At 46.1% G+C, this 130,354-nt stretch overlaps 1 protein-coding gene and 1 long non-coding RNA gene across 2 annotated transcripts; one reads left to right on the top strand and one right to left on the bottom strand.

Annotated features, from left to right (window-relative positions):
- Positions 1-40,361: 40,361 nt before the first annotated feature.
- On the top strand, positions 40,362-101,740 carry LOC143958185 (mannose-binding protein C-like). Its single transcript, XM_077467656.1, has 4 exons — positions 40,362-40,522; positions 40,816-40,887; positions 91,649-91,708; positions 100,362-101,740. Exons 1-4 carry the CDS (start codon positions 40,375-40,377, stop codon positions 100,673-100,675), a joined length of 594 nt encoding a protein of 197 aa, XP_077323782.1. The 5' UTR covers positions 40,362-40,374; the 3' UTR covers positions 100,676-101,740.
- On the bottom strand, positions 54,644-55,451 carry LOC143958184 (uncharacterized). The gene is made up of 3 exons (XR_013270099.1): positions 55,279-55,451; positions 54,822-54,998; positions 54,644-54,736 (listed from the first exon to the last, which is right to left on the bottom strand). It is a non-coding gene; the product is annotated as an uncharacterized LOC143958184 (long non-coding RNA).
- Positions 101,741-130,354: the final 28,614 nt, after the last annotated feature.

The following is a 130,354-nucleotide window of genomic DNA, read 5'->3' on the forward strand; positions in this document are numbered from 1 at the left end:
CATATTTCCTGAACCATAGATGGTATTGATTCACTTTTTTCGGCTCCATGTAGTCGAGGGTCTTGGGAGTATGCATGCAAAGTTTGGGGCCCATAGGACCTAAAACGGGGGAGCTATCGGGTCCCAAACATGGCCAGTTTTCACATAGGCACCAATGTAAAAATTAGATGTCCTAGGGGTACCATCTTTGGGGAGTCAGTACAGGTCGGCCTTAGGTTATAGGGGCTCCAAATTTGCACCATAGGTGCTAAAGAGTCTCCCCTACAAGTGTGCAAAGTTTGGGCTGGTTTTCACCACGTGGTTCTCCAGAAACAGGAGCTTAAAGTCAGTCACTTTGATCACATTTTGCTTTAAGCTGACCAGAGATCTAGCTGGCATGCCCCCTCACCTCGGCACCCCCTCCCCCCTCAGGGGGAGGGGGTGCCGAGGTGGGGGTCCACTCGCAGCTCGATGGTGCACCAGTATGGAAGGTTTCCCAGTAATGGGAGTTCAAAGTTCAAAAGTTGGTTCAATTGGAGCTCAACTTGAAACGGTCATATTTCCTGAACCATAGATGGTATTGATTCACTTTTTTCGGCTCCATGTAGTCGAGGGTCTTGGGAGTATGCATGCAAAGTTTGGGGCCCATAGGACCTAAAACGGGGGAGCTATCGGGTCCCAAACATGGCCAGTTTTCACATAGGCACCAATGTAAAAATTAGATGTCCTAGGGGTACCATCTTTGGGGAGTCAGTACAGGTCGGCCTTAGGTTATAGGGGCTCCAAATTTGCACCATAGGTGCTAAAGAGTCTCCCCTACAAGTGTGCAAAGTTTGGGCTGGTTTTCACCACGTGGTTCTCCAGAAACAGGAGCTTAAAGTCAGTCACTTTGATCACATTTTGCTTTAAGCTGACCAGAGATCTAGCTGGCATGCCCCCTCACCTCGGCACCCCCTCCCCCCTCAGGGGGAGGGGGTGCCGAGGTGGGGGTCCACTCGCAGCTCGATGGTGCACCAGTATGGAAGGTTTCCCAGTAATGGGAGTTCAAAGTTCAAAAGTTGGTTCAATTGGAGCTCAACTTGAAACGGTCATATTTCCTGAACCATAGATGGTATTGATTCACTTTTTTCGGCTCCATGTAGTCGAGGGTCTTGGGAGTATGCATGCAAAGTTTGGGGCCCATAGGACCTAAAACGCGGGAGCTATCGGGTCCCAAACATGGCCAGTTTTCACATAGGCACCAATGTAAAAATTAGATGTCCTAGGGGTACCATCTTTGGGGAGTCAGTACAGGTCGGCCTTAGGTTATAGGGGCTCCAAATTTGCACCATAGGTGCTAAAGAGTCTCCCCTACAAGTGTGCAAAGTTTGGGCTGGTTTTCACCACGTGGTTCTCCAGAAACAGGAGCTCAAAGTCAGTCACTTTGATCCCATTTTGCTTCAAGCTGACCAGAGATCTATCTGGCATGCCCCCTCACCTCGGCACCCCCTTCCCCCTCAGGGGGAGGGGGTGCCGAGGTGGGGGTCCACTCGCAGCTCGATGGTGCACCAGTATGGAAGGTTCCCCAGTAATGGGAGTTCAAAGTTCAAAAGTTGGTTCAATTGGAGCTCAACTTGAAACGGTCATATTTCCTGAACCATAGATGGTATTGATTCACTTTTTTCGGCTCCATGTAGTCGAGGGTCTTGGGAGTATGCATGCAAAGTTTGGGGCCCATAGGACCTAAAACGGGGGAGCTATCGGGTCCCAAACATGGCCAGTTTTCACATAGGCACCAATGTAAAAATTAGATGTCCTAGGGGTACCATCTTTGGGGAGTCAGTACAGGTCGGCCTTAGGTTATAGGGGCTCCAAATTTGCACCATAGGTGCTAAAGAGTCTCCCCTACAAGTGTGCAAAGTTTGGGCTGGTTTTCACCACGTGGTTCTCCAGAAACAGGAGCTCAAAGTCAGTCACTTTGATCCCATTTTGCTTCAAGCTGACCAGAGATCTATCTGGCATGCCCCCTCACCTCGGCACCCCCTTCCCCCTCAGGGGGAGGGGGTGCCGAGGTGGGGGTCCACTCGCAGCTCGATGGTGCACCAGTATGGAAGGTTCCCCAGTAATGGGAGTTCAAAGTTCCACAGTTGGTTCAATTGGAGCTCAACTTTAAATGGTCATATTTCCCGAACCATACATGGGAATGATTCACTTTCTTCAGCCCCACGTAGCCCAGGGTCTTGTGAGTATGCATGCCAAGTTTAGGGCAGTTTGGACCTAAAACGGGGGAGCTATCGGGTCCCAAACATGGCCAGTTATCACATAGGCACCAATGTAAAAATTAGATGTCCTAGGGGTACCATCTTTGGGGAGTCAGTACAGGTCGGCCTTAGGTTATAGGGGCTCCAAATTTGCACCATAGGTGCTAAAGAGTCTCCCCTACAAGTGTGCAAAGTTTGGGCTGGTTTTCACCACGTGGTTCTCCAGAAACAGGAGCTTAAAGTCAGTCACTTTGATCACATTTTGCTTCAAGCTGACCAGAGATCTATCTGGCATGCCCCCTCACCTCGGCACCCCCTCCCCCCTCAGGGGGAGGGGGTGCCGAGGTGGGGGTCCACTCGCAGCTCGATGGTGCACCAGTATGGAAGGTTTCCCAGTAATTGGAGTTCAAAGTTCAAAAGTTGGTTCAATTGGAGCTCAACTTGAAACGGTCATATTTCCTGAACCATAGATGGTATTGATTCACTTTTTTCGGCTCCATGTAGTCGAGGGTCTTGGGAGTATGCATGCAAAGTTTGGGGCCCATAGGACCTAAAACGGGGGAGCTATCGGGTCCCAAACATGGCCAGTTTTCACATAGGCACCAATGTAAAAATTAGATGTCCTAGGGGTACCATCTTTGGGGAGTCAGTACAGGTCGGCCTTAGGTTATAGGGGCTCCAAATTTGCACCATAGGTGCTAAAGAGTCTCCCCTACAAGTGTGCAAAGTTTGGGCTGGTTTTCACCACGTGGTTCTCCAGAAACAGGAGCTTAAAGTCAGTCACTTTGATCACATTTTGCTTTAAGCTGACCAGAGATCTAGCTGGCATGCCCCCTCACCTCGGCACCCCCTCCCCCCTCAGGGGGAGGGGGTGCCGAGGTGGGGGTCCACTCGCAGCTCGATGGTGCACCAGTATGGAAGGTTTCCCAGTAATGGGAGTTCAAAGTTCAAAAGTTGGTTCAATTGGAGCTCAACTTGAAACGGTCATATTTCCTGAACCATAGATGGTATTGATTCACTTTTTTCGGCTCCATGTAGTCGAGGGTCTTGGGAGTATGCATGCAAAGTTTGGGGCCCATAGGACCTAAAACGCGGGAGCTATCGGGTCCCAAACATGGCCAGTTTTCACATAGGCACCAATGTAAAAATTAGATGTCCTAGGGGTACCATCTTTGGGGAGTCAGTACAGGTCGGCCTTAGGTTATAGGGGCTCCAAATTTGCACCATAGGTGCTAAAGAGTCTCCCCTACAAGTGTGCAAAGTTTGGGCTGGTTTTCACCACGTGGTTCTCCAGAAACAGGAGCTCAAAGTCAGTCACTTTGATCCCATTTTGCTTCAAGCTGACCAGAGATCTATCTGGCATGCCCCCTCACCTCGGCACCCCCTTCCCCCTCAGGGGGAGGGGGTGCCGAGGTGGGGGTCCACTCGCAGCTCGATGGTGCACCAGTATGGAAGGTTCCCCAGTAATGGGAGTTCAAAGTTCAAAAGTTGGTTCAATTGGAGCTCAACTTGAAACGGTCATATTTCCTGAACCATAGATGGTATTGATTCACTTTTTTCGGCTCCATGTAGTCGAGGGTCTTGGGAGTATGCATGCAAAGTTTGGGGCCCATAGGACCTAAAACGGGGGAGCTATCGGGTCCCAAACATGGCCAGTTTTCACATAGGCACCAATGTAAAAATTAGATGTCCTAGGGGTACCATCTTTGGGGAGTCAGTACAGGTCGGCCTTAGGTTATAGGGGCTCCAAATTTGCACCATAGGTGCTAAAGAGTCTCCCCTACAAGTGTGCAAAGTTTGGGCTGGTTTTCACCACGTGGTTCTCCAGAAACAGGAGCTTAAAGTCAGTCACTTTGATCACATTTTGCTTCAAGCTGACCAGAGATCTATCTGGCATGCCCCCTCACCTCGGCACCCCCTCCCCCCTCAGGGGGAGGGGGTGCCGAGGTGGGGGTCCACTCGCAGCTCGATGGTGCACCAGTATGGAAGGTTTCCCAGTAATTGGAGTTCAAAGTTCAAAAGTTGGTTCAATTGGAGCTCAACTTGAAACGGTCATATTTCCTGAACCATAGATGGTATTGATTCACTTTTTTCGGCTCCATGTAGTCGAGGGTCTTGGGAGTATGCATGCAAAGTTTGGGGCCCATAGGACCTAAAACGGGGGAGCTATCGGGTCCCAAACATGGCCAGTTTTCACATAGGCACCAATGTAAAAATTAGATGTCCTAGGGGTACCATCTTTGGGGAGTCAGTACAGGTCGGCCTTAGGTTATAGGGGCTCCAAATTTGCACCATAGGTGCTAAAGAGTCTCCCCTACAAGTGTGCAAAGTTTGGGCTGGTTTTCACCACGTGGTTCTCCAGAAACAGGAGCTCAAAGTCAGTCACTTTGATCCCATTTTGCTTCAAGCTGACCAGAGATCTATCTGGCATGCCCCCTCACCTCGGCACCCCCTCCCCCCTAAGGGGGAGGGGGTGCCGAGGTGGGGGTCCACTCGCAGCTCGATGGTGCACCAGTATGGAAGGTTCCCCAGTAATGGGAGTTCAAAGTTCAAAAGTTGGTTCAATTGGAGCTCAACTTGAAACGGTCATATTTCCTGAACCATAGATGGTATTGATTCACTTTTTTCGGCTCCATGTAGTCGAGGGTCTTGGGAGTATGCATGCAAAGTTTGGGGCCCATAGGAACTAAAACGGGGGAGCTATCGGGTCCCAAACATGGCCAGTTTTCACATAGGCACCAATGTAAAAATTAGATGTCCTAGGGGTACCATCTTTGGGGAGTCAGTACAGGTCGGCCTTAGGTTATAGGGTCTCCAAATTTGCACCATAGGTGCTAAAGAGTCTCCCCTACAAGTGTGCAAAGTTTGGGCTGGTTTTCACCACGTGGTTCTCCAGAAACAGGAGCTCAAAGTCAGTCACTTTGATCCCATTTTGCTTCAAGCTGACCAGAGATCTGGCATGCCCCCTCACCTCGGCACCAGTGGGGGTCCACTCGCAGCTCGATGGTGCACCAGTATGGAAGGTTCCCCAGTAATGGGAGTTCAAAGTTCAAAAGTTGGTTCAATTGGAGCTCAACTTGAAACGGTCATATTTCCTGAACCATAGATGGTATTGATTCACTTTTTTCGGCTCCATGTAGTCGAGGGTCTTGGGAGTATGCATGCAAAGTTTGGGGCCCATAGGACCTAAAACGCGGGAGCTATCGGGTCCCAAACATGGCCAGTTTTCACATAGGCACCAATGTAAAAATTAGATGTCCTAGGGGTACCATCTTTGGGGAGTCAGTACAGGTCGGCCTTAGGTTATAGGGGCTCCAAATTTGCACCATAGGTGCTAAAGAGTCTCCCCTACAAGTGTGCAAAGTTTGGGCTGGTTTTCACCACGTGGTTCTCCAGAAACAGGAGCTCAAAGTCAGTCACTTTGATCCCATTTTGCTTCAAGCTGACCAGAGATCTATCTGGCATGCCCCCTCACCTCGGCACCCCCTTCCCCCTCAGGGGGAGGGGGTGCCGAGGTGGGGGTCCACTCGCAGCTCGATGGTGCACCAGTATGGAAGGTTCCCCAGTAATGGGAGTTCAAAGTTCAAAAGTTGGTTCAATTGGAGCTCAACTTGAAACGGTCATATTTCCTGAACCATAGATGGTATTGATTCACTTTTTTCGGCTCCATGTAGTCGAGGGTCTTGGGAGTATGCATGCAAAGTTTGGGGCCCATAGGACCTAAAACGGGGGAGCTATCGGGTCCCAAACATGGCCAGTTTTCACATAGGCACCAATGTAAAAATTAGATGTCCTAGGGGTACCATCTTTGGGGAGTCAGTACAGGTCGGCCTTAGGTTATAGGGGCTCCAAATTTGCACCATAGGTGCTAAAGAGTCTCCCCTACAAGTGTGCAAAGTTTGGGCTGGTTTTCACCACGTGGTTCTCCAGAAACAGGAGCTCAAAGTCAGTCACTTTGATCCCATTTTGCTTCAAGCTGACCAGAGATCTATCTGGCATGCCCCCTCACCTCGGCACCCCCTTCCCCCTCAGGGGGAGGGGGTGCCGAGGTGGGGGTCCACTCGCAGCTCGATGGTGCACCAGTATGGAAGGTTCCCCAGTAATGGGAGTTCAAAGTTCAAAAGTTGGTTCAATTGGAGCTCAACTTGAAACGGTCATATTTCCTGAACCATAGATGGTATTGATTCACTTTTTCGGCACCATGTAGTCGAGGGTCTTGGGAGTATGCATGCAAAGTTTGGGGCCCATAGGACCTAAAACGGGGGAGCTATCGGGTCCCAAACATGGCCAGTTTTCACATAGGCACCAATGTAAAAATTAGATGTCCTAGGGGTACCATCTTTGGGGAGTCAGTACAGGTCGGCCTTAGGTTATAGGGGCTCCAAATTTGCACCATAGGTGCTAAAGAGTCTCCCCTACAAGTGTGCAAAGTTTGGGCTGGTTTTCACCACGTGGTTCTCCAGAAACAGGAGCTCAAAGTCAGTCACTTTGATCACATTTTGCTTCAAGCTGACCAGAGATCTATCTGGCATGCCCCCTCACCTCGGCACCCCCTCCCCCCTCAGGGGGAGGGGGTGCCGAGGTGGGGGTCCACTCGCAGCTCGATGGTGCACCAGTATGGAAGGTTCCCCAGTAATGGGAGTTCAAAGTTCAAAAGTTGGTTCAATTGGAGCTCAACTTGAAACGGTCATATTTCCTGAACCATAGATGGTATTGATTCACTTTTTTCGGCTCCATGTAGTCGAGGGTCTTGGGAGTATGCATGCAAAGTTTGGGGCCCATAGGACCTAAAACGCGGGAGCTATCGGGTCCCAAACATGGCCAGTTTTCACATAGGCACCAATGTAAAAATTAGATGTCCTAGGGGTACCATCTTTGGGGAGTCAGTACAGGTCGGCCTTAGGTTATAGGGGCTCCAAATTTGCACCATAGGTGCTAAAGAGTCTCCCCTACAAGTGTGCAAAGTTTGGGCTGGTTTTCACCACGTGGTTCTCCAGAAACAGGAGCTCAAAGTCAGTCACTTTGATCCCATTTTGCTTCAAGCTGACCAGAGATCTATCTGGCATGCCCCCTCACCTCGGCACCCCCTTCCCCCTCAGGGGGAGGGGGTGCCGAGGTGGGGGTCCACTCGCAGCTCGATGGTGCACCAGTATGGAAGGTTCCCCAGTAATGGGAGTTCAAAGTTCAAAAGTTGGTTCAATTGGAGCTCAACTTGAAACGGTCATATTTCCTGAACCATAGATGGTATTGATTCACTTTTTTCGGCTCCATGTAGTCGAGGGTCTTGGGAGTATGCATGCAAAGTTTGGGGCCCATAGGACCTAAAACGGGGGAGCTATCGGGTCCCAAACATGGCCAGTTTTCACATAGGCACCAATGTAAAAATTAGATGTCCTAGGGGTACCATCTTTGGGGAGTCAGTACAGGTCGGCCTTAGGTTATAGGGGCTCCAAATTTGCACCATAGGTGCTAAAGAGTCTCCCCTACAAGTGTGCAAAGTTTGGGCTGGTTTTCACCACGTGGTTCTCCAGAAACAGGAGCTCAAAGTCAGTCACTTTGATCACATTTTGCTTCAAGCTGACCAGAGATCTATGGTGCACCAGTATGGAAGGTTCCCCAGTAATGGGAGTTCAAAGTTCAAAAGTTGGTTCAATTGGAGCTCAACTTGAAACGGTCATATTTCCTGAACCATAGATGGTATTGATTCACTTTTTTCGGCTCCATGTAGTCGAGGGTCTCGGGAGTATGCATGCAAAGTTTGGGGCCCATAGGACCTAAAACGGGGGAGCTATCGGGTCCCAAACATGGCCAGTTTTCACATAGGCACCAATGTAAAAATTAGATGTCCTAGGGGTACCATCTTTGGGGAGTCAGTACAGGTCGGCCTTAGGTTATAGGGGCTCCAAATTTGAACCATAGGTGCTAAAGAGTCTCCCCTACAAGTGTGCAAAGTTTGGGCTGGTTTTCACCACGTGGTTCTCCAGAAACAGGAGCTCAAAGTCAGTCACTTTGATCACATTTTGCTTCAAGCTGACCAGAGATCTATCTGGCATGCCCCCTCACCTCGGCACCCCCTTCCCCCTCAGGGGGAGGGAGTGCCGAGGTGGGGGTCCACTCGCAGCTCGATGGTGCACCAGTATGGAAGGTTCCCCAGTAATGGGAGTTCAAAGTTCAAAAGTTGGTTCAATTGGAGCTCAACTTGAAACGGTCATATTTCCTGAACCATAGATGGTATTGATTCACTTTTTTCGGCTCCATGTAGTCGAGGGTCTTGGGAGTATGCATGCAAAGTTTGGGGCCCATAGGACCTAAAACGGGGGAGCTATCGGGTCCCAAACATGGCCAGTTTTCACATAGGCACCAATGTAAAAATTAGATGTCCTAGGGGTACCATCTTTGGGGAGTCAGTACAGGTCGGCCTTAGGTTATAGGGGCTCCAAATTTGCACCATAGGTGCTAAAGAGTCTCCCCTACAAGTGTGCAAAGTTTGGGCTGGTTTTCACCACGTGGTTCTCCAGAAACAGGAGCTCAAAGTCAGTCACTTTGATCCCATTTTGCTTCAAGCTGACCAGAGATCTATCTGGCATGCCCCCTCACCTCGGCACCCCCTTCCCCCTCAGGGGGAGGGGGTGCCGAGGTGGGGGTCCACTCGCAGCTCGATGGTGCACCAGTATGGAAGGTTCCCCAGTAATGGGAGTTCAAAGTTCAAAAGTTGGTTCAATTGGAGCTCAAATTGAAACGGTCATATTTCCTGAACCATAGATGGTATTGATTCACTTTTTTCGGCACCATGTAGTCGAGGGTCTTGGGAGTATGCATGCAAAGTTTGGGGCCCATAGGACCTAAAACGGGGGAGCTATCGGGTCCCAAACATGGCCAGTTTTCACATAGGCACCAATGTAAAAATTAGATGTCCTAGGGGTACCATCTTTGGGGAGTCAGTACAGGTCGGCCTTAGGTTATAGGGGCTCCAAATTTGCACCATAGGTGCTAAAGAGTCTCCCCTACAAGTGTGCAAAGTTTGGGCTGGTTTTCACCACGTGGTTCTCCAGAAACAGGAGCTCAAAGTCAGTCACTTTGATCACATTTTGCTTCAAGCTGACCAGAGATCTATCTGGCATGCCCCCTCACCTCGGCACCCCCTCCCCCCTCAGGGGGAGGGGGTGCCGAGGTGGGGGTCCACTCGCAGCTCGATGGTGCACCAGTATGGAAGGTTCCCCAGTAATGGGAGTTCAAAGTTCAAAAGTTGGTTCAATTGGAGCTCAACTTGAAACGGTCATATTTCCTGAACCATAGATGGTATTGATTCACTTTTTTCGGCTCCATGTAGTCGAGGGTCTTGGGAGTATGCATGCAAAGTTTGGGGCCCATAGGACCTAAAACGCGGGAGCTATCGGGTCCCAAACATGGCCAGTTTTCACATAGGCACCAATGTAAAAATTAGATGTCCTAGGGGTACCATCTTTGGGGAGTCAGTACAGGTCGGCCTTAGGTTATAGGGGCTCCAAATTTGCACCATAGGTGCTAAAGAGTCTCCCCTACAAGTGTGCAAAGTTTGGGCTGGTTTTCACCACGTGGTTCTCCAGAAACAGGAGCTCAAAGTCAGTCACTTTGATCCCATTTTGCTTCAAGCTGACCAGAGATCTATCTGGCATGCCCCCTCACCTCGGCACCCCCTTCCCCCTCAGGGGGAGGGGGTGCCGAGGTGGGGGTCCACTCGCAGCTCGATGGTGCACCAGTATGGAAGGTTCCCCAGTAATGGGAGTTCAAAGTTCAAAAGTTGGTTCAATTGGAGCTCAACTTGAAACGGTCATATTTCCTGAACCATAGATGGTATTGATTCACTTTTTTCGGCTCCATGTAGTCGAGGGTCTTGGGAGTATGCATGCAAAGTTTGGGGCCCATAGGACCTAAAACGGGGGAGCTATCGGGTCCCAAACATGGCCAGTTTTCACATAGGCACCAATGTAAAAATTAGATGTCCTAGGGGTACCATCTTTGGGGAGTCAGTACAGGTCGGCCTTAGGTTATAGGGGCTCCAAATTTGCACCATAGGTGCTAAAGAGTCTCCCCTACAAGTGTGCAAAGTTTGGGCTGGTTTTCACCACGTGGTTCTCCAGAAACAGGAGCTCAAAGTCAGTCACTTTGATCACATTTTGCTTCAAGCTGACCAGAGATCTATCTGGCATGCCCCCTCACCTCGGCACCCCCTCCCCCCTCAGGGGGAGGGGGTGCCGAGGTGGGGGTCCACTCGCAGCTCGATGGTGCACCAGTATGGAAGGTTTCCCAGTAATGGGAGTTCAAAGTTCAAAAGTTGGTTCAATTGGAGCTCAACTTGAAACGGTCATATTTCCTGAACCATAGATGGTATTGATTCACTTTTTTCGGCTCCATGTAGTCGAGGGTCTTGGGAGTATGCATGCAAAGTTTGGGGCCCATAGGACCTAAAACGGGGGAGCTATCGGGTCCCAAACATGGCCAGTTTTCACATAGGCACCAATGTAAAAATTAGATGTCCTAGGGGTACCATCTTTGGGGAGTCAGTACAGGTCGGCCTTAGGTTATAGGGGCTCCAAATTTGCACCATAGGTGCTAAAGAGTCTCCCCTACAAGTGTGCAAAGTTTGGGCTGGTTTTCACCACGTGGTTCTCCAGAAACAGGAGCTCAAAGTCAGTCACTTTGATCCCATTTTGCTTCAAGCTGACCAGAGATCTATCTGGCATGCCCCCTCACCTCGGCACCCCCTTCCCCCTCAGGGGGAGGGGGTGCCGAGGTGGGGGTCCACTCGCAGCTCGATGGTGCACCAGTATGGAAGGTTCCCCAGTAATGGGAGTTCAAAGTTCAAAAGTTGGTTCAATTGGAGCTCAAATTGAAACGGTCATATTTCCTGAACCATAGATGGTATTGATTCACTTTTATCGGCACCATGTAGTCGAGGGTCTTGGGAGTATGCATGCAAAGTTTGGGGCCCATAGGACCTAAAACGGGGGAGCTATCGGGTCCCAAACATGGCCAGTTTTCACATAGGCACCAATGTAAAAATTAGATGTCCTAGGGGTACCATCTTTGGGGAGTCAGTACAGGTCGGCCTTAGGTTATAGGGGCTCCAAATTTGCACCATAGGTGCTAAAGAGTCTCCCCTACAAGTGTGCAAAGTTTGGGCTGGTTTTCACCACGTGGTTCTCCAGAAACAGGAGCTCAAAGTCAGTCACTTTGATCACATTTTGCTTCAAGCTGACCAGAGATCTATCTGGCATGCCCCCTCACCTCGGCACCCCCTCCCCCCTCAGGGGGAGGGGGTGCCGAGGTGGGGGTCCACTCGCAGCTCGATGGTGCACCAGTATGGAAGGTTCCCCAGTAATGGGAGTTCAAAGTTCAAAAGTTGGTTCAATTGGAGCTCAACTTGAAACGGTCATATTTCCTGAACCATAGATGGTATTGATTCACTTTTTTCGGCTCCATGTAGTCGAGGGTCTTGGGAGTATGCATGCAAAGTTTGGGGCCCATAGGACCTAAAACGCGGGAGCTATCGGGTCCCAAACATGGCCAGTTTTCACATAGGCACCAATGTAAAAATTAGATGTCCTAGGGGTACCATCTTTGGGGAGTCAGTACAGGTCGGCCTTAGGTTATAGGGGCTCCAAATTTGCACCATAGGTGCTAAAGAGTCTCCCCTACAAGTGTGCAAAGTTTGGGCTGGTTTTCACCACGTGGTTCTCCAGAAACAGGAGCTCAAAGTCAGTCACTTTGATCCCATTTTGCTTCAAGCTGACCAGAGATCTATCTGGCATGCCCCCTCACCTCGGCACCCCCTTCCCCCTCAGGGGGAGGGGGTGCCGAGGTGGGGGTCCACTCGCAGCTCGATGGTGCACCAGTATGGAAGGTTCCCCAGTAATGGGAGTTCAAAGTTCAAAAGTTGGTTCAATTGGAGCTCAACTTGAAACGGTCATATTTCCTGAACCATAGATGGTATTGATTCACTTTTTTCGGCTCCATGTAGTCGAGGGTCTTGGGAGTATGCATGCAAAGTTTGGGGCCCATAGGACCTAAAACGGGGGAGCTATCGGGTCCCAAACATGGCCAGTTTTCACATAGGCACCAATGTAAAAATTAGATGTCCTAGGGGTACCATCTTTGGGGAGTCAGTACAGGTCGGCCTTAGGTTATAGGGGCTCCAAATTTGCACCATAGGTGCTAAAGAGTCTCCCCTACAAGTGTGCAAAGTTTGGGCTGGTTTTCACCACGTGGTTCTCCAGAAACAGGAGCTCAAAGTCAGTCACTTTGATCACATTTTGCTTCAAGCTGACCAGAGATCTATCTGGCATGCCCCCTCACCTCGGCACCCCCTTCCCCCTCAGGGGGAGGGGGTGCCGAGGTGGGGGTCCACTCGCAGCTCGATGGTGCACCAGTATGGAAGGTTCCCCAGTAATGGGAGTTCAAAGTTCAAAAGTTGGTTCAATTGGAGCTCAACTTGAAACGGTCATATTTCCTGAACCATAGATGGTATTGATTCACTTTTTTCGGCTCCATGTAGTCGAGGGTCTTGGGAGTATGCATGCAAAGTTTGGGGCCCATAGGACCTAAAACGGGGGAGCTATCGGGTCCCAAACATGGCCAGTTTTCACATAGGCACCAATGTAAAAATTAGATGTCCTAGGGGTACCATCTTTGGGGAGTCAGTACAGGTCGGCCTTAGGTTATAGGGGCTCCAAATTTGCACCATAGGTGCTAAAGAGTCTCCCCTACAAGTGTGCAAAGTTTGGGCTGGTTTTCACCACGTGGTTCTCCAGAAACAGGAGCTCAAAGTCAGTCACTTTGATCACATTTTGCTTCAAGCTGACCAGAGATCTATCTGGCATGCCCCCTCACCTCGGCACCCCCTCCCCCCTCAGGGGGAGGGGGTGCCGAGGTGGGGGTCCACTCGCAGCTCGATGGTGCACCAGTATGGAAGGTTTCCCAGTAATGGGAGTTCAAAGTTCAAAAGTTGGTTCAATTGGAGCTCAACTTGAAACGGTCATATTTCCTGAACCATAGATGGTATTGATTCACTTTTTTCGGCTCCATGTAGTCGAGGGTCTTGGGAGTATGCATGCAAAGTTTGGGGCCCATAGGACCTAAAACGGGGGAGCTATCGGGTCCCAAACATGGCCAGTTTTCACATAGGCACCAATGTAAAAATTAGATGTCCTAGGGGTACCATCTTTGGGGAGTCAGTACAGGTCGGCCTTAGGTTATAGGGGCTCCAAATTTGCACCATAGGTGCTAAAGAGTCTCCCCTACAAGTGTGCAAAGTTTGGGCTGGTTTTCACCACGTGGTTCTCCAGAAACAGGAGCTCAAAGTCAGTCACTTTGATCCCATTTTGCTTCAAGCTGACCAGAGATCTATCTGGCATGCCCCCTCACCTCGGCACCCCCTTCCCCCTCAGGGGGAGGGGGTGCCGAGGTGGGGGTCCACTCGCAGCTCGATGGTGCACCAGTATGGAAGGTTCCCCAGTAATGGGAGTTCAAAGTTCAAAAGTTGGTTCAATTGGAGCTCAACTTGAAACGGTCATATTTCCTGAACCATAGATGGTATTGATTCACTTTTTTCGGCTCCATGTAGTCGAGGGTCTTGGGAGTATGCATGCAAAGTTTGGGGCCCATAGGACCTAAAACGGGGGAGCTATCGGGTCCCAAACATGGCCAGTTTTCACATAGGCACCAATGTAAAAATTAGATGTCCTAGGGGTACCATCTTTGGGGAGTCAGTACAGGTCGGCCTTAGGTTATAGGGGCTCCAAATTTGCACCATAGGTGCTAAAGAGTCTCCCCTACAAGTGTGCAAAGTTTGGGCTGGTTTTCACCACGTGGTTCTCCAGAAACAGGAGCTCAAAGTCAGTCACTTTGATCACATTTTGCTTCAAGCTGACCAGAGATCTATCTGGCATGCCCCCTCACCTCGGCACCCCCTCCCCCCTCAGGGGGAGGGGGTGCCGAGGTGGGGGTCCACTCGCAGCTCGATGGTGCACCAGTATGGAAGGTTTCCCAGTAATGGGAGTTCAAAGTTCAAAAGTTGGTTCAATTGGAGCTCAACTTGAAACGGTCATATTTCCTGAACCATAGATGGTATTGATTCACTTTTTTCGGCTCCATGTAGTCGAGGGTCTTGGGAGTATGCATGCAAAGTTTGGGGCCCATAGGACCTAAAACGGGGGAGCTATCGGGTCCCAAACATGGCCAGTTTTCACATAGGCACCAATGTAAAAATTAGATGTCCTAGGGGTACCATCTTTGGGGAGTCAGTACAGGTCGGCCTTAGGTTATAGGGGCTCCAAATTTGCACCATAGGTGCTAAAGAGTCTCCCCTACAAGTGTGCAAAGTTTGGGCTGGTTTTCACCACGTGGTTCTCCAGAAACAGGAGCTCAAAGTCAGTCACTTTGATCCCATTTTGCTTCAAGCTGACCAGAGATCTATCTGGCATGCCCCCTCACCTCGGCACCCCCTTCCCCCTCAGGGGGAGGGGGTGCCGAGGTGGGGGTCCACTCGCAGCTCGATGGTGCACCAGTATGGAAGGTTCCCCAGTAATGGGAGTTCAAAGTTCAAAAGTTGGTTCAATTGGAGCTCAACTTGAAACGGTCATATTTCCTGAACCATAGATGGTATTGATTCACTTTTTTCGGCTCCATGTAGTCGAGGGTCTTGGGAGTATGCATGCAAAGTTTGGGGCCCATAGGACCTAAAACGGGGGAGCTATCGGGTCCCAAACATGGCCAGTTTTCACATAGGCACCAATGTAAAAATTAGATGTCCTAGGGGTACCATCTTTGGGGAGTCAGTACAGGTCGGCCTTAGGTTATAGGGGCTCCAAATTTGCACCATAGGTGCTAAAGAGTCTCCCCTACAAGTGTGCAAAGTTTGGGCTGGTTTTCACCACGTGGTTCTCCAGAAACAGGAGCTCAAAGTCAGTCACTTTGATCACATTTTGCTTCAAGCTGACCAGAGATCTATCTGGCATGCCCCCTCACCTCGGCACCCCCTCCCCCCTCAGGGGGAGGGGGTGCCGAGGTGGGAGTCCACTCGCAGCTCGATGGTGCACCAGTATGGAAGGTTTCCCAGTAATGGGAGTTCAAAGTTCAAAAGTTGGTTCAATTGGAGCTCAACTTGAAACGGTCATATTTCCTGAACCATAGATGGTATTGATTCACTTTTTTCGGCTCCATGTAGTCGAGGGTCTTGGGAGTATGCATGCAAAGTTTGGGGCCCATAGGACCTAAAACGGGGGAGCTATCGGGTCCCAAACATGGCCAGTTTTCACATAGGCACCAATGTAAAAATTAGATGTCCTAGGGGTACCATCTTTGGGGAGTCAGTACAGGTCGGCCTTAGGTTATAGGGGCTCCAAATTTGCACCATAGGTGCTAAAGAGTCTCCCCTACAAGTGTGCAAAGTTTGGGCTGGTTTTCACCACGTGGTTCTCCAGAAACAGGAGCTCAAAGTCAGTCACTTTGATCACATTTTGCTTCAAGCTGACCAGAGATCTATCTGGCATGCCCCCTCACCTCGGCACCCCCTTCCCCCTCAGGGGGAGGGGGTGCCGAGGTGGGGGTCCACTCGCAGCTCGATGGTGCACCAGTATGGAAGGTTCCCCAGTAATGGGAGTTCAAAGTTCAAAAGTTGGTTCAATTGGAGCTCAACTTGAAACGGACATATTTCCTGAACCATAGATGGTATTGATTCACTTTTTTCGGCTCCATGTAGTCGAGGGTCTTGGGAGTATGCATGCAAAGTTTGGGGCCCATAGGACCTAAAACGGGGGAGCTATCGGGTCCCAAACATGGCCAGTTTTCACATAGGCACCAATGTAAAAATTAGATGTCCTAGGGGTACCATCTTTGGGGAGTCAGTACAGGTCGGCCTTAGGTTATAGGGGCTCCAAATTTGCACCATAGGTGCTAAAGAGTCTCCCCTACAAGTGTGCAAAGTTTGGGCTGGTTTTCACCACGTGGTTCTCCAGAAACAGGAGCTTAAAGTCAGTCACTTTGATCCCATTTTGCTTCAAGCTGACCAGAGATCTATCTGGCATGCCCCCTCACCTCGGCACCCCCTCCCCCCTCAGGGGGAGGGGGTGCCGAGGTGGGGGTCCACTCGCAGCTCGATGGTGCACCAGTATGGAAGGTTCCCCAGTAATGGGAGTTCAAAGTTCAAAAGTTGGTTCAATTGGAGCTCAACTTGAAACGGTCATATTTCCTGAACCATAGATGGTATTGATTCACTTTTTTCAGCTCCATGTAGTCGAGGGTCTTGGGAGTATGCATGCAAAGTTTGGGGCCCATAGGACCTAAAACGGGGGAGCTATCGGGTCCCAAACATGGCCAGTTTTCACATAGGCACCAATGTAAAAATTAGATGTCCTAGGGGTACCATCTTTGGGGAGTCAGTACAGGTCGGCCTTAGGTTATAGGGGCTCCAAATTTGCACCATAGGTGCTAAAGAGTCTCCCCTACAAGTGTGCAAAGTTTGGGCTGGTTTTCACCACGTGGTTCTCCAGAAACAGGAGCTCAAAGTCAGTCACTTTGATCACATTTTGCTTCAAGCTGACCAGAGATCTATCTGGCATGCCCCCTCACCTCGGCACCCCCTCCCCCCTCAGGGGGAGGGGGTGCCGAGGTGGGGGTCCACTCGCAGCTCGATGGTGCACCAGTATGGAAGGTTTCCCAGTAATGGGAGTTCAAAGTTCAAAAGTTGGTTCAATTGGAGCTCAACTTGAAACGGTCATATTTCCTGAACCATAGATGGTATTGATTCACTTTTTTCGGCTCCATGTAGTCGAGGGTCTTGGGAGTATGCATGCAAAGTTTGGGGCCCATAGGACCTAAAACGGGGGAGCTATCGGGTCCCAAACATGGCCAGTTTTCACATAGGCACCAATGTAAAAATTAGATGTCCTAGGGGTACCATCTTTGGGGAGTCAGTACAGGTCGGCCTTAGGTTATAGGGGCTCCAAATTTGCACCATAGGTGCTAAAGAGTCTCCCCTACAAGTGTGCAAAGTTTGGGCTGGTTTTCACCACGTGGTTCTCCAGAAACAGGAGCTCAAAGTCAGTCACTTTGATCACATTTTGCTTCAAGCTGACCAGAGATCTATCTGGCATGCCCCCTCACCTCGGCACCCCCTCCCCCCTCAGGGGGAGGGGGTGCCGAGGTGGGGGTCCACTCGCAGCTCGATGGTGCACCAGTATGGAAGGTTTCCCAGTAATGGGAGTTCAAAGTTCAAAAGTTGGTTCAATTGGAGCTCAACTTGAAACGGTCATATTTCCTGAACCATAGATGGTATTGATTCACTTTTTTCGGCTCCATGTAGTCGAGGGTCTTGGGAGTATGCATGCAAAGTTTGGGGCCCATAGGACCTAAAACGGGGGAGCTATCGGGTCCCAAACATGGCCAGTTTTCACATAGGCACCAATGTAAAAATTAGATGTCCTAGGGGTACCATCTTTGGGGAGTCAGTACAGGTCGGCCTTAGGTTATAGGGGCTCCAAATTTGCACCATAGGTGCTAAAGAGTCTCCCCTACAAGTGTGCAAAGTTTGGGCTGGTTTTCACCACGTGGTTCTCCAGAAACAGGAGCTCAAAGTCAGTCACTTTGATCACATTTTGCTTCAAGCTGACCAGAGATCTATCTGGCATGCCCCCTCACCTCGGCACCCCCTCCCCCCTCAGGGGGAGGGGGTGCCGAGGTGGGGGTCCACTCGCAGCTCGATGGTGCACCAGTATGGAAGGTTCCCCAGTAATGGGAGTTCAAAGTTCAAAAGTTGGTTCAATTGGAGCTCAACTTGAAACGGTCATATTTCCTGAACCATAGATGGTATTGATTCACTTTTTTCGGCTCCATGTAGTCGAGGGTCTTGGGAGTATGCATGCAAAGTTTGGGGCCCATAGGACCTAAAACGGGGGAGCTATCGGGTCCCAAACATGGCCAGTTTTCACATAGGCACCAATGTAAAAATTAGATGTCCTAGGGGTACCATCTTTGGGGAGTCAGTACAGGTCGGCCTTAGGTTATAGGGGCTCCAAATTTGCACCATAGGTGCTAAAGAGTCTCCCCTACAAGTGTGCAAAGTTTGGGCTGGTTTTCACCACGTGGTTCTCCAGAAACAGGAGCTCAAAGTCAGTCACTTTGATCACATTTTGCTTCAAGCTGACCAGAGATCTATCTGGCATGCCCCCTCACCTCGGCACCCCCTCCCCCCTCAGGGGGAGGGGGTGCCGAGGTGGGGGTCCACTCGCAGCTCGATGGTGCACCAGTATGGAAGGTTCCCCAGTAATGGGAGTTCAAAGTTCAAAAGTTGGTTCAATTGGAGCTCAACTTGAAACGGTCATATTTCCTGAACCATAGATGGTATTGATTCACTTTTTTCGGCTCCATGTAGTCGAGGGTCTTGGGAGTATGCATGCAAAGTTTGGGGCCCATAGGACCTAAAACGGGGGAGCTATCGGGTCCCAAACATGGCCAGTTTTCACATAGGCACCAATGTAAAAATTAGATGTCCTAGGGGTACCATCTTTGGGGAGTCAGTACAGGTCGGCCTTAGGTTATAGGGGCTCCAAATTTGCACCATAGGTGCTAAAGAGTCTCCCCTACAAGTGTGCAAAGTTTGGGCTGGTTTTCACCACGTGGTTCTCCAGAAACAGGAGCTCAAAGTCAGTCACTTTGATCACATTTTGCTTCAAGCTGACCAGAGATCTATCTGGCATGCCCCCTCACCTCGGCACCCCCTCCCCCCTCAGGGGGAGGGGGTGCCGAGGTGGGGGTCCACTCGCAGCTCGATGGTGCACCAGTATGGAAGGTTCCCCAGTAATGGGAGTTCAAAGTTCAAAAGTTGGTTCAATTGGAGCTCAACTTTAAACGGTCATATTTCCCGAACCATACATGGGAATGATTCACTTTCTTCAGCCCCACGTAGCCCAGGGTCTTGTGAGTATGCATGCAAAGTTTGGGGCCCATAGGACCTAAAACGGGGGAGCTATCGGGTCCCAAACATGGCCAGTTTTCACATAGGCACCAATGTAAAAATTAGATGTCCTAGGGGTACCATCTTTGGGGAGTCAGTACAGGTCGGCCTTAGGTTATAGGGGCTCCAAATTTGCACCATAGGTGCTAAAGAGTCTCCCCTACAAGTGTGCAAAGTTTGGGCTGGTTTTCACCACGTGGTTCTCCAGAAACAGGAGCTCAAAGTCAGTCACTTTGATCACATTTTGCTTCAAGCTGACCAGAGATCTATCTGGCATGCCCCCTCACCTCGGCACCCCCTCCCCCCTCAGGGGGAGGGGGTGCCGAGGTGGGGGTCCACTCGCAGCTCGATGGTGCACCAGTATGGAAGGTTCCCCAGTAATGGGAGTTCAAAGTTCAAAAGTTGGTTCAATTGGAGCTCAACTTTAAACGGTCATATTTCCCGAACCATACATGGGAATGATTCACTTTCTTCAGCCCCACGTAGCCCAGGGTCTTGGGAGTATGCATGCAAAGCTTGGGGCCCATAGGACCTAAAACGGGGGAGCTATCGGGTCCCAAACATGGCCAGTTTTCACATAGGCACCAATGTAAAAATTAGATGTCCTAGGGGTACCATCTTTGGGGAGTCAGTACAGGTCGGCCTTAGGTTATAGGGGCTCCAAATTTGCACCATAGGTGCTAAAGAGTCTCCCCTACAAGTGTGCAAAGTTTGGGCTGGTTTTCACCACGTGGTTCTCCAGAAACAGGAGCTCAAAGTCAGTCACTTTGATCACATTTTGCTTCAAGCTGACCAGAGATCTATCTGGCATGCCCCCTCACCTCGGCACCCCCTCCCCCCTCAGGGGGAGGGGGTGCCGAGGTGGGGGTCCACTCGCAGCTCGATGGTGCACCAGTATGGAAGGTTCCCCAGTAATGGGAGTTCAAAGTTCAAAAGTTGGTTCAATTGGAGCTCAACTTGAAACGGTCATATTTCCTGAACCATAGATGGTATTGATTCACTTTTTTCGGCTCCATGTAGTCGAGGGTCTTGGGAGTATGCATGCAAAGTTTGGGGCCCATAGGACCTAAAACGGGGGAGCTATCGGGTCCCAAACATGGCCAGTTTTCACATAGGCACCAATGTAAAAATTAGATGTCCTAGGGGTACCATCTTTGGGGAGTCAGTACAGGTCGGCCTTAGGTTATAGGGGCTCCAAATTTGCACCATAGGTGCTAAAGAGTCTCCCCTACAAGTGTGCAAAGTTTGGGCTGGTTTTCACCACGTGGTTCTCCAGAAACAGGAGCTCAAAGTCAGTCACTTTGATCACATTTTGCTTCAAGCTGACCAGAGATCTATCTGGCATGCCCCCTCACCTCGGCACCCCCTCCCCCCTCAGGGGGGGGGTGCCGAGGTGGGGGTCCACTCGCAGCTCGATGGTGCACCAGTATGGAAGGTTCCCCAGTAATGGGAGTTCAAAGTTCAAAAGTTGGTTCAATTGGAGCTCAACTTGAAACCGTCATATTTCCTGAACCATAGATGGTATTGATTCACTTTTTTCGGCTCCATGTAGTCGAGGGTCTTGGGAGTATGCATGCAAAGTTTGGGGCCCATAGGACCTAAAACGGGGGAGCTATCGGGTCCCAAACATGGCCAGTTTTCACATAGGCACTAATGTAAAAATTAGATGTCCTAGGGGTACCATCTTTGGGGAGTCAGTACAGGTCGGCCTTAGGTTATAGGGGCTCCAAATTTGCACCATAGGTGCTAAAGAGTCTCCCCTACAAGTGTGCAAAGTTTGGGCTGGTTTTCACCACGTGGTTCTCCAGAAACAGGAGCTCAAAGTCAGTCACTTTGATCACATTTTGCTTCAAGCTGACCAGAGATCTATCTGGCATGCCCCCTCACCTCGGCACCCCCTCCCCCCTCAGGGGGAGGGGGTGCCGAGGTGGGGGTCCACTCGCAGCTCGATGGTGCACCAGTATGGAAGGTTCCCCAGTAATGGGAGTTCAAAGTTCAAAAGTTGGTTCAATTGGAGCTCAACTTGAAACGGTCATATTTCCTGAACCATAGATGGTATTGATTCACTTTTTTCGGCTCCATGTAGTCGAGGGTCTTGGGAGTATGCATGCAAAGTTTGGGGCCCATAGGACCTAAAACGGGGGAGCTATCGGGTCCCAAACATGGCCAGTTTTCACATAGGCACCAATGTAAAAATTAGATGTCCTAGGGGTACCATCTTTGGGGAGTCAGTACAGGTCGGCCTTAGGTTATAGGGGCTCCAAATTTGCACCATAGGTGCTAAAGAGTCTCCCCTACAAGTGTGCAAAGTTTGGGCTGGTTTTCACCACGTGGTTCTCCAGAAACAGGAGCTCAAAGTCAGTCACTTTGATCACATTTTGCTTCAAGCTGACCAGAGATCTATCTGGCATGCCCCCTCACCTCGGCACCCCCTCCCCCCTCAGGGGGGGGGGTGCCGAGGTGGGGGTCCACTCGCAGCTCGATGGTGCACCAGTATGGAAGGTTCCCCAGTAATGGGAGTTCAAAGTTCAAAAGTTGGTTCAATTGGAGCTCAACTTGAAACCGTCATATTTCCTGAACCATAGATGGTATTGATTCACTTTTTTCGGCTCCATGTAGTCGAGGGTCTTGGGAGTATGCATGCAAAGTTTGGGGCCCATAGGACCTAAAACGGGGGAGCTATCGGGTCCCAAACATGGCCAGTTTTCACATAGGCACTAATGTAAAAATTAGATGTCCTAGGGGTACCATCTTTGGGGAGTCAGTACAGGTCGGCCTTAGGTTATAGGGGCTCCAAATTTGCACCATAGGTGCTAAAGAGTCTCCCCTACAAGTGTGCAAAGTTTGGGCTGGTTTTCACCACGTGGTTCTCCAGAAACAGGAGCTCAAAGTCAGTCACTTTGATCACATTTTGCTTCAAGCTGACCAGAGATCTATCTGGCATGCCCCCTCACCTCGGCACCCCCTCCCCCCTCAGGGGGAGGGGGTGCCGAGGTGGGGGTCCACTCGCAGCTCGATGGTGCACCAGTATGGAAGGTTCCCCAGTAATGGGAGTTCAAAGTTCAAAAGTTGGTTCAATTGGAGCTCAACTTGAAACGGTCATATTTCCTGAACCATAGATGGTATTGATTCACTTTTTTCGGCTCCATGTAGTCGAGGGTCTTGGGAGTATGCATGCAAAGTTTGGGGCCCATAGGACCTAAAACGGGGGAGCTATCGGGTCCCAAACATGGCCAGTTTTCACATAGGCACCAATGTAAAAATTAGATGTCCTAGGGGTACCATCTTTGGGGAGTCAGTACAGGTCGGCCTTAGGTTATAGGGGCTCCAAATTTGCACCATAGGTGCTAAAGAGTCTCCCCTACAAGTGTGCAAAGTTTGGGCTGGTTTTCACCACGTGGTTCTCCAGAAACAGGAGCTCAAAGTCAGTCACTTTGATCACATTTTGCTTCAAGCTGACCAGAGATCTATCTGGCATGCCCCCTCACCTCGGCACCCCCTCCCCCCTCAGGGGGAGGGGGTGCCGAGGTGGGGGTCCACTCGCAGCTCGATGGTTCACCAGTATGGAAGGTTTCCCAGTAATGGGAGTTCAAAGTTCAAAAGTTGGTTCAATTGGAGCTCAACTTGAAACGGTCATATTTCCTGAACCATAGATGGTATTGATTCACTTTTTTCGGCTCCATGTAGTCGAGGGTCTTGGGAGTATGCATGCAAAGTTTGGGGCAGTTTGGACCTAAAACGGGGGAGCTATCGGGTCCCAAACATGGCCAGTTTTCACATAGGCACCAATGTAAAAATTAGATGTCCTAGGGGTACCATCTTTGGGGAGTCAGTACAGGTCGGCCTTAGGTTATAGGGGCTCCAAATTTGCACCATAGGTGCTAAAGAGTCTCCCCTACAAGTGTGCAAAGTTTGGGCTGGTTTTCACCACGTGGTTCTCCAGAAACAGGAGCTCAAAGTCAGTCACTTTGATCACATTTTGCTTCAAGCTGACCAGAGATCTATCTGGCATGCCCCCTCACCTCGGCACCCCCTCCCCCCTCAGGGGGAGGGGGTGCCGAGGTGGGGGTCCACTCGCAGCTCGATGGTGCACCAGTATGGAAGGTTTCCCAGTAATGGGAGTTCAAAGTTCAAAAGTTGGTTCAATTGGAGCTCAACTTGAAACGGTCATATTTCCTGAACCATAGATGGTATTGATTCACTTTTTTCGGCTCCATGTAGTCGAGGGTCTTGGGAGTATGCATGCAAAGTTTGGGGCCCATAGGACCTAAAACGGGGGAGCTATCGGGTCCCAAACATGGCCAGTTTTCACATAGGCACCAATGTAAAAATTAGATGTCCTAGGGGTACCATCTTTGGGGAGTCAGTACAGGTCGGCCTTAGGTTATAGGGGCTCCAAATTTGCACCATAGGTGCTAAAGAGTCTCCCCTACAAGTGTGCAAAGTTTGGGCTGGTTTTCACCACGTGGTTCTCCAGAAACAGGAGCTCAAAGTCAGTCACTTTGATCACATTTTGCTTCAAGCTGACCAGAGATCTATCTGGCATGCCCCCTCACCTCGGCACCCCCTCCCCCCTCAGGGGGAGGGGGTGCCGAGGTGGGGGTCCACTCGCAGCTCGATGGTTCACCAGTATGGAAGGTTTCCCAGTAATGGGAGTTCAAAGTTCAAAAGTTGGTTCAATTGGAGCTCAACTTGAAACGGTCATATTTCCTGAACCATAGATGGTATTGATTCACTTTTTTCGGCTCCATGTAGTCGAGGGTCTTGGGAGTATGCATGCAAAGTTTGGGGCAGTTTGGACCTAAAACGGGGGAGCTATCGGGTCCCAAACATGGCCAGTTTTCACATAGGCACCAATGTAAAAATTAGATGTCCTAGGGGTACCATCTTTGGGGAGTCAGTACAGGTCGGCCTTAGGTTATAGGGGCTCCAAATTTGCACCATAGGTGCTAAAGAGTCTCCCCTACAAGTGTGCAAAGTTTGGGCTGGTTTTCACCACGTGGTTCTCCAGAAACAGGAGCTCAAAGTCAGTCACTTTGATCACATTTTGCTTCAAGCTGACCAGAGATCTATCTGGCATGCCCCCTCACCTCGGCACCCCCTCCCCCCTCAGGGGGAGGGGGTGCCGAGGTGGGGGTCCACTCGCAGCTCGATGGTGCACCAGTATGGAAGGTTTCCCAGTAATGGGAGTTCAAAGTTCAAAAGTTGGTTCAATTGGAGCTCAACTTGAAACGGTCATATTTCCTGAACCATAGATGGTATTGATTCACTTTTTTCGGCTCCATGTAGTCGAGGGTCTTGGGAGTATGCATGCAAAGTTTGGGGCCCATAGGACCTAAAACGGGGGAGCTATCGGGTCCCAAACATGGCCAGTTTTCACATAGGCACCAATGTAAAAATTAGATGTCCTAGGGGTACCATCTTTGGGGAGTCAGTACAGGTCGGCCTTAGGTTATAGGGGCTCCAAATTTGCACCATAGGTGCTAAAGAGTCTCCCCTACAAGTGTGCAAAGTTTGGGCTGGTTTTCACCACGTGGTTCTCCAGAAACAGGAGCTCAAAGTCAGTCACTTTGATCACATTTTGCTTCAAGCTGACCAGAGATCTATCTGGCATGCCCCCTCACCTCGGCACCCCCTCCCCCCTCAGGGGGAGGGGGTGCCGAGGTGGGGGTCCACTCGCAGCTCGATGGTGCACCAGTATGGAAGGTTCCCCAGTAATGGGAGTTCAAAGTTCCACAGTTGGTTCAATTGGAGCTCAACTTTAAATGGTCATATTTCCCGAACCATACATGGGAATGATTCACTTTCTTCAGCCCCACGTAGCCCAGGGTCTTGTGAGTATGCATGCCAAGTTTAGGGCAGTTTGGACCTAAAACGGGGGAGCTATCGGGTCCCAAACATGGCCAGTTATCACATAGGCACCAATGTAAAAATTAGATGTCCTAGGGGTACCATCTTTGGGGAGTCAGTACAGGTCGGCCTTAGGTTATAGGGGCTCCAAATTTGCACCATAGGTGCTAAAGAGTCTCCCCTACAAGTGTGCAAAGTTTGGGCTGGTTTTCACCACGTGGTTCTCCAGAAACAGGAGCTTAAAGTCAGTCACTTTGATCACATTTTGCTTCAAGCTGACCAGAGATCTATCTGGCATGCCCCCTCACCTCGGCACCCCCTCCCCCCTCAGGGGGAGGGGGTGCCGAGGTGGGGGTCCACTCGCAGCTCGATGGTGCACCAGTATGGAAGGTTTCCCAGTAATTGGAGTTCAAAGTTCAAAAGTTGGTTCAATTGGAGCTCAACTTGAAACGGTCATATTTCCTGAACCATAGATGGTATTGATTCACTTTTTTCGGCTCCATGTAGTCGAGGGTCTTGGGAGTATGCATGCAAAGTTTGGGGCCCATAGGACCTAAAACGGGGAAGCTATCGGGTCCCAAACATGGCCAGTTTTCATATAGGCACCAATGTAAAAATTAGATGTCCTAGGGGTACCATCTTTGGGGAGTCAGTACAGGTCGGCCTTAGGTTATAGGGGCTCCAAATTTGCACCATAGGTGCTAAAGAGTCTCCCCTACAAGTGTGCAAAGTTTGGGCTGGTTTTCACCACGTGGTTCTCCAGAAACAGGAGCTCAAAGTCAGTCACTTTGATCACATTTTGCTTCAAGCTGACCAGAGATCTATCTGGCATGCCCCCTCACCTCGGCACCCCCTCCCCCCTCAGGGGGAGGGGGTGCCGAGGTGGGGGTCCACTCGCAGCTCGATGGTGCACCAGTATGGAAGGTTTCCCAGTAATTGGAGTTCAAAGTTCAAAAGTTGGTTCAATTGGAGCTCAACTTGAAACGGTCATATTTCCTGAACCATAGATGGTATTGATTCACTTTTTTCGGCTCCATGTAGTCGAGGGTCTTGGGAGTATGCATGCAAAGTTTGGGGCCCATAGGACCTAAAACGGGGAGCTATCGGGTCCCAAACATGGCCAGTTTTCACATAGGCACCAATGTAAAAATTAGATGTCCTAGGGGTACCATCTTTGGGGAGTCAGTACAGGTCGGCCTTAGGTTATAGGGGCTCCAAATTTGCACCATAGGTGCTAAAGAGTCTCCCCTACAAGTGTGCAAAGTTTGGGCTGGTTTTCACCACGTGGTTCTCCAGAAACAGGAGCTTAAAGTCAGTCACTTTGATCACATTTTGCTTCAAGCTGACCAGAGATCTATCTGGCATGCCCCCTCACCTCGGCACCCCCTCCCCCCTCAGGGGGAGGGGGTGCCGAGGTGGGGGTCCACTCGCAGCTCGATGGTGCACCAGTATGGAAGGTTCCCCAGTAATGGGAGTTCAAAGTTCAAAAGTTGGTTCAATTGGAGCTCAACTTTAAACGGTCATATTTCCCGAACCATACATGGGAATGATTCACTTTCTTCAGCCCCACGTAGCCCAGGGTCTTGTGAGTATGCATGCCAAGTTTGGGGCAGTTTGGACCTAAAACGGGGGAGCTATCGGGTCCCAAACATGGCCAGTTTTCACATAGGCACCAATGTAAAAATTAGATGTCCTAGGGGTACCATCTTTGGGGAGTCAGTACAGGTCGGCCTTAGGTTATAGGGGCTCCAAATTTGCACCATAGGTGCTAAAGAGTCTCCCCTACAAGTGTGCAAAGTTTGGGCTGGTTTTCACCACGTGGTTCTCCAGAAACAGGAGCTTAAAGTCAGTCACTTTGATCACATTTTGCTTCAAGCTGACCAGAGATCTATCTGGCATGCCCCCTCACCTCGGCACCCCCTCCCCCCTCAGGGGGAGGGGGTGCCGAGGTGGGGGTCCACTCGCAGCTCGATGGTGCACCAGTATGGAAGGTTCCCCAGTAATGGGAGTTCAAAGTTCAAAAGTTGGTTCAATTGGAGCTCAACTTGAAACGGTCATATTTCCTGAACCATAGATGGTATTGATTCACTTTTTTCGGCTCCATGTAGTCGAGGGTCTTGGGAGTATGCATGCAAAGTTTGGGGCCCATAGGACCTAAAACGGGGGAGCTATCGGGTCCCAAACATGGCCAGTTTTCACATAGGCACCAATGTAAAAATTAGATGTCCTAGGGGTACCATCTTTGGGGAGTCAGTACAGGTCGGCCTTAGGTTATAGGGGCTCCAAATTTGCACCATAGGTGCTAAAGAGTCTCCCCTACAAGTGTGCAAAGTTTGGGCTGGTTTTCACCACGTGGTTCTCCAGAAACAGGAGCTCAAAGTCAGTCACTTTGATCACATTTTGCTTCAAGCTGACCAGAGATCTATCTGGCATGCCCCCTCACCTCGGCACCCCCTCCCCCCTCAGGGGGAGGGGTGCCGAGGTGGGGGTCCACTTGCAGCTCGATGGTGCACCAGTATGGAAGGTTCCCCAGTAATGGGAGTTCAAAGTTCAAAAGTTGGTTCAATTGGAGCTCAACTTTAAACGGTCATATTTCCCGAACCATACATGGGAATGATTTACTTTCTTCAGCCCCACGTAGCCCAGGGTCTTGTGAGTATGCATGCCAAGTTTGGGGCAGTTTGGACCTAAAACGGGGGAGCTATCGGGTCCCAAACATGGCCAGTTTTCACATAGGCACCAATGTAAAAATTAGATGTCCTAGGGGTACCATCTTTGGGGAGTCAGTACAGGTCGGCCTTAGGTTATAGGGGCTCCAAATTTGCACCATAGGTGCTAAAGAGTCTCCCCTACAAGTGTGCAAAGTTTGGGCTGGTTTTCACCACGTGGTTCTCCAGAAACAGGAGCTCAAAGTCAGTCACTTTGATCACATTTTGCTTCAAGCTGACCAGAGATCTATCTGGCATGCCCCCTCACCTCGGCACCCCCTCCCCCCTCAGGGGGAGGGGGTGCCGAGGTGGGGGTCCACTCGCAGCTCGATGGTGCACCAGTATGGAAGGTTCCCCAGTAATGGGAGTTCAAAGTTCAAAAGTTGGTTCAATTGGAGCTCAACTTGAAACGGTCATATTTCCTGAACCATAGATGGTATTGATTCACTTTTTTCGGCTCCATGTAGTCGAGGGTCTTGGGAGTATGCATGCAAAGCTTGGGGCCCATAGGACCTAAAACGGGGGAGCTATCGGGTCCCAAACATGGCCAGTTTTCACATAGGCACCAATGTAAAAATTAGATGTCCTAGGGGTACCATCTTTGGGGAGTCAGTACAGGTCGGCCTTAGGTTATAGGGGCTCCAAATTTGCACCATAGGTGCTAAAGAGTCTCCCCTACAAGTGTGCAAAGTTTGGGCTGGTTTTAACCACGTGGTTCTCCAGAAACAGGAGCTCAAAGTCAGTCACTTTGATCACATTTTGCTTCAAGCTGACCAGAGATCTATCTGGCATGCCCCCTCACCTCGGCACCCCCTCCCCCCTCAGGGGGAGGGGGTGCCGAGGTGGGGGTCCACTCGCAGCTCGATGGTGCACCAGTATGGAAGGTTCCCCAGTAATGGGAGTTCAAAGTTCAAAAGTTGGTTCAATTGGAGCTCAACTTGAAACGGTCATATTTCCTGAACCATAGATGGTATTGATTCACTTTTTTCGGCTCCATGTAGTCGAGGGTCTTGGGAGTATGCATGCAAAGTTTGGGGCCCATAGGACCTAAAACGGGGGAGCTATCGGGTCCCAAACATGGCCAGTTTTCACATAGGCACCAATGTAAAAATTAGATGTCCTAGGGGTACCATCTTTGGGGAGTCAGTACAGGTCGGCCTTAGGTTATAGGGGCTCCAAATTTGCACCATAGGTGCTAAAGAGTCTCCCCTACAAGTGTGCAAAGTTTGGGCTGGTTTTCACCACGTGGTTCTCCAGAAACAGGAGCTCAAAGTCAGTCACTTTGATCACATTTTGCTTCAAGCTGACCAGAGATCTATCTGGCATGCCCCCTCACCTCGGCACCCCCTCCCCCCTCAGGGGGAGGGGGTGCCGAGGTGGGGGTCCACTCGCAGCTCGATGGTGCACCAGTATGGAAGGTTCCCCAGTAATGGGAGTTCAAAGTTCAAAAGTTGGTTCAATTGGAGCTCAACTTGAAACGGTCATATTTCCTGAACCATAGATGGTATTGATTCACTTTTTTCGGCTCCATGTAGTCGAGGGTCTTGGGAGTATGCATGCAAAGCTTGGGGCCCATAGGACCTAAAACGGGGGAGCTATCGGGTCCCAAACATGGCCAGTTTTCACATAGGCACCAATGTAAAAATTAGATGTCCTAGGGGTACCATCTTTGGGGAGTCAGTACAGGTCGGCCTTAGGTTATAGGGGCTCCAAATTTGCACCATAGGTGCTAAAGAGTCTCCCCTACAAGTGTGCAAAGTTTGGGCTGGTTTTCACCACGTGGTTCTCCAGAAACAGGAGCTCAAGTCAGTCACTTTGATCACATTTTGCTTCAAGCTGACCAGAGATCTATCTGGCATGCCCCCTCACCTCGGCACGGGTCCACTCGCAGCTCGATGGTGCACCAGTATGGAAGGTTCCCCAGTAATGGGAGTTCAAAGTTCAAAAGTTGGTTCAATTGGAGCTCAACTTGAAACGGTCATATTTCCTGAACCATAGATGGTATTGATTCACTTTTTTCGGCTCCATGTAGTCAAGGGTCTTGGGAGTATGCATGCAAAGTTTGGGGCCCATAGGACCTAAAACGGGGGAGCTATCGGGTCCCAAACATGGCCAGTTTTCACATAGGCACCAATGTAAAAATTAGATGTCCTAGGGGTACCATCTTTGGGGAGTCAGTACAGGTCGGCCTTAGGTTATAGGGGCTCCAAATTTGCACCATAGGTGCTAAAGAGTCTCCCCTACAAGTGTGCAAAGTTTGGGCTGGTTTTCACCACGTGGTTCTCCAGAAACAGGAGCTCAAAGTCAGTCACTTTGATCACATTTTGCTTCAAGCTGACCAGAGATCTATCTGGCATGCCCCCTCACCTCGGCACCCCCTCCCCCCTCAGGGGGAGGGGGTGCCGAGGTGGGGGTCCACTCGCAGCTCGATGGTGCACCAGTATGGAAGGTTCCCCAGTAATGGGAGTTCAAAGTTCAAAAGTTGGTTCAATTGGAGCTCAACTTGAAACGGTCATATTTCCTGAACCATAGATGGTATTGATCCACTTTTTTCGGCTCCATGTAGTCGAGGGTCTTGGAAGTATGCATGCAAAGTTTGGGGCCCATAGGACCTAAAACGGGGGAGCTATCGGGTCCCAAACATGGCCAGTTTTCACATAGGCACCAATGTAAAAATTAGATGTCCTAGGGGTACCATCTTTGGGGAGTCAGTACAGGTCGGCCTTAGGTTATAGGGGCTCCAAATTTGCACCATAGGTGCTAAAGAGTCTCCCCTACAAGTGTGCAAAGTTTGGGCTGGTTTTCACCACGTGGTTCTCCAGAAACAGGAGCTCAAAGTCAGTCACTTTGATCACATTTTGCTTCAAGCTGACCAGAGATCTATCTGGCATGCCCCCTCACCTCGGCACCCCCTCCCCCCTCAGGGGGAGGGGGTGCCGAGGTGGGGGTCCACTCGCAGCTCGATGGTGCACCAGTATGGAAGGTTCCCCAGTAATGGGAGTTCAAAGTTCAAAAGTTGGTTCAATTGGAGCTCAACTTGAAACGGTCATATTTCCTGAACCATAGATGGTATTGATCCACTTTTTTCGGCTCCATGTAGTCGAGGGTCTTGGAAGTATGCATGCAAAGTTTGGGGCCCATAGGACCTAAAACGGGGGAGCTATCGGGTCCCAAACATGGCCAGTTTTCACATAGGCACCAATGTAAAAATTAGATGTCCTAGGGGTACCATCTTTGGGGAGTCAGTACAGGTCGGCCTTAGGTTATAGGGGCTCCAAATTTGCACCATAGGTGCTAAAGAGTCTCCCCTACAAGTGTGCAAAGTTTGGGCTGGTTTTCACCACGTGGTTCTCCAGAAACAGGAGCTCAAAGTCAGTCACTTTGATCACATTTTGCTTCAAGCTGACCAGAGATCTATCTGGCATGCCCCCTCACCTCGGCACCCCCTCCCCCCTCAGGGGGAGGGGGTGCCGAGGTGGGGGTCCACTCGCAGCTCGATGGTGCACCAGTATGGAAGGTTCCCCAGTAATGGGAGTTCAAAGTTCAAAAGTTGGTTCAATTGGAGCTCAACTTGAAACGGTCATATTTCCTGAACCATAGATGGTATTGATCCACTTTTTTCGGCTCCATGTAGTCGAGGGTCTTGGAAGTATGCATGCAAAGTTTGGGGCCCATAGGACCTAAAACGGGGGAGCTATCGGGTCCCAAACATGGCCAGTTTTCACATAGGCACCAATGTAAAAATTAGATGTCCTAGGGGTACCATCTTTGGGGAGTCAGTACAGGTCGGCCTTAGGTTATAGGGGCTCCAAATTTGCACCATAGGTGCTAAAGAGTCTCCCCTACAAGTGTGCAAAGTTTGGGCTGGTTTTCACCACGTGGTTCTCCAGAAACAGGAGCTCAAAGTCAGTCACTTTGATCACATTTTGCTTCAAGCTGACCAGAGATCTATCTGGCATGCCCCCTCACCTCGGCACCCCCTCCCCCCTCAGGGGGAGGGGGTGCCGAGGTGGGGGTCCAACCGCAGCTCGATGGTGCACCAGTATGGAAGGTTCCCCAGTAATGGGAGTTCAAAGTTCAAAAGTTGGTTCAATTGGAGCTCAACTTGAAACGGTCATATTTCCTGAACCATAGATGGCATTGATTCACTTTTTTCGGCTCCATGTAGTCGAGGGTCTTGGGAGTATGCATGCAAAGTTTGGGGCCCATAGGACCTAAAACGGGGGAGCTATCGGGTCCCAAACATGGCCAGTTTTCACATAGGCACCAATGTAAAAATTAGATGTCCTAGGGGTACCATCTTTGGGGAGTCAGTACAGGTCGGCCTTAGGTTATAGGGGCTCCAAATTTGCACCATAGGTGCTAAAGAGTCTCCCCTACAAGTGTGCAAAGTTTGGGCTGGTTTTCACCACGTGGTTCTCCAGAAACAGGAGCTCAATGTCAGTCACTTTGATCACATTTTGCTTCAAGCTGACCAGAGATCTATCTGGCATGCCCCCTCACCTCGGCACCCCCTCCCCCCTCAGGGGGAGGGGGTGCCGAGGTGGGGGTCCACTCGCAGCTCGATGGTGCACCAGTATGGAAGGTTCCCCAGTAATGGGAGTTCAAAGTTCAAAAGTTGGTTCAATTGGAGCTCAACTTGAAACGGTCATATTTCCTGAACCATAGATGGTATTGATTCACTTTTTTCGGCTCCATGTAGTCGAGGGTCTTGGGAGTATGCATGCAAAGTTTGGGGCCCATAGGACCTAAAACGGTGGAGCTATCGGGTCCCAAACATGGCCAGTTTTCACATAGGCACCAATGTAAAAATTAGATGTCCTAGGGGTACCATCTTTGGGGAGTCAGTACAGGTCGGCCTTAGGTTATAGGGGCTCCAAATTTGCACCATAGGTGCTAAAGAGTCTCCCCTACAAGTGTGCAAAGTTTGGGCTGGTTTTCACCACGTGGTTCTCCAGAAACAGGAGCTCAAAGTCAGTCACTTTGATCACATTTTGCTTCAAGCTGACCAGAGATCTATCTGGCATGCCCCCTCACCTCGGCACCCCCTCCCCCCTTAGGGGGGGGGGTGCCGAGGTGGGGGTCCACTCGCAGCTCGATGGTGCACCAGTATGGAAGGTTCCCCAGTAATGGGAGTTCAAAGTTCAAAAGTTGGTTCAATTGGAGCTCAACTTGAAACGGTCATATTTCCTGAACCATAGATGGTATTGATTCACTTTTTTCGGCTCCATGTAGTCGAGGGTCTTGGGAGTATGCATGCAAAGTTTGGGGCCCATAGGACCTAAAACGGGGGAGCTATCGGGTCCCAAACATGGCCAGTTTTCACATAGGCACTAATGTAAAAATTAGATGTCCTAGGGGTACCATCTTTGGGGAGTCAGTACAGGTCGGCCTTAGGTTATAGGGGCTCCAAATTTGCACCATAGGTGCTAAAGAGTCTCCCCTACAAGTGTGCAAAGTTTGGGCTGGTTTTCACCACGTGGTTCTCCAGAAACAGGAGCTCAAAGTCAGTCACTTTGATCACATTTTGCTTCAAGCTGACCAGAGATCTATCTGGCATGCCCCCTCACCTCGGCACCCCCTCCCCCCTCAGGGGGAGGGGGTGCCGAGGTGGGGGTCCACTCGCAGCTCAATGGTGCACCAGTATGGAAGGTTCCCCAGTAATGGGAGTTCAAAGTTCCAAAGTTGGTTCAATTGGAGCTCAACTTTAAACGGTCATATTTCCCGAACCATACATGGGAATGATTCACTTTCTCCAGCCCCACGTAGCCCAGGGTCTTGTGAGTATGCATGCCAAGTTTGGGGCAGTTTGGACCTAAAACGGGGGAGCTATCGGGTCCCAAACATGGCCAGTTTTCACATAGGCACCAATGTAAAAATTAGATGTCCTAGGGGTACCATCTTTGGGGAGTCAGTACAGGTCGGCCTTAGGTTATAGGGGCTCCAAATTTGCACCATAGGTGCTAAAGAGTCTCCCCTACAAGTGTGCAAAGTTTGGGCTGGTTTTCACCACGTGGTTCTCCAGAAACAGGAGCTCAAAGTCAGTCACTTTGATCACATTTTGCTTCAAGCTGACCAGAGATCTATCTGGCATGCCCCCTCACCTCGGCACCCCCTCCCCCCTCAGGGGGAGGGGGTGCCGAGGTGGGGGTCCACTCGCAGCTCGATGGTGCACCAGTATGGAAGGTTCCCCAGTAATGGGAGTTCAAAGTTCAAAAGTTGGTTCAATTGGAGCTCAACTTGAAACGGTCATATTTCCTGAACCATAGATGGTATTGATTCACTTTTTTCGGCTCCATGTAGTCGAGGGTCTTGGGAGTATGCATGCAAAGTTTGGGGCTCATAGGACCTAAAACGGGGGAGCTATCGGGTCCCAAACATGGCCAGTTTTCACATAGGCACCAATGTAAAAATTAGATGTCCTAGGGGTACCATCTTTGGGGAGTCAGTACAGGTCGGCCTTAGGTTATAGGGGCTCCAAATTTGCACCATAGGTGCTAAAGAGTCTCCCCTACAAGTGTGCAAAGTTTGGGCTGGTTTTCACCACGTGGTTCTCCAGAAACAGGAGCTCAAAGTCAGTCACTTTGATCACATTTTGCTTCAAGCTGACCAGAGATCTATCTGGCATGCCCCCTCACCTCGGCACCCCCTCCCCCCTCAGGGGGAGGGGGTGCCGAGGTGGGGGTCCACTCGCAGCTCAATGGTGCACCAGTATGGAAGGTTCCCCAGTAATGGGAGTTCAAAGTTCCAAAGTTGGTTCAATTGGAGCTCAACTTTAAACGGTCATATTTCCCGAACCATACATGGGAATGATTCACTTTCTCCAGCCCCACGTAGCCCAGGGTCTTGTGAGTATGCATGCCAAGTTTGGGGCAGTTTGGACCTAAAACGGGGGAGCTATCGGGTCCCAAACATGGCCAGTTTTCACATAGGCACCAATGTAAAAATTAGATGTCCTAGGGGTACCATCTTTGGGGAGTCAGTACAGGTCGGCCTTAGGTTATAGGGGCTCCAAATTTGCACCATAGGTGCTAAAGAGTCTCCCCTACAAGTGTGCAAAGTTTGGGCTGGTTTTCACCACGTGATTCTCCAGAAACAGGAGCTCAAAGTCAGTCACTTTGATCACATTTTGCTTCAAGCTGACCAGAGATCTATCTGGCATGCCCCCTCACCTCGGCACCCCCTCCCCCCTCAGGGGGAGGGGGTGCCGAGGTGGGGGTCCACTCGCAGCTCGATGGTGCACCAGTATGGAAGGTTCCCCAGTAATGGGAGTTCAAAGTTCAAAAGTTGGTTCAATTGGAGCTCAACTTGAAACGGTCATATTTCCTGAACCATAGATGGTATTTATTCACTTTTTTCGGCTCCATGTAGTCGAGGGTCTTGGGAGTATGCATGCAAAGTTTGGGGCTCATAGGACCTAAAACGGGGGAGCTATCGGGTCCCAAACATGGCCAGTTTTCACATAGGCACCAATGTAAAAATTAGATGTCCTAGGGGTACCATCTTTGGGGAGTCAGTACAGGTCGGCCTTAGGTTATAGGGGCTCCAAATTTGCACCATAGGTGCTAAAGAGTCTCCCCTACAAGTGTGCAAAGTTTGGGCTGGTTTTCACCACGTGGTTCTCCAGAAACAGGAGCTCAAAGTCAGTCACTTTGATCACATTTTGCTTCAAGCTGACCAGAGATCTATCTGGCATGCCCCCTCACCTCGGCACCCCCTCCCCCCTCAGGGGGAGGGGGTGCCGAGGTGGGGGTCCACTCGCAGCTCGATGGTGCACCAGTATGGAAGGTTCCCCAGTAATGGGAGTTCAAAGTTCAAAAGTTGGTTCAATTGGAGCTCAACTTGAAACGGTCATATTTCCTGAACCATAGATGGTATTGATTCACTTTTTTCGGCTCCATGTAGTCGAGGGTCTTGGGAGTATGCATGCAAAGTTTGGGGCCCATAGGACCTAAAACGGGGGAGCTATCGGGTCCCAAACATGGCCAGTTTTCACATAGGCACCAATGTAAAAATTAGATGTCCTAGGGGTACCATCTTTGGGGAGTCAGTACAGGTCGGCCTTAGGTTATAGGGGCTCCAAATTTGCACCATAGGTGCTAAAGAGTCTCCCCTACAAGTGTGCAAAGTTTGGGCTGGTTTTCACCACGTGGTTCTCCAGAAACAGGAGCTCAAAGTCAGTCACTTTGATCACATTTTGCTTCAAGCTGACCAGAGATCTATCTGGCATGCCCCCTCACCTCGGCACCCCCTCCCCCCTCAGGGGGAGGGGGTGCCGAGGTGGGGGTCCACTCGCAGCTCGATGGTGCACCAGTATGGAAGGTTCCCCAGTAATGGGAGTTCAAAGTTCAAAAGTTGGTTCAATTGGAGCTCAACTTTAAACGGTCATATTTCCCGAACCATACATGGGAATGATTCACTTTCTTCAGCCCCACGTAGCCCAGGGTCTTGTGAGTATGCATGCCAAGTTTGGGGCAGTTTGGACCTAAAACGGGGGAGCTATCGGGTCCCAAACATGGCCAGTTTTCACATAGGCACCAATGTAAAAATTAGATGTCCTAGGGGTACCATCTTTGGGGAGTCAGTACAGGTCGGCCTTAGGTTATAGGGGCTCCAAATTTGCACCATAGGTGCTAAAGAGTCTCCCCTACAAGTGTGCAAAGTTTGGGCTGGTTTTCACCACGTGGTTCTCCAGAAACAGGAGCTCAAAGTCAGTCACTTTGATCACATTTTGCTTCAAGCTGACCAGAGATCTATCTGGCATGCCCCCTCACCTCGGCACCCCCTCCCCCCTCAGGGGGAGGGGGTGCCGAGGTGGGGGTCCACTCGCAGCTCGATGGTGCACCAGTATGGAAGGTTCCCCAGTAATGGGAGTTCAAAGTTCAAAAGTTGGTTCAATTGGAGCTCAACTTGAAACGGTCATATTTCCTGAACCATAGATGGTATTGATTCACTTTTTTCGGCTCCATGTAGTCGAGGGTCTTGGGAGTATGCATGCAAAGTTTGGGGCCCATAGGACCTAAAACGGGGGAGCTATCGGGTCCCAAACATGGCCAGTTTTCACATAGGCACCAATGTAAAAATTAGATGTCCTAGGGGTACCATCTTTGGGGAGTCAGTACAGGTCGGCCTTAGGTTATAGGGGCTCCAAATTTGCACCATAGGTGCTAAAGAGTCTCCCCTACAAGTGTGCAAAGTTTGGGCTGGTTTTCACCACGTGGTTCTCCAGAAACAGGAGCTCAAAGTCAGTCACTTTGATCACATTTTGCTTCAAGCTGACCAGAGATCTATCTGGCATGCCCCCTCACCTCGGCACCCCCTCCCCCCTCAGGGGGAGGGGGTGCCGAGGTGGGGGTCCACTCGCAGCTCGATGGTGCACCAGTATGGAAGGTTCCCCAGTAATGGGAGTTCAAAGTTCAAAAGTTGGTTCAATTGGAGCTCAACTTGAAACGGTCATATTTCCTGAACCATAGATGGTATTGATTCACTTTTTTCGGCTCCATGTAGTCGAGGGTCTTGGGAGTATGCATGCAAAGTTTGGGGCCCATAGGACCTAAAACGGGGGAGCTATCGGGTCCCAAACATGGCCAGTTTTCACATAGGCACCAATGTAAAAATTAGATGTCCTAGGGGTACCATCTTTGGGGAGTCAGTACAGGTCGGCCTTAGGTTATAGGGGCTCCAAATTTGCACCATAGGTGCTAAAGAGTCTCCCCTACAAGTGTGCAAAGTTTGGGCTGGTTTTCACCACGTGGTTCTCCAGAAACAGGAGCTCAAAGTCAGTCACTTTGATCACATTTTGCTTCAAGCTGACCAGAGATCTATCTGGCATGCCCCCTCACCTCGGCACCCCCTCCCCCCTCAGGGGGAGGGGGTGCCGAGGTGGGGGTCCACTCGCAGCTCGATGGTGCACCAGTATGGAAGGTTCCCCAGTAATGGGAGTTCAAAGTTCAAAAGTTGGTTCAATTGGAGCTCAACTTGAAACGGTCATATTTCCTGAACCATAGATGGTATTGATTCACTTTTTTCGGCTCCATGTAGTCGAGGGTCTTGGGAGTATGCATGCAAAGTTTGGGGCCCATAGGACCTAAAACGGGGGAGCTATCGGGTCCCAAACATGGCCAGTTTTCACATAGGCACCAATGTAAAAATTAGATGTCCTAGGGGTACCATCTTTGGGGAGTCAGTACAGGTCGGCCTTAGGTTATAGGGGCTCCAAATTTGCACCATAGGTGCTAAAGAGTCTCCCCTACAAGTGTGCAAAGTTTGGGCTGGTTTTCACCACGTGGTTCTCCAGAAACAGGAGCTCAAAGTCAGTCACTTTGATCACATTTTGCTTCAAGCTGACCAGAGATCTATCTGGCATGCCCCCTCACCTCGGCACCCCCTCCCCCCTCAGGGGGAGGGGGTGCCGAGGTGGGGGTCCACTCGCAGCTCGATGGTGCACCAGTATGGAAGGTTCCCCAGTAATGGGAGTTCAAAGTTCAAAAGTTGGTTCAATTGGAGCTCAACTTGAAACGGTCATATTTCCTGAACCATAGATGGTATTGATTCACTTTTTTCGGCTCCATGTAGTCGAGGGTCTTGGGAGTATGCATGCAAAGTTTGGGGCCCATAGGACCTAAAACGGGGGAGCTATCGGGTCCCAAACATGGCCAGTTTTCACATAGGCACCAATGTAAAAATTAGATGTCCTAGGGGTACCATCTTTGGGGAGTCAGTACAGGTCGGCCTTAGGTTATAGGGGCTCCAAATTTGCACCATAGGTGCTAAAGAGTCTCCCCTACAAGTGTGCAAAGTTTGGGCTGGTTTTCACCACGTGGTTCTCCAGAAACAGGAGCTCAAAGTCAGTCACTTTGATCACATTTTGCTTCAAGCTGACCAGAGATCTATCTGGCATGCCCCCTCACCTCGGCACCCCCTCCCCCCTCAGGGGGAGGGGGTGCCGAGGTGGGGGTCCACTCGCAGCTCGATGGTGCACCAGTATGGAAGGTTCCCCAGTAATGGGAGTTCAAAGTTCAAAAGTTGGTTCAATTGGAGCTCAACTTGAAACGGTCATATTTCCTGAACCATAGATGGTATTGATTCACTTTTTTCGGCTCCATGTAGTCGAGGGTCTTGGGAGTATGCATGCAAAGTTTGGGGCCCATAGGACCTAAAACGGGGGAGCTATCGGGTCCCAAACATGGCCAGTTTTCACATAGGCACCAATGTAAAAATTAGATGTCCTAGGGGTACCATCTTTGGGGAGTCAGTACAGGTCGGCCTTAGGTTATAGGGGCTCCAAATTTGCACCATAGGTGCTAAAGAGTCTCCCCTACAAGTGTGCAAAGTTTGGGCTGGTTTTCACCACGTGGTTCTCCAGAAACAGGAGCTCAAAGTCAGTCACTTTGATCACATTTTGCTTCAAGCTGACCAGAGATCTATCTGGCATGCCCCCTCACCTCGGCACCCCCTCCCCCCTCAGGGGGAGGGGGTGCCGAGGTGGGGTCCACTCGCAGCTCGATGGTGCACCAGTATGGAAGGTTCCCCAGTAATGGGAGTTCAAAGTTCAAAAGTTGGTTCAATTGGAGCTCAACTTGAAACGGTCATATTTCCTGAACCATAGATGGTATTGATTCACTTTTTTCGGCTCCATTGATGGCAATGATGAGGCTGCTGCATTGATGTGAACTGATGAGGCTGCATTGATGCCATTTGAGAGGTTGCAGATGGGCATTGATCAGGCTGCATTGATGGCAATGGTGAGGCTGCAGATGGGCACTGACGCTTATTTTGCTTCAAAGTTCCTTATTTAAAATTGAAGGTTTAAAATGGATGTACATGTTATACGCCTGTGCATGTTATACACCGATAAATACGGTAATCAATCTCACCTTATGGCATGGACCCCTGTGCAAACAGGTGGTCATGCAAGCGGGTATCAAAAGGGTTAACACAGACCATAAACTTCTCTCATATCTCCTTAGATCTCAGCAAGGACGCCAGGTCATGGGTAGAAAGAAAAGATCTAAGTGCTCACCGCTTAAGTATAAGATTTAATTGTTGTGTTCAAACACAAGCTACTCACATAAAGATGATAAAAACACAGCATGTAAAGCCAACAATCGTGTTGGTTCCGTAGGGCAGCAGCGGGTGACATCATGCGTAGCTCCTCCACCGTACGTGTTACGTTCAATCAGAACTTCAACGTCACCGGACTCCTCCCCCCTTCCTTTCGTTAGCAGATGGAGGCACTTGGGAAAGGGGGAAGGAGTCCAGCGAGGTCGATGTCCGCGATGACACCCGATCTACGACGGAACTCCCTGAAGACCTGGAAGCCAGCGGAGAGGTGAGTACCGACCAAAAGAATTTTGATCGATCAAAAACATTTTAATCGAGGAATTAATCTTTAATTTCCACAGCCCTAAAAAAAAAGATAATACTGCGTGCTGGTAAAGTGTTTGGGATTGGCCAGTGCCATATTGCCAAAAATGGCCTGGTCATGAAGGGGGGGTAGATCTTCCCGGAGCTGAAGTGGTTAATAATGGGGTGGGGGACATCTGCATAACTTTGGCAAAAAACTCCATTTTTTTTCCTTCCTCTGTAGATCAGCTGTGTTTAAAATATGAAAGCTCTGCAGGTTTTCGGTGTTCTTCTTCTCCATGTGGCTTTAGTGATGTCAGGCACACAGATATGCCAAGATGTGGAAAAGAGCGGCTGTTCCATCATTACGTGTGGCGCTCCTGGAAAAGATGGAGAGAAAGGAGAACGAGGTATGAATCTTAAAGTGACTCTGGAATAGTTTGGGGTAATTCTAATTTTTTTACACCAATATGTTTTATTTTTTTAAATCGTTCTTATATGTTTATGTATAAGCTCTTTACATAAAATAGCAAATAGGATCTGTGATGTATTGAACCTGGACAGATTTTATAAATGAATGGGGAGCTCCAAAATGGGGTGGATGGTACTAGGGGGGTTGGTAAGTCTGAAGTTGGGCTTTAAAAAAAGATGCCCGGGGTAACCTCACTTTCACTGTGCTAAATTGTATACTATAATTAAACAGGAGAAATTGGATTCCCTGGATTTCCAGGACCAAAAGGACTCCAGGGACCACCAGGAGACTGCAAGGATTCAGGTAGGATGGAGCATTATGCTCAAGAGTTTTTGCTTTAAATTATCTACTTAAAATAAGATGTATAACTGGAAGATATGATTTTGATTAAACTCTGAACACATTTTTTTTTTTTTTAGCTTTGAAGTACAGGGGAAAGGTTAGAACCTCTGTTAGACACTACAAGTCTATATTCCCTTTAACCACTTAAGGACCAGGCCTATTTTTCAAACTTGTTGTTTACAAGTTAAATCATTTTTTTTTCTAGAAATTTACTTAGAACTCCCAAACATTATATTATACATACATACATACATACATACATAAATACATTTTTTTTCAGACACCCTAGAGAATAAAATGGCGGTCGGTGGTATTTTATGTCACACTGTATTTGCGCAGCGGTCTTACAAATGCAATTTTTTGGGGAAAAATACACTTTTTTTAAATTAAAAAAATAAGAAAACAGTAAAGTTAGCCATTTATTGTGAAAGATAATGTTACGCTGAGTAAATGGATCATGGAATGGCGACAAACTTTGACCCTTAAAAATCTCCATAGGCGACGTATAAAAATTTCGACAGGTTACTAGTTTTGAGTTACAGAGGAGGTCTTTTGCTAGAACTATTGCTCTCACTCTAACGATCGCGACAATACCTCAAATGTGTGGTTTGAACACTGTTTACATATACGTGCGTGATCTACGTACGTGCGTTAGCTTCTGCGCGCGAGCACGGAGGGACAGGGCGTTTAAAAAAAAAAAAAAAAAATTTGTATTTATTTTACTTTTTATTTTTACACTGTCATTTAAAAAAAAAAATTGAAAAAATTGGATCACTTTTATTCCTATTACAAGGAATGTATTCTGACTCTGATTGTTGTGAACCGATTTATCCCTTGTGAGACCTCTATGCTTGGCCTATATAAGCAGATATAATCAATGAGGACAAACCTCATCAGATAGCTTGAACACACCAGTACTGATTTCCATCCCCAGAGGTGCTTTATTCTGAACATCAAATTACAGCAGATGACAGGATACAACAGATTAATAGGTTGTGGTATTATGCTGTCAAAAAGTGATGTTGTCTGTAGTTTACAATGCAGAATACATGTGCCCTGCTACATGTGGCTTGTAGCTGAATCCATGACACAGAAAGTACAAAAACACAGGAAGAAGGGTGGAGCGTTACACAATTTCAATTACTATTACGGATATCATTTGCATGCATTTTTAATTGTGCTTTGATTATTATACATGTTCTCTTGTGTTTAACATACACTTATATTTTGTGTGTAATAAATTTTGTTATATTTTAAAACTTGAAATTGTGTACGTGCCGTAAAAGTCCTAAAAATAGGGGGTTGTTCTCCCTGATTGGCATTACATATAAAGGACATATGTCATAACATAAGGGAAAAACAAACTTGAGAACACAAGTGCATTACCACAAAAGGTCACTAGATGGCAGCATGTGAACTAAATATAAACGTCCATAGAAAAATGGTTAGGAAAACAATCTATATCAATTCTATGCTCTGTTGGGGCAGCACACAATCTAAACATCCCTTGTAATAGAAAAAAAGCTAAAATGTCGGGACAGTACAAACACCTACCCCAAGTTTTTTTTCTGAGAGCATGTTGAGTCCATGGAAGATGTTATTTTTTTTGCCACAAGGTTTTTGAAATAATAATAATAATAATAATAAAAAAAAAAATATATATATATATATATATATATATATATATATATATATATATATATATATATATATATATATATATATATATATATATATATATATATATATATATATATATATATATATATTCACTTGAGATATATCTCACACTTGCCATGGGTATATGTGGCATTAAACCCCAAAACACATTCTGCTACTTCTCATGAGTATGGGGATACTATGTGTGAAAGACTTTTTGGTAGCCTAGCAACACATAGGGGCCCAACATCCAATGACCACCCTGAGCCTTTCAAGGGGTGTTAAATACACTTTGGATTTCCTATTTATCAAATTTTCAGAGACCCTAAAATACCGAAAGAGTATAAACATCCCCCAAATGTCCCCCATTTTGGAAGGTAGACACCCCAATAAATTTGCTGCTGAGAAGCATGTTGAGTCTTTCGAAGATCTTATTTTCTTTGCCACAAGTTTTTGAAAAAATTAAAGATGAAAAGAGTTGTCACTGCGGAGATATTTCTCTTTCAAATATTTGATTGTGTTTTACAAGGTACAATAAATTTGTATTATAAGACCCTATTTTTAATACAATATAAAATCCAAACATACAATAGAGTTTCTCAAATGAAAACAGATAGGTCAGGTGAAATCATTCAAGATTGTATACTGATAGACTACATACCAAGTGATGCTTCTTTTCAATATTTGTTTTACAATATTGGTAATAAGCGTTAAAAATAAAAGGACAAAGCAGTAATACAAAATCAATAAACAAATATAGATATGAATATGAGTTGGGGACAATGATAAGAAAGGCATGATAGGTATTGTGGAATAGTAGGGGGATAGATTATTCTGACCAGGGAAAAGGTCCGACTCCATGGCTTGGTGGTTCCTGGTAAAAAGAATTAAGAATACCAACCATCCCAAGTGTCCTCATTTGTAATAGGACCTGTAAAGTAGGGGGAAGTTGAGCATAGGGGTGAGAAAGGGATGTCGTTGAATTGGATAGTGTGAGTCTGAAAGATAAAGTAGGAGTTATATACCTTTTTAGGTTTATAATAACAAACTAACTATCTAAACCCAGAGGAAGGTGATGTTCAATCAATGGTTTCCATAAAGATTCAAATTTGGGTATTTTGTCAAGAAAGATTGCTTCAATTTTTGCATGGATCAAAGCTTGCGTCACTCTTTGTTTAACAGATTGTATGCAAAGGGAGTTGTTTTTCCATGTTTTTGCTATGGTTTGTTGAGCCGCTGTGGTTACAAAGAGTAAACACTATCAGATTTTCTGCTGATTTTTGTCTTCAGATTTACCAAAACCATGTAGAGCAAAGGCCTTCCTGATTGCATACACATTGAAATTCCTAAGGTTTGACCTCCATATTATATGGTTTTGGTAAATCTGAAGACAAAAATCAGCAGAAAATCTTATAGTGTGTATGGGGCTTTAGAGCTTAAATTGGTAAAGGGTTAAGAGTTGTGGTTTATTATTCAGAAGTGCTACGGTAGGATCAGGAGGTAAAGTAACATGAAACACAGTAGAAAGGATTTTGAATACTTTTATCCAAAATGAGTTGGCTATTGGACATTCCCACCAAATGTGTATGTGTGTGCCTGATGTTGTGTAATAAGAGGGGTATTGGTGGCTAAATTTATAAAATCTGTCAGGAACCAGAATTTAAGTGAGAACTTTTTATTTGGTTTCAAGGGCTACTATGTTTGGTGTAGCTGATTTAGTTGCTTGCCAGATCTGAGCCCAATCTAATTCGTCTGAGTGAAGGTGAAGATCTTTCTCCCATTTATAAGTGTAAGATAGGGAAAAGAAGTTGTATGTGAAAGTAATTGAGCATACAAATCTGAAATAAGGCTACATCTGTGTGGGTCTGATTTCCAGCTTTGTTCAAAAATAGAGAATTTGAGGAGTGTGGTGTCAAGAGGTTTGTAATGGAGCAAAAAAAAATGCGATTTTGAGGGTTCAGAAGGTTTCCGTATGTGGAAGATCATTTTGTACGCATAAAGTTGGGAAAGGTATTATATTAGATATAGAAAGGAAAACACAATAAGGGCGCCCCCAAAGCTGCATAACCCCAAAGTATACAAAAACAGGAAGTTTCCCCAGGGGTTTTTTAGCAGCAGAGAATTTGTATAAAAATGGTTAATGTAAAAAAATAAAAAATATTTAACAGACAATAATAATTTCAAATGAACAATGATGAATCATCTATATAGGTGGTGCGACACAAAAACAAACATGGAACATCACGCATAGCAAAAAACACTCTATGTACAAGCATGGTTTGCCAATTGTATTTGTAACATATGTATCCACATGAAAAATCCAGATGCCTTTCAACCCTTCTGATTTCCGGTCTCTTCAGGAGGATTTATATTCTAGGAAAATGTCAAAATATCTAATTAAAGACTTTGAACACTATAAAAAATGTATAGGTATAGCATTTCAAATTGAGCCAAATTATATCTCCATACACATAGAGGTATAATTATCAATGGGTGGATGAAGACATGAGGATGTATCGCACAAACCAGCATTGTAGGATTATATTTTTCCAGTGATCCCATCGCTGCCACACGTCCACCCCGCGTCCTCCGGGTGGGTGCATAGTCCTCGAGCTTGTAGGGGGCCACGTTCTGAGACCCAGAAAGGAGGATGGGGATAAAACACCTGCAGATGGACATGCAAAGACTTTTTGTGAGTCGTCATTAGATAATGTTGGAGGAATGTATAGAAGTGTATGGCAGCTGTTGGCTGGTTGTTACTTGGTCATTGATGGATTCATATTATAGAAAAATTAAGTTATACATAACATGGCATAGTTTATTCGCTAGTTGGATTGGTTATAAGAGGGATTAACTAGCAGTGAAAAAAAGTTGGGAGGTGGATGGGGTGTAGTGATGTGAAGTGAAAGTGCATGATGTGGGATTGACTGATGATGGGACAATAAAGGTGTAAAAGTGAAAACAATAAAGCTGCTAAAAACTGAAAAACAAATATTAAAAGTGTAAAAGTGAAAGGTGTGGGGAACTAGGGAATGGGTGTGAGTGCGAAGTGCCTACATTGATGGAGGGGGGGTGGGGGATGTGCGTGTGGAGTGAAAAGGGTAGGGGGGATGATTAAATTAAATGGTGAAAGTGAGATGGATTAGGGTGCCAAACAACAAGTGATATGACACTGAATACATATACTTAAAGTAAGAGGATAAGACTAAGGTTATATTACAAAAGGATAATAATGTATAGGTTAAATAGCAATATTAGAAAATGAAAATAGAAATGAAAAAAGATTAGCCAGTCAAAAGCATTCCAAATGCTGAATTTACCAAGCCCTCTTGTATTAGTGTATGACAGCATTACCAGGGAACACCTCAGGATCTCCTGGAAGCTGTGGGGTTTTAAAGTGTCTGCATGATTTGTCCATTGTCTGCAGGTGTCAGGCCCCATCCACCCTCCCACAGGTCTGCGGTGCCAAAATGGCATCGTCCGTGTGGTCCTCTCGCCGTTCCAGAAGGCAACCAGACTTTGGTTGTACGGTGAAATGGGCTCTGGCTTTAAGATGTAAGATCTATGATGATGGCGACTATGATGAATACGTAATGTTTCCATTGGATATTGGATTGTATAAAACTGCTGTATATGGACTAAATGTTGATCTTTGGACTGTATGTATTCAATTTAAAATAAAAACAGTTTTTAGTGTAATAAAAAAAATCTAAATACGAAGGGCCTTCAAAAATGATAGGTTGCCAGGAAATTATATATGTAATTTATGCTCCTGGAATGCCTGGTGGTGCTACTTGGATGTTGGGCCTCTATATGTGGCCAAGCTGTGTAAAAGGTTCACACATGTGGTATTGCCATACTCATTAGGAGTAGCAGAATGTATTTTGGGGTGTCATTTTTGCTATGTGTTGGAAATATCTTTACAAATGGATGTTTTCATTTTTTCCCCCCACAATTTCCAAAAACTTCTGGAAAGAATGACTCATTATGACTCATAAATAATATGTTGGGGTGTCTGCTTTCCAAAATTGAGTAATTTTGTGGGCAATTCTATTGTTCTGGTGCTCCAGGGCCTTCAAAAGTGTAATGGATGGTTGAGCAATGAGATGTGTAATTTATGCTTGTAGAACGCCTGAAGGTGCTACTTCAATGTTGGCCAGGCTCTATAAGTCTCACACATACTCAGGAAGAGTAGCCGAATGTATTTTGGGGTGTAATTTGTTGTATGCATATGCTTTGTGGGAGAAATAACCTGTTAATATGACAATTTTGTAAATAAATAAAAAAATCTTCATTTTGCAAAGAATTGTGTGAAAAAAATTACAACTTAAAAAAAAGCACCATGCTACTTAACCACTACAATACAGGGCACTTTCGCCCCCTTCCTTCCCAGCCCAATTTTCAGCTTTCATCGCTCTAGCGCTTTCAGTGACAATTGCGCGGTCATGCTACACTGTACCCAAATGAAAGTTTTATCATTTTGTTCGCACAAATAGAGCTTTATTTTGGTGGTATTTATTCACGACTCCATTTTTTATTTTTTGCGATATAAGAGCAAAAAAAGCAGAAATTTGGAAAAAAATAATATTTTATTTTTTCTATTTTAAAAGAAATCCAATAAAATCTAATTTTGTCATAAATTTAAGCCAAAATGTATTCTGCTACATGTTTTTGGTAAAAAAAAATCCGTTAAGTGTATAATAATTGGTTTGTGTGATCACGGACATATGTACGCAAATGATCATGTACAGATGTGTGCAGGTGATCACGTACATATGTGTGCAGATAATCATTGGAACATGTGATTTTAGTGGGACATATGTGGGGGACATGTTTTTATTATTAGGGACATGTGTATTTATTATTTGGGGACATGTATGTTTTGGGGACATGTGTGGGGACATTGTGTTTATACTGTGTGGTGTGTTTACACTGTGTGGTGATTTGTGTTTACACTAGACTGGTGATCAGTGAGTAAAAAGCTGTAAAAAACAGCTCATACTCACTGATCATCAGCCGGCTGCAGCGATCTGCTCTCCTCTCCTCAGCGATGACTTCTGTGTGAGGAGAGGAGGAGCCGATTGCCTAGCAACCGGCTGTTTGTTTACATCACATGACAGCCGTGATTGGACACGGCCGTCATGTGATCAGGAGGGCCAATCACAGAGCCCTCCTGCCGATCTGAGATGCGCCGTGTCTGGGTGACACGGGCGCATCGGGATCGCGCCGCTGCGCGGGCACACGCGCGCGCGATCCCGCTCCTTCTGATGGACGTTCCTAAACGTCCTATCAGAAGTAGACGGCTCCCACCCGGCCGTATATGTGCATTGGCCGGGTGGAAAGTGGTTAATTAATAATTTGCAATGTCTACTTTCTAAAAAGGGGTCATTTGGGGGGGTATTTGTACTTTCCTGACTTGTTAGTGTCTCAAGAAATGAGAGAAGCCCTCAGTACATCAGATGTGATCAAATGTGATCAATTTTCAGTGATTGACACCATAGTTTGTAGATTCTATAACTTTCACAAAGACCAAATAATATACACTAATTTGGGTCATTTTACCAAAGATATGCAGCAGTGCCCTGTATTGAAGTAGTTAAGAGCTTTTGGATTTATGAGGGTTTATTATAAGGCCAGATAAATGTCCAAATTCTGTGAGGATGTTAATAGGAATTGGTGCTGATAATAGGGGTGTAATAAATTTTTTTAGGACATCGTCTGCAAATAGACATATATTTTATGATAGTGACCTCCAAGTTCAAGACCTCTGTTCGTGTTGGATTGAATGAGTAGGGGGTTCAGTTGCAAAAAGGAGCAGGGAAAAGGGACATCCTGATTCACCTCTTTCAATGTAAAAGGAGTCAAAACAGAATCCCAAGTAGGATATAAGTGTTTTTGGATGCTGATATAAGGTGGCAATCCATATCAGGAAGTGTGCACCAAATCCCCATCGATGGCGGATTGAGTTTAAATAAGGCCAAGATAATGAATCAAATGCCTTTCTTATGTCCAGTGAAAGGAAGCAGGCAGGGATGAAGCGGGCTCGTGCTGAACTAAAAGTGTAGCTCCATGTATATTGTCTCCTACTTGTCTAGAAGAGATAAACCCTGTTTGATCTTGATGAATTAGGCTACCTATAATAGGGTTGAGTCTGTTATAGAGGATCTTAGCCAATAGTTTAATATCTATATTAAGTATTGATATTGGCCTGTAATTAGACCAAGATGTATCGTGTGTGTTTGGTTTTGGAATCATAAAAATGGAGGCAATGACGGATTCTGAACGGAAGGAGTAACCAATGAGAAGGGAGTTGAAGGCTTCAACCATGAGTGGAGACAATAGTGTAGCAGAACATTTATAATAGGTGGCTGAAAAGCTATCGGTGCCTGGGCATTTATGTGGTTTTAGTGATTTTATTGCTGTCTGTATTTCTAATTCAATGATTGGCCTGTCTAGGGTTTCTTGTTGGCAAATGGAGGGGAGGAGAATTGAGAACAGGAGGGTGTTTAATCGAGATTGGTCAAATTAATGGTAATCTCTATAAAGTTCAGATAGTTTTCTTTGAAATTCATGTAGGATTTTTAGTGGGTTGCTGGTATAAATATCTTTGGTCAGTTTTAATTTATTTATTATTTTAATGCTAAGAGGTGGTCTATGCGGGAGAATTGTTTATGGGGATGGGAGTAATGGGTATATTGGCGTCTAGCTGGGTTTTGTTCTCTTCATGTGTCAAGAAGGGAATATTGATTGTAGTTGTTGATATGAGCGACGGTGAGCATTAGTTGGAGTTGGGGATTTGTCTAGAAATGGGTGTATTATTTTATTTGAATCTCCACCTTGTATGATAGTGTCTCTTGTTGGAAACATAAAAAGACTATTGTGACTTCAGCATCTTGTAGGAGACTGGATAAATTTATATATATATATATATATATATATATATATGTATATATATATATATATATATATATATATATATATATATATATATATATATATATATATATATTATGGCAGTAGGATCCTGTGCTTCCTGGAAGATTGCTGGTTTATGCCAGATTGTGGAGGGAAAGGCATGCTGATTGCACAGCTGTATGCTGGGCTATTTAGTTGTGACCTGGCAATGGCTCATTGTTCCACCCAACAGACAGGAAGTCTGTGAATGAGAGTCAGGTGGACTCCCATTCCTCTGAGAGGAGTCAGAGGCTGCATGGGGCAGCCAGAGTATGCATGTCTGCAGGAGGCAGACGTACTTGGTGACAGAGCAGCAAGGTGCTGATCAGGAGAGAGCTAGGAGAGAGCTTAACTCTAGGAAATTCTTTTGGGTCTGAGGAGCAGACCTAAGGCTTAGGCTAAAGGCCTGCATCAGCCACATGGGAAGAATGTAAGCCAGGAGTAGGGATGAGCCGAACACCCCCCGGTTCGGTTACCACCAGTTCGAACGGACCGCAAATTCGTACGAACGTTAGAACCCCATTGAAGTCTATGGGACTCGAACGTTCAAAATAAAAAGTGCTAATTTTAATGGCTAAAATGCAAGATACTGTCCTATAAAGGGTTTGGGAACCTGACTCCTGCCCCAGGGGACATGGGTCAATGCCTAAAATGTTTTTAAAAATGGCTGTTTTGGCGAAAGCACTGATTTTAATGACGATAAAAGTGAAAAAAAAAAGTGAAATATTCCTTTAAATATTGTGCCTGGGGGGTGTCTATAGTATGCCTGTGAAGTGCCACGTGTTTCCCGTTTTTAGAACAGTCCCTGCACAAAATGACATTTAACGGAAAAAAAGTCATTTCAAACTGCTTGCGTTTTTAATGTAATATCTGGTTCCGGCAATATGGATGAAAATCATTGAGAAAAATGGCATGGGTAGCCCCCCTGACCATTACCAGCACCTTTGGGTCTTGTACGGATATTAAGGTGAACCCCGTACCCATATTAAAAAAAGGAAAGATGTGGGGCCCCCAGGCCCTATATACTCAGAACAGTAGTATACAGGTGGTGCAAACAAGACAGGGACTGTGTAGATTTGTTGTGTTAAGAAGAATCTGTGTGTAGTTTTGAACTGGTACATTTTTAAAGTGTAGCTCCAGTCAAAAAATCTATTTTTAAAGTGGTTGTAAACACTTACAACACACTTTGACCTACAGGTAAGCCTAGATTAAGGCTTACCTGTAGGTCCAAGAAATATCTCCTAAACCTATACGGTTTAGGAGATATTTGCCCGAAGACAGGCACCGCTGTCTATGGCGCATGCACACTGAGCGCGGTATTTTCAACGACGGAGCTGCCGCGCGCGTTGGCTCCCGTGCGCATGCGCGGGAGTGATGTCTTTGTGGCTTCGCCGAATGACAGCTGCGGAGCTGCGAGACCCCACCGAGAAGCTGGATGCGCTGGACTATAGGGGACAGCGGTGACATCGCTGGCTCCTGTGTCAGGTAAGTGACACATAATGGACTACTATGCGATGCATAGTAGTCCATTATGCTTTGCCTTTGCGGGGAATAAAAGAGGAAGTAAACTCATCAGGGTTTACTTCCTCTTTAAGCTTTTTGGAAAACATCGGGAAGGGTTATCACCCCTGTATAATTTGTTTTGCCGTCCGTCTTTTTTCATCTCACTTCCTGTTGTCTCCTTCCGTTTGGAAGTAGGAGACATTTGTAAGTTGGATGTTTGAAAGTAGTGGCCTGCCCTATATGCTCTGCAGAAATGGCAGAACAAGGTGTTGGTGTTGCCACAACATTGTAAGCCCTCAAAGTGACTCTTGGTGGGCGCTGGAGCGCCCTGCTATGAACGATTATATCAGAATTGTAATTACATGCCATTGTTGAACAGTGGTAGAAAAATTGGGCCTTTGGTAGTTGTGGTGCTGGTGCTAGTGCCACAACACTATAAGTCCTCACAGTTACTCTCGGTGGGCACAGGAACAGGCCCTGCTGTGAAATATTATATCAAAAATTGTAATTACATGCCCCTGTTTAAAATTGGGCCTTAAGCACTGGTGCTGGTGCCACGACACTGCAACCTCTCTCATATACTCTAGTTGTAGTGCAGGAATGAGCCCTGCTGAAAAGCATTGCATCAAAAATTGAAATTAAACACCCCTGTTATTCAGGGGCAGAAAAATTGGGCTGCTGGCACTGGTGCTGGTGCCACGACACTGCAACCTCTCCCATATACTCTAGTTGTGGTGCAGGAATGAGCCCTTGATGAAGGTCAGTCAATCAACTGAGTCGGTGGACAGGCGCACCCTGTGATCGGTAACAAAGCCACCAGCAGCACTGAAGGTGCGTTCCGAAAGAACGATGGATGCAGGACAGGCCAGTAGCTCAATTGCATACTGTGCAAGCTCTGGCCAGTGATCCATCCTCAAGACCCAGTAAGCCAGAGGATTTTCAGTGGGAAAGGTGTCCAAGTCTGACCTTGCCCCTAGGTATTCCTGCACCATGTAAATCAGACGCTGGCGATGGTTCCTGGAACTGATCATACCTTGGAGCTGCGGACTAAAAAATTGTCTGAACGCATTGGTCAGACGGCCACCTTCTCCACCGCTCCTTGTGACTGATGCCTCAGCAACACGTTGTCCAGGACCAGGAGTTTGTAACCTCCCAGTCTCTGGGAACACGTTGCACAGACCTTTCTGCAAGGCCCCCCAGAGATGTCTCATCTTCTGCTCCCTCTGCGATGGCAAGATAAGGTCGGCAACCTTACCCTTGTACCGTGGATCAAGGAGAGTGGCCAGCCAGTAATGGTCCCTCTCCTTGATCCGAAGAATACGAGGATCCTTCCACAGGCTTTACAGGATCAGGGAGGCCATGCAGCGTAGGTTAGCTGAGGCATTCGGTCCGGAGTCCTCTGGGTCACTGGGTCAAGGACAACATGATCCGCAGCTACCTCCTCCCAGCCACGTACAAGTCCACGGGTTTCTTGGGACTGTAAATCATCCCTACAAGACTGCTGCTGCTGCTGATGCTGAGTGCCAGCCTCCACCTCCATGCTGACACAATCATCCTCCTCCTCGTCCTCTTCCTGTGTGATGGGTGGGACAGCAGGAACACTGTCTGGATAAAGGAAGCCTTGAGAGGCAAGGAAGTCCTCCTCTTCTTGCCTCTGTTCTGCCTCAAGTGCCCTGTCCATTATTCCACGCAGCGTATGCTCCAACAGGTGGACAAGAGGTACAGTGTCACTGATGAATGCACTGTCACTGCTCACCATCCTTGTGGCCTCCTCAAATGGTGACAGGACAGTGCATGCACCCCTGATCATGCCCCACTGGCGTGGTGAGAAAAAACCCAGCTCCGCTGACCCTGTCCTGGTGCCGTAGTCGCACAGGTACTCATTGATGGCCCTCTGCTGCGTGTGCAGCCGCTGCAGCATGGCCAACGTTGAGTTCCACCTGGTGGGCATGTCACATATAAGGCAGTTCTTGGGCAGGTTCAACTCCTTTTGGAGCTTAGCCAGCCGAGCACAGGCATTAAATGATCGGCAGTAATGCACACAGACGTTCCTGGCCTGCTTCAGGACATCCTGTAAGCCTGGGTACCTGCCCAAGAACCGCTGCACCACCAGGTTAAGGACGTGAGCCACACAGGGCACATGGGTCAGTTGTCCCTGTTGGAGGGCAGAGAGGAGGTTGGTGTCATTGTCACAAACCACTATTCCTGGCTTAAGCTGGCGTGGCATCAACCACCCTCGGCCTGCCCCTGCAGAGCTGACAAAATATCTGCCCCAGTGTGGCTCCTGTCCCCCAAACAAACCAGCGCAAGCACGGCATGGCATTGTTTTGCCTGCGTACTTGCGTAGCCCCTGGAACGCCTACGGAGCACCTCTGGTTCTGAGGACAGAGCACTGGAAGAGGCCATGGAGGAAGAAAAAGAGGAGGGGGTAGAGGAGAGAGGTGTGTCACAACCAGTAGTAGCATTTTGGAGGCGTGGTGGTGGAACAACCTCCAACACTACTGCACCTTGTCCTGCATCCTTCCCAGCTGCCATAAGAGTATCACAATACTATAACAATTAGCTATGAAACCAAATACACAGTCTAGGATCAATCAAATCTCATTTATTTCCCAAGAAAATAAGAAAGCTTGCATAAGGTATCAATAGAAGTTACAAGAGTACATAGCATGCAATCAGAATACAATACAAACAGTATACTTAGCAGATCTTCGTGGTTGAGCCTCCTGATGGAATGAGAGACAGCTCTCTTTGATGAATACATTTTGATAAACACACCTCAGCCACACCACACCCCATTGCCCACCACCCTTTGCCTGTGGACCAATCAGCGTCTCTGGGGTGTCTCCTCCCCCAGACTAAATATCTCTGACAGTCCTGCCATAATTGGCCTCTGGGGGGCAGTGTTTGCCCATGAATTGCAACTGCTCCGACTGGGTTCACATCTTGTGATTCAATCTCGGACGCCCTTCCCGCTAATTAGGTCCCTTTTTGTCCTTACAGACAGACCAGCGCCGCCATTGTCCTAAATCTCTTTGAAGCTCCGTGCACACCAGGTGGGCTGAATAGAACTCATTCTGCTATGCAGATTCTTTTTATTGCCACATTCCTCTATACCTTTTAAACATGTGGGACTGCAAATATCAATATGGCTGAGTAACATGATGGGAAAAGGGGAGGGGGAAATTTTGGGACTTTAAATGAGGTCATAGCCTCCATCCCTATCAGATATAAGATATAAAATTAAAAACAAGAGCTAAGCGGGACTTTAAATGAAGTACGGGGTCTTTTATTGAAAAAAAAGGGAGAAATATTGTTATGCGATTATATGATGCGACAAAATTACATGTATATTAAAGAGGTGCACAGACAGACACATTATTAACATTAACATTTTGTTTTATATAGTCTTACTGACCAATACAGAGTAGGTTATAAAAGCGCACCTCCATTATATACATAAGACAACCAAATATGGAAATAAATTAAACAAATAATACAATGTAGGCAACAACTTTGAATCTATGACTTCTTGGTTGTTGCAGTGGATTAGTAAAGAAAAAAATAACATAGTTGATGCAATTTTTCAAGAATTGATGCTAGTTGAAATTGGGGTACCAAAATACACGGCGATTATTGGCTCTACGCGTTTCGCGGCTTACTACCGCTCGTCAGGAGCAAGCTCGTGATTGGTCTGAAAATACAGAGTAGTGGTAAATTAATGTTTGCAATGATGGAACATGGGGAGATTGAAATACCCCTACCTAGTGGTCACTTACACATAGCCATGCAGTCAAAAGTGCAGCGCCGAAAGCCTAGGCACCCAAAGCGATGATACGGGAGTTGAGGAGGCCCAACCAAGGGCGAGGAGGCCCACAGAACGCACACACAGGCAACCACCGGGACAACAAGGGCGTTTAGTAAGTGAAAACGAATATGGAAATATAAAACTGAGCCTAATGGGTGAAAAAATGCATGGTAAGAACTACAGATAATCTGAGAATTGTAAAAGAAAAATGCGTTGAAAAAAGAAAATGTTGGGGTGGATGTGTGATGAGTGTAGGAGAGGGTTAGCATGGGAAAGGGGGGGAGGGGGAAGAGGGCGGAAGAAAAAGGGGAAGGAGGGGGAAAGTGGCTGTGTATGACATGACCCAGTCTGAATGCCAGGTGACAGAGTGAGTAGTGACAGAAAAAAGTAAAGAAAGAGGGACATATGGATTGATTGTGCAAAAATACCTTGTGTGTGGAAAAAACGCGAAAACAAGGGGTGACAGTGTATGGTAGGTGAATAGCCCCAGTTGTTCCGGTCCCGCCTGCCGCCGCCAACCATGGATACAGCCAAACCGCCGTCTGGGGGCCCCCAGCGTCACACACTCAAGGACACCAAATGGAAGAGTGAGCAATGCCAGACCCGGGATATATATACACACTCCGAGTCAGCGTCCACACCCACACTCCAGGTGAAATGAGGATGTAAATCAACCTAGCCTGAAAGGCGGCACCCATAACAGTGATGCCGTACAAACGGTGGTGAAAGTGTGACGCCGATACGCAGTGGGTGAACGCGCCCCGCCTCCCAGCCAAGAGAAAAAAAAAAAAAAAAAAAAACAAATCTTGGATGAGGAGGGCGGAGGGCGTCCCCCAGTGCGCATCGCAACTCCCGATCATGACAAAAAGGAATGCAGTGATGCAGACGACACCAACACCACCCGACTGCATAGGTGCGTCAAGGACCGAATAGTGCAAAAAAAAGGAAAAAAAAAAAAATTTTTTTTTTTATTTTTAAAAAAGATTTTGGAAAAAACAATAGAAGCTGCTAAATCTAAAACAATGATGAATAATAAAATACTTTGAACAATGTGGTCCAAAAAAAACAAAAAACAAATAAACATTGGCTTAAGTATACAAGACACCCGTCTTCCATCCCTTATATCAATAGTAACATGATGGGAAAAGGGGAGGGGGAAATTTTGGGACTTTAAATGAGGTCATAGCCTCCATCCCTATCAGATATAAGATATAAAATTAAAAACAAGAGCTAAGCGGGACTTTAAATGAAGTACGGGGTCTTTTATTGAAAAAAAAGGAGAAATATTGTTATGCGATTATATGATGCGACAAAATTACATGTATATTAAAGAGGTGCACAGACAGACACATTATTAACATTAACATTTTGTTTTATATAGTCTTACTGACCAATACAGAGTAGGTTATAAAAGCGCACCTCCATTATATACATAAGACAACCAAATATGGAAATAAATTAAACAAATAATACAATGTAGGCAACAACTTTGAATCTATGACTTCTTGGTTGTTGCAGTGGATTAGTAAAGAAAAAAATAACATAGTTGATGCAATTTTTCAAGAATTGATGCTAGTTGAAATTGGGGTACCAAAATACACGGCGATTATTGGCTCTACGCGTTTCGCGGCTTACTACCGCTCGTCAGGAGCAAGCTCGTGATTGGTCTGAAAATACAGAGTAGTGGTAAATTAATGTTTGCAATGATGGAACATGGGGAGATTGAAATACCCCTACCTAGTGGTCACTTACACATAGCCATGCAGTCAAAAGTGCAGCGCCGAAAGCCTAGGCACCCAAAGCGATGATACGGGAGTTGAGGAGGCCCAACCAAGGGCGAGGAGTCTGTCTGTGCACCTCTTTAATATACATGTAATTTTGTCGCATCATATAATCGCATAACAATATTTCTCCTTTTTTTTCAATAAAAGACCCCGTACTTCATTTAAAGTCCCGCTTAGCTCTTGTTTTTAATTTTATATCTTATATCTGATAGGGATGGAGGCTATGACCTAATTTAAAGTCCCAAAATTTCCCCCTCCCCTTTTCCCATCATGTTACTATTGATATAAGGGATGGAAGACGGGTGTCTTGTATACTTAAGCCAATGTTTATTTGTTTTTTTTGTTTTTTTGGACCACATTGTTCAAAGTATTTTATTATTCATCATTGTTTTAGATTTAGCAGCTTCTATTGTTTTTTCCAAAATCTTTTTTAAAAAAAAAAAATTTTTTTTTTTTTTTCTTTTTTTTGCACTATTCGGTCCTTGACGCACCTATGCAGTCGGGTGGTGTTGGTGTCGTCTGCATCGCTGCATTCCTTTTTGTCATGATCGGGAGTTGCGATGCGCACTGGGGGACGCCCTCCGCCCTCCTCATCCAAGATTTGTTTTTTTTTTTTTATTTTTTTTTTTTTTTCTCTTGGCTGGGAGGCGGGGCGCGTTCACCCACTGCGTATCGGCGTCACACTTTCACCACCGTTTGTACGGCATCACTGTTATGGGTGCCGCCTTTCAGGCTAGGTTGATTTACATCCTCATTTCACCTGGAGTGTGGGTGTGGACGCTGACTCGGAGTGTGTATATATATCCCGGGTCTGGCATTGCTCACTCTTCCATTTGGTGTCCTTGAGTGTGTGACGCTGGGGGCCCCCAGACGGCGGTTTGGCTGTATCCATGGTTGGCGGCGGCAGGCGGGACCGGAACAACTGGGGCTATTCACCTACCATACACTGTCACCCCTTGTTTTCGCGTTTTTTCCACACACAAGGTATTTTTGCACAATCAATCCATATGTCCCTCTTTCTTTACTTTTTTCTGTCACTACTCACTCTGTCACCTGGCATTCAGACTGGGTCATGTCATACACAGCCACTTTCCCCCTCCTTCCCCTTTTTCTTCCGCCCTCTTCCCCCTCCCCCCCTTTCCCATGCTAACCCTCTCCTACACTCATCACACATCCACCCCAACATTTTCTTTTTTCAACGCATTTTTCTTTTACAATTCTCAGATTATCTGTAGTTCTTACCATGCATTTTTTCACCCATTAGGCTCAGTTTTATATTTCCATATTCGTTTTCACTTACTAAACGCCCTTGTTGTCCCGGTGGTTGCCTGTGTGTGCGTTCTGTGGGCCTCCTCGCCCTTGGTTGGGCCTCCTCAACTCCCGTATCATCGCTTTGGGTGCCTAGGCTTTCGGCGCTGCACTTTTGACTGCATGGCTATGTGTAAGTGACCACTAGGTAGGGGTATTTCAATCTCCCCATGTTCCATCATTGCAAACATTAATTTACCACTACTCTGTATTTTCAGACCAATCACGAGCTTGCTCCTGACGAGCGGTAGTAAGCCGCGAAACGCGTAGAGCCAATAATCGCCGTGTATTTTGGTACCCCAATTTCAACTAGCATCAATTCTTGAAAAATTGCATCAACTATGTTATTTTTTTCTTTACTAATCCACTGCAACAACCAAGAAGTCATAGATTCAAAGTTGTTGCCTACATTGTATTATTTGTTTAATTTATTTCCATATTTGGTTGTCTTATGTATATAATGGAGGTGCGCTTTTATAACCTACTCTGTATTGGTCAGTAAGACTATATAAAACAAAATGTTAATGTTAATAATGTGTCTGTCTGTGCACCTCTTTAATATACATGTAATTTTGTCGCATCAATATGGCTGAGTTCGGTTGTACAAAAAGATGTGTAGAACTTTAGATATATAACATTACTTCATGTTCAATTCCAACAATATATATATATATATATATATGTATGTATGTATGTGTGTGTGTGTATGTATGTGCGTGTGTGTGTGTATATATATATATATATATATATATATATATATATTCGACCTTCAGGGTCTTTGAGATTTGTTTGGGGCGTAAATGCTGTATGATGAAAAGCAATTAATACACATCTTTGGTGTCAGTTGAAGAGGTGTAAACCTGAGGGTATTTACAACTAAAGAATTGTGGATATGATTGAGATGAAAAGTATGTCTCCTTGAAGGCAGACCACATGTGAATTTCATTTTGAAAAGGATTGAAAAGCTTTAGTGTGTTTTGGGGGTTAGTCAAGACCATGTACTTTAAGGGTTATTATATTTACTGTAGAGGGGCCATCATTTAATTTGAATTTTTTTTTTTTTTTTAATAGTTTGTGCGACTATTTCTCTGGAAAAATAGGGGGACAATGGGGGGTGAAAGGTTAGGAAAAAGTAAGGATTGAGAAGGGAATTAGTCAGTATATTGTCAATTTATATTTATTCAATGAAATGAGAAGCTTTTATTTCAAAAGAGGAGAAGTGGCTCCTAAATGAACCTAGTATCCAAGGGATGGTGAAAAAACACCAACTAGTTGGTACAATTTGTCCAAATCAAGCCTTAGGGCACTCAAAATAATGGAGGCACTGTGGCTATCTCCGGGACTGCCATCAAACAGGTGATTTAAGAAACAAACTTTGTAACAATCAAGTCTCAAATATAATAAAGGCTTGAGGTAACAATTATGAATCCAGTTAATATAATGATCTAGATAATTTACACTAGAATTGTGTTATGGTTAATCTATAGGTGATTCAAACTTAATATTCTAGAAAGGGATGGCCCATGTCAAAGTGGTGGGTTTCCACTATAGAGAATATAAGGGGCGGGGTGGACCACCACATTCCCTTATGTTATGAGGATAACATTCTGGCCTTGTATGGGTTAGTAGGTAATTTTAAGAACTAAATTACTATATGCTATCCAGACAGTGATACAATTGCTTTAATTTGTGGGCTTAATGAAAGACAGAGGTGTTCAATATCAGAAGATCAAAGGATAGACATATTATTTGGGTATGCCTAGGTTTTATTTTAAATTATGCATGGACAAACAGACCAGAAACCAGAACAAAAGCTTTATCTCTGGTCAGTTCGCTCATGGTGTTTTGTTTAGTATGATATTAATTAGGCATATACTTATATATGAAAAAATATCACCCATTTATATAGTGATAGGTTATATGTCTCTATACACATAACATATCTCTATCTCAGATCATTGGTTCAGCTCCTGGAGTAGGTGATACAAAGCGACTCCTCTTATGGACGCTGGAGGATGCCAGTTGTTCAGGAGTGTCCTTTTGATGTTGGGGGGAACCAGAATTTACCCAACATTTGGAGCCTTCTGTAGACGTTTCTGGTGTTGGCAGGCAAAGATCTAGGATTGTGGCGAGCAAATCATCAGTAGTTTTGCAGGTATAGATGGTTCCTTTTTAGGTAAAGCGAATGGCAAAGGGAAAATTCCAGCGATATGAGATACAATGATATTGGAGCACTTATAAGTGAGGTTTCATCACTTTTTGCTTACTGAGCGTTTGATGAGAGAGGTCTTGATAAATTTGGTATTGATGACCCTGGAATATTAAATCTTTGTTGCGGGCGGGTTCTAATAACTGTTATTTTGTGCGTAAGTAGTGAAATTTAATAATGATGTCTCTGGGGGGACCATCTTCTTTACGGGGTGTTAGAGATCTGTGTATTCTGTCCATTTCTAATTTCTGATGGGGATAGAAGGGGCGAGTTATTGGAGTGCTGTGGCAGTTGATTGAAGGAGGAATTCCCCGAATATGGAGGTTAGATCTCCTGTTTCTATTTTTGAAATACTCAAGGTGGATATAAAGAGGAGTTTCCACACTGACTAATGTAATGTGCATTTACACTGACTACTAATGTAATGGGCATTTACACTGACGACTAATGTAATGGGCATTTACACTGACAACTAATGAAATAGGAGCATTTACAGTAAGAAGTGATGGTGAATATGACCTCAGGGAGGCATGGTATACATATGAATGGCACCTCTATTTACATATCAATGCTGTCAGTCTATGGTTATTTACATATCAATGTTGTCTCTATTGACATATTAATGCAGGTTGTTTACATGTAAAAACAGGGTCTGCAGGTGAGTCATATGTACATGGCAATAGGACAGAGCTGAGCAGCATTAGAAATAGAACTTCACACCGAGATATTGGGACACAGCAGCGGCCTAAAACTTCAAGGGACAAGGGAATTTAAACAGGGATAATTGGCAAGTATGAGGCAGCTGCTTTGGGGCCCAGGGTAGTTACCCCTTTTGCCTTAAAATGGTCATGTATATGTGGCATTACACCCCAAAACACATTCTTCTACTTCTCCTGAGAATGGGACCCCACATTGGTGAGGCCCAAAATCCAATGAACACCTTCAGGCTTTCAAAGGGCATAAGATTTCCTATCCCAGTTTTGAAGGCCCTAAAATGCCAGATAGTATAAACACCCCCCAAATAACCCTTTTTTGGAAAGTAGACACTCCAAGGCATTTTATAAGAGGCATGGGGAGTATTTTGGAGATCAAATTTCTTGTAACAAGGTTTTGAAAAGTGAAGAAAGTTAATAAAAAATAGTTTTCTTTCTTCATTTTCCAAAAACTTGTGGCAACAAATGAGATCTGCATAATACTCACCATACCTCTTAGCAAATAACTTGGAGTTTCTGAAAAAAAAATTATACTCAGCACTGCACCTATGAACTGCTAACATACATATATAAGCTTGTATATGTATGTTAATAGTTCATAGGTGCAGCGCTGAGCATGAATTCTTTTTTCACTTTTTGGTGTACTTACCTTGCACTACAGCAGCAGTAGCAGCAGCATAAAAACTGTGATAGGTAGTCAGGAAATCAAATTCGCAAGTTATGCCCTTTGAAAGCCTGAAGATGCTCATTGAATTTTGGGCCCCCGTACGTGGCTAGGTTTGCAAAAGGCCTCACACTTGTGGTATACCTATGCTCAGAATAAGTAGCAGAATGCGTTTTGGGGTGTAATGAAAAATGTTCATGGCCAGTATTAGGAGTTTCTGCCACATATTCATGTAATGTTCTTTTTTTTCTTTTTTTTCATCAAATTTGTTTATTTTTTACATATACACTGTAACAAAGATTGACAAATTGAGTACATACAGGGATGGTGGTACAATATTCAAATAGCAATAAAACTAAACATATTGATTTTGTGAATAGGGTGAATAGGGTGAGTACATAACAAAGTAAAAATGTAACGAGTAGAGCAACAAATATACCAATAAAGTATTACATTAAAAGCATTAGAAAATTGCATCAGAAGGAAAAAAAGTAAGCTAGTGACTATTGGTTTATTTTGCAAGAGCAGTAATAAGAAGATCAATCTAATAGGTATATATTAACCACTTCCCACCTGGCCACTGCATATGTACGGCCGGGTGGGCGCTCCCTCCTTCTGAGTGGACGTTCAGGAACATCCCTCAGAAGGAGGGGGATTGCGTGCGCGCCCCACGCAGTGGCACAATCCCGATGCACTCGTGTCACCCGCACACGGCGCATCTTAGATCGGCAGGGGGGCTCTGTGATTGGCCCACCTGATCACCTGACAGCCATGTCCAATCACGACCATCATGTGATGTAAACAAACAGCCAGTTGCTAGGCGATCGGCTCTCCTCTCCTCACATGGAAGTTGTCTGCAGCCAGCTGGTGATCAGTGAGTATGAGCTTTTTTTTACAGCTTTTTACTCACTGATGTCCCCAAAACACATGTCCCCACATAGTAATGATCCCCAAAACTCATGTCCCCCAGATATATAACAGTAAAATCACATATCCCAATGATCATTTGCACACATATGTCTGTGATCACCTGCGCACATCTGTACATGATCATTTGCGTACATATGTCCGTGATCACATAAACCAATTATTATACACTTAACAGGATTTTTTTTTACCAAAAACATGGAGCAGAATATATTTTGGCTTAAATTTATGACAAAATTAGATTTTATTGGATTTCTTTTAAAATAGAATAAAGATTTTTTTTTCCAAATTTCCGCTCTTTGTTCGCTTATATTGCAAAAAATAAAAAACGGAGTCGTGAATAAATACCACCATAAGAAAGCTCTATTTGTGCAAACAAAATGAAAAAATTTCATTTAGGTGCAGCGTAGCATGACCGCGCAATTCTTACTGAAAATGCGAGAGCGCTGAAAGCTGAAAATTGGTCTGGGAAGGTAGGGGGCGAAATTGCTCAGTATTGATGTGGTTAAAAACAGAGGAGATAATGTGTATATACAGCAAGTACCACACAATATTAAAAGGAAGGTAGAAAACAAATAGGAGTTGATGGAGAGAAGATGCCAGAAAAAAGGTGGAGGAGAATGGGGGGGTTTACAAGTGGTGATGCAATCCCAAATGAATATAAATTATAGTCAAGGCAAATAGAGTAAAATTACCAAGGCAATAATAGTGTGTCATCAAAGTCCAGAGGTAAACCATGCATAACCCTAGGAAGCCAGAGTTTCTCAAATTGACCAATTAAATCTCTTTCAATTGCTTCCATTTTAGCATGAATAAGAGCATTATTAGTTCTCTGTATGGTTTCAGCTAGAATTAAATATTTTGTTTTTTATGCCTTAGCAATGGTTTGTTTTGCGGCTGTTAGGAGCTTTAAAAAAAAAAGGCAAAATTGATTCTGAGTAGGGATGAGCTGCGTGTTCGAGTCGAACATGCGTTTGACTCGAACATCGGCTGTTCGCACGTTCGGCGAATACCGAACGTTATGGGCCGTTCGCGCCAAATTCGTGTGGCGCTCACGGTCCACAATGCACTGCACCATCGCAGTGCATTGCTGGCTCATGATTGGCCAAGCATGCACTGTGACCCCGCATGCTTGGCCAATCACAGCGCCGGCAGCAAGGAGAGCCATGATTGGCCACAGGCAGGATGCCTGTGGCCAATCATAGCTCAGGCTGTGTAGTACACGCCCCACACTATATAAGGCCGCCAGCGCGGCGGCCTTGTGTAGTGTGTTGGCGTTTGTAGGAGTTAGTGGGTGTTCTCTGTGTACGTTCAACACAGTATACACTGTTCGTTATCGGCCGATTTTGCATTCTTGCTCTTCTGTAATTGAGCTGTTCGCAATCTGCAGGAGTTTGTGGGTGTTGTCTGCGTGTCCTGACCGCAGTATACACCATTATATCCACCTATATAGCTATCTATATTGCTCTTTTGTAATAGAGCTTGCAGTCAGTTGTAGGAGATTGTGCCTGTTGTCTGCGTGCCCTGACCGCAGTATACATCGTTATATCCACCTATATAGCTAGCTATATTGCTCTTTTGTAATAGAGCTTGCAGTCAGTTGTAGGAGATTGTGCCTGTTGTCTGCGTGCCCTGACCACACTATACACCGTTATATCCACCTATATAGCTAGCTATATTGCTCTTCTGTAATAGAGCTTGCAGTCAGTTTTAGGAGATTGTGCGTGTCGTCTGCGTGCCCTGACCGCAGTATACACCGTTATATCCACCTATATAGCTAGCTATATTGCTCTTCTGTAATAGAGCTTGCAGTCAGTTGTAGGAGATTGTGCGTGTTGTCTGCGTGCCCTGACCGCACTATACACCGTTATATCCACCTATATAGCTAGCTATATTGCTCTTCTGTAATAGAGCTTGCAGTCAGTTGTAGGAGATTGTGCGTGTTGTCTGCGTGCCCTGATTGCACTATACACTGTTATATACACCTATATAGCTAGCTATATTGCTCTTCTGTAATAGAGCTTGCAGTCAGTTGTAGGAGATTGTGCGTGTTGTCTGCGTGCCCTGACCGCACTATACACCGTTATATCCACCTATATAGCTAGCTATATTGCTCTTGTGTAATAGAGCTTGCAGTCAGTTGTAGGAGATTGTGCGTGTTGTCTGCGTGTCATGACCGCACTATACACCATTATATCCACCTATATAGCTAGCTATATTGCTCTTCTGTAATAGAGATTGCAGTCAGTTGTAGGAGATTGTGCATGTTGTCTGCGTGCCCTGATTGCACTATACACTGTTATATACACCTATATAGCTAGCTATATTGCTCTTCTGTAATAGAGCTTGCAGTCAGTTGTAGGAGATTGTGCGTGTTGTCTGCGTGCCCTGACCGCACTATACACCGTTATATCCACCTATATAGCTAGCTATATTGCTCTTGTGTAATAGAGCTTGCAGTCAGTTGTAGGAGATTGTGCGTGTTGTCTGCGTGTCATGACCGCACTATACACCATTATATCCACCTATATAGCTCTTCTCTAATTGAGCCATCTGCAGGAGTTAGTTTGTGTTGTGTGCCTCCAGCACAATATACACTACCCAATTGCTGGTTTTCCCATCTCCCTTCAGGCCATTACCTTGTCTGGAAGGCCAATAAGGAGAGGCAGACAGGCGCGAGCCGATAAGAGGGCAAGCAGGCTCTGTGTCTAGAGACAACAGTGCTGGTCGTGGATGCGGTGGATCGTCATCATCAGCACGTGGCCATGGGACACGCTTGTCCTTCTTTTCGGCAGCTGGGCGTGTTGAGCCGCATCATGCCGAAGACTTGGTAGAGTGGATGACCAAGCCCTCTTCATCCTCCTCATCCTCTCTCACCCAGGCTCAGGGTACTAGCAAAGCAGCTGCCAACGCATCGTCTTCCCTCGTCTCAATGTCATCATCAGTGACTCCTTCCCTAGACCCCCCCGTCCTCCTGAGGAGTCCCCTGAACTGAACAGCTGGGATCTCCAACCCTACTAGACCTTCAGTCCTCTCTGAAACCTGCTCTGAGAGGAATGAAGGTGTAGAATTAGGTGTGCCACAGCCAAGTGCTTCCCGGCACTCTGCTAGCAGTACACCCAAGTCCAAATATAGCAGGCAAATTTCCCTGCCCCAGCTGCTGGACCGTCGAAAGAAGTTCACTCCCAGCCATCCACATGCCCAGCGGTTGTTTGTACAATGTGCGGTTCCTCAGTGACAGGTCCCCAAACGCCACTTTTTCTCACGGACGGCGATTCCGGCTCTCTACCGGCATGTGGAAGGCAATGTCCTTGCCTCGCTGGACAGGGCGGTCAGCAGTAAGGTGCATATTACCGCTGACTCATGGTCCAGCAGGCATGGACAGGGACGTTACCTGTCTTTCACGGCCCATTGGGTCACTCTTCTGGCAGCTGGGAAGGATGCAGGACAAGGTGCAGTAGTGTTGGAGGTTATTCCGCCACCATGCCTCCAAAATGCTACTACTGGTTGTGACACACCTCTCTCCTCCACCCCCTCCTCTTCTTCTTCCTCCATGGCCTCTTCCGGTGCTCTGTCCTCAGAACCAGCGGTGCTCCGTAAGCGTTCCAGGGGCTACGCAAGTACGCAGGCAAAACGATGCCATGCCGTGCTTGCACTGGTTTGTTTGGGGGACAGGAGCCACACTGGGGCAGATATTTTGTCAGCTCTGCAGGGGCAGGCCGAGAGGTGGTTGATGCCACGCCAGCTTAAGCCAGGAATGGTGGTTTGCGACAATGGCACCAACCCCCTCTCCGCCCTCCGACAGGGACAACTGACCCATCTGCCCTGTGTGGCTCACATCCTTAACCTGGTGGTGTAGCGGTTCTTGGGCAGGTACCCGGGCTTACAGGATGTTCTGAAGCAGGCCAGGAAAGTCTGTGTGCATTTAATGCCTGTGCTCGGCTGGCTGAGCTCCAAAAGGAGTTGAACCTGCCCAAGAACCGCCTTATATGTGACATGCCCACCAGGTGGAACTCAACGTTGGCCATGCTGCAGCGGCTGCACACGCAGCAGAGGGCCATCAATGAGTACCTGTGCGACTACGGCACCAGGACAGGGTCAGCGGAGCTGGGTTTTTTCTCACCACGCCAGTGGGGCATGATCAGGGATGCATGCACTGTCCTGTCACCGTTTGAGGAGGCCACAAGGATGGTGAGCAGTGACAGTGCATGCATCAGTGACACTGTGCCTCTTGTCCACCTGTTGGAGCATACGCTGCGTGGAATAATGGACAGGGCACTTGAGGCAGAACAGAGGCAAGAAGAGGAGGACTTCCTTTCCTCTCAAGGCCCCATTTATCCAGACAGTGTTCCTGCTGTCCCACCCATCACACAGGAAGAGGAGGAGGAGGAGGAGGATTGTGTCAGCATGGAGGTGGAGGCAGCAGCAGCAGTCTTGTAGGGATGATTTACAGTCCCAAGAAACCCGTGGACTTGTACGTGGCTGGGAGGAGGTAGCTGCGGATCATGTTGTCCTTAGTGACCCAGAAGACTGTTTAACAGGGGCGTTTAATTACAATTTTTGATGCAATGCTTTGCAGCAGGGCTCATTCCTGCACTACAACTAGAGTATATGGGAGAGGTTGCAGTGTCGTGGCACCAGCACCAGTGCCTAAGGCCCAATTTTTCAGCCCCTGTTTAACAGGGGCATATAATTACAATTATTGATATAATATTTCACAGCAGGGCCCATTCCTGTGCCCACCCAGAGTAACTGTGATGACTTATAGTGTTATAGCACCAGCACCACAACCACCAAAGGTCAATTTTTCTACCATTGTTCAACAATGGCATGTAATTACAATTCTTGATATAATCGTTCACAGCAGGGCACTCCAGCGCCCACCAAGAGTCACTTTGAGGGCTTACAATGTTGTGGCAACACCAACACCTTGTTCTGCCATTTCTGCAGAGCATATAGGGCAGGCCCCTACTTTCAAACATCCAACTTACAAACGTCTCCCACTTGCAAACGGAAGGAGACAACAGGAAGTGAGATGAAAAAAGACGGACGGCAAAACTAATTATACAGGGGTGATAACCCTTCCCTATGTTTTCCAAAAAGCTTAAAAATAGATTTTTTGACTGGAGCTACACATTAAAAATGTACCAGTTCAAAATTACACACAGATTTTACTTAACACAACAAATCTACACAGTCCCTGTCTTGTTTGCACCACCTGTATACTGCTGTTCTGAGTATATAGGGCCTGGGGACCCCACATCTTTCCTTTTTTTAATATGGGTACGGGGTTTCCCTTAATATCCGTACAAGACCCAAAGGGGCTGGTAATGAGCAGGGGGGCTACCCATGCCATATTTCTCAATGATTTTCATCCATATTACCGTAACCAGATATTACATTAAAAACGCAAGCAGTTTGAAATTACTTTTTTTCAGTTAAATGTCATTTTGTGCAGGGACTGTTCTAAACACGGGAAACATGTGGCACTTCACAGGCATACTATAGACACCCCCCAGGCACGATATTTAAAGGAATATTTCACTTTTTTTTTCACTTTAATCGTCATTAAAATCAGTGCTCCCGCCAAAACGGCAATTTTTAAAAAACATTTTAGGCATTGACCCATGTCCCCTGGGGCAGGAGCCAGGTCCCCAAACCCTTTTTAGGACAGTATCTTGCATATTATCCATTAAAATTAGCCCTTTTTATTTCAAACATTCGAGTCCCATAGATTTCAATGGGGTTCTAACGTTCGTACGAATTTGCGATCCGTTCTAAAGTTCTGGTGCGAACCGAACCGGGGGGTGTTTGGCTCATCCCTAATTCTGAGTGATCCCATCAGGTTTCAGGTTTAATAGGGCTGTAGTTGGATTGGGCTGTATAGGTGTATCAAAGATTTTGGAGGATAGGTCAAAAACTGGCTTACAAAATGTTTGGGCAATTGGGCAATCCCACCAAATATGAAGTTGAGTGCCAGACTCTGAACAGCCGTGAAAACAAGCTCCAGGGTAATCTGAAGCATATTTTGATATTCTAGCGGGAGCCAAATACCAACGGTTTAGCAACTTAAACTTAGTATCCACATCAACAACATTAGCAGAAGCAGACTTGGTGGCGGACCATATGCTAGACAATTCAGTAGCATTAAATGAGCGATTTAAGGTACAGTTCCCATTTGGAGACATATGAGGGGGGCCAGTGTTAGTACTAGCTAAAATTTGCTTTATAGAGAAAAGAAAAAAGTCCTGTAGCATGAGGGTCAGAAATACATATGCATTCAAAATGCAAGATGTGTTAGTTGGGAAGTGGAATTAAGATAAGGTTGAAAAAAAAATTTGATTTGCAAATATCAGAACAGTTCCGATTGAGGAAGTCCAAATTTATCACACAAAGTACGAAAATAATGTATGGAGGAGGCAGATACCAAATTATATGAACAGGATAAATTAGCTGTATTCCATACTTTGAAAGAATTAGAAGCGATCCAGACAGGGTAAAAAGTAGGCTTTTTAACAAGAGGGAACAGTAAATGAGAAGATTGAAGGCCAAGAGAAGTTTTGAATCTGTCCCAGATGGATAAAGAATATTTTGTGATAGGATTGCGAATAAAAGTACGATCAGTTGGTCTTAACCATAACATGTTAGATGCTAAAATAGGGTCACAGTCAATAGACTCAATTGATACCCATAAAGGAATTTCTTTGACCACATAGTATTTTGGTAAATGTGCAAGGTGTGCAGCATGATAGTAAGCAGAAATATTTAGGAGACCTAAACCTCTGCAGCATCAAGGGAGACAGAAAATATTAAGAGGTTCAAGGTTTCATTTTACCCCAGATAAAGAAGATAATTCTGCGCTGAATAAGCCATAAAAAATTAGATTGAACTGGGATGGGCAAGACTCTAAAAAGATGTAAAAACTTGGGCAATATAGCCATCTTAATTACATTAATTTTGCCTATCCAGGATAGAGGGATAGAGGACCATTGTGATAATAATTCAGGAATCTGTTTTAGTAATGGAGGGAAATTAGTTGAATATAAGTCAGTTATCTTAGGAGTGAGTTGTATTCCTAGGTGTGGAAATCCTTTAAGGTGTTCAAGAGAAGAGAAGTGAATCTTTACAAGCTGAAGGTCTGAAGGAGTCAAGGAAATGTTGAGTGCAGTTGATATTTGATAGGTAACTGTTAAGCCCGAAATGTGTGCAACATGGTTTAGGATAGAGGAGATTAGGTGCTGTGTTATGGGGAGATGACATGAAGAGTAAGATGTCATCTGCAAAAAGACATACTTTATAATGACATCCAGGCTAATTCAATATCTTTTATGTTTGGATCAGAGCTAATTAAATGGGCCAAGGGTTCAATATAGAGTGCAAATAGAAGGGGGAAGAGAGGATATCTTTGATGGGTGTCTCTTCCAATAGGGAAAGGGTCTGATTTAAAACAAGCATATTTGACAAATGCATTCGGCTTGTCGTATAAGGATGAAATTTACTTCAAATAATGCAGTCCAGACCCCCATTTTTGAAGAATATATTGTAAGTATGGCCATGAGACAGCATTGATTGCTTTTCTTATATCGAGCAATAAAAAACACGCAGGTAGACATTTGGATTTAGCAATATGGAAATTGTTCACTGTGTGGTTTGTGAGAGTGTTGGAAGTGTAATTTGTGAAAAAAGGGAATCAGCAGCAGCATCAGCAGCAGCATGGTCAAAATTATGGGTGGGCAAATATAATTTAGCAAGATTTGAGTGGAATGTGTGTAAAATTTTGACAGGGTTACTTTTGTATGAAACACGGTTTAATTTGAGTCGCACAGATGTCCTAGGTTTTTGCAGTGAGCATAAGGTTTGAGGTTTTAGAGTATCTGGTTTGTTTGCTTTGAGGTAATACATGTGCTGTAATTTACATATTTATCTGCAAAGTCAGTAACAGGTCAATATCTAAGCAGGATCTATCAAGCTTAGCTTTAGTAGAAGGAGCGGGAGAATTTTGGAATGCATTGTGACACAGATTAAAGTAATTTTCAAATTTTTGGTAAAGGAGCTTACCCTCGCGTTTGAGATGCTTGCCGGATAAGTGTACCTCGAATTACAGGTTTATAGGCTTCCCAAAGAGTGAGGGGAAAATATCTGTAGAAGTGTTTTTATCAAGATAGTCATTGAGGGCATGTTTAATATCTAGACAACGGGATGGGTGAGTTATCTTGGGATAGGGGAGGGGATGGTAGTACAAACTGCACTATGATCGGACCAAGTAAAGGGCGTAACAACTGATGATAGGATTTATGGGGCCATGCCAACACTTAAGAAGAGATGATCAATCCTAGAAAATGATTTCTGTGGATGAGAGTAATATGTAAAGCGTTTACGAGCTGGATTGAGCTCACGCCAAGAGTCTAATATGTTATGCTTAGAGATAAGTTGCTGAAATGAAAGCTTAGGGGAACAGGAGGAGGAGAGGTGCGAGGTGTGAGGACTTTATGAACCCTGTCCATGTCCATTCGTTCATTTGGCATGGAAGGCTTCAGTTCTTGAAATAGGGATAGCATCCAGTGCCTTGAAAAAGTATTCATACCCCTTAATATTTTACACATTTTGTCATTTTACAACTAAAAACGTAAATGTATTTAAGTGGGATTTTATGTGATAGACCAACACGAAGTGGTACATAATTGTGACATGGAAGGAAGATGATAAATGGTTTTCAAAAGTTTTTACAAAATATCTCTCTGAAAAGAGTGGCATGCATTTGTATTCAGCCAAGTCAATTCTTTATAGAACCACCTTTCGCTGCAATTACAGCTGCAAGTCTTTTTGTCTCTACCAGCTTTGCACATCTAGAAGGTGACATTTTTGCCCATTCTTCGTTGCAAAATAGCTCAAGATCTGTCAGATTGGTTGGAGAGCGTCTGTGAACAGCAATTTTCAAGTCATGCATCAGATTCTCAATTAAATTTAGGTCTAGACTTTGACTGGCCCATTCTCACACATGAATATGCTTTGATCTAAACCATTTCGCTGTAGCTCTGGCTGTATGTTTAGGATCATTGTCCTCCTAGAAGGTAAACCTCTGTCACAGTCTTAAGAGATCTCCATGAGATGTCCAAAGCTTGGGATTTTTGATTTAAACTTCTCCACAACTTTAACCCTGACCTGTCTGGTGTGTTCCTTGGCCTTCACAATGCTGTTTGTTCACTAAGGTTCTCTAACAAACCTCTGAGCACTTCACAGAACAACTGTATTTATACTGAGATAAAATTACACACAGGTGGACTCTATTTACTAATTACATAACTTCTGAAGACAATTGTTTCCACTAAATTTTAGTTAGGGGTGTCAGTGTACAGGGGCCTAAATACAAATGCACGCCACACTTTTCAGATATTTATTTGTAAAAAAAAATTGAAACCAAATTGAAACCAAAAATTGAAACCATTTATTATTTTCCTTCCACTTCAAAATGATGTGCCACTTTGTGTTGGTTTATCACATAAAATCCCAATTCAATACGTTTTTCGGTTGTAACATCACAAAATGAGGAGAATTTCAAGGTATGAATACTTTTTCAATGCACTGTAGTGGCTTGCAAATCAGTGACAGGTTCAGGTATTTCACGTATCCGGATATTGGAATGCCAGGCCCTATTTTTGAATTGTTCTAAACGAGATTGAAGGACAAAGTTTTCCTCTTTGAGGTTTTCAAATGCAACTGAATAAGCCCGGGTAGTGTTTTCAAGTTCATCAACCTGCAGGTCAAGATTTGAGATTTGGAATTTTGGGACCATTCACATTTATACAGCAATCAGTGTAATTAACAATGCACTGATTACCGTGTACATGTGACTGGCAGTGAAGGGGTTAACCACTAGGTGGCGTTGTATGGGGTTAAGTGTGTCCTAGGGAGTGATTCTAACTGTGCGGGGAGGGGCTGTGTGTGACACAACACTGATCAGCGCTCCTCATTACGGGAAGCTGTGATCAGTGTCAGTGTCAGTAGGCAGAACGGGGAAATGCATTCGAATTTCCCCGTTCTTCCTCTCCATGAGAGGATCGCAGGTATCCCCGCAGACATTGAGTCCGCGGGACCCATGATTACACTCACGGAGCTCGCTACGCATGCGCCTGCAAGCCGCTTTTTACAGGGCAATGTACAGGTACATGATTCTGCCTGTACATGCCCTTTTGCCGCAGTATATGTGCGCAAAATGCTCAGCAAGTGGTTAAGGGCTTTGCGAAGCATTTTTTCAAATTGACTCAGAACAGAAGAATGAGCAGTGTCTGTAAAAGCTGTATTTTGTGTAGTTTGTATAGATGAATCTAAGTCATAAGCACCAACACAAGATAGACCTGTGGGAGCCTAAAGTAGCGCAGTGCCATGTCCTAAACATTAATTGATTAAATAGGCCTGAAAGTCAAGGAGAAGCTAAACCCAGATGTCCCGCAGAGCTGACTGGAAGGAAGGCACCGGAAGGATCTATTTCTGCCTACTTTGAGTACAGATCTGTGTGATGGGGCCTTTTCAGTGAGGGTTATCCCTTCAGCTAGAAGAGTCAGTGGATGGGTGTCAGTCAAGGGGATGATAGTGAGTGCCCAGAAGATACAGTAGTTGCATCAAGTCTGCTGCTAAAGAGAGCAAGAAGACTTTATTCTTCCATACAAATGGCAGTATGGTAAAAGCAATGTGTCCGCTTCCACAACTGACCCAATGAGGCCAAGTGAGAGTTGTTATCTGCTGTGAATAGTTCAGTTTGAGTATCCCACTATTCCCTTTTTCCATCCAATTTCCACAATAAATCTAAATAACAAAACACCCTGGACTGTTTATTGCGTAACGATCAAACAGGAGTAAGGGGGATATGTGCAAAACCCCTATCAACTGTCTGCAGCTAATCAGAGGGAGGCCTGAGAAGTCAACACACAGCAAGCCCTATGGGAACAGTGCTACACCACCATTGCAAGTGGGCTATGGCAGGTTAACTTTCACTGACACTGTCCTCACTGCATTGGTGGTTAGTGGCAGTAAATGTGAACCCCCCACCCCCCACTTTGCAATATTCCTCTTGGGAGTGAAATTTTAACCCATCGCCCCCTTCAACATTTGTGGTAATGTCAGCATACCTCCCAACTTTCTGAGATGGGAACGAGGGACACCTATTGGAAAAAGTATGTAGACATAGGACACCCCCTGCCATGCTCCCTTAAAGGAGAATTATGCAAAAAAAAGATTAATTAAACCCACAAGTGTTTTTACCCGATAAAAAAACAAAAACATTGTCATCAGGACAAGAAATGTGGCAAAGCTTCACTAAGGCTGCTTTCACACTGGGGCGGTATTCAGCCGTTACAGCGCTAAAAATAGCGCCTGTGTAACGCCTGAAAAAAACCGGCCCCTTTAACTCCAGTGTGAAAGCCGGAGGGCTTTCACACTGGAGCGATGCAATGGCAGGACGGTGAAAAAAGTCCTGCTAGCCGCATCTTTGCAGCGATGAAGGAGCGGTGTATTCACCGCTCCTAAACCGCTCCTACCCATTGAAATCAATGGGACACCGCGGCAATACCGCCGGCAAAGCGCCGCTGCAGCGGCGCTTTGCGGGTGGGTTTAACCCCTTTTCGGCCGATAGCGGGGGTTAAAACCACCCCGCTAGCGCCCGCACACCGCCGCTAAAACGACGGTTAAGCGCCGCTAAAAATAGCGGCACTTTACCGCCAACGCCGCTCCCGCTGCAGTGTGAAAGCAGCCTAACAGAGCCGTGGATCACAATAAAAAAAGTTCCACTCTATCTAAAATTAAGCAAAAAAATGTCTTAAAGTACAGTTTTTAAAAGGAAATTCCACTTAAAGCAGAGTTCCACCCAAAAGTGGAACTTCTGTTTGTTGTAATCCCCCCCTTTCGGTGCCACAATTGACACCTTTCAGGGGGGATGGGGGCAGGATACCTGTCTTTCACAGGTGTCCTGTTCCCACTTCCAGGAGCCTCAGCTATGGGTATTCAGGTCACCTTGCAATCGGGGTGGCGTGCACCCGACAGATGATGGAAACAGATGGCTGATAGCTGCGGTGTCGACATAACTGGACTCCAGGACAGGTAAGTGTCTGATTATTAAGTCAGCAGCTGCATTATGTGCAGCTGCTGCCTTTTAATTTTCGTAGCGGTGGGCTGACCTCCGCTTTAATGTGATTGTAAACTCAGAAGGTTTTTCATCTTAATGCATTCCCCCTCACACTTACCTGATGCCCATCTTGATCCAGTGATGCACCAGAGTCTCGGCTGTCTGGGACTCTCCCTCATTTCCTTTGACAGCAGTGGGGTGCCATCAAAGTCAGTGATCCAATGAGGAGAGAGAGAGGGGGTGGGGCTAAGCCTTGGCTCCATATCTGAATGGACACACAGAGCAGCGGCTTGGCTTGGGTGATAAAAAAAACAAGACTTTAATATCACGTTCAGTTTTAAAAAATGAATATAGAACATCAAACTGCTACATAAGCCATTTTGTAATTAAATATTATCCAAAATGACCTTACCTTTTCAATCTTCAGCCTCTGTAATGTTCTAAAACTGTTAAAAAATGCAATACAATAAGGCAGCCTGGAGGCGTTTCATATACAGTTTTGTATGGAATACCCCCAGAAGTGTAAATTCCTACTTCTGTGATTGGTTCACTAAAATACCATAAAGTAAAATTTTTTGGCATCCGCTGACATAGGGAGTATCTCACCAAATAAGCATAGGATAAGAACCCCCTAGGGGTGGATTTTAATGGCACATACAACAAAATTAGAAAACAATCAATATATTTATTACATAAAAAGAAAAAAAATATATAGTGTACATAAAATATCTGGGTACAAATATTGAAAAGATGTTTATAACAATGTAAACAGCACAAGCCTATACAAAATCACTGTAGGTGTCGTCACCCTACGCGTTTCGGAGCTAGTACAAAATACCCTTCTTCAGGGGTGTAGATACAACACATATACAGAGAATCTATTGAATAACAGATGGCAGAGTGTTAGGACATAATGGCAACCAAACAGGTATGTGATAAAGCATGACAATAAATTGCAAGATGGATTACAGATGGTACTCACAGATCTTGTGACAATGATTAGATGTATCCCATAGTTCTTGTTTATTAAAACCAAAGCAGTGGATGATCTCACATAGATAGCTGATTTTTCCAGTGTTCAAGGCTTATCAAGGGAGGGAGAGAGAAGGAACCGGCAATGTAGCACAGCACAGATGTACCATTGATCTTCTCTAATTGTTAGGGCCAGAGGAGATCCCAAAAAGACTTCTCTGGAAAACCCTGAAAACCCCTGAAAAAGAAAAGTAAGAGGAAAGTAGTGAATGGACCAAATTGCAGGGAAGCACTGGGGCTGAGTATAGAGTGCTGGGTCGGAGAAGGAAGGAGGAAGAAGGGAAAAAAATAATAATAATATAATAATTTTATTGTAGTATAAGATGAGATATCTGAGCCTCACATTCCTGGGGTAGAGGCTCATAGAGATCCAGATGGGAAGTAAATATAAGTATGGTATGTACGGAAAAATATATATACATATATATACACATACATATACACACATATACATATATACATACACATGTATACGCATATATATACATATACATATATGTGCACACAAGCATGTACACGTATGCGTGTACACCCGTGCACATGCATATGTTAAAGTTAAGTAAAGAAAGTTTTTTTAATATATATGGTGTATACTGAAAAATCTATACCCCACACCAAAGGGGTATTAGCTCACAAAAGTCCCGATGGGAAAAGGGGTATTGAGTATCTAAAGAGAGGTGGGAACAGAGAACAGATCTTAACACAAAAAAAAAGAAAAGAGGGTTCTTACTTGTGGTGACAGCTCTTGAAGTATAACAGGCAAATCGTCCGACTGGTGTCCCACATAAGCAGTCTGCAGGATGCCAGTGTGCCGAGTGCCATGAATATAACGGGAGGAACTCCAATCAGCTGGCGCATAGATAATTGCGCCAGCTGATGGAGAAGGAGGTACCCAGCTGCAGTCAGCCCCCTGAGTGGTGTGCGCGTGGTCCTGCCCCCCATACGCCCGCCGAGAGGCAGAGGCGTCAGGGCGAGGCCCCATCCACCACACCTGACGACATACAAAAGCCACACAGGCGGACAGCGCATGTCCGTGTGAGTGGCAAGATGGCGCACGGGCGAGGTGCTCGGCCCCGCCCATGGCGCACACGCCTGAAGACAGAGGAGTCGGAGCGGGGCCCCGCCCACTACACCCACCGACACAGAATAACCACCCCGGCGGACAGCACATGTCCGCTGGAGCAGTAATATGGAGGACGGTCGCGCTGGATATGCCGGCCAAAAACACACCGCCCAGAGAACAAATCTTGGGCGGCTTAGTGTTCCGGGTGGATCAAAATGATATTGTCGGCAAATAAACTGATAGTATGGCTACTCGCGCCAGCTGGGAACCCTCTAATCTCAGGGTGGTTCCTGATATATATAGCTAGGGGTTCCATTAATAGGTTAAATATTAACGGGGATAATGGGCACCCCTGCCTTGTGCCGTTGGAAATTGCGGAAGGTGTAGATAGTACCCCGGATGCACTCACTCTAGCCGAGGGATTAGAGTATAAGGCCAAAATAGCTGTGAATATATTACCGTCAAAGCCGAAGGCCTCTAGGACCTTTGTCATGTAAAGCCAGTGTATACGGTCAAAGGCCTTCTCCGCGTCTAAAGTCAGAAGCAGAGAAGGTCTTTTTTGCCTCTCAGCCATGTGGATGATATTAATCATTCTACGAGTGGCATCCGACGTCTGCCTGCCCATGGTGAACCCCGTTTGATCCGGATGAACAATTGTGGGGATTATCTTGACTAAGCGCAGAGCTATCAACTTAGCGTATAGCTTCACATCCGTGTAGAGGAGCGAAATTGGCCTGAAATTGGAGGGGGTATCTGGAGTCTTCCCTGGTTTGGGTATAGTAACAATTATTGCTTCCAACATCTCAGGAGGGAAAGAGGCAGAGGCAGCAGCATCGTTAAAGACTTTCACTAAGTAGGGGGTCAGCATATGAGCAAATTCTTTATAATATTCCCCCCCAAACCCGTTCGGTCCCGGGGATTTAATAATCGGTAAACTGGCAATAGCTTTGTGGATGTCGGTGTCAGTAAATGGTTCATTTAATGATTGTAGTTGGGCGGACGACAGTTGGGGAATAGAAATGGAGGACAGGAAATTATTAATTGTATCCAACCGTGATTGATGTGTCAAAGGGTCCTCTCTAAGGTTGTACAAAGACCCGTAATATGAGCTAAATGCATCCGCTATTTGTTGGGGATGGTACACCTTTTGCTTAGACACAGGGTGAACTATTTAAGGAATTTTAGACTTATGTCTGTTGCCTCTTAGATTGTGCGCTAGGAGCTTGCCAGCTCTGTTGCCATGCACATAGTAGTTCATTTTCATTCGCTTGGATGATTTTTCGAATTCCTCTAGAAGCAGGAGCCTAAGATTATGTCGGAGTTGGGACAATTTTTCAGATAAGGCTGGTGTGGTGTGAAGTTTGTTTTGAGTTTCTATGTCTGAAATTGTTTTAGTTAGCTCGTTTAGCTGCTGCAGCCTCTGCCTCTTTGCCCTCGCCCCCAGCTGTAGCATAATTCTCCGCATATATGCCTTATGGGCATTCCAGAATACACAATTATCTCTAACTGAACCATCATTATGAGCAAAAAACGCCATCTCATGGAAAGAAAACGGAGCATATTAAGAAATATGAAAGAAAACAAGGATGTAAAAATGAAAAAATAAAACATAAACCAATGTAACTGAGCACCAAACAGGGTGCTCCACTTAGGGAGAAACAGGTTACCCGCAATCAGCAGGAAACTGCTGCTATTTGTGGGGGTTTAGTCCGACCGTACAAGTCATGGCCCTACACTCCAGGGATACGGAGTAACTTATGAGCATCTGACATGTTCACACATGAGAACGAGCGTTCCTTCCAGTGACTTCTTTTCATTCCCTGTCCACTTGTCTGGGTGTGCTGGTAGCTGGGGGAGTGTCCGCATCCTCAGGGAGAATGTCCCACTCTAGCAGGAGAGCTATTCCCTCTTCTAATGAAGAAATCGCATATGTGCGATTGTCTCATGTCACTGTGAGCTTCGTGGGGTAACCCCACTTGTATGCTACTTTGTGGTTCCGGAGAACTTTGGTAACTGTGTTCAGATTCCTCCTTTTCTGTAAGGTATACTGGGACAGATCTGCAAAGAATTGCAAGTTCTGATACTGTGGGGGAATAGCATCCTGCTTTCTCATGTACATCATGAGTCGTTCTTTAACATGAAAGAAGTGTAGGCGGAGGAGTACATCCCGTGGTATGTGTTCAGACAGGTGGGAAGGTTTGGGCAGCCGGTGTATTCTATCAATGGTAATGTCGAGAGCAGTGAGCTCAGGGATGAGGGTTGTAAAGAGCGTTGTAGCATAGGAGCTCAGGTCAGATTGTTGCACTGATTCGGGGATACCCCTGATTTTCAGGTTGTTTCTCCTCGACCTGTCTTCCAAGTCAGCCAATTTTGCCCTGACCCATGCAGTGTCACTTTCTTTCTCCTCATACATATCGACCAGATCGTTGATCGTATCAGCGTATTCACCCATTTTCACCTCTATGTGATGGATTTCACCTCTATGCTCATGGACATCCCAATTAAATCTGTGCATGCAGGATGCCATATCCGATTGTATGGTGCTCCTAAGAGACAACAGCATGTCTTTTAACACAGTGTCCATGACAGGCTGGTTCTGCGTAGGCAAAGATTAGATCGATTCCGGCATGTCTCTCGTGTCATCCCCTGATTCGGGGCCTGGGCTGTCCAATTTATGCAGTCCGTTGCCATCTAGCCTGGGTCTGGACTTAACTGGGCTTTGGGTTGCTGGGGATGGCGGAGAGGAGGGCCGGGAATCGGGTGAATATGTTATTTTAGGTGGATTCCCTTTCTTAGTGTTGTGTTTCGCCGCCGGGCCTGCGGGGACGGGGTAGGCCTCGGCGCCATCTTGCTTACCCTCCATGGCTTTCATGTGGAAGAAGTCCGTTAAACGTTGCGGGCGCCTTGGGTTCTGCCATTTGCCAGGCATGTTCGCGTCCGTTGCCCGAGCTGAATCGCCGGTTTTCGGAGCAGAATCGGTGATCGGATGGTCCGCTAATAGCCGCTTAATCCCTGAAGCGCCGGAGCTCTGGATCTATGCGACCATCTGGCTCCGCTGCAGGCCACGCCCCCTATTTTTTTCTTTTTATGTAATAAATATATTGATTGTTTTCTAATTTTGTTGTACGTGCCATTAAAATCCACCCCTAGGGGGTTCTTATCCTATGCTGTTAATTTCGGATGTGGCACAACTAGCTTGCACAGTCCTGCCCTACCATATTATCCATCTCACCAAATAAGAACTACCTAAGGTTTGTCTACTAAAAAGATGCAGGCATTTGTAGGCAGTACCTACTGTACAAGAGGGTTAATGTGTTTTTCTTCATGTACAGGGGCGGACTGACAACTCATGGGGCCCCTGGGCAATAGAAGATTATGGGGCCCCTAGGCAATCAGAGATTATGGGGCTAAACAGTATACACAAACACACACACAGTATACATAGACATGTTTCTATTGGCTGAGAAGGTACTGGAGAGGTGGGGCAGGTATAATCTCGGGATTTTTAAACCAAAAGGATGTCGGTAAGAGACATTTCAGAGACAGATGTAAAAAAAACACAGGTTTTACTGAGGCTGGCAACCCTGATGGGGGCCCCTAGTGGACCAGGGCCCTCGAGCAGTGCCCGAGTGGCCGAATGGTCAGTCCCCTGTTCATGTGTTCCTGTTTTTTCTTTTTGTGCTCATGCCCTTGTGTTAATTGAGCCAGCCATATGTAAATTGTTACGGTGTCTGTGATATTGAACAGTGTCTTCGGGTTGAGCTGAGGTTACAGGGCAGGGAGGGTAAACGTCTTTCCCACACTTTTCTGCCAGGTTACCGCCCCTTACAGGTCAAACCATATAAAAGGGGCACACTGGGGGGCGCATGCGCGGCGGGAAACGAGGCAGCAGCTAGGTCTCTGAGCTCCCGGGGCTACGGAGAAGTTATATCACTCCCCAGGACGATTAGGCCCGACTTTTGGTCCACAAATAACGGGAATCGCCTGCAGGACCACTTGTGCATGCCGACATCTAAGAAAAGCAAGCGGAAGACCGCTCAACGCTCTCTTACGGCCTACCTTCTACGGACCTCGGACGGACCAGACATGTCCCAAGATGGCGCCCATTCCCCCAAGGCCGATGCAGCCTCGCGTCCAGCGGGCCCGCTCCACGGCATGGGCGACGCTCTCACTAAAGCGGATTTGGAGGACAGCCTGTCCTCTATGTACGATAGGCTGGCGAAGAAATTCCAAGCGGAGCTGCATAAATCCACGAGCTTGATTTCTCAGGAAATGGCGGCCCTGGGCAATAGGACAGACCTCCTGGAAGTTAAGCACGACGAACTGCACCTTGCCTATTCGGACTTACGAAGGGATCATGAGCTGCTCGATGACACGGTCGTTCAACTTCAAAACCACTTAGAGGACTTAGACAACCGCAACAGGAGGAATAACGTTCGTGTGCGAGGTATCCCCGAGTCGGTGACCGACCTCCCGGCCACGATCGTTCGTCTGTTTCAACTTCTACTTCCGAACCAGTCTACCGAAGCCTTTACATGCGATCGTCTACATCGCGCTCTGAGACCCAAACCTCCTCCCGATAAGCCGCCCAGAGATATAGTAATGTGTCTCAAGGACTACCTTATAAAGGAGGAAATCCTTCGTGCCTCACGAAACATGCCTCGGATCCAACTGGACGGAGCTTCTGTCCAGATCTACCCGGATATTTCACCGGCAACACTAGAGAAGCGAAGGAAGATGAAGGAGATTACCTCCTCCTTGCAGTCTGCCCACATACGGTACCGCTGGGGTTTCCCGTTCAAACTGATTGCGCCTCATAACGGTTCTACCTACATAGCCTCTACGATATCCGAAGGCAAAGATATTTTGGTGAAGCTGGGTCTTCTGGAACGACAACATTCGCCTCGCCACCCACCGACCCCGCAACCATCCCCTATCTGGGCTACACCATCGCCTCAAAGGGACAGAAGGTCTCGCAGACTCCAGCCACTTCCGGATGTTTGAGGTCTGTTTCTCCATACCGTGACCTCTTCAGAATTCCTCCCTTCGTCTGTCCTTGTAGCTCCCAATGCCCCCATTTTCTAATGCTCAACAGGTGCTCGGCTACTACATCATCTGTTTTCTCCATGTCCCGGGAGGCTGAGGAAATTGACTTTGTTTTTTCGTTACCTCCCTGTGGCCTCACCCTCTCTGACATTCGTAGCTGCGCTTCCCCCCTTCCATACCTGCACACCATTCCTCACGTATCCTTAGTCCCAGAGACCTGAGTATCAGGCTTTTTGGACACACTCATCTTGTTATAGTCTCCCAGTTGACTAACGATTTTCACCCACTGTGGGACATGTGTGTAGCAGGTGGCAGTTGGGCCGTAAGGCCTAGTATTTACACAATTTTCTTGGTCCGGCTGGACTTTCCAACCAGACCCCATAGAGTGTTAAGTTTTATTTTTATGTTTATGTTTATTTGCTTTGCTGACTTCACGACGGAATGTATTTTCTTTGCCTATAAACTCGGGGCTGATGGATCTCCGATTCATGTCGGACCTCCTGATGGCCCCATAGGTACTAGATTGGGCCTGATATTGGCTCATGCGGGCCCCTCTGGTTTTGGACTCAACCATTTTAACCCCAATTCTCCCCGCGGATCACCCGCACCTTTGCGGTTGAACACTGGCTGATATGGGTCTCCGTGTTATCTCACATAATGTGAGAGGTTTTAACTCCCCTCACAAACGGAGGAAAGCCTTCCGATACTATAAACGTATTGGGGAGGATATCATCTTACTACAGGAGACGCACTTCTCCTCGGGGGCCTGCCCCACATTTTTTGATAAGTCATATAAATTACATTACACTACTACATTTGATTCCAGGACCAGAGGAGTGGCAATTTATATTCGTAATTCTGTTTCATTTGAACCCTCACATGTGTTTAAAGATCAGGATAGCAGGTTTCTAATTGTTCAGGGTACATTGCAGGGTAAGGAGGTAACGATTGCTAATCTGTACGCCCCTAATAATGCACAGAGTGCCTTCTATCACCTTTTCCTACGTACTCTCGACAGATACATCTCCCCCCACCTGATAGTAGGTGGAGACTTCAACTTAGTGGCTAATCATGCGGAGGATAGAAGCCGAACGTCACATAGTGCTAGGGTTTTCCCTAAATTTCTCTCTAAAGCATTGGATGGTTTGCAGCTTATTGACACCTGGAGGGCCCTTAATATTGGAGCTCGTGAATATACACACTACTCTCACCCTCACGATAGCTACGCTAGGCTTGATTATATTTTTGCTTCCCCGGTTCTTTTGGCCAATTCCACACACACTACTATCCACCCGTACCCATGGTCTGACCATCAGATTGTAGCCTTTCATACCTCCCACGTGGGCCTCTCCCCCTCTCTTGCCTCCTGGCGATTGAATGATTCCTTACTCTCAGACCCCACTACCCATACTCAGATTGAGAGCCACCTAGCAGACTACTTCGCGATCAATGACACCCCGGACATCTCACCCCAGGTTCTTTGGACCGCTCATAAAGCGGTTCTCCGTGGTCGTTTGATTGAAATAGCAGTCACTAGGAAGAAACAATGTAATGCTAAGATTCAGGCCCTCACACGTGAGCTGCGTGCCCTCTACCAGTCCCACGTACAGGCACATTCCCCTGATGTCCTTCTGTTGATTAATCAAAAGCGTACCGAACTAGACAATATCCTCTCGGAACGTACCGAGAAATCACTTCGGTGGTCAAAAGCTAGATTTCTGCTACATAGTAACACGGCTTCCAAGATGTTTTCACGTAAACTACACCAATCTTTACAACCTACTCATGTTTATAAATTGAAAAATGACAAAGGTACTCTGGTTTCACACCCTAATGAGGTGCTCAAAATTTTCTCATCCTTCTACCGAGATCTTTTATCTTCCCCCTCGCATCCAATGCCGGATAATGTAGATGAGTGGCTGAACTCGCTCCCCCTTCCATCCCTTTCCGATGCACAGCGGGCCACACTTAACGCCCCCTGCACCGAACAGGAGGTGTTGGACACTATTAAGACACTCAAATCCTCTACAGCCCCTGGCCCGGATGGCTACACCTCCACGTATTACAAGAAATTTTCACAGATCCTGGCCCCTAAATTGTCCAGACTCATTAATCAGACGCTGCAAGGACAGACTCTCCCTGACGAGATGTTGCATGCTAATATGACCCTGATCCCCAAACCCCATAAAGACCACTCCCTACCCCAGAATTTTAGGCCCATTTCGGTGTTAAATAATGACATTAAAATACTAGGAAAGATATTGGCAAATAGATTGGCCCCTATTGTAGGTGCCCTTGTGTCACCGGAGCAGACTGGTTTTATCCCCAATAGGCAGATCACTGATAACATTCGTTTGGCAACGAATATCATTCAAGATGCGAACCTTTTCTCCCGTAAAGTTTTGATTTTCGGGTTGGATATCCAAAAAGCGTTCGACAGTGTCCTCTGGCCCTATCTAGACCGGGTCTTGGCCAGGTTTGGATTTGGGGGCGAATTCATTAATGGTTTTAAAGCACTGTATCATAGACCCCATACTAGGATCAAACTCCCCGGTAGTTCCTGCGAATTTTTCCCTATAAGTCGGGGCACCCGCCAGGGCTGTCCCCTGTCCCCACTTATATTTGCCTTGGCTCTGGAGCCCCTTGCCAGGGCCATTGTTACTAATCCAAACATAGGTGGTTACTTGAAAGAGGAAGGGGAGTACAAGCTTAGCCTTTACGCGGACGATGTCCTATTGTTTTTACCCAATCCTTTGATAGCTCTTCCCAATCTTCTGGAGCTCTTGGGCACCTTTCACAAGCTCTCGGGCTTGGGGGTGAATATAGCTAAGTGTGCTGCCCTTCCTATCAACTTTACCCCTGCAGAAGTTTCTAATTTGCGCTCATATTTTGGTCTCTCTCTCTCTAAAAACACCATTTTATACCTAGGGGTCCAGCTAGCTCCTTCCTTACCAGAAATCTATAGCGCCAACTATCCTCCGGCCTTTACAATGGTTCGGAGGTGGCTACGTTTGTGGTCAACTTTTCGTATCCCTTTGATTGGGAGGGTGGTAGCGGTTAAAATGTCTATTGTGCCGAAACTTTTATATTACTTCAGGGCTCTCCCTATCTATGTGTCACGCCAAGCCCTCACCTCGCTACAACGCGATATTAACACTTTTCTATGGCTGGGAAAGAGGCCCAGGCTAGGGAGACATCTGACGCATCGCTCACTTTTACAGGGCGGCTTGGGACTCCCAGATGTATGGCTATATTACTTAGCGGCCAGGTTGGCCCAGACAGCTCAATGGCATGCTCCAACGGTTGGTATACCGTGGTTGCAATTTGAAACTCAGTCTTTGCGACCTTATTTCCTCCCGGGTGTCCTGTGGCAGGAGAATCTCCGTCCAAGGGACTTAGCCCCTCTCAATAACATAGTGAGTAGCTCCTTATACCTCTGGTCACTGTATAAGACTAAATTCCGACTGCGACCTAACAGGCCTACTTTGGCATCGTTTTTGGGCGATAGGAGATTCCCCCTGGCGTTTGGGTCTCCTGTTGCCTTCAGATGGTGGATCCAAAGGTCTTTGGTCACTCTGCGGGACCTTTCTGGTAGACGAGGTGCCTTCACCTCCTTTTCACAACTCCAATCACAACATGAGGTGCCAAGGGCCGAATTCTACAAATATCTCCAGATTAGACACTTTTTTCAGACACATTATAGTTCTTTAGGTGACATCTCTAATACCCAATTTGAATCTTTATGCTATAGACACTCCAGAGACAGGGGTATTATTTCTACGGTGTACAAACACCTTCTGGAATCCCAAATGCCAGAGAAAACTAGGGCGATGTGCCTCTGGGAGGCTGATTTAGACACAGAGTTCACGCCTGAGGAATGGAGTGTGATGCTTGTGAATATGCATAAGTGTGCTAGATCTATGGCGGTGAAGGACACCGTTGTGAAGCTTCATACTCGGTGGTACCTCACCCCGGATAGGATTCACAGGTTTTACCCCACGGTTCCTGATCGCTGTTTTAGGGGTTGCCCGGATACAGGCTCTCTGGTCCATATTTTCTGGAGCTGTCCCCAGCTCCGGGGGGTTTGGGATCAGGTACGCACCACGGTGTCCTCGATTGTGGGATCCGTGGTTGATTTGTCACCTGCACACTGTCTGTTGTTCGCTCCTATAGCAGGGGTTTCCCGCCCCACCCAAAGGTTGATCAATACACTGTTCTGTGCTGTCCACTGGACGATAGCACTACATTGGTGCTCGCAAGTTACCTCCTGGTCGGGGGTTCTTGGTAGGATGGACGCTATCCGTCTAATGGAACGGGTACATCACACCATTATGGACACCATGCATATCCATACTGCCAAATGGTTCGAATGGCCGGAGTGTTCCGGTCCTATGGGGGTTCCCTCCCCGCATATCCCTTAGTAGGTGTTACACCGGTGTCCGGGCGATCCCATTGCATTTGTATATTGATACCTTTTTGTTGGTTTATTCTCCTATATCTTTGATCCGGACCTGAGACTAGCACCAGCTTGTAAACAGTACTGTAGTGTATTAGCTATCTGTCGGTGAAGTCAATAGCAATGATTATTGCAAGGTTAACTTTTTGTTTATGTTTCTTTTATTTCCCCTTGTTTTACTAACTCTCTATTATGTACATCTTTGCACTTGATAAGCATCGTCTGGTGCTTACGTTCCAGGCTGTGTACGTTAATCACTTTTTTAAATGTTCCTTGTTGGGCTTGGACCGCTGCTGTGCCAGCAACATTTGTATGATGTGTATATCCATTATGCTCTCCATTGATGCTGTCATGTACTTGTGTCTGTTGATCTAATTATGCTTCTTTTACCACCAATAAAAACGTTTGTAATCAAAAAAAAAGGGGCACACTGACTTGTGCCGCTTCTTCTGGATTTTTTGCTTAAATTGGCTTTGTCTTCTACCTAAGGTACGCACACTTTATTGGGCACCTAGAAGAACTTTTTGCAGAGATGCATAGAAATGGTCCTGAGATCTGTACTGTTATCTGCAACTACCTCAGTAAAGGATCTTGTTTGTTCACTTTATTTGCCTGATCTGAATTTCCTCAAATAGGGTGCATGTACAGTGTATCAAGAGAAAGGGCTTACACACACAACAAAGTTGTTTAGGTTATAGTACATAGAGTCCAGCATGTAGGATGCTGTCAAATGTAGGCTATATTGCTGGTGCTAGGGGAAACAGTGTTTGTTTGGAAATGGAAATTCCAGCCCACCCAGATGCCTCTTCACTAGCCTGCCAAACTGCCTCTTCACCAGTCTACGTGGCTGCCTCTTCACCAGTCTACCCGGTTGCCTCTTCACCAGTCTACCTGGCTGCCTCTTCACCAGCCTGTCTGACTGCTCAGTAGATCTCCTAGGGCAGTGATGGCGAACCTTGGCACCCCAGATGTTTTGGAACTACATTTCTCATGATACTCATGCACTCTGCAGTGTAGTTGAGCATCATAGGAAATGTAGTTCCAAAACATCTGGGGTGCCAAGGTTCGCCATCACTGTCCTAGGGCAAGGTAAATGAAAGATTAATGCACAAAGCTTTACCAGTGAAGATCAGATATTATCAACCTTCTATGTCTGCCCAACCACCGTACTCAGCTTACCCCTTAATATTAATTCCAATTAATGAGACCGCACCTGTAATGGAGTACAAATGGCCATAGCAGCCTTCTTTATTGACAAAACACTTATTAAAATTAACATTATTTTCACATAAACATCTGAAACAAACAGCAATTTTTAACCTGATTGGTCTTTTGACGGTACCCAGAAATCCAATACTATTCCACTTCTGCACTGTGGGCCCTTTTACCACAATAGGCCTCCAGCCATGAACGCCAGCTCAGAGAAAACAGCCATTACCCGCAGTGTAATCATTACCACAGATGAGTCCCCCATCTCTAAAGTATTTTCTTACACCATCGGGCGGCACAGTGGTATAGTGGTTAGAACTCTCGCCTAGCAGTAAAAAGGGTCACTGGTTCAAATCCCAACCCCGACTCTACCTGCCTGGAGTTTGCATGTTCTCCCTGTGCCTGCGTGGGTTTCCTCCGGGTACTCCGGTTTCCTCCCACACTCCAAAGACATACAGGTAGGCTAATTGGCTTCTGTCCAAAATTGGCCCTAGTATATGAATGGGAACCTTGGATTGTGGGCTCCTTGAGGGTAGGGACCAATGTGAGTGTGGGATAGGGAGAATTGTAGACACTCACTCAGGTTGAACTGGATGGACTGGTGTCTTTGTTCAACCTTACTAACTATGTAAAAGATCCACCACCCAAAAGGGTGACCTTTGCAGGCCCCTCCACACCCGCAATGCCCTTTGAATTCTATCCTGCAACCCCAGGGACCATACATCTATTTCCACTGCAGATAAATTCACACCACCCCATCTCAGGTACAGCCTAGTGTCAGATTCTAATTCCAAATGGCAGATAACCATGCCACCATTCTGAATAAAGAAAACCACTGTATTAATCTTTTATGCAAGTCTTGTTGATTCAGACAGCCAACCTCGCCATGCGCCAAGTCGTCCAAGCCACCATGTCGGACCACAAAACCATCATATTGGGGAAGGCCATACGGAGCCTAAGGAAATCTATTTTGATGTCCAAAATGAGTTTTCTACTGGAACGAACCCCCAGATCGTTCCCACCAACATGAAGCACTAGTATGTCAGGTGGCTTGTCAAGGTGTGCAAAATGATGTACCTCAGGCCCGACCCTGCTCCACGTCATCCCTGGTACCCCCAACCATTGAACACACGCCACCCTCCTGGAAATCCCCAGCTGCCTCCCATCAGGTCTAACATCTGCCCACCTGGCCCCCCAAAAAACATAGGAGTGGCCCAAGATTCAGACGAGGTGTGGCTGCACTTCATCTGAAGGAAAAGAACAAACCACCGGAATAAAATCAATCTCCCCAGTAATAGTCACCCCACATAACAAGAACCATACTGCACAACAGCCGTCCATAGGAAACCAGCCTCCTGATCAAATGCTCAATACAAAAACAAATGTGGGCAAATGTAGGAACGAAACCTCTTGGAGTACCATCTGCCAATCCTCCTAACAGCCACCTCATTCAACCAGCACCAAGCGGCCTCTGTGGCTGCCCCAATGCAGAAGGAGTGCTTCTTACAAGCCCGCTGCCCGAATCCCCTACCTGGAAGTGGCTATGAACTGAAACCTGGACAGCAGGGACCCATCCCCATGTATTAGAATAGAAACTGACTCTCAACGACCAGGTGCCTATCCATAAACTCCTGCACCACCCGTACCGGACAGACCGGGGAACCTGAGAGTGTAAACAGTTCGACCCTCACATCCTTGCCTGCCTGGTCTGTCTTCGACCTGTGCAGCAAAACTTGCAACCATTCCCCTCTAAAGAGTACATCTTGTACCAATTTTCCCCCAGGCACCCTAGGAGATGGGCTTACTAGCTCACTGAACACCCCAAAAATGCCAGGGAAAAGGCCGCTTTGAATAACGCAATTTCATATACGGAGGAACATAGTCCGCCAGAAGTCATAAACTGTCCGGGTGAACTGGGAGCAAAAAAAAAGCGGATTCTATGTCCACTTTTCCATCAGAGCCCCCTTCCCATACCGGCAAACCCTGCTGACAGCAGTGTCAAAAGAAGTGTACAAAACCGTACACTCCTCTGGATCTATGGCGTCATTGACCAAAACCCCTTTGGCAAAGTCAGTTGGTGTCTAAGGTGAAATTTATTCAGTTCCTTCTTAGGCACCACCCCCAATGGTGAAATTACGAAATTTGATAATGGCTTGACAGTAAACGTGCGACCTAAAGCGACTTCTTTAGCCAGCTTCTCAGACACTACCCCCGGATGTTGTAACATGGAGCACAAGTTCCCAACAAACATGGGATCCTAAATTCCTCTAAAAATCTTCCCTCAGCAGGCACGCGGCCTCCCTGTCTGGATAATTATTTAGGAAAGGTTGCATCCTTCCCCCCCCCCCCCCCCCCACTAGCATCCTCCCTTTTTTATTTTCAGACTCTCTGGACTGGCCCTTACCTTTCTTAAAGCAACGGGACCCTGGATGGGCACCTCAGCACCTGGAACACTCAAGCTTAAAACATTAGGAATCCCCAAACTTACAAGATCCCTCGTTATACTGCCAACAGAGACCCCACTTCTTATGGGCCGGTTGTCCCGTGGAAACAGACCCACTGGCACCCTCCTGAAAAAAGACTGGTTCAGGGCCCGTGCTGAGAACATGAGCCGCATCCAGAGGCTTATGTCCTTTGATCCCACCGTAGGGATGGACGTACCACCCTGCGCTGTCAAAACTGTCTATCATATCATAGCCATGTGGACACACCGTAGACCCTATGAGCCAACCCCACCGCATCCATATAGTAAAAGAGCGCCGAACAGTGTTCAGGGTTCTTTTCGCCTACGACGCTTGCCATAATAGCTAACACATAACTTTGGAACTTTGCTGTGTTTTGCTCCACCTCCCAGCGCCAGCTTCGACCCCCAAATTGGTGTTGTGGCAAGCCCCATGCCTAGCTCCCTGTGTCATGGTCTCACCTCTCCTGCTGCACTTCCCCCTTTGTCCTTCCTGGCTGGCGTCCCCGCATTCTCCTTGGAGCTCCTGGCCTCATGAAGTGAGCTGTGGTGTTGTCTCTCCCTCGCCGAGACCCCCCCTGCCCCAGAGCTCCTGAGGGAGAGGAGTCCACTTGCTACCGGCCAGGCGGAGGAGGCGTGCGCACTGTACCTGCCTCCCTGCTCGCCAAGCTCCGCCTCCACTGAGGATTTAGTTCCAGCCCACCACAAGTGGAAGCCCGTGTATGAGCCCCGGGTGTGTCGGACAGGTCCCCTAAGGGGCTCCTAACATGGTGCAAAGCTCGGGGGCGATCCGGGCAAGAAAGGCTCCAGCAGCCTAGATCATTGTGCATGTGGGATGTCCTACCCCCGTCCTCTAACAAAGCGGTGGTCTGGCTTTGCAGCCGCTCGGGTCCCTTGGATTCTGCCGCTGCCTGTAGCTGGGCCAGGAGACGGTCAATGTCTGCTATGCTCTCTGGTATGTGACAAGCAGCAGCAGCGTGGAAACTGCCTGCCTTGTCACCTGTCCCTCCACTGATGCCTGGGAGACCCCACCTCCCTCTTAAATAAACTACCCCTGCCCCTCATCATCCTGTTACTCCTGACCAATACCAACTTTTTCCCTTTTTACTTACACTTCTTTAACCCTATAGTTGCCAACCCTTATCATCCTGTCCTGTCATCCCTTTACTATATTTTTAATTTCATTACTCTCACTCCGGGCTTTACTATCTGCCTGAGAGACCTGCTACAAGATTGCAGTCTCTCCCCTTGTGAGTCCTTGATGGTGCTGATGTACTAACACTGTCCTCCTTGCTCCCATTGCCACTTAGGAAATATTCCCTTCAAACTGTTCTCCTGTCAGGATCCTGCCAAGTCAGCCCAAGCTCCAGCCTGACGTTCTTCTGAAGGATCACGGACAGTCTCCTCAGCCCCCCATCTCCATCTTCCACCTGACTCCTCGGCCATCATTACTCATCCATATTGAAGGGCTGGCTCAGACTCCATGCCAGGCCGTCTGCCTGGGGATTGACTGAGCTCCCTAAGTATGCAGATCAATCTCCTGGCTTCTGCTCTCCAATTTATAGAATTTTCTCCAAACTCCCAGAACCAGGGGGAGGCACCATGAGTCATTCTGTCCTAACCTGCACTAAATGTTTGACCCAGATCAAGACTCACAGGTTAAACATGAGCCAAAATATAGATTTGCCTGCACTCACACTAGAAGTACACTAGGGGGAGAAAAACAATAAATGCATTTTTTCAGTAGGCATATGAAAGACTTCCTTGCCCTATCAATCCTTAAACAGTATCAACTTCTCTTTCCTCAGTATGTGAAGATCTCCAAAGGAAATTCAAAGCCTTGGAAGGACAACTAAAAGTACTGCAAATGTGACGGACTGGGGTTTATATGGTCACAAAACAGACACCCCAAAGCAAAGTACATATTCATTTTTTTTTTATATTTCTAAACATCTCCCTTCTATTCTATTAATAACCAGTAGATGGCAGAGAAGGTACACAAACAGAGTCTATATAAGGCCACACACCATGTGGCTGGAAATTAAACTACTTCCAGCCATAAAGTCAGTGGTCATATCTCATGCTGTTTGTGTGATTCTTTGCAGGTATGTACTCTAAATTGTTCCTAATCTGTATTAACCTGTGATAGAAAGATTCCTAAACATCTTGAGCAGATGCAGAAAAAGTCTCAGCAGATTTTATGCTATAGTTTTGCTGTAATTAGAAGTTTAGAATAGCATGTGTCAGAAACAAGTGAAAAGTGCATAAGAACATGAAAATACTGCATTAGTCAGAACAAATGTCTATGATAAACAATAAACCTTTCTAAATAGGTATATTTAAACCTGATTTATTGGAAATTGCATAGATTTATAGAAGCACATGTTTTCTGTTATTTAATATAGAAAATAAACTATTGTATGTAAAGCTTATGTATTGCATCATACAGACATGCAATGTGCACCATCTAGTGGTTAAAAAAGAGTACTACAATGAAAATATTTGTATTAAAGAAATGCATTGCTAGTATGATTATTGCACAACTTAAAGTGTACCAGAGAGATAAAGATAATTATCTATAACACTGAATAACAGGGATATATATGTTATTCAAATATAGTAATATTCATTGTTATAACTACGTTTTAAAATACTTTAGTTAAAATCGGTATTATATATATTGTTAATGGTTATAAACATGTGACTATAAAAATGTAAAAGATGTATTGTTATGTAAAAATTAAACTACTTCCAGCCATAAAGTCAGTGGTCATATCTCATGCTGTTTGTGTGATTCTTTGCAGTCCACGCCAAGCTGATCACCTTATCTCATCGCGTCTACAACCATCGGCTCTCTTAATTCACATTTTGAGGCCGGTAACATTTTGGGGGCTCGTCCGGGATTCGTTGTGTTACCAGTGAGAAGGAAGCGCGAGACAAGCGTGAGCCTGCTACAGAGCTACAAGGAGAGTCGCGAGAGTCGTCTGCCTCGTGAGTGCAAGTCTTCAGATTGCAACAGAGGTGGCGTCTCCTCATCGTGCGCTGATGTGGGATATCCGGAAACAAATTCATCTGCTTAATGAAGAACAGCTGCATAGCCTTGCTATTACGCTGGGAGATGAAAGAGAAGTGGACGTTCCATCAGTGACTGGTACCAACGAAATGGAACTTGTTGAATTTATTGAAGACTACTTGAGAAGTGATCATCTGGAAAAGTTGGAAGATCAAGGTATGTCTTACCTACTCATCATCCAAGACAAGATCAATGAACTAAAACTTAACAAGGAAAGTACACCAACTGTGGACATTGCAACCGCTGCAAAAAAAATAAGTAGTGGGACTGCAAGGACTGAACAGGTATCGGAGGTGGTGAGATTAACTGATGTTGTTGCTTTTTTGCCACGTAGAGAATTTAAAATGCATGGTGGTGTAATTTCAGATCATGGTTCGGACATGAGTTACAGTAGCATGTGCAGACAAATTGACGAGGGTCTAACAGAAAAATTCCCTGAATCTGAAATTATACGCACAGTGTTGAGAATAATCAAACCTGGTAATTTTAAAGATATGTTGACTGACAAAGATGATCTTACTGTTGCTGAATTGAAAAGGTTTTTGAAGTCACATATGAGAGAACGAAGTGGTAATGAGTTATTTCAGGACCTTAGCAATGCTACCCAGCAAGAAAGAGAAACAGCACAACAATTTGTTTACAGGCTAGTGGGGTTAAAACAAAAAGTTCTGTCTACATCACAACATGATAGGCGAGAGTTTAACTATGACAAAAAACTGGTGCAAGGCATATTCCTTCATACACTGTATCAGGGACTAAATGAGAAAAATTCTAATGTTAGACGAGATATCAAGCCTTACGTGTCTGATTTGACAGTAACAGATGACTTTATCATAGAGCAGGTCACCAGATCAGTTGATGAGGAAACAGAAAGGCAGAGACGCTTAAACAGTGCTCCTAAACATAAACCTATTACTGTTCATTCATCACAGACACCAGGGAATAGTGAAAAAGACACCTTGCAAAAGAGAGTTGAGGGAGATGTTAAAGCAAATCACACTGCATTAATGGAACTAACAACACAGGTCTCTGCTCTCACAAAGAACCTGGAAAAGATGATGAAGCTAACTCCTCTTGTTGGAAACCAAATGACTAAGCTACTAACCAATGTTCAAGTTCCAGATACAACTCACTGCAAGCCCAGGTGTGATGATTGCATTAAACAAGAGAGTCAGAACTGCTACCATTGTTTCTACTGTGGTTGGACAGGACACAGAGCGGTTGATTGCTTGAAGAAAAGAAGGCAGTCGGGAAATGACAGACGGTCACTGGGAAAGGGACAACCAGTGACCACCTCAAATGATCTGTCCCATGCTAAGGTAAACAGGGTATTCACCCACCGGTCAACTAGAACACTCCCAAAAGAGAATGGATTCTCCAAACAACACGTAGCACAATTAATTGGAGGAAAATGCCTACTGTCATGTCAGATGAATGGTGTACCGGTTGACATGTTGATGGATACAGGAGCTCAGGTCAGCATTGTCGGGAAGGCATGGTTAGAAAAGTTTCTACCCAGCGTCTCCATTAGGCACATACAAGATTTACTTTGTGATGACAACTTATCCATTACAGCTGCAAATGGTTCTATCATTCCATTCATCGGGTGGATTGAAGTCTGCCTGGAATTCGAAAGTAGTGGACATGGAAACTCAGCCATTTATGTGCCAATGCTGGTGAGTGACTGCTGTAATGACAATCCAATTCTTGGGTTTAATGTTATCGAAGAATTGATCAGAGAAAACCGTGACCGACCAAACAGCACCCAAAACCTGACTATCTTGCTGAGTGAAGCTATGAAAGTAAGACGGAGTGTAGCGAATAACATTGTCAATGCTGTCAGTCAAGCAACTGACCCAGGAGAAATATTCGATAGTCGTATGGTCAAAGTGGGGAAGAAGGGACTCCAGATTAAAGGAGGCGAGCTCTGTGAAGTCAAATGTAGAATTAGAGCGTGGCCGAAAGGAGGAATCATGCCATTTGAACCACTTCCCGAATATCCAGTTGAGGAAGGACTTGAACTATTTCCTTCAGTGGTAGATGTGCCAAATGGGTTCTCTAAACTGGTGAAGATACCTATACTGAACCGTGCTCAACATGACATCTACCTTGAATGAATGAATGAATGAATGAAATACTTATATAGCGCACAATGCGAACTGAATCGCCTCCACCCAGAACAGTATTGGGTACCATTTCCCCAGCAGCTGAGATTCTACCATTGTCTCCAAACAAAGACGATGGAAAAGGAATTGACCAGAAGAAAAGGGTGTTTCATGTAAACCAGTTGAATCAAGTGGACACTGGAAATCAGCTACCCACTAACAAATCTGTTAAGTGGCACCCACCTGTCAATTTGGAAGATCTCTCAGAAGAAGAACAGGAGATAGCGAGACAAATGTTATATGATGAATCAGATGTCTTTGCTCGAGATGAGGGAGACATAGGATGCATCCCTAACCTGAAACTGAGGATAAATCTGAAAGATGAAACTCCTGTCCAAAAACGCTACAATTCGATACCGAAACCCCTATACAAAGAAGTGAAAGAATATATCCAAAACCTTCTTGACCGAGGTTGGGTAACAAAATCTTCTTCCGCATACTCATCACCAGTTGTTTGTGTTCGAAAGAAGGACAGTAGCCTACGACTATGTGTTGACTTTAGGGAGTTAAACCGAAAGACTATCCCAGATAGACATCCACTACCCAGAATACAAGATCTGCTGGATAGCTTAGGAGGATTTACGTGGTTCTCAATCCTGGACCAGGGTAGTGCGTATCATCAAGGCTTTGTGCATGAAGACTCCAGACATCTGACGGCTTTCAGCACCCCCTGGGGACTCCTGGAGTGGAACCGTATTCCATTTGGATTAACAAATGCCCCAGCAGCTTTTCAGAGATGCATGGAGAATGTATTAGAGGGCATCAGAGACAAATGTTGTTCTCCATACTTGGATGACGTACTTTGCTACTCCAAAACTTTTCAGGAGCATGTCAATGATATTAGGCAAGTGCTTAGTCGAATGCGTGAGCATGGTATCAAACTTAGACCGAAGAAGTGTGAACTCTTTAAACGACAGATTCGATACCTTGGACGAATGGTGTCAGAAGAAGGCATAAAAATTGACCCAAAAGATCTTGAAGCGGTATTACATTTGAAAAGGAAAGAACCAAAAACAGTGGGAGGAGTCAGATCTTTGTTAGGATTCCTGAGCTACTACAGGTCCTTCATTCAAGATTTCTCTCGACTTGCTAAACCACTGTATGAACTTTTGCAGAACACTGAGAAAGAATCTGCTACATCCATCCCCAAAAACAATCGGATGGAATCTACAAAAAAAAACGGGAACAAAGCACAAGTGCCATCTAAAACACTGATTCAATGGACACCCAAACATCAAGCTGTAGTATCCAGACTGGTGGACATGCTAACCAATCCACCAATTCTAGCATACCCTGATTTTGACTTACCCTTCGTCTTACACACTGATGCTTCCAATGAAGGCCTAGGTGCTGTACTATACCAACGACAAGGAGAAAAACTTCGTGTTATTGGGTTTGGCTCCAGAACATTGACTCCAGCAGAGCGCAATTACCATCTTCACTCTGGTAAACTTGAGTTTTTAGCTCTCAAGTGGGCAGTCTGTGACAAATTCAGAGATTACTTGTACTACGCTCCAACATTCACCGTTTACACAGACAACAACCCATTGACATATGTATTGAGTTCTGCCAGATTGAATGCTGTGGGTCATCGCTGGGTTGGCGAGTTGGCCGATTTCCACTTCGATATCAAGTACAGGCCAGGTAAACAGAATGCAGACGCAGATACACTGTCACGATTTCCGGTGGAACTCACGAAGAATCTGAGTGAGTACACAGAGCTTGTACCATCTGAGGTTGTGTCAGCTATGTGGCAAGGGAGCAAAGCTGTTGACGAAGAAGAGGCATTATGGGTGGCTTCATTGACTCTTCACTCAGAAAGTGATGTGGCCGAAGAATTGCTGAAAGGACAGACAATCTGCCCAATGACTCAGGAGAATATCAGAGCATTACAACAAGACGATACCAACATTAGAGAAGTGGTCTGGCTTAAGGAGAACGACTGGATTCCAAACCACAAAGAAAAGGAGAGTATGACCAGCAAAACAAGACGTTTGATACATGAATGGAATAAACTCAGAGTCGATGAAGGAATCCTCTACCGACATTCTGGAACCCGAAAACAGCTAGTTCTACCAGAAAAGTTAAAACCATTGGTCTTAAGAAATCTTCATGATGACATGGGTCACATTGGTACTGACAAAGTAACCCACCTAGCACGTGAACGATTTTACTGGCCATTTATGCAAAAAGACATTGATGAATATGTGCTGAAGAAGTGCAGCTGCATCAAACAAAAGCGTCCAAATATCACCGAAAGAGCACCTATGGGTTCGATTACTACCAGTTCACCTTTGGAGTTAGTATCCATTGATTATCTTCACTTGGAGAAAAGCAAAGGAGGATATGAGTATATACTTGTAATAGTTGACCATTTCACACGCTTTGCACAAGCGTATCCAACTAAGAACAAATCTGGAAAAACGGCGGCAGAAAAGATCTTTCAAGATTTCATACCACGTTTTGGCTATCCAGAGAAACTCCACCATGACCAAGGAAGAGAATTTGAAAACAACTTATTTCAGACATTGCAAGGATTGGCAGGGATTTCTCATTCAAGAACTACTCCATACCATCCACAGGGTAACCCAGTGGAGAGACTGAACCGTTCTTTTTTACAGATGCTTCGCACCTTAGAGGAAGAGAAAAAGTCAGATTGGAAAGAACATCTTCCACATATGGTTCATGCATACAATTGCACCAGGCATGAAGCCACAGGATACTCGCCATTCTTTCTATTGTATGGAAGATCTCCTCGTTTGCCAATTGACCTAATGCTCAACCTAAATTTGGAAAAGGAATCAGAAAGTCAACCAACATTTACTCAGAAATGGGCATCTAGAATGCAAGAAGCTTACAAAATCGCATCCGAGAATAGCAAAAAATCATCTGCTAAAGGGAAGAAGTACTATGACAAACAGATAAAAGGAGCACCTCTTCAACCGGGTGATTGGGTCTTAGTACGAAATCTCTCTGAAAGAGGAGGACCTGGTAAACTTCGTTCATACTGGGAAGAATCAGTACACAAAGTGGTAGAAAGAATCAAAGATGGGCCTGTGTACAAAATTCAGCCTGAAAGTGGTAAAAAGACTATTCGAGTACTGCACAGAAATCTTTTACTACCAGTAAATGACCTACCAATTGAAGGACACATTCCAAGAGTACCGATGAAACAAAGACAATCAAGTAACAGAAAGGATACCAGAATGGATGTGGACCAGGAGGAGGAATGTTCAGATGAAGAAAGATGGTATTATCCTTATATACCAGAGACTACAGAAAGTCATGGTTGTGTTGTGTCTCAACCAAACTCTCAAAACGTACAGAAAATCCCATTAAGAGATTCTGCTGAAGAGTTCTATCCTACAACTACCACACCCAATCTTGAACAAGAACAAAATGATGGAACAGTAGTTGGCGACCAAATCTGGGCTACAGATATGGTGGGACTAGACACTGCAGAATTACCCTCATTAAGTCAAGACTTACCTGTGAACCAAGATATGCAAATGGGAAATGATGTTGATGGAGAAGACTCAACTCCTGTCAGAAGATCTACCAGACAAACTAAGCCTAAAGAGATCTTTACGTATGACACACTAGGTCAGCCAAGATACAGACCAAGTCAGGTTCACACCATACAAACTCCTACAATGCTAGCTACTCCCATGACATGCCAGGTAGTTAACGTAGCTCCTTGGTGGCAACAAGTACCTATTTGGGTTACTTAAATCACTAAATAGTGTTCAGATACCAATTGAGTTTAATGTCAGGAGCCATTAACTGAAGGAGGGGAGAGTGTGACGGACTGGGGTTTATATGGTCACAAAACAGACACCCCAAAGCAAAGTACATATTCATTTTTTTTTTATATTTCTAAACATCTCCCTTCTATTCTATTAATAACCAGTAGATGGCAGAGAAGGTACACAAACAGAGTCTATATAAGGCCACACACCATGTGACTGGAAATTAAACTACTTCCAGCCATAAAGTCAGTGGTCATATCTCATGCTGCTTGTGTGATTCTTTGCAGGTATGTACTCTAAATTGTTCCTAATCTGTATTAACCTGTGATAGAAAGATTCCTAAACATCTTGAGCAGATGCAGAAAAAGTCTCAGCAGATTTTATGCTATAGTTTTGCTGTAATTAGAAGTTTAGAATAGCATGTGTCAGAAACAAGTGAAAAGTGCATAAGAACATGAAAATACTGCATTAGTCAGAACAAATGTCTATGATAAACACTAAACCTTTCTAAATAGGTATATTTAAACCTGATTTATTGGAAATTGCATAGATTTATAGAAGCACATGTTTTCTGTTATTTAATATAGAAAAAAAACTATTGTATGTAAAGCTTATGTATTGCATCATACAGACATGCAATGTGCACCATCTAGTGGTTAAAAAAGAGTACTACAATGAAAATATTTGTATTAAAGAAATGCATTGCTAGTATGATTATTGCACAACTTAAAGTGTACCAGAGAGATAAAGATAATTATCTATAACACTGAATAACAGGGATATATATGTTATTAAAATATAGTAATATTCATTGTTATAACTACGTTTTAAAATACTTTAGTTAAAATCGGTATTATATATATTGTTAATGGTTATAAACATGTGACTATAAAAATGTAAAAGATGTATTGTTATGTAAAAATTAAACTACTTCCAGCCATAAAGTCAGTGGTCATATCTCATTCTGTTTGTGTGATTCTTTGCAGTCCACGCCAAGCTGATCACCTTATCTCATCGCGTCTACAACCATCGGCTCTCTTAATTCACATTTTGAGGCCGGTAACACAAACAGGTAAGAAGAAATAACGAATAGTTGAAATAAATTTAGATGGACACCTTTAGGGCCCAATGTACCAAACTGTTCTACTAAGAACTTACCCTCTCCTTCAGAGACCCTCAGATTTGAGTCTGAGCCAAAAGACTAAATTTGAATTGGACATTGAAGACATATCTCCTTCTTAGCAAACTATTTTGATAAGTTGGGTTCTTCATGTTTGAATGACTTTAATTTTGCTGTATACAACCATTATACATCTCGGGTGAATCCATAAGCTTATACATAGATAGGAACAGGCAACACTGAATAGATAAGATTGCATTCATTAGTAATGTGTTGGGCCATGGTTTGCCTAAAAGTAAGGCACAGCAGTGCCAGCCTACCACCACCATTTTGCTTGCAGTGTAGATACTTGCATATTATAGTGATAGTATATCTTGTGATAATATAATTTTTTTTTCTCTTCTCTTTCTATTGCAGAATCTTTATTTATCAAAGGAAGAGCTAGAAGCGGTGACAAAATCTTCCTTTCAGATGGCAGCCAAGGCAATTTCAACGAAGCTAAAGCAAAGTGTACAAATGCGGGAGGTCAAATGGCTTCTCCAAGGAATTCTGATGAGAATGAAGCCATACTGTCCATCAACAAGCAATATGGTTTTGATTCTTATCTTGGAATAAATGAACTTGAAACACATGGGATTTACAGAGATCCATCCGGTGAGGTGATCTCCTACACCAACTGGAAAGAAATGAACCCAATAATTATCAAGGCATACAGGAGAATTGTGTAGAGCTGCAAAATACAGGAGAATGGAATGACATTGTTTGTGAATCTACACATCTTATCATCTGCGAGTTTTTTATCTCCAGAGATTAAAAAATGACATCTTTCATCACTTTTATTTGTAGGGGTGTTTTGGCTTTTAACCAATTAAGTAAGATCATTAATTTAAAAAAAGAATGAAGCATAATGTAACTACACCCAAGAATTACATGTAATCTGGAAAATAAAGAAGAAAAACTGAAAATAATAAAACTAATGTAGCCATCGCAATTCAGCAGTTCACCAATCATTAAACCTGGCTCGCAGTCTCCTAATTCATCCCAAAGGTGTTGTATTGGGTAGAGGTCAGGCCGGTCAAGTTCCTCCACCCCAAACTCGCTCATCCATGTCTTTACATTATGGGCCATGCTTTATGCATTCTTTTAATTTTGTGGTGGGGGGATTATGGTGTGTGGTTGTTCTTCAGGGGTTGGGCTTGACCCCCTAGTTCCAGTGAAGGAACCCCTTAAGGAGTCAGCATACCAAGACATTTTGGACAATTTCATGCTCCCAAATTTGTAGGAACATTTTGGGGATTGCCCCTTCCTGTTCCAACATGACTGCGCCAATGCACAAAGGTCCAGAAAATACATGGATGAGCTAGTGTGAGCTGGAGGAACTTGACTGGCCTGCACAGAGTCCTGACCTCAACCTGATAGAACACCTTTGGGATGAATTAGAGTGGAGACTGCAAGCCAGGCCTTCTCGACCATATCAGTGCCTGACCTCACAAATGCGCTTCTAGAAGAATGGTCAAACATTACCATAGACACGCTACTAAACCTTCTGGACAGCCTTCCCAGAAGAGTTAAAGCTGTTATAGCTGCAAAGGGTGCTCCAACTCAATATTGAACCCTACGGACTAAGACTGGGATGCCAGTAAAGTTCAGGTGTCTTTAAATCCAGGTGTACCAATAGTTTTGGTAATATAGTGTAACTTCAGAAATGCCTTTTTTTAAGTAAATTCTTTACTTTCAAGAGGAACAAAAAATGGTACTGAAATAAATTCTAAAATAAATATTATCTCAGAGTGGTTACGGATCCCCTATATTTATTCCATATATGTATTCATTTTTCTATTCCTATAGTTAATAAAAAATATATATAGTTGCGCTAAAACAGTGAGTGGTAAGTGAAAAATTGATCTCAATTAAATGAAATGACCAAAAAATAAAAGTAGTCCATTAAGTAAGTGTAAGTCCAATCAAACAAAAAATCATTTTATGTTCTGACACAATATTAATTGGAAATGGTGTCCGTAATGAATGAAATGCAGGTGCATAGATGTTCAATCGAACCCCGGCAGCAATAACAAACAACGACCAAATCCTTTCAGCAATGATACATGAGGCTCCTTACCGGATCAGGTGGACTCCCTTGTGAACAGAGTAGTCTGGGCAGGCAGACACAGCCCTCTGCAGGGACAGGTAAAACTCCGTTGGTACGAGCTCCACCGGCGGAATCCAGAAGCGAACGAAGAAGCTATTCCCAAAGCTATTCCCCTTCCTCAGAGAAATCCCCGTGTTCTTTTCTGGAGAGTGACATTGGCTCTTAGCAGGGATTGGTGAGTTTGCGTGTCAGCCTGTTAGCGCACCGCCTCCTGCTGTCTGTGTCTCTTCGTTCACTTCTGGATTCCGCCAGTGGAGCTCGTACCAATGGAGTTTTACCTGTCCCTGCAGAGGGGTGTGTCTGCCTGCCCAGATGACTCCGTTCACAAGGGAGTCCACCTGATCCAGTAAGGACCCTCATGTATCATTGCTGCAAGGATTTGGTCATTGTTGGTTATTGCTGCCGGGGTTCGATTGAACATCTATGTGCCTGAATTTTATTCATTACGGACAATTTCAAATTAATATTGTGTCAGAACATGAAATGATTTTTTGTTTGATTGGACTTTAACTTACTTAATGGACTACTTTTATTGTTTGGTCATTTCATTTAATTGAGATGAATTTTTCACTTACCACTCACTGTTTTAGCGCAACTATATATATTTTTTATTCACGTTTTCCATAGGGATATTTGATGGTGTTTAGTTGTAGCTTGTTCTAACATATTTTTTCTAGCGCAATAATTTTTTCTTTCTTTTTTATATATTCCTATAGTTAGCTAGTCTATTAAAACTCTGATAACTACTGTTGATAGCACAATAATATAAGGTTAACTATGAAAACAAACACACTGCTTAATAAAACAATGTATTTTCCAAGAAACTAGGAAAATGCTAACATGAAAATATTATAGAGCATATAACATAAGAACATCAAAGATACTTATTGCAAGGCTGTCCCCTAGTCATCAGCTGGGCTCAAGATGGTAACCGAGAGAGCCATAAGGCTCATTGAGCCATCAGGCAATAGCCAAGAGCAGAAAAAGGGGCGATTTCCCTTCTATGTGCACATTTTACACATTCATTCAGACCCACTAGCCTCCTGTCCAATGAGATATTGCCAAGAGGTAGTCCTTTTAATATATTATATTTCTGTCCGTGCTGCTGTATTGGCCTCTATGGGCAGTTCTTAGCTGGCCCTTTGATCTTCTGTAGCAGGACATTCATCAATCATCTTGTCAGCCATGGTCCTTTTTGAAGCTTGCTTGCAGAGTGCTATCACACCAGTCAATCAGATGGATAGAGGCCTGACTTCTAGTGATGGCCGAACGGTTCGCCCGGCGGTCGTTTCGGTTGTTCGCGGTCCGCCCGATCGGCGGACTATTGCCGCTGTTCGCCCAGCGGACTTCCGTGTTTACTGTGTAAAAAAACTTTGACCTATGATGACACATCCATCATGGGGTACAGGATAGCCAATTGTGACATTACAGCACATGGACACTTGGACATTCCCCCTAACTTATAAATAGACCCGATCCGGCGGCCATTTTACATTCTTTCTTCTGTCACTATAGGGAGAGGTTGCTGTGTGGAGCAGGGAGAGATAAATCGCTAGCTATTTGGTACACAAAAGTTCTTTTCAGGACTGGCATAGGTGTTAGGTGTAGTTCAGGATATAGGTTTGCTGTGCTACTGATTATTGCAGCAGCCTGAGTGTCTTTAGTCTTTTGTTTAGTCATTAGCTGTTACTATCAGGTCCACAAAAGTGCTATTCAAGTTATTGTTCCAGCAGCCTCTGTTTTGTCAGTTTATATAGGGACAGGCAGGAACCTGTGTGTGAGACAGTGAGGGTCAGTTTAATCAGTAGCTGTTACTATATTAGGTCCACAAAGGTTCATTTTAGGACTGGTATCAGTGGTATGGTAATAGGCTTGTACACATATAATATTCTTTCTTCCAAATATAGAAAGAATATTATACTTAACTGCTGCCCTTCTACTGCAGTCTGCTAATCAGTCACAACCTACTTGTTCCACAAAGGTCCTTATAAGGACTGGTAACCTGGTGTAGGGTGCTACAGTACATAGAGTTGGGTGAGGTACAGTCTGCTATTCTATAAGGACTGGTATAGGTCCACAATACATAGGGTTGAGGTGCACTACTGATGACCGCTGCCCTATACTGCAGCAGTCCTTCATCAGTATAGGGACTGACGTACAGTCTGCTAATCAGTCACACACAACCTACTTGTTCCACAAAGGTCCTTATAAGGAATGGTAACCTGGTGTAGGGTGCTACAGTACATAGGGTTGAGTGAGGTACAGTCTACTATTCCATAAGGACTGGTATAGGTCCACAATACATAGGGTTGAGGTGCACTACTGCTGACCGCTGCCCTATACTGCAGCAGTCCTTCATCAGTATAGGGACTGACGTACAGTCTGCTAATCAGTCACACACAACCTACTTGTTCCACAAAGGTCCTTATAAGGACTGGTAACCTGGTGTAGGGTGCTACAGTACATAGGGTTGAGTGAGGTACAGTCTGCTATTCCGTAAGGACTGGTATAGGTCCACAATACATAGGGTTGAGGTGCACTACTGCTGACCGCTGCCCTATACTGCAGCAGTCCTTCATCAGTATAGGGACTGACGTACAGTCTGCTAATCAGTCACACACAACCTACTTGTTCCACAAAGGTCCTTATAAGGACTGGTAACCTGGTGTAGGGTGCTACAGTACATAGAGTTGAGTGAGGTACAGTCTGCTATTCTATAAGAACTGGTATAGGTCCACAATACATAGGGTTGAGGTGCACTACTGCTGACCGCTGCCCTATACTGCAGCAGTCCTTCATCAGTATAGGGACTGACGTACAGTCTGCTAATCAGTCACACACAACCTACTTGTTCACCAAAGGTCCTTATAAGGACTGTTAACTTGGTCTAGGGTGCTACAGTACATAGGGTTGAGTGAGGTACAGTCTGCTATTCTATAAGGACTGGTATAGGTCCACAATACATAGGGTTGAGGTGCACTACTGCTGACCGCTGCCCTATACTGCAGCAGTCCTTCATCAGTATAGGGACTGACGTACAGTCTGCTAATCAGTCACACACAACCTACTTGTTCACCAAAGGTCCTTATAAGGACTGTTAACTTGGTCTAGGGTGCTACAGTACATAGGGTTGAGTGAGGTACAGTCTGCTATTCTATAAGGACTGGTATAGGTCCACAATACATAGGGTTGAGGTGCACTACTGCTGACCGCTGCCCTATACTGCAGCAGTCCTTCATCAGTATAGGGACTGACGTACAGTCTGCTAATCAGTCACACACAACCTACTTGTTCCACAAAGGTCCTTATAAGGACTGGTAACCTGGTGTAGGGTGCTACAGTACATAGGGTTGAGTGAGGTACAGTCTGCTATTCTATAAGGACTGGTATAGGTCCACAATACATAGGGTTGAGGTGCACTACTGCTGACTGCTGCCCTATACTGCAGCAGTCCTTCATCAGTATAGGGACTGAGAGTTTTGTCACAGGGTCATTTAAAAAATGACAGGCAGAGGAAGAGGCAGGCCCTTCCGCAGGGGTGGTAGGGGTAGGGCAGGAGCAACAGGCTTGAGCCAAAGTGGGAAGTTGCAGAAGGTGCGTTCAATTCATTTAAAGGACGCACCAGACTTGGTTGAGTGGCTCACTCAGCCTTACTCTTCTGCACCCTCCTCATCCTCTCGATCTGCACCCTCTTCTTCACTCTCTGCTATGTGCACCCCCAAAGACACTACCACCAACAACACCACCACCACCACATACCTTCCGCTTGAGTCACAGGAATTATTTTCCGATCCATATCAAGACATTTCTGATGGGCAGCCACTCTTGGTATTGGATCAGGAAGAGGAGGTAGCAACAACCGCTACTCAGCAGTCTGACGACAGTACCCAGATCAGCCCAAAGAGGAGGTTGGTCCCTGGTGTTGCTGCCTACTCCGAGATCTCTACTTATAGCGATGGGGAAGGTGACATCGACGATGATGTGTCTAGTGATGTCACGTGGGTGATCCACAAGAGAGGAAGAGGAGGGGAGTTCAGAGGGAGATATGGACCAGCAGATAGGGAGGAGAAGCAGGAATAACTTACATTGCACAGGAGGGACAAAGCAGACTGCAAATGTATCAGGAGCGAGTCATCGACCATGTACGGTCACATCTGGTGCTCCCAGGACACCGGCACATGGCTCCGCAGTGTGGGCTTTTTTTAACGTGTCCGCTGCTGACAATAGCGTTGCCATCTGCAATCTTTGCAGTCAACGCATTAGTCGCGGTAAGCCCAACACTCACCTAGGGACGACCGCCTTAAGAAGGCACATGAGCAGCCATCACTGAGCCCAGTGGGAGCAACGGAACACACAAAGCCACACTCCAGGCTCTCACCATCCAGCCTCGTCTTCTACATTTCCTTCTCCTCTCTCCTCACAATTGTCCTCCACTACACCTTCCATCACACCAAGCTCACGTTTTTCTGCAAAAAGGCAGGCTTCCGTGGGCCTAATGTTCGAGCGTAAAAAAATGATGACACCGGATAACCCTCTTGCCCAACGGTTGACGGCTGGCTTGTCAGAACTCATAGCCCGCCAACTACTGCCATATAAACTGGTGGATTCTGAGGCCTTTCGCAAATTTGTGGCCATTGGAACACCACAATGGAAGGTCCCAGGAAGGAAGTATTTCTCACAGAAGGGCATCCCAGAGCTATATGGCCATTTTCAGCGGCAAGCGAATGTATCTCTGGCACACAGTGTCGGTTCCAAGATACATCTGACCACAGACACATGGTCTAGCAAACACGGGCAGGGAAGGTATATCACTTTTACTGCCCACTGGGTGAACCTTCTGACAGCCGTCAAGCATGTAACCCGTGGCACCCGTGTAGATTTGGTTTGGTTTGCAGGCCTGGCCCTTCTTCTCCTCCTCCTCCTACTCCATCCTCCTCCCTCTCCTCCTCGGCTGACTCCTCCTTTTCCGCTGCTAGCGTCTCTTCCGCTGCGCCGCCCAAGCTCCCAGAACCTATTCGACATGCCAGGTGAGACGTTGCCATGCCGTGCTGCGTCTGTTGTGCCTGGAAGCCAAGAGCCACACTGGCCCGGCACTCCTTTCAGCTTTGCGTTCACAGGCAGATCAGTGGCTAACACCGCTCAATTTGACAGTTGGTAAAGTGGTGTGTTGTAACGGTGCCAATCTGCTTAGCGCATTGAAACAGGGCAAAATCACGCACGTGCCATGCATGGCACATGTCTTAAACTTGGTCGTGCAGCGATTCGTTGTCAAATACCCTGGGGTCCAGGACATCTTGCGGCAGGCAAGGAAAATCTCGGCCCATTTTAGAAGATCTTACACTGCCATGGCTCGCCTTGCTGACATTCAGCGGCGACACAATCTGCCGGTCAGACGTCTTATTTGCGATTGCCCGACGCGATGGATCTCAACCTTCTATATGCTTGATAGGCTGATCCAGCAGAAACGTGCAGTTAACGTCTACCTGTATGAACTCTGCGGCAGAACAGGTTCTGGGGAGCTGTTTTTTTTTTTCACCGCGCCAGTGGCTGCTCATGCAAGATGCATGCAGACTTCTGCGGCCATTTGAGGAGATCACCCAACTGGTCAGTCGCAGCCATGGCGCCATCAGTGACATGGTACCTTATGCCTTCTTTAGGGACCCCCGTATAAAAAGCATAAGGGTCAAAGACCAGCACTGGGCGGCAATGTACTTAGACTCCCGGTACAAACACAAAATGGTGGAAATGTTACCGCCATCACAGAGGGCTGGCAGATTGGAGCACTTCCAGGCCTTGCTTCGAGAAATGCTGCATTCTGCTTTTGCGTGCGCTGGCAGAGGAGCAATTCCCACTCCCAGAGAAGGAGTTGCGGGTACCAATCCAACAGCGCCTGCAAGAAGAGGCCGGTTTGAAGATGTGTTGGTGACTTCGGATATGAGGTCATTCTTTCAGCTGACCCATCGACAGGTGTCATCCGGATCCAGCATCAGGGAACGTTTGGACCGTCAGGTATCCGACTACATCGGGTTAACGGCCGATGTGGACGCTCTGAGGAGTGATGAACCCCTGGACTACTGGGTGGGCAGGCTTGACCTCTGGCCAGAGCATGCCCAATTTGCAATCGAACTGTTGGCTTGCCCCTCATCCAGTGTCCTGTCCGAAAGGACGTTCAGCGCAGCAGGGGGGATCGTGACCGGTAAGCGTACCCGCCTAGCTCACGACAGTGTTAACTACCTCACATTTCTAAAAATGAATGAGGCATGGATCTCGGAGGAATTCAACACATGTGACCAGTAGACCATGTATATGTCTATAAATATTTTTTTTAATCGAGCACACAGACCTTCCTTCTTCATTTGGCTCACTTCCTTGTCCAAAAAAAGCACACCGTACTATATGCCCGTACCCTCCTCTTTGAAGAGGCTGAGCGGTGTCATATTTCTACTGGGGCTGCTTATTATGAGGGGCTCCCACCATCCCTGTGCTGTGCTGACTTCCTCCTGGGGCTGCTTATTATGAGGGGCTCCCACCATCCCTGTGCTGTGCTGACTTCCTCCTGGGGCTGTACCTCTGCTGTAGATATTATGAGGGGCTCCCACCATCCCTGTGCTATGCTTATTATGAGGGGCTCCCACCATCCCTGTGCTGTGCTGACTTCCTTCTGGGGCTGCTTATTATGAGGGGCTCCCACCATCCCTGTGCCAAGCTGACATCCTCCTGGGGCTGCTTATTATGAGGGGCACCCACCATCCCTGTGCTATGCTTATTATGAGGGGCTCCCACCATCCCTGTGCTGTGCTGACTTCCTCCTGGGGCTGCTTATTATGAGGGGCTCCCACCATCCTTGTGCTATGCTGACATCCTCCTTGGGCTGCTTATTATGAGGGGCTACCACCATCCCTGTGCTGTGCTGACTTCCTCCTGGGGCTGTACCTCTGCTTTGCATATTATGAGGAGCTCCCACCATCCCTGTGCTGTGCTCATTATGAGGGGCTCCCACCATCCCTGTGCTATGCTCATTATGAGGGGCTCCCACCATCCCTGTGCTATGCTCATTATGAGGGGCTCCCACCATCCTTGTGCTATGCTGACTTCCTCCTGGAGCTGCTTACGGTGCAGGTGTCAGTGCTGTATATCACGGTGCTGATGTCAGTACTCTCTATCACGGTGCTGCTGTCAGTGCTGTATATCATGGTGCTGGTGTTAGTGCTTTATGTCACGCTGCTGATGTCAGTACTCTCTATCATGGTGCTTGTGTCAGATCACTCTATCACGGTGCAGGTGTCATTGCTGTATGTCACGCTGCTGATGTCAGTGCTCTCTATCACTGTGCTGCTGTCAGTGCTGTATATCACGGTGCTGGTGTTAGTGCTTTATGTCACGCTGCTGATGTCAGTGCTCTCTATCACAGTGCTGGTGTCAGATCACTCTATCACGGCGCAGGTGTCATTGCTGTATGTCACGCTGCTGATGTCAGTGCTCTCTATCACGGTGCTGCTGTCAGTGCTGTATATCACGGTGCTGGTGTTAGTGCTTTATGTCACGCTGCTGATGTCAGTGCTCTCTATCACGGTGCTGCTGTCAGTGCTGTATATCACGGTGCTGGTGTTAGTGCTTTATGTCACGCTGCTGATGTCAGTGCTCTCTATCACGGGGCTGGTGTCAGATGACTCTATCACGGTGTAGGTGTCATTGCTGTATGTCACGCTACTGGTGATCATCTCCTGCACCCTCTTCTTTGCCTACCCTGACCTTCCCTCTCCTCCATTGCCTTCATGTGCTCCACAGTCCTGAATTGTCACAACAATTTCCCATATAAAAAAAGAATGCTTGTAGTTGTCGATCCCAGATTCACCTCATACATGTGTTATGTCATTGGCCATGTGGTGGGACTATGTTTGCACAGCTATTAATTATTTTGTGGCTGCACATTTGACCTGTAGGTTTGCAAAGTTCGCCTCCTATTGAAGTCAATGGGGCCCGCCGCGAACGTTACGTTCGCAACTATCGGCCGCGTTCGCGGTCCGCATTCACGAAACGTCCCGTCGGAAGTTCGTCCATCACTACAGCAGAACACCAGCAATTGGGGTAGCTTTAAGTGCACACTGTGCAGATGACACAATACACCAACTGTAATTATTGCAGCTGCCTGCGTGTGGTATAGGATCAGAAGAACACCAGCAATTGGGGTAGCTTTAGGTGTACACTGTGCAGATGACATAATACACTGACTGTAATTACTTTTTTGCCTGCGGTATAGGAGCAGCAGGAACACCAGCAATTAGGGTAGCTTTAGGTGTACACTGTGCAGGTGGCACAATACACCAATTGTAATTGCCGAAGCTGCCTGCCTGTGGTATAGGAGCAGCAGAACACCAGCAATTGGGGTAGCTTTAGGTGTACATTGTGCAGGTGGCACAATACACCGACTGTAATTGCTGCAGCTGCCTGCCTGTGGTATAGGAGCAGCAGAACACCAGCAATTGGGGTAGCTTTAGGTGTACACTGTGCAGGTGGCACAATACACTGGCTGTAATTGCTGCAGCTGCCTGCTGTGGTATAGCAGCAGCAAAACACCAGCAATTGGGGTAGCTTTAGGTGTACACTGTGCAGGTGGCACAATACACATATAGACTGTATTTGCAACAGCTTCAAATGAAATTAAATCACACTGTCTCTCCATCTATCTCTCTCCGCCACCGCAACACACTACACAAGGCTGCCGCATAGGTGGCCTTGTATAGTGTGGGGCGTGTGCTAAACCACCTAAGCCATAATTGGCCAAAGACACACTGGCTTTGGTCAATTACAGCTCGCTAGACAGATGGCGATTTGATTGGCCAAGCATGGGGATCATAGTGCATGCTTGGCCAATCATCAGCCAGCAATTCACTGCGATGCCACAGTGAATTATGGGCCGTGGCGCGCCACTCAAATTTGGCGCAAACGGCCCATAATGTATGGAATTCGCCAAATGGACGATGAACCCATGTTTGACTCGAACACGAAGCTCATCCCTACTCGCTACTTAAGTGGCTGAGATGAGGGGGTTGCACTCCCAAAACACGTACATCGATCCCCCATGATGGGAGATAGCACATGTTGACATTAGGCATGGGATGAGGAGGAAAATGCCCAGTTTGAATCACAATTTGTGTCTTCAAAATTTGGCTTTAATGCCCTGTACACACGGTCAGACTTTCCGACGGAAAATGTGCGATCGGATCTTGTCAAAAAATCTGATTGGGTGGATTTTAGGGGAAAGGGAGTGTTTAGGGGAAAACACTACTATGGAGCTGACAAAACACATTGCTAAGTGACTAGGCTGTAGGTGTATATGGGCCCAAAAGAGCATGCTGGGGAGGTTAGTGAAGGCAAATATGCATGAAGGACAAAAAAGGAACTTTAAAAGCTTCCAGCATGCATGAGAACAAAGGGGTACAGCATATTACAACATATTACAATCATGGCAATTTGGGAATGATGAAAGAAATACAATACATTAACAAACATTAAATACATAGAATGTGATGTTAAAGGATAAAACTTACCTTAATATAGTCCTTCTGCAGGTCCTGAATAATGGCAGAACAGGTCTCTGGGATAATGATCCTCAGAGCCTGGGGGGAGATGCCTGTTGAGAACTTGAGGTCCTGCAGGCTTCTCCTGCTCGCCAAGTACTGCAACGTGGCGACTAGCCTCTGCTCCGGAGTGATGGCTTGACTCATACAGGTATCCTACCTGCTGATATAAGGGGTCAGCAAAGCCTACAGATGGTGAAAAACAGTGTCCGTCATCTGGAGATAATTCCTGAAATCTTCAGGATTACTCTCCAGGATCTCACAAAGCAAAGGCATGTGTGAGAATTTGTCTCGCTGGAGCAACCAATTCTTCGTCCATGAACTCCTCCCGACTCTGTTCATGGACTGGGCTTGTGCCAAAGCTAGAAGCCCAACACCAAGCCCCTGCACAACACAAACTCTACAATGATGAATGTACATGCAAAATGGCTTCAAAACGGTCGGCTGGTCAGAAGGAACTAACAGAAAGCACTGAAAAACAGCAAGGCCTGAAAGAACGAACTGAAAATCAGCAACAAGGGGACAAGAACGCACTGAATATCAAATACTGTACTATAAATAGCACGCACTGACAAACAAATGCGAACTGACTACACACACTGAAAAACAGATACGACCCACAAGCACAAACTGAAGAGCAGTAACTATCTGAAGCACAAGTCTGAAAAGCACGAATCGTCTCTAACCAAACTTCTACTAACACGCGATAAACACATGATCAGCAGAAGGAGCCCAAAGGGTGCCACACGTGCTACTGAACTTCCCTTTTATAGTACCTTCATACGTGTTGTACGTCACTGTGTTCTTGACAGTCGGAAATTCCGACAACTTTGTGTGACCGTGTGTATGCAAGACAGGTTCAAGCCAACATCCGATGGATTTTGTTGACGGAATGTCCGATTGTGTGTACAGGTCATAAGACACACAGAGGAGAGTCCTGCTGACGTCCTTCGAAATGCATCTGCCATTGAGACCCTGACATGTGTTTCTTTCCTTTCGCTCTCCCCCATGTTGCAGGTTCCATCCTACGGCGCGTGGCGCTGGCATCCTACAGAGCTGAATCCGCTGCACATGAGCAGTGGAATAGGCAAGCCGGTGTCTGGCTATGGCAGTCTTTGTGATCTCAGGCTGTCAGAGAGCTACTCAGGGATCTTGCCTTCCATCTGAATCTTGCATTAGCCATCCAACACAGTGGGTTAAAACCACTGACTTGCTCATCTAAGGCCCCTTTCACACTGGGGCGGTGCGAGCGTCAGCGGTAAAGCGCCGCTATTTTTAGCGGCGCTTTACCATAGTTTTAGCGTCGGTCTGAGGCCGCTAGGGAGCCGGTTTTAGCCCCCGCTAGCGGCCGAAAAAGGGTTAAAACTGCCCGCAAAGTGCCGCTGCAGTGGCGCTTTGCCGGTGATATAGCTGCGCTGCCCCATTGATTTCAATGGGTAGGAGCGGTTTAGGAGAGGTGAATATACCGCTCCTTTCACCGCTTCAAAGATGCGGCTAGCAGGACTTTTTTCACCGTCCTGCTAGCGCACCGCTCCAGTGTGAAAGCCCTCCGGCTTTTACACTGGAGTGAAAGGGGCCGGTTTTTGAGGCGCTATACAGGTGCTATTTTTAGCACTGTAGCACCTGAAAATCACCCCAGTATGAAAGGGGCCTTATTTATAAAATGTGCATTGGGTGAAGTTTTCATTACTGCTCTACATAAACCATGTTTCACTAGGGCAGATGTGTGCTTTTGCTGCCTTTGTGTTGTTTCAGATACTTTCCCGCCACTGAGTGGAATAAGTAGACAACTGCAGCGCCATACTGACTATTTACAGCAGGTAAAATAAGTATCGAACACATCACCATTTTTCTAGGTAAATATATTTCTAAAGGTGCTATTGACATGAAATTTTCACCACATATCAGTAACAACCCATGCAATATATACATACAAAGAAGCCAAAACAAATATGTTTGAGATCATTGTCTTGCTGAAATGTTCACCCTTGTTTCATCTTCATCATCCTGGTAAATGACAGCAGATTTTTATCAAGAATGTCTTGGTACATTTTTCCATTCATCCTTCCTTCAATGATTTGAAGTTTGCCAGTGCCATATGCTGACAAACAGCCACACACCATGATGTTCTCACCTCCAAACTTCATTGTTGGTATGGGGGTGTTTTTGGGGTGATATGCAGTGCCATTTGACTTCCAAACATGGTGTGTATTATGACATCCAAAGAGTTCCATTTTGTTCTCATTTGACCAGACTATAGTCTCCCAGTATTTCACAGACTTGTCTAAATGTTGTGCAGCAAATTTTAAACAAGCTTCAATATGCTTTTTCTTCAGTAATGGAGTCTTGCGTGGTGAGCGTGCATACAGGCCATGATGGTTGAGTACATTACGCATTATTTTTTTTGAAACAATTGTACCTGCTAATTTCAGGTCTTTCTGAAGTTCTCCACAAGTGGTCCTTGGCTCTTCTACAACTCTTCTGATAATTCTTTTCACTCCTCTGTCAGAAATCTTGTGGGGAGCACCTGGTTTTGGCTGATTTATGGTGAAATGTTGTTCTTTTCCCTTCCGAATTATGGCAGTGCTCACTGGAACTTTCAGAAGTTTAGAAATCCGCCTTTAACCCATGCCATCAGTATGCTTTGCAACAATGAGACTGTAATGGTCTTGAGAGAGCTTTTTGCTTTTACTCATCTTGAGATGTTTCTTGTGTGACACCTTAGTAATGAGACACCTTTTTATAGGCCATCAGTTGAGACTGAACCAGGTGGCATTCATTTGTACTGACAAGGGCAGGATTGCTTTCTAATTACTGATAGATATCAGCTGGTGTCTTGGCTGTCCATGTTTTTTTTGTGCCTCCCTTTTTTGTAATTTCATTTTTTACACATAACTTAATTTCTGAACCCATTTGTTTTGGTTTCTTTGTATGTATGGATTGCATGGGTTGTTACCGACATGTGGTCAACATTTGGTGTCAATAGCAACTTTAGAAATATATTTACCTAGAAAAATGGTGATGTGTTTAGTACTTAAAGCGGGGTTCCACCCTAAAGTGGAACCTCCGCTGATCGGAACCCTCCCCCCCTCCGGTGTCACAATTGGCACCTTTCAGGGGGGAGGGGGTGGAGATACCTGTCAATGACAGGTATTTACACCCACTTCCGGGCATAGATTCCCGTGGGAGTCTACGCCATTTACTGTCCTGCCGCGCTGTCTGCTGGGACACATACGGGTCTCAGAGACAGCGCAGAGAATTCGCAGTATGGAACCGGGAAGTGAAGCTGATTCGCTTCAATTCCTGATTCCCTCACCTAGAATGGTGACGGCAGCAGCCGAGAGCCGAGCGATCGATCGGCCTCGGCTGCCTGCATCGCTGGAACCCGGGACAGGTGAGTGTCCATTTATTAAAAGTCAGCAGCTGTAGTATTTATAGCTGCTGGCTTTTAATATTTTTTTTTTTGGTGGAATCCCTCTTTAATTTACCCACTGTATCTGTCACTATGAGTGAACCATTTGTACCAGCCTGCTATGGTTTTTTTTTGGATCAGCACTGTTAAGCATTGTCCTGCAGATATTCTCTGGTTCTCTGCCACCTCTCAGTCCCGTGCCTCCATATTGATCATCAAGAGGCCCACCACCTTTTCCAGGTTCAGCCGTCACGCTTCCAACTCTGAATGAAATGCTTGGGATATGTGACGTGCATATCCCAGTTGGCAAAGGGAGGACAGTGCACGTTGTTTGCCTAAGCAAACAAGGTGTGTGCGTGTGTGTGTGTGTGGGGGGGGGGGGGGGCACTTTTTTCTTTAAAAAAAATTGTATAAAAAAAACTACCAGCCCTAATCAGATAACAAAGTAGAGGAGGGGTGGAAAAGACAGAAGACATTTTTAGGGGTGAAGATCTGCTTTAACCTCTTGCGGACTGTGCCATGTACACTTACTGCGGTGTGGCGCTCCTGTGCACAGAATCATGTACAGATACAGTTGTTCCAAACCCGATGTCTGCCATGGCCGCCGATCACTCATTGGGTATGCCCATGTAAACAAGGTATATCACCATTCTGCTAGTAGGGGAGGCAGAGATCCTGTGTTTATGTTAACCAGGAACACGGATCTCTGTCTTCCCACAGTACAAGCACCTCCCCCAGGGACACATTAAACCCTCTGATCACCCCTGATGTTAACCCCTTACCTGCCAGTGCCATTAGTACAGTGACAGTGCATATTTTAAGCACTGATCACTGTATAAGTGCCACTGGTCCCCAAAAAAGAAAGTGTCAAAAGTATCACCTAGTGTCTGATTAGTCCACCGCAATGTTGCAGTCCCATTATAAGTCACTGGTCGCCGCCATTACTAGTAAAAAAAAAAAAAAAAATTAAAAATTCCATAAAAATATCCCATAGTTTGTAGATGCTATAACTTTTGTGCAAACCAAACAATATACACTTATTTTGATTTTTTTTAAAACAGCATGGAAAAAAAGGACATACATTTTAATTGGGTAAAACGTTGCACTACTGCACAGTTGTCAGTAACGCAGTGCCATATCGCAAAAAATTGCCTGGTCATGAAATGGTGTAAACCTTTCCGGGGATGAAGCATTTAAATACGAACAAAACAAAGCTCTGTCTCAAAAAAGTTATTGTCATTAAGGGATGGCAATGCTGAAACGGAAAAACGGCCTGGACATGAAGAGGGTGTATAATGATTCAAGTGGTTAAATAATTGCTGTCACAACCAATTAACATCACATAGGGAATTTCTGGTCCATTGTGTGATAAAAAAGAAAATTTTGTGAAAAAAAGTGTAAAAAAATAAATAAAGCATTTAACCCTTTTGCTGCCAGGTCCTTACATCATGTGGACCCGACAGCAGGGAGGTTTCGCATGCAATCGATGACTGCAGCCTCCCGACATCTTGGGTATCAAAGTTTGTTGTAATTTCACAGGCACACATGATTTTAAGGCTTTACATGTTAGTTATCTGTTTACTCAGCACAACCTCATCTTTTATATTTTACCAAAATAAACTTTAGTGTATTTTTTACTGCACTAATATTGCATGATATTAAAGGATATTTAAGGACCGCCCCACACAGATATACTGCGGCAGGGCGGTCCTCCTGCTCAAAATCACGAACCTGTACATGATTTTGTGCATGGTGTCTGGGGAGCATGCACACGCTGCCGGCGACCCACTCCCACTGGGATTAGACACAGCTGGAGCCAATCAGTGGGTCCGGTGGACGTGATATCTGCCGGTACCCACCTATCGTTCTGAAGAGAGGCAGAATGACGGCCTGCCTATTTAGACAAGTCAGATTGCCGTTCTGCCAGAGGGGAAGATGGAGATCTTGTGTTTATTCCAGGCAGAAACACAGATCTCTGTTTTCCCCCAGTCAAAGCACCCCCCTAACAGTTAGAAAGTACCCCCTAGCGACACACTTAACCCTTTGATCACCCCTGATGTTAATCCCTTCCCTGCCAGTGTCATTAGTACAGTGACAGTGAATTTTTTTAGCACTGATCACTGTATTGGTGTCACTGGTCCCCAAATAGTGTCACTTAGTGTCCGGCGCAATGTTGCAGTCCCACTCAAAATCACTGATCACCGCCACTGCTAGTAAAAAAATAATAAATAAAAATTCCATAAATCTCTCCCATAGTTTGTAGATGCTATAACTTTTTTAGAAGCAAAATAAAGGGGTCTACAAACCCCTTCCTCCTGTGCACCCTGAAAAATTACTAAACAGTGTAATACAATACAATGTGAAGCAGCAGGTAGTAAAGCTCAAAGGCTTCAAATATATAAGGAAAACAACTGTGATTCCATACTGCGCTAGGCAATAAAAAAATATGTTTACAAAAATGATATGTTTCAAAAGTAACATACACAAACAGGTAAGTAAATGAATAAATAAAGTCCAATAATCTACCACCAAGTGGCAATATATTTGTTAGTTCATCAAACGTGACGAAGAAAATACAATGATGTCTCCAAAGAAAAGTGTGTCTCCTTTCACCAGCTACTAGGTAAGTATCCTACTCACCGGACATCAGGGGTCATATCCGTATGACCCCTGATGACATCAGGCGCTGCTGACAAAACGCGTTGAGTCCTGTGATATGTGCTACATCACTTCTGCCACCAGCTGGAACGCAGGTGGAACGCGTCCCTGCCATTTTCTATGGGCATGATTTTCATCTCTATTTTGTAAGTGCAATCTGTAGCTTTAATAAACATGCTTTTTAACATTACGATACTATGAGGAGCTTCTGTTTTCTTCTTTTTGGTTGACATACAATATCCATTCTGGGAACATATTTGCCTTGAGCTGCTGTCTCCAGAGACAGCAGCTGGCAGGGACACGTTCCACCTGCGTTCCAGCTGGTGGCAGAAGTGATGTAGCACATATCACAGGACTCAACGCGTTTTGTCAGCAGCATCTGATGTCATCAGGGGTCATACGGATATGACCCCTGATGTCCAGTGAGTAGGATACTTACCTAGTAGCTGGTGAAAGGAGACACACTTTTCTTTGGAGACACCATTGTATTTTCATCGTCACGTTTGATGAACTAACAAATATATTGCCACTTGGTGGTAGATTATTGGACTTTATTTATTCATTTACTTACCTGTTTGTGTATATTATTTTTGAAACATTTTTGTAAACACATTTTTTTTATTGTTTAGCATAGTATGCTATAACTTTTATGCAAACCAATCAATATACGCTTATTGGGATTTTTTTTCAACCAAAAATATGTAGCAGAATACATATTGGCCTAAATTGATGAAGAAATTAGATTTTAACATTTATTTATTGGATGTGTTTTATAGCAGAATGTAAAATATATAGTGTTTTGTTTTTTTCAAAGTTGTCAGTCTTTTTTTGTTTATAGTGTAAAAAATAAAAACTGCAGAGGTGATCAAATACCACTGAAAGAGAGCTTTTGCACGACATGCAAAATAACGCAGTGCCAGATCGCAAAAAAATGGCCTGGTCATGAAGAGGGGTAAGCCTTCCGAGGCTGAAGTGGTTAAAAAAATTGGCGGCATTGCTATTTTATTCTTCAAGCTCTCTGCCTTAAGAATCTATATGCTGGTTTTGCAGATTTAAGTAAAAACAAAGACATTTTTAAATGGGAATACCATTTCAGTATCAACTAAATAAAGGAGCACTTTGGGGAGGATATCTCTAAAGCCCCGTACACACGAGCGGACTTTTCAACATCCAAAGTCTGACGGAATGATTCCATCAGACTTTTCGATCGTGTGTGGGCTGCAACTGACTTTTGATTCGCAAAAGTCTGACAGACTTTAGAAAATGGAACATGCTTCAAATTTTTCCGACGGAACTCCGCCGGACCCAGTTCCTACCGAAAAATTCGCTCGTGTGTATGCTATTCCGACGGACTAAAACCGACGCTAGGGCAGCTATTGGCTACTGGCTATGAACTTCCTCATTCGAGTCCAGTCGTACGTCATCACGTTCGATTCCGTCTGTGTTTGGTGTGATTGTGTGTGGCCAAGTCCGCTCATTCGAAAAGTCCGTCAGAACTCTATCGGAACTCTGGCAGAACTCCGGCAGAACTCCTTCGGAAGTCTGTCGGACATAAGTCTGGTCGTGTGTACGCGGCATAACTTCCTATTGTATCTTTGCCATAGAAAGTAAAAAGGAAATCTTCCCAAAGAGACACAAAGGGGGAAAAACTTACAAGACTGATACAAGACTTTGTTTAGTTTATCAAAATTAGATTATTTGCGTATTACAATAAATTAAACCAAATTTTGGCAATGTTAAAATTTACTGAAGTTTGTTTCTAATTTACTGACCTCACTGTAACAAAAGGTTAAACAAAAATGTTGTAATGTAGATTTACTGGAAACTGATATGATAGAACCTTACGTTAACTCTGGAAACTTTGAACTTTTTTAAACAGGTAACTGCTGAAAAGACTTGAAGTCCAAGTTTGATTTTTACTTAGTTTGCAGATTAGATAATAGGTGCAGGTCAGTCAACATACTAGTAGGCATATAGTAGATGTAGTAGATATGTAGCTTTGTTGTCTCCTCTATTCCTAAAGATCAGCAGGCAGGCTGGTACATGTAGTTCCATGGCTTTAACTTGTAAGGATCTGCTGTTACCTGTGATCCCATAAGACTTGTGTTCAAGACTGATTGAGTACCTGTTGTTGATTCAATTAGCTGCACACTCAGCCTAGCCAGGCCATCTCCCCATTAATTTAAAGGATAAGTTCACCTTTCCATAAAAATATAATAAATGCACACATTTTTGCCGTAAAAAAATGTGCATTTATTTATTTTTCCTGCATGGGCCTGGAAAGCATTGCACCCGTGATTAGTGGATCAGGGTGCAATGTCAGGCTTCTGCATACAAGCCCTGCAGAGCTTCTGAATGAACTACGAGATCGCTCATCAGCACCCCCACAGTTCATTTAGAACTACAAGACATGATGGATGACAGAACTTGTAGTACATCCGTCCATGGAAAGTGTGAATGAATGATGCGGCTGTGTGGGCTGAGACCAAAAAGTGACAGTGGGCCTGGGGAGAGGATTCTTCACCTGCTGGGTAGAACATGTAAAATGTTCTAAAAGGTGAACCCAGCTTTTAAGCTGGGTTCATTCCCTATAGGCTTTTCCTGAACAGCAACTCGTGTTGGGAGTTGCCAACAGCTCTTAAATTTTCCTGTCCAGGTATGAGTGTCAGTAAAAAAGGAGGCTGCGGTTGGCTTTTTAAATTGTACATGTGCGGCTCTGAAGCTAGCTGAATGGTACTCAACTGTGTGGACATGGGGTGGGTCCAGGAGGTGCACGCTTGTGCTGTGCAACCTACATGTGGTGTGACATCAACAACCGTTGCACCTTTTCCCACCAGCGGCCATTCCATTGCCAAGAGCCAGAGGGGACAGACGTGCCCACCGCTTCTGTCCGCCATGCTACATCTGCCTGCCACCACTGCCAGCGTCCTTCCTGTCTTTTACCTGCAGCTACCCGCTGCCGAGTGTGCCCAGAGTTGCCCACTATTTACCCAGAAGCCAGCTCTCTTTCATCTGTAAATCAGTAATGGTATTTGGGCAATGGAGCAGTCTCTTTCTCTCTCTCTGGCAGCAATGGAGTAAGTCTCTCTCTCTCTGGTGGCAATGGAACAGTCTCTCTCAGTCTGGGGACAATGAATTGAGTAATTTCTCCTTGTTTTGGCCGGGAGGCAGTGGAGCAGTCTCTTTCTCTCTCTGTGGGCAATGGAACACTCTCACTCTAGGGGCAATGGAGTACCCTCTCTCTCAGGGGGCATTGGAACACACTCTCTCTCTCTCTCTCTTGGGAATGGAGCATTATCTATCTCTGTGGGCAATGGATCAGTCTCTAAATCTGGGCCCTGTGGACAATGGAGCAGTCTCTCTGAGTCTGGGGGGCAATGGAGAAATGTCCCTCTTTCTGGTCTAGGGGCAATGGAGCAGTCTCTCTCTCTCTCTCTCTCTCTCTCTGGGGACAATGGAGCAGTGTCTGTGTCCCTGAGGGCAATGTTTCTAATTTGAGAATGTTTTGGGTGGGTTTAGCTGGCATTGCAATTTATTCTAGGGTTTATTGCCTTCTACTTCTTTGTGCAGTTAGCTTCTCCTGGACTGACAATCACACAACACTGCTATTGACCAGCCTGTTCCACTGCTGCCAGTGCCTTGCCATCTACCTCTCTCCTTGGATCAAGTTAACTGTACAAAGGACATGGTCAGCTGCCTACCTACGAGCACCACTGCTGCCTGCTGTAACTCATGAAGCATCCCACTGCCAGTCTTTAGATTCAATCTATAGCTATAACTAGAGTTGGAGCTCGGACCGAACATTGGCTGTTTGCCCCATTCACTGAACACCCAAATTAGCAGGGTGTTTGGAAGATGTTCGCTCCTCTGAATGCCCTGCACTGCACACTGCACAGTGCATTTTTGTGCCATAATTGGCACAAAAATGCACTGTGCAGTGTGCAGTGCACAGTGCACAGTGCATTTTTGTGCCATAATTGGACAAACCTTTGCCCAATCAGGGCGTAGTTCAAGCTGGTTGTTAAAGAGTGGGGTCAGGAAGACGGCTGTAGCTTCCTTAACAACTGATGAGTCATCAGCTGTCGATGGGCTTCCCTGCTGACAGCAGAATAAAACAAAATTTGCCAATTAGCAAAAAAATGGCATGGGGGTTCCCTTAAAATCCATACCAGATGGATTTTTTCTTCCTCGCTTCGTTCTTGGGCCTCTCTGCGCAATGGGAGGCTCCTGCTGTGTGACGCTTCCCTTCTTCTGACAGCTCTTATATAATGAAGGGCAGGGCCACCCGGTGACCCACCCCCCTCTGACGCACGGTTCAGTTATATAAGTGTCAGAAGAAGAGAAGCGTGACACAGCGGGAGCTTCCCATTGTGCGGAGCGGGCCAAGAATGAAGCGAGAAAGAAGAGACGCCGTGGAGGAAGATGCCGGATGAGAACACGGGAGCAAGAAGCAGAGGATCGGAGGAAGAAGAAGATGGAGGAAGAAATCGAAAGATGATGGAAAGAAGAAGGAAGAAGGCCCAAAGAAGATGAAAGAAGAAGACTTTAATAAAGGAATCGTCAAAAATGGTGTCTTGTCATTTTTAACACTTTTGTCACTTTTTTGGTGAAATGGCAGGGGTATTTTAGACCCCCTTACCACCTTACCATTTCACACAGGGGGGGGAGGCCGGGATATGGGGGTCCCCTTGTTAAAGGGGGCTTCCAGGTTCCGATAATCCCCCCGCCCGAAGGTTGTGGGGATGAGGCCCTTGTCCTCATCAACATGGGGACAAGCACCCTCCCAATGTTGAGGGCATGTGGCCTGGTACTGTTCAGGAGGGAGATAATTCTCTCTCATCTCCCCCTCCTTTCCTGCGGCCTGCCAGGTTGCCTGCTCGGATAAGGGTCTGGTTTGGATTTTGAGGGGGACCCCCACGCCATTTTTTTTTTAAAACGCTGGGTGCCCCTTAAAATCCATGCCAGACCTGAAGGGCCTGGTATGGATTTTGAGGGGGACTGACACCAGCACCGTGATATAGAGCACTGACACCAGCAACGTAATATAGAGCACTGACACCTTTCCTCCAAAGGTCTTTGGAGGAAAGGGAATGTCTATTGCAAGTTTGGGCTCCATGGGAGTAATTTTTAAAATCAGATCAAGGGAAAAGGTTGATGTGGCACTGGTCCCCCTGTCGGCAGGGGCATTTATTTATTTAATTTGGGACTCCCCTGGGTTTTTTTTTTCGCTCTCTCTCTCTCCTCAGTTCTATAAGTCCCTCACGGGATCTAGGGCTTTGGAGCAGAGGGTTGTTGAGGGGAATTGTTATTGTAATATTGTTAGTTGTTTATAAGGAAAAAAATTTGGCAGGAATGCACCGTGCATTATTGGTTAAAATAATAAGTTTTTGTTTTGAAAATTGATTTGATAAGTTGTTCTATGTAATTATTTTTAATGATCTATGTCATGTATTCCTGCAGAGAAATAAAGTATTTAAAAAGAAGAGCACTGACACCAGCACCGTGATATAGAGCACTGACACCAGCACCGTGATAGAGTGCACTTATACCAGCACAGTGATAGAGTGCACTGACACCAGCACCATGATATAGAGCACTGGCACCAGCACCGTGATAGAGTGCACTGACACCAGCACCGTGGTAGAGTGCACTGACACCAGCACCGTAATATAGAGCACTGACACCAGCACCGTGATAGAGTGCACTGATACCAGCACCGTGATATAGAGCACTGACACCAGCACCGTGATAGAGTGCACTGACACCAGCACCGTGATATAGAGCACTGACACCAGCACCGTGATAGAGTGCACTGACACCAGCACCGTGATAGAGTGCACTGACACCAGAACCGTGATATAGAGCACTGACACCAGCACCGTGATAGAGTGCACTGACACTAGCACCGTGATATAGAGCACTGGCACCAGCACCGTGATAGAGTGCACTGACACCAGCACCGTGATATAGAGCACTGACACAAGCACCGTGATAGAGTGCACTGACACCAGCACCGTGATATAGAGCACTGGCACCAGCACCGTGATAGAGTGCACTGACACCAGCACCGTGGTAGAGTGCACTGACACCAGCACCGTGATATAGAGCACTGACACCAGCACCGTGATAGAGTGCACTGATACCAGCACCGTGATATAGAGCACTGACACCAGCACCGTGATAGTGTGCACTGACACCAGCACCGTGATATAGAGCACTGACACCAGCACCGTGATAGAGTGCACTGACACCAGCACCGTGATAGAGTACACTGACACCAGCACCGTGATATAGAGCACTGACACCATCACCGTGATAGAGTGCACTGACACCAGCACTGTGATATAGAGCACTGACACCAGCACCGTGATAGAGTGCACTGACACTAGCACCGTGATATAGAGCACTGGCACCAGCACCGTGATAGAGTGCACTGACACCAGCACCGTGGTAGAGTGCACTGACACCAGCACCGTGATATAGAGCACTGACACCAGCACCGTGATAGAGTACACTGATACCAGAACCATGATATAGAGCACTGACACCAGCACCGTGATAGAGTGCACTGACACCAGCACCATGATATAGAGCACTGACACCAGCACCGTGATAGAGTGCACTGACACCAGCACCGTGATAGAGTGCACTGACACCAGCACCGTGATATAGAGCACTGACACCAGCACCGTGATAGAGTGCACTGACACCAGCACCGTGATATAGAGCACTGACACCAGCACCGTGATAGAGTGCACTGACACCAGCACCGTGATAGAGTGCACTAACACCAGCACCGTGATATAGAGCACTGGCACCAGCACCGTGATAGAGTGCACTGACACCAGCACCGTGATATAGAGCACTGGCACCAGCACCGTGATAGAGTGCACTGACACCAGCACCGTGATATAGAGCACTGACACAAGCACCGTGATAGAGTGCACTGACACCAGCACTGTGATATAGAGCACTGACACCAGCACCGTGATAGAGTGCACTGACACTAGCACCGTGATATAGAGCACTGGCACCAGCACCGTGATAGAGTGCACTGACACCAGCACCGTGGTAGTGTGCACTGACACCAGCACCGTGATATAGAGCACTGACACCAGCACCGTGATAGAGTACACTGATACCAGAACCATGATATAGAGCACTGACACCAGCACCGTGATAGAGTGCACTGACACCAGCACCATGATATAGAGCACTGACACCAGCACCGTGATAGAGTGCACTGACACCAGCACCGTGATAGAGTGCACTGACACCAGCACCGTGATATAGAGCACTGACACCAGCACCGTGATAGAGTGCACTGATACCAGCACCGTGATATAGAGCACTGACACCAGCACCGTGATAGAGTGCACTGACACCAGCACCGTGATATAGAGCACTGACACCAGCACCGTGATAGAGTGCACTGACACCAGCACCGTGATAGAGTGCACTAACACCAGCACCGTGATATAGAGCACTGGCACCAGCACCGTGATAGAGTGCACTGACACCAGCACCGTGATATAGAGCACTGACACAAGCACCGTGATAGAGTGCACTGACACCAGCACTGTGATATAGAGCACTGGCACCAGCACCGTGATAGAGTGCACTGACACCAGCACCGTGGTAAAGTGCACTGTCACCAGCACCGTGATATAGAGCACTGACACCAGCACCGTGATAGAGTGCACTGATACCAGCACCGTGATAGTGTGCACTGACACCAGCACCGTGATATAGAGCACTGACACCAGCACCGTGATAGAGTGCACTGACACCAGCACCGTGATAGAGTACACTGACACCAGCACCGTGATATAGAGCACTGACACCATCACCGTGATAGCGTGCACTGACACCAGCACCAAGATAGAGAGCACTGACAGCAGCACTGATACTAGCAACTCGCTGCTGGGCCCCAAAAATATGACCCCGCTCAACCTCTTCAAATAGGAGGGTACGGGCATATAGTATAGTGTGCTTTTTTTGTACAAGGAAGTGAGCCAAATATAGAAAAAAGGTCTGTGTGCTCGATTAAATAAATCGTTTATAGAGATATACATGGTCTACTGGTCACATGTGTTGTCACATGTGTTGAATTCCTCTGAGATCCATGCCTCATTCATTTTTATAAATGTGAGGTAGACAACACTGTCGTGAGCTAGGCGAGTGCGCTTATCGGTCATGACCCCCCCTGCTGCGCTGAACATCCTTTCGGACAGGACACTGAACAAGGGGCAAGCCAACAGTTCGATTGCAAATTGGGCAAGCTCTGGCCAGAGGTCAAGCCTGCCCACCCAGTAGTCCAGGGGTTCATCACTCCTGAGAGCGTCCACATCGGCCGTTAACCCGATGTAGTCGGACACCTGTCGTTCCCTGATGCTGGATCCGAATGAGACCTGTTGAAAGGTTGGCTGAAAGAATGACCTCATATCAGAAGTCACCAACACATCTTCAAACCGGCCTCTTCTTGCAGGCGCTGTTGGATTGGTACCCACAACTCTTTCTCTGGGAGTGGGAATTCCTCCTCTGCCAGCACACGCAAAAGCAGAATGCAGCATTTCTCGAAGCAAGGCCTGGAAGTTCTCCATTCTGACAGCCCTCTCTGACGGTGGTAACATTTCCACCATCTTGTGTTTGTACCGGGGGTCTAAGTACGTTGCCATCCAGTACTGGACCTTGACCTTTATGCTTTTTATATGGGGGTCCCTGTTAAAACACTGGAGCATGAAGGCCCCCATGTGCACTAATCTGGAAGCGGTGTGGTGGCCTGGCTCCTGCTCATCATCCAGGATAATGTCGTCCTCCTCGTTCTCCTCTCCCCATCCACGCACAACAACAGGGATCCCAGAATGGTTTAAAGCATGCTCTTCTTGCTCCTCCTCATCCGCCCCGGCACCATCCTCCTCTGACTCCTCTTCAGACTCCTGTTGTTGTCTTGTCTCAGATAGAGTAGCCCCCCCTGGGAATTCATCCAGCACTGCGACTTCCTCATCTTCCCGCTCCTGCTCCTCCACGGCTTGATCAATGACATGATGCAATGCATGCTCCATAAAGAAGGCATAAGGTACCATGTCACTGATGGCGCCATGGCTGCGACTGACCAGTTTGGTGATCTCATGAAATGACCGCAGAAGTCTGCATTCGTCGTGCATGAGCAGCCACTGGCTCAGTGAAAAAAAAACCAGCTCCCCAAAATCTGTTCTGCCGCAGAGTTCGTACAGGTAGACGTTAACTGCACGTTTCTGCTGGAGCAGCCTACCAAGCATATAGAAGATTGAGTTCCATAACGTCGGGCAATCACAAATAAGACGTCTGACCGGCAGATTGTGTCACCGCTGAATGTCAGCAAGGCGAGCCATGGCCGTGTAAGATCTTCTGAAATGGGCCGAGATTTTCCTTACCTGCCGCAAGATGTCCTTGACCCAAGGGTATTTGACAACGAATTGCTACACGACCAAGTTTAAGACATGTGCCATGCATGGCACATGCGTAATTTTGCCCTGTTTCAATGCGTTAAGCAGATTGGCACCATTGTCACACACCACTTTACCAACTGTCAAATTGAGTGGTGTTAGCCACTGATCTGCCTGTGAATGCAAAGCTGAAAGGAGTGCAGGGCTCTTGGCTTTCAGGCACAACAGACGCAGCACAGCATGGCAACGTCTCACCTGGCATGTCGAATAGGTTCTGGGGAGCTTGGGCGACGTAGCGGAAGAGACGCTAGCAGCGGAAAAGGAGGAGTCAGCCGAGGAGGAGAGGGAGGAGGATGGAGTAGGAGGAGGAGAAGAAGAGGCAGGCCTGCATGCAATCCGTGGCGGTAAAACCAAATCTACACGGGTGTCACGGGTTACATGCTTGACGGCCGTCAGAAGGTTCACCCAGTGGGCAGTAAAAGTGATATACCTTCCCTGCTCATGTTTGCTAGACCACGTGTCTGTGGTCAGATGTATCATGGCACCGACACTGTGTGCCAGAGATACATTCACTTGCCGCTGAACATGGCCATATAGCTCTGGGATGCCCTTCTGTGAGAAATACTTCCTTCCTGGGACCTTCCATTGTGGTGTTCCAATGGCCACAAAATTTCGAAGGCCTCAGAGTTCACCAGTTTATATGGCAGTAGTTGGCGGGCTATCAGTTCTGACAAGCCAGCCATCAACCGTTGGGCAAGAGGGTTATCCGGAGTCATCATTTTTTTACGCTCAAATATTTGGGCCACGGAAGCCTGCCTTTTTGCAGAAAAACTTGAGGATGGCGTGATGGAAGGTGGAGTGGAGGACAATTGTGAGGAGAGAGGAGAAGGAGAAGTAGAAGACGAGGCTGGACGGCGAGAGCCTGGAGTGTAGCTTTGTGTGTTCCGTTGCTCCCACTGGGCTTGGTGATGGCAGCTCATGTGCCTTCTTAAGGCGGTCATCCCTAGGTGAGTGTTGGACTTACCGCGACTTATGCATTGACTGCAAAGATTGCAGATGGCAACACTATTGTCAGCAGCAGAAACGTTAAAAAAAGCCCACACTGTGGAGCCATGTGCCGGCGTCCTGGGAGCGCCAGATGTGACCATACAGGGTTGATGCTTCACTCCTGATACATTCGCAGTCTGCTTTGTCCCTCCTGTGCAATCTAAGTTCTTCCTGCTTCTCCTCCCTATCTGCTGGTCCATATCTCCCTCTGAACTCCCCTCCTCTTCCTCTCTTGTGGGCACCCACGTGACATCACTAGACACGTCATCATCGACGTCACCTTCCCCACCGCTATAATTAGAGATCTCGGAGTAGGCAGCAACAGCGGGGACCAACCTCCTCCTTGGGCTGATCTGGATACTGTCGTCAGACTGCTGAGTGGCGGTTTTTGCTACCTCCTCTTCCTGATCCAATGTCAAGAGTGGCTGCGCATCGGAAATGTCTTGATATGGATCAGAAAATAATTCATGTGACTCAAGCGGAAGGTATATGGTGGTGGTGGTGTTGGTGGTAATGAAGAAGAGGGTGCAGATCGAAAGGATGAGGAGGGTGCAGAAGAGTAAGGCTGAGTGAGCCACTCAACCAAGTCTGGTGCGTCGTTTGACGTAATCACACGCACCTTCTGCAATTTGCCACTTTGGTTCAAGCCTGTTGCTCCTGCCCTACCCCTACCACCCCTGCGGAAGGGCCTGCCTCTTCGTCTGCCTGTCATTTTTTAAATGACCCTGTGACAAAAGTCTCTAAAGAAGTGCAGTATGTATGTGGAAGAAGGTATATAACACCCAGCTTCAATCTGTCGTTTTTGGGGGCCACTGGTCTATCACACCAGTTATAATACTTTTTTTTTTTTGCGTTTGTCACTCTTTGTAGTATCGCTTCAGAACCGCTCAGCAGTCACAATGCTGCACAGTGGAAACGCACTATACTATGCTTTCTACATGTGCAAGTATTTTATACGTGTATTACACACCTATTTACTGCACACCAAATAGTACACCTATACCAGTCCTTAAAAGGACCTTTGTGGACCTAGTAGCTAGTGATTTGCAGACTGTCCCTCAGTCACTACACTGATAAAGGACTGCTGCAGAATAGGGCAGTAATCTGCAGCACAGCTCTGCACCAGCACCCTATATATTGTACACCTTTACCAGTCCTTACAAGGACCTTTGTGGACCTAGTAGCTAGTGATTTGCAGACTGTTCCTCAGTCCCTACACTGATAAAAGACTGCTGCAGAATCGGGCAGCAGTCAAGTATAATATTCTTTCCGTATTTGGAAGAAAGTATATTATACGTGTACAACCCTATATACTGTACACCTATACCAGTCCTTAAAAGGACCTTTGTGGACCTAATATTAATAGCTAGTGATTAAAATGACTGTCCCTGCTCCACACAGCGTCCTGTCCCTACACTGACAAAAAACAGCTGCAGAATCAGTGCACCAGAACCCTATATACCAGGGATATGCAATTAACGGACCTCCAGCTGTTGCAAAACTACAAGTGCCATCATGCCACTGCCTCTGGGTCTCATGCTTATGGCTCTCAGAGTCTTGCAATGCTTCATGGAGCTTGTAGTTTTGCAACAGCTGGAGGTTCGCTAATTGCATATCCCTGCTATATACTGTACACCTATACCAGTCCTTAAAAGGTCCTTTGTGAACCTAATAGTAATAGCTAGCTAGTGATTAAACTGACTGTCCCTGCTGCACACAGCGTCCTGTCCCTCCCTACACTGACAAAAGACAGACTGCTGCAATCACCAGCACAACAGTGTACTGAACCCTATATACTGTACTACACCTATACCATGTGGGGTCACCTAGAGCCCAGGTGACAGATGCACACCGTAGGGCTTAGGAGTGCACCGCAAGGTTGTGGACCCTACGGCTGACTGCTGCAGATGGGGGACAGATCCCACTGGGGTAAGAGCGTAAGATTCCCTGGGGAGCAGAGTCTAAGAGCCAGCAGGTGTTCACCAGCGCCTCTGGTGGTGAGGATGGACTTGGCTGCAACTGGCTCAAGGTCGCGACCCCCAGGGTACCCCAGCTTACACCCACAGTAGGCAACAGGAGGATAGGGATGGTGAGAGACAAAGCCAAGGTCGGGGCCACAAGCAGACAAGAAT

Source organism: Lithobates pipiens, unplaced genomic scaffold (assembly GCF_037356315.1).
Source record: "Lithobates pipiens isolate NorthernLeopardFrog02 unplaced genomic scaffold, aLitPip1_a1.2 Scaffold_59, whole genome shotgun sequence".
NCBI lineage: Eukaryota > Metazoa > Chordata > Amphibia > Anura > Ranidae > Lithobates > Lithobates pipiens.

Coding starts and splice junctions, on each gene's coding strand:
- LOC143958185 (XM_077467656.1), top strand. CDS start 40,375: ATGAAAGCTCTGCAGGTTTTCGGTGTTCTTCTTCTCCATGTGGCTTTA. Junction 40,523..40,815: donor TGGAGAGAAAGGAGAACGAG/GTATGAATCTTA, acceptor ATAATTAAACAG/GAGAAATTGGATTCCCTGGA. Junction 91,709..100,361: donor ACAACTAAAAGTACTGCAAA/TGTGACGGACTG, acceptor CTCTTTCTATTG/CAGAATCTTTATTTATCAAA.